General features: G+C 50.6%; 2 protein-coding genes across 18 annotated transcripts in view; one reads left to right on the forward strand and one right to left on the reverse strand.

Annotated features, from left to right (window-relative positions):
• The first annotated feature begins 1,235 nt into the window (after positions 1 to 1,235).
• Zmynd8 (zinc finger MYND-type containing 8) lies at positions 1,236 to 96,424 on the forward strand. 16 transcript variants are annotated; one of them, XM_060382820.1, is made up of 25 exons: positions 1,239 to 1,450; positions 1,585 to 1,815; positions 3,008 to 3,080; positions 10,342 to 10,412; positions 33,470 to 33,618; positions 39,240 to 39,458; positions 42,698 to 42,811; positions 46,390 to 46,482; positions 47,556 to 47,643; positions 49,039 to 49,094; positions 51,259 to 51,336; positions 52,792 to 52,907; positions 57,618 to 58,099; positions 65,111 to 65,254; positions 70,589 to 70,744; positions 71,377 to 71,886; positions 75,824 to 76,225; positions 78,445 to 78,635; positions 83,275 to 83,355; positions 85,049 to 85,127; positions 86,063 to 86,302; positions 87,286 to 87,446; positions 88,314 to 88,380; positions 92,583 to 92,666; positions 94,028 to 96,424. In XM_060382820.1, exons 4-25 carry the CDS (start codon positions 10,388 to 10,390, stop codon positions 94,180 to 94,182), a joined length of 3,690 nt encoding a protein of 1,229 aa, XP_060238803.1. In that variant the 5' UTR covers positions 1,239 to 1,450; positions 1,585 to 1,815; positions 3,008 to 3,080; positions 10,342 to 10,387; the 3' UTR covers positions 94,183 to 96,424. The 16 variants fall into 16 exon arrangements, 15 of the variants coding, with proteins under 15 accessions (XP_021493729.1, XP_021493694.1, XP_021493784.1 ...); XM_021638019.2 differs by lacking the exon at positions 3,008 to 3,080 and having other exon boundaries at positions 1,237 to 1,450; XM_021638072.2 differs by lacking the exon at positions 3,008 to 3,080 and having other exon boundaries at positions 1,238 to 1,450; positions 75,824 to 76,072.
• Positions 96,425 to 103,742: 7,318 nt separating this feature from the next.
• Positions 103,743 to 140,680, reverse strand: part of Eya2 (EYA transcriptional coactivator and phosphatase 2) — a 158,785-nt gene continuing 121,847 nt past the window's right edge. For both annotated transcript variants that reach the window (XM_060382826.1, XM_021638124.2), the window contains 7 exons: positions 120,886 to 120,975; positions 113,183 to 113,241; positions 111,368 to 111,528; positions 108,912 to 109,026; positions 108,074 to 108,195; positions 106,177 to 106,277; positions 103,743 to 104,404 (listed from right to left, as the gene is read on the reverse strand). In XM_060382826.1, the coding sequence (XP_060238809.1) occupies positions 104,324 to 104,404; positions 106,177 to 106,277; positions 108,074 to 108,195; positions 108,912 to 109,026; positions 111,368 to 111,528; positions 113,183 to 113,241; positions 120,886 to 120,975 (729 nt within the window). In that variant the 3' untranslated portion in view covers positions 103,743 to 104,323. The remainder of the gene's footprint in view (positions 104,405 to 106,176; positions 106,278 to 108,073; positions 108,196 to 108,911; positions 109,027 to 111,367; positions 111,529 to 113,182; positions 113,242 to 120,885; positions 120,976 to 140,680) is intronic.

A 140,680-nucleotide genomic window follows, 5' to 3' on the forward strand; every position in this document is an offset into this window, starting at 1 on the left:
CCGTCTGCTTTTTGTTTTTTAAATCTTGTTAATTAAGGACTTTTTTTTTTTTTTGTTTAAACAAACAACCAAAGAATTGGAAAGAGTCTTGGACAGTCTGAGATTCTTTGCCTTTTCTACAAATGGCAGCTTTTAGGAAGAAACAGGCCCTGGCCTCCCACCCAGCACCATTGAAACGAGTAGAATTATAAGCAGGTCTGAGAAACTAGTTAATATTTTACTGGGGAGCAGAGCCAGGGGATAGGGGGAGCGGGGGGGGGGGGAACTGCCAAGTGTGAGGCTGTGTGTGAAATCGCCATTCCATCTGCCTTAGGGGACGAAAAGAAGCAGTTCTCTGTGGAAATAAATTGAAGCAAGAACCCTTACCAAGCCCAGGGGATTTGTCTGCCCACCAAACAGGGCCCAGTTTCCCCCCCAGAACACACATACAGGGGCGATTGTGGCAGAAAGGGCCAACCTGTGGGTGTGTAGGCCTGACTATAATGGAGGTTCTTGTTTCCTGGCCGGGTCTGACATCTTTCTCTGTCCCTCTGGATTTAAATGGCTTCTCAGACTGAGAGGCACTGCCTGTATGCCCTGGATTCAGAAGGTCCACGCCTCCTTGGGAAGCAGAGGCGAGACAGCAGTGAGTTAGCTAGCTCACTCACTCACTCTCTCTCTCTCTCTCTGCATCTGCCTGGAGAGCTGCAGCTGTATTTTTCCACAGGCCTTTTCTGCAATCTCAGGGCCTAGTTTTTCCCAGCAAGGCCTGGAGTCCGAGAGAGGGTTAACAGGCAGGAAGCTGAAGGCATCGTAGACTAATACGGAAGTCAGATTTTTGTTTAACTGACAGGTTTAGCAGGCCTCATCGGTGGGGGAGGGAGCTGGGAAGGGAAGTCTGTAGATGGGAGGCATGTGGCCTGCTAGCAGTGCATTTGGCTTTTCTTAGGGCAAGCCTGGAGAGGGTCCCTCCCTTGCCATCCTGGCAGAGGAGCCCTTTGGTTTTTCTTTTGAGGTCTGACTGAGGGGGTGGTGAGGTTATAGACTCCCACCCAGCCTTGCAAATGGCTCTCTGGGCCTGCTTTTTCCAACAGGCACTTTGACCATGACTAGGCAAACTTGACCACTCCTCCCCACAGCAGAGGCGCCTCTCAGCTCTCAGGAACCTGGATGCCCCTTGCTGATTTGTTGGGGGCCTCCCTTGGGCTGCCTGTTCTCCCCCCCCCCCCCCCAGCCCTTCAGAGGCCTGCGTCTGGCCTTGTCCCTCTTGCTCCTGTCTCCCTGGGACTCTCCACCGTTCAGCTCGACTTTCTCCTTTGAGACCCACTCAAGCTGGCTTGGTCTAGAAAACTGCCTGCTTGCCTCCTCAGAAAAAGGACTTCTGTGTGGAGGCAGGTGTGGAGGAGTCGTCCAGCCCACTCCAAAAGGGCTCTTCCCAGTGGCATCCTGGCCTCAGGCTTCGCTGGAGCAGGTCAGGCTGGCTGCACGGGTTTGCCTGGACTGGGGAATCTAGCCAGGGTGTGGTAGAAGTGCGTGTGGGGGCCCCTTTCCCAAGTTTTTCTTCCTGCAAAAGGCCTAGCTTAGCCTGTCTTTTTCTATGCACAGGATGGCTCTTGCTCACCCGAGCCTCACAAAGATAATCGCTCAGGAAGTGTTTCAGCCAATCCGCGGCGGCTTTACACTCCGATTTGCCGGAGCAGCCAATCGGGGATGAGCTTTTATTAGGCGGCCAGATCATCAGCCGAAGTGCCAAACCCTTTTTCTGTGAGAACTAGGAGCCTGTCCTCCATGTTTTATAAGTATTGACATTACACAGTTAACAATGCATCCACAGAGGTAAGCTCGGCTTTTTAACCATCTTTTCCCCCCTCCCTCTGAGTCATCCGAGTTGTGGAGTAGCAGTGTGATTTGTCTGTAGCCTGGCTGGGCCACACTCACCCCCCCAGAGCACTTAGGGTAACTTGGGACTGTTTAGAGAGATTTTTTTTTCCTCCTTTCTTGGGTCACATGGCTAAGTAGCCATTAGCCAAAGCTTGATTTTACAGACTAGTGAGGGCCTGGAACACCTTTACTCTGACCAGGACAAAGAATTTCTGGGAGAGTTTGAAGCTAGAGCCTGGTATGCCAAAAGAGAAGCTATTATTCCCTCCTTCTTCTTTTTTTTTTTCTTTTTTTCTTTTTTCCTCCCTCTCCCTCTCTGTCTCTCTCTCTCTGAACAGCCTCCCCCCCCCCTGCACTATTGTCTGCTCTGTGTCACATGCCTGCTGGGGGAAGAAAATGGAAGGTAAGCCAGAAGGTCTTCTCCCAGCACTGCTCAGGACTGCGTGTGGCAAATAGCAGGGCAAGCAAGATTGCTTCTCCAGAGAGGTTCTGGGAAAGGCCGGGCTAAGTTCTGACAAGAGTGGATGTGTGTTTGCAACAGAACCCAGGCCTGAGCAAGAGTTGTGCTCAGGGAGGCAGGCTGGCTCCTGGGCCTAAGTGGGTGGTGGCGTGTGGACTGTCTCCTGCCTCTGTAGGGCTTCACACTTGCAGCTACATTGTTCAGCCTTTTTTCCTGACTTAGCCTGGTACAGAGTGTTCTTCAAGTCAGCCTACAGCCAGCAAATGGTTCTTCTGAAAGTGTTTCCTAGCCTCTGAGGGAGTTTTTGGAGTAGGGATGGTGTCTGGGGTGGGGGTGGGGGGTGAGAGTGGGAATGGGGAGAGATTTTGAATAACATCCTGCAGGAAACAACAACAACAACAACAACAACAACAAACCAGGAGGACTCTTTTGCTTTCTACTCTTGCATGATTTTCCATGGGCTAATGTTTCTTTTATCTTTGTTTTCATCTCCCCCTTTAAAAAAAAAACAACAGTATATTATCTTCTGTCCTCTGTGATGCAGTGCAGAGGACATAAGATCATACCTGAGGCTCTTGACAGCATCCCATAACCAGTTGCTGGGTTGTGTTGTGGTGGTGGTGGTGGTGTGTGTTTTTAATAATACCATGTAACTGTTTACAAAAAAATTTTTCCTTTTTGATCAAGTCCCAAATCTGCCAGCCTGTTCTCTCTTCCTAACTGGGGAAAAGTGAGACGGTTGCGTGAACGAGTGTGTTGGGTAAGTAATGCAATCCATCTCCTGTGAGCGTGTATCAAGAGTTTGGTGAACCTTTGGGGGTCAGTGGTAATGGGGGAGGTTGGCTTCTACAGAGTTTAGGTGATGGCTTGAATCCAGTGTTGTTCCTGCTGATCTGCAGTTAGGACTGAAGATCTTCACTTCCTGTTTACCTTCAGCTGGGGGAGGGATCTCTGGGTTCATTGTGACTTGCAGATAGACCTTGAATTGTGTTTGGCTCTCCTGAACTCTGGGTAGGTGATCTGCTTGTGAAATGTGAACAAAACTGTTTCGTTCTTAGGGGCTCCAGAGCCCTACACACAGGGTGTGTGCCTGTGTGTGTGCCTTGTGTTGTCATATGTAAGTTAGATGGAGTTTACATGTAGTTACAGAATCCTATCCACTCCCACACTAGGTTTGCTTTAGGACTCACTGACCATCAGTTACAGCCTTCCCCCGCCCTGCAAGCCTGGTCACGCACACCTCTCCGTGCGTGGTGGCTTTGCATTTGCCCTAATTTTGAGGCTGCAGCTAGAATTTTAAAGTGACCAAAGTCGACTTTCTCTCAGCATTTGCCTTCAGGGTCGGCTTGGAAGTTCACCACATGTATTTCCTGCTTTGAGACCAGTCCAGCCTGGATGCAAGTGATGCCACTGCACGCAGTGGTGGTCTTAGGCCAACTTCTGAGACTCGCTAATCTTTTCTTTTAGTGTTCAAGCAGGCCAACCTTTGACACCAGTTGAAAAAGGTTCAATTTAGTAAAGAGAGGAGGACTGAAGTATCAGCTGGGCAGCCTGTGAGGCAGGCCAGCATCTCTGAGTCAAAACACAGATGAGCTGTAATCTTTAAGCAGAGCCACTGCCCCCCACAAGTCCTGTTACTCTCTTCTTATCTCCTTGCTGTAAGTGGAAATTACAAACCAAGTTTCGTGCGGCCTCCCCAGAACCAGTGGCTAATGACAGGCCTCCCGGTTTGCCTCTTTGCTTGATGGGCCAAGCGTTTGTGCTCTAAAAGCTTGCATTAAAATGGCTCCCACAGGTTTGGAAAGGCAGGATCTGTGTGTGAGTGAGAACCCCAGCCAATTTCCCAGCCCTGGCTCAAGCTGGTTGCTTTTCCTCATAGCCACCACCATGCATGGGTTGGTAAAAAGTTAATTGCTTTGGAAGTATAGCATTCTTTTTCAGTTACTAAAGCTAGGAAAAAAAAAGTGACTGCATTGCAGTTGGACTTGGTGGGACCTCAGTTCTGGCCCACAGACTAGCCAAGGAGGATTCTTTTTTTCCTCTCTCTTCTGTTAAACCAGTAGATTTGGGGAAAGGGTTAAGGGTTGACATTTGCAGTGAGTGGCCTGAGTGTAGGACTTCTGGAAATTTCTACTTTTTTGTTGTTGTTGTTCCTTTTAGGAAAAAAGCAGGTGGCCCAGCTGAAGAGGCTCCTGCATTCCTTCCCTAGGATTCCCCCATCCCCCACTTTGCTTTCCTCATCAAGGTGGAAGGTTCAACACTTGTGCAAATTGCAGAGGAGAAAACAAACTGATGGGCTGTTTTCCCTTTTCCTCCTGCCTCCTTGGTCCCCAAAGAGGATTCACAGCTGCAAAGGAACAAATACAGACACTGGAGCTTTTGATCTCTTCCCTTCTCTTCTCTCTCTCTCTCTCTCTCTCCCCCTTCCTGCCTTCCCTTTTCCCCATCCCTCCCCATGCCTATCTTTCCTCTCCTTACCCCCCTTTTCCTTCTTTGCTCCTCTCCCTCCCTCTAATCTCTCGGTCCTCTCTTCCCCTCTCCCCTTTAAGACCTTCCAAGATGGGTACACCATTCTGCTTCTGGAGATGAAGTGGCATTCGTGTGGGGGAGGGGAGCAACTGCTTTTATTAGCTCCAGAAAATGGCCAGTGCTCAGTCTTAACTAGGAATTAATTACATATAATCGCTCAGTAAACTTTCTTCAGTGTTTTTCTAATTGTAGAGCAAGAACATTGCAGAAACGCTGCAGCCAAGTCTAGTTACTTTTATAACCAATGCTCAAAGATTTGAGTCAGAAAGACAGCATGAGGTCCCTTGGATTATAAATTAGGGGTGAAAACAATAGCTTTTCCCTCTTTCTTCTAGAGAGCCAGAGCATCAGGTCTTAAAGAAAAGGTTGTGTGTGTGTGTGTGTGTGTGTGTGTGTATGGTGTCATTTTAGAAGGCTGGGTGCTGCTAACCCTGGAGGCAAGGTATGTTTGGCAAGTCCAACCTAGTCAAATGTGTCACCTCTTTTGTTTCTGTTTGCTTTCTTTCCCCTTCTGGCTCCTCTGGCCGAGGCACGGTTGCCAGCCCGTGGATCTCTTTGCCTCTGGTTGACCCTGAGAAGAAAGACACGTTCGAGGGGCCCCTCTCCATGGCCGAGATGTAAAGGGCAGCCGTGGCTTTAGAAGCCTTCATAGTTCTTCAAATGCAAAAGCAACTCAGGAGTCACCCTTGGCCTCAGGTTGCTGGGCTCTGGCTGCCCTTCCCCCACCTCGAGTTCTGCTCTCCTTCCAGACAAACAGGGAGGCCCTGCCAGCTCTGCAGCCAGCATGCTGCCAGGCCAACCCTTCCTACCCGGATCACCTACCTACAGGCCGGCTCCCAGCCAGTGGTCCGGCCTTGCCCGGCTCAGCCTTGGGCATGGTGCCCTCCTTTCTCCCTAGGAGCTGAAAAGCTGTCACCTTGAAACTCCCTGCTCCCAGTGCCGGAGGAATTCTGCAGCTCCCAGACCTTAGCAGTCGGTGACATCGGCCACCATGAGGCTATTATTAATAGTTTGGCCTGTGAAGGGAGCTTTACAAAAATACATTGTAACCTCCCAGGCTCTGTGGTGGGAAGTGGACAAAAACCTCATTTGTGGACTTGAGTTACTCCTGTGTAGACCTGAGGGACTGTCCTTGATGATCCCTGTCCTCAGGGGTGGCTGCCGTATTTGGTGATGGCAGAATGTATTTGGTGATGGCAGAATGTGGGCTCACAGCCTTTCTGGGTTTTCACCTTGGCCCCAGCCAGAGGTGCAGCCCTGTAGCTTTGCTGTCTTAGATGCCTGCTGTTCTGGGAGCTTTCATTTCACCTGGAGAAGTGATGTGGAGCTGTGCTGCTCTGGACTCAGAAGGGCACGGGCTTCCTCCCCCTGCAGCCTGCTCTCTAGGACAGAGCTGCGTGCAGAGACACCTGTCTGTTCTCACATTATGCCAGGGGGCTGCGTAATTCCTAACCTTCCACCCACCTCAGTCCAGGGCAAGGGGGCCCCAGCACATTCTCCCGAGGAAGGCTGAACGCCTGAAAGGGAATGCTTTTCCTTAGGAACCTGTGACTTCACTAACTCCCTGCCACTGCAGTTTGTTGGCTTTTTTTTTTTCTTCCTTCTTTTTTTTTTTCTTCTTCTTCAAACGTTGGATTGTTGGTGTCCTTTGGTGGAGCGTTTCCTAGTTCTGATGTTCATGAAGGCGGCTTTGGAACTAGCAGGGCTCCCTAAACCATGAGCTCAGCTATTGAACAAACTGCTACCATTTTAGCTCCAATACAGGAATGAGGCACTGTTGCCAGCCGCCATTTTAAGAATCCTGCATAAATAGCTTAGCTCCGATGACTGCCCGTTTTAGGTGAGTGATTACAGAAAGCGCTTTGCTAACCACCCCCCCTCCCCCAATTAAAGAAAATTATTTGCAGATTCAGAGGCGCATGCTTGGTTTTGTTTTGTTGTTGTCCTCTTCCCCCCCCCCCCTTACAGTTGGATGCTGACGGTTGTGACATGGGAGGAGGATGGTGTGTGCCCTGGGTATTAAGTGTTTCTTACAGCCTGGACCCTTTTGGTATTTTGAATGAAAGTAAAACCTGCTAGGAGAAGCGCTTTGGACCGGTGCATGATTCCCGAATTGCTGTGTGATCTTCTTCTGACTGGGCAGCCAGGTCTTCTGCATGCTGGTTCTGTGTTCTAGCTGGCTTACAGATTGTTGTAAAAGTCAGGCAGTCAGGGCACTTGGGAAAAGAAGGATCTGCCTATTGTATATCCGCCCAGACTCTTCCCCCACCCTGTCAAATAGCTAGGCTTTGCCTTTTTCTCTCTCTCCTTTGCAAGTGTTGGAGGGGTGAGAATGCCTGGGAATTACGGACCAGCCCTGAGTCCTCAGAATTAATAATCAGAAGGGTTAAGGCTTCCTGGAAGGACAGGAGTGCGTATGCAACTTTTAATTGCTCCTTTTTTTTTTCCCTTCAGTGCATGCAGGTTTAGAAACCCAGATTTCTTGCTCAGGGAATATGTGGGAGTCTTACTCTTTTTGGGAAAGGGGAAGAGATGGACTTGATTGTGTTTGCAGGTGCTGTTTCTTCTTTCGGGTGCCTGAAATGTGGCCGTTTGTGGATCCACCAGTAAGTGACTTGGGTAAATATGAGCCTAAGTGCTGATGGCCGCGTGTATACAATGCAACTAGTTGATACATTTTTTTTCTCCTATTGGCTTATTTTTACCCTGTCCTTTATGTATCCATTCACCCCATCAGACCTTTACAAAAATAGAAATGTCAGTTTGAAAATAGGACTTATTCCTTTGTTGATTGAAATGATGAGGGTTGCTGGATTCTAGTAGCCGTGGAAGGGGGGGGGAATGTTGTGTATGCTAAGACTTTTAACGTGTCAATGGCAAAAGTTCAAAGTATTTTCTCCAGCTGCAGTTTTCTTTCTAAAGATTGTTACTCGGCTGCCCGCCCCCCACCTCCACCCCACAGTCTTCAAACAGCTATTAAACTGAATTGCCCAAGATCTGTGGGGCATTTAGAAAGGCACAGATCCTTCTCATCAGCACTTCTCATGTTTGTAGTTCTCCCTTCCCAGTGATACACCAGTGCTAAACACTGAAAAAAAAAAGGAGAAAAAAGAAAAAGAAACCCGAAATTGTAGGTAAAAGGAAGTCTCTCAGATGTGGCTATTTGAAATGACTAATTTTGTATTTTGGTCTTTGCTTTTGTAAATGAAGTTTTTTTTTTTTTTTTCTTCTCTTCTTCTAAATTCACAGACACTGCAATGTCAATTTAGTCAAATACAAGTTGTGCACTTGTGAGTGCGTGCGTGCATGTGTGTGAGCGCGCATGTAGTTGTATGGATGGGGGTTGCCTTTGAAGGGATAGGCTGCTGTTGTGCTTAAAAAAAAAGATTTTCTTCAATTGTGCTGGAAATCCTAGGCTCCAAACTTGTGGTGCTAGTGCTAAAGTGAGGCTGCTGGTGAGCACTTGTAAATGCTTGGGAAGATAAAACAGCTTACCCCCCACTTCTGTTTCAGAATTGATTATCTTAAACTCAGCAGCTAGCAGCCACCCCGAAACTACTTTGCATTTTCTTAGCTTCTCAGCTGCATTCCTGCCTGAAGTATTCAGCCCCTCTGGGCTCTTACAAGCCACATAATTGTTCTCTTCAGCACAGGCCTCCTCCTTGATCAATACACCTTTGAATGTTTCCATCACAGCAGAAATCCTTCAAGTGGGTTTTGTTTTTTTTTTTTGGCTGGGGGGGGAGAGGGTCGTTGCTCTGTGAATCTTAAATGTCTCTCCCCACTGGACCATTTTAGTTGGAGCACACAGATTGCCTTTGTCCCCCAGTCATTCAAAATGTGGGTGGGATGCATTTCCCATACTTCATGCTCGAGAAGGGAACATTACTCTGGTTGCTAGAAAGATCAAGGTTCTGGGTTGTTCTTTTGACGTTAACCATCTCCCCCGTCTCTGATGACTGCAAGCACCATCCCTCCAGCAGCACAGGGGCAGATAATGAGCCCCTGTTCCAGGCCGTGTTTCTGAGCTGGCAACGTGCTTCCTCTGAAGCTGGGATAGAAAGTGAACCTTCCACGTATTGTTCCATGTTGGTGACATGCCCAGGGCTGGCAAGCTGCTTCCTTTGGAGGAGGATCACCTGTGAAGACGTGTCAGTATTTCTTTGGTGGTTTGGGTCATTGGTCTGGCTACAGATGCCGACTAAATGGAATTCTTACCACGGTGCCCTGTCAGAATGCTAAGTGTCTTAACACTCAAATTCAAACCCAAACTACCTCCCTCTCTTTTCTCTCTTGGGGCTAGTTAAAGTCAGAGGACTCCAAGCTCCTGCCCTGAGCAAGAATCTTTTCATTTTCTGCCTAGTTCCTGTCTTGAATTCTGCCCTCCCAACACACCTGGAACTCTCCCAAACAGGACTCCATCTTAGCTGGAGCTCCTAGGCTCGAGGCTGCCTTTTGAATGGACCCATCCTTTGCCTTGTCACTGATACAGGACTGTCTTCTTCACTGTCTTCCTATCTTGCCTTCGAGCCTTCCCAATGGAAAATTCCAGCCACATCAGTTGGTGATGCGTCCCTTTCTTCTTGCTGAACTTCTGCTGGGGGTGTACCTAAGCAATCTCCCCAAAGCAGCAGCCTGGAATGCCTGGAACATTCTAGCACTTCAGATCACGCACACCTATCAGAGCAGATCTGCTTTTCCTTCTGTTTGGCTTATGAAGTGTTAGGCTGGGAGCGGGGTTAGGTCTGAAAGGGCCTGCTCTGTTGAACCTGTGTTTCAGCAGGGAGGCAGGGAAGGTTCTGGATGACAGACCTTCCTAGCCAAGGAGGCCTGCCTTTCAATTTTCTTCTCCCAACTCTCCACTCAGCCTGTGTCTTTTAAATAATTCTTCCTCATTCCACTGTCTGTGCTGGAGTGTAATTAGTCACAGTTCAGAAGGAAGCCATGCCTGCTGGGGTTGAGGCTTCCCAGTGACCCCAGGGTCCTGATTCCTGGGATGAAGGGTGCTTAAGTCTGGCCATGTTTTTCTGCTTTGTAATTTAACCAGTATGTTTTTTTTTTTCTTCTTCTTCGTCGTGTTCTTGCCTCATTGGGGGGAGCTGTTAGGTTCAGGATGGGGAGGCCTGGTAGAATTCTAAGTTAGGGATTCTGTGTACCTCGAGAAAGGCCTCTCTCACCTGGGTTTTTAGGATAGAAGCCGGTAGGTTGTGCTTCCGTTTATAAACTAAAAACATGTCCCTCACAATCTCTTAATGAATGGTCTGACAATTGAAATATGAATTTAACTTTTTAAAGAAGTATTTTTAGTATTCCACTGATTTAAAGAAGCCCTTTAGCATCTTCACACGTGGTTGAAATCAGCTGTGCTCTCTCCTTCCTTCCCAGACGGACGGTCTTGAGAGAAGGCGAGTTTGCTCTCTCGTTCCCCAGCAGCTGCCCCCACAGAGGCCATTTGCAGCCTACCTAAACATACATAATTTGTTCTATTTCAGCTTGGCTGAAGAGGAAATAAAAACTGAACAGGAGGTGGTAGAGGGAATGGATATCTCTACTCGCTCCAAAGGTGAGTAAAAAAAAAAATCTCAGATTATCTACTCAGTTCGTGAGGAGAGGGGGATTTCTTTTGTTGTTTGAGAGATGTGAAATGTGGCTCTCCCTCGCTGCCGGCTGTGACACCCGTCGCACTGTGGGGTCCTTTGATGGATGGACCTAATTTCTGGAGACATTGTTCGGTTGGTCTTCTTTCCCCGCTGTGTCTGTGTAGGTGTGGGTGCTGACTGGCCCAGAGTTGCCCTGTGGTAAATTTTGGGTGTGTGTCTGGGCAGAAGGTGCCCACTTGCCTCTCTCCAGAGCAATGCGAGTATTACAGGAGTCTAAATGTGGCTTTCTGCATAAGCCACTGAGGTCTGCAGCTGATTTTAACAACAGGCCTCTGGGCAGTCCCTGGAGCGCCTGGAGTGGGCTGGCGGCGTTGGAAAATGGTGGTCTTGGTTAGCAATAACAAGGGATTGAGGAGGCCAGTGCCTGCATTCAGAGCAAACTGGTGTCTGCTCTGTGTGCTGGGAGCCTGCGGTAGGCTGGGCCTGCCTTGTTGTTCAGTGAGAGTTTGTGGGGCACCCCAAAGGGAGCACTTGCCTGTGCCTTGGGTGCTCTTAACAGCAGCTCAGTGGAGTACCGTCACATATTTGCCTTAATAAGCCTAACTGCTGTGCTGTTCTGGTCCTTCGCTGCAGCTCCCTGCTCTGTTTGGGAGGTGGGAGGGGCTGCAGGAGGGCTGTTATAGACCCTTCCGAGAGGAGGATTTCATCTGGCCAGGATGTCAGAATGTGACTTCTTAAAGGCACCTAAAAGAAAAGAACATTTTGGTGCTTAAAAAAAAAAAAAAAGAAAGAAAGAAAGAAAAAGGGACAGCTAATTATTTGGGTCCAACTCAGGGTCAGATGGTCACGCAGAGCTGGCAGGGAGGAGGAGGCCAGGCTCACTGCCTTTGCTGTCCCCTGCGGAGCCCCAGGAGCTGGAGCAGGGGGTGTCTTTCCACCAGAGCCTTTGGAGACAGTTGACCATGACTAGGGGAGCCCCTTCAGGGTGGACTGATGAGGCATGTGGCCTGGTGACACAATCCAGAGTAGAGAGGATGAGGGAGAGTAGAGAGAGGTCCTGGGTAGTGGCTGTTTGGTCTTCATTTTTGTCTGTCTTCTGTGTCCTTCCCTTTCCTTTTCTTTTTGGAGATAGGGTCTCACTATCCAGGCCTGGGTGGCCTAGAATTTATTACTCTGTGGATCCTGTTGGCTTTGAACTCACAGAAATCCACCTGCCTCTCTCCTGAGGGCTGGGGTTAAAGGTTTGCACTGCTGATCATGCCTGGCTCCTTTTGTTATAGGTAAACTCAGGTATGAAATGGTTTTCTATCTCAGGCTCCTCCTACCTCGTGCTGAGTGGCAGTGATACTGGTGTGCTTGAAGGCTGGAGGGGGCCATCATGGGCCTTCTAGTGTTGAGCCTGTCTAATCCCCTTCTGAAGTGGGAGGTGTCCAACTCTGTAGACAAGGACACTGAGTCTCTGACGGGTGGTAAGTGGGTAGAGTGGGCTGTGCTGAGACTTCCTCATTCCTGGACTCCTTGATAGGCAAAGTAAAACTACCCTTTCAGAAGGTCCGAAGTCATGGGCCACCAACTTGGGAATGTCCCCAGGGATCTGCCTGCCTTGCCCGCTGTGGAGATCTTTTCTGTCATTATACATCAAGAAACTGCCTAGTTCATAACTATAGGTAGTTTCCCCCCTGCCTAACACTTGCCACCTCCTCATGACCAGTGTCCATGCGCCTTTGCCCAGGGGACTGAGGACCATTCTGTTGGGTTATGAAGATGGCTCAGTTGGTTAAGTGCTTGCCAAGGCCCTAAGTCAGTCTCCAGAAGACATGTAAAAAGCTTGTCTTGAATCCATGCTTTATATAACGTGAGACCCAGTCTGGAAAAAATCACTGTGGGTGGACAGGACCTGAGGAAGAACTCCTGGGGTTGACCTCTGGCCTCCACACACGTGTGCACAGGCACCCACCTTCAGTCCCATTTATCTTCCCAGTGCTTCTAGTTCCTCTTCTAGTTCCTCTCACTCACTTCCTAACATCCTCATGCTTATCTTAACCCTGAAGTCGCTGTGACCTGCCTCTCTTTGTCTCTGTTGCCCTGTGACACCCATTCACCCGGTACCAACTGCTGCCAACTTCGTTCCCTGCGTCCTCGTGTTTGTCCTGGGAGTTTGGCCTTCTGTCTATCTGGAACATACTGTCCTGGGCCCTGGCAGCCTGCTCCTTATCACACAGACTCATCGAAGATGTTGCTAGAAAGGCTTTTGGTGGGTGCTGGTTCTGAAAGAGCAATCCTGCCGTTTTGAGTTGTTTTGAAAATAAGCTCATTTTAAGAGTTTTAGATTTCAAGAAGACTCCTACAGCCCCCACGCCTCCCCACCCCTCCACACCCCTCCTGTTACTGTCCTCTTTGGCATAGCTAGCTAGATGTTCTGAATTCGCCAAACTAAAGCCAACACTGGATTCAGATGTCCTCAGTTTTCCTGGCAAAGTCCCCTTTTCTCTTCCAGAATGCTATTTATTGTGACATTACATTGTCCCCGTAGTTTCTCAGAACTTTCTGATGACCTTGACATTTTCCAAATTATACTCCTGAAACGTTTTTGTTTTCGTTTTGTTTGACAGAGACTCTTAGTAGTGCCTGCTGGCCTTAAACTTGCTGTGTAGTCAAGGAGGGTCTGCCTGAGTGCTGGGGTTACAGGCATGATCCACCGTGCAGGAATTCTGTGGCTCTGGGGATGGGACCTGGGGCTTGTTAAGGCTGGGCAAGCGCTCTGCTGACTGAGCTGCCCCACTCTACATTCTTGGAAAGGAAATCACTCAGCCACATCCCAGGAGCAGGGGATGATGTCCCTCTTCCATCCTCCAAGGCCCAGCGTGACTACATTAGAATTCCGTACAGTGGAGATGCCGTGTCTGTCTTTCTGTCTTCCTTAAAAAAAAAAAAAATAAAAGGTCTTTTTTTAAAAAAAAAAAAAAGGTTTAATATTTATTTATTAAAAAAATTTCTGTGTATGGGTGTTGGGTGTTTTACTTATGTATATGCCTGCGTGCCATATGCATGTGTGGTGCCCATGGAGACCAAAAGAGGGTGTTGGGTCCCCTGGAACTGGAGTTATGGGTAGTTGTGAGCAGTGTGGGAAATGAACCTAGGTCATCCGGAGGAGCCAGTGCTCATAACTGCTGAGCCTTCTCCTCCAGCTCCCTCTGCCACGTGCTTCTCTGTTCCTTTATAGTATTATGGACCCAAGGCTCATTCTTGTCCTCTTGGGGTTATGCGTTGCTACTTACTACAAATTGCTTCCACTGGGCTGCTGGGAGCGCTTTGCGTTGGCTCTGGGTATCCCTGGGCCAGCAGTCTTGGGCTCTGTCTGTTTATGACTGTTTATGTTCTGGCTCGTCGTGTCTGTGTTCCCCTTCAGGCCATCTTTGGGACAGTGGTATTAGAAACGGAGATCCAGTTGTGCTAGCGTGACTGTTGATGTTGGGGCGCCTGCGTCTAGGTTCTCTGAGTTAGCCGAGAGACAGAGGTGTGTCCTCACCCTTACTGCTCCAGTCTGTGCGTTTTCGTGCACCTGCCTTTCTGTGTCGGCTGGGGCTAGATATAAATGCTCCATACGCTTGTCTCCAAAGACACACTTACCTTGAAAAATTGTGTGCCTGTATTCACAGACACATGCATTCGCTGCTCTACCGATGTGGAGGTCAGAAGACAACTTGCCGGAGTCTGTTCTTTATACCGTGTAGGACCCTGGGATCAGACTCAGACCTCCAATTTTGGTGGCAAGCACCTTTACCCACAGAACCAGCTCGCCCCCACCCCACCCCTTTTGTGTTAGCTGTGTGGGGCACTTCTGGCCTTTCCATCTTTTCCATCTCAACCTCAAGAAAGCTGGCTCCCCAGCTTGCCTTTTGTGTACTGTTTTGGAGTGTTTTGTGTACAGCGAAGAACTGCTAACTCAAGTGTGCATTCAGTAGGACCATGACCCACTCAAGGTAGTGGGGGATGGAGAGAAGGCCCAGTGGTTAAGGTATGTGTTTCACCCATGGCTTACAGCTGCCTATAGCTTCAGCTGTTCGGGATCCAACATCCTTCTGCTGGGCTACACACACATGTGGCATACACACACACTCAGAGATCACGCACCACACACACACACACACACACACACACACACACACACAGATGAAGAAAACAAAGATAATGGAATACCTCTAGCTATCTGTAAGTTTCCTCTATCATTGTGTCCATTGTTTTCTCATCCTAGAGAAAACATTTTCGCTAGACCATGTGGCCACCAGGCCCCTGCTATATGCCTGTCTCCATATCCCCACCCCCCCTCTGGGGTTATACGATGACATTCCTGGGTGTGGTGCTTTTCACAGGATGCCAAGCTGTTGCAGTGGACACTTTAGTCACTGACCCCAGTGGGCAGTTGCACAGATTTGGGGGTGGGGATGGGGGAGGGTGGGCTCACGGTTGGCTTTCAACTTACTATGCCGGTGAGGGTGACCTTGAACTTCTGATCCTCTTGCATCTACTTCCCAAGTGCTGGGATGGCAAGGTTCCTGCCACTGTGCACCGAGCCCACGCTTTTATGTGCTGTTAAAGAGATGTGGGGCAAGCAGTCTATACAGCCGTGGCCTGCACAGAGCATTTAAACCAGACAGAGAGCCAGGCCGCCTGGTTGCCCCTTGCTCCAACTAGGGCTGAGTTATAGTTTATGCCTCAGTTTTCCCTAAATGGGAAAGTTCGGTGAGTTTTGCTCACATCCAGTGTTCAGAATGGTGTGAACATGAGAGTGCCCCCCTCCCCCCAAAGGCTGCCATGATTAGAGACTGGTAGAGAAGACAGGGAGTTCTTCCTCTCTGTGTTTGTTTTTACTCCAGCCAGCTTGGTAAGCTGTATAGGGTAGCCCAGGGCCGACTGGGAACCAGGAAGTGTGTGTGCGCCTGTGTGCGTGTGTTCTTCCATTACACAGTGGTTCAGCCTGATGCCTTCTGCACTGTTCAGAGTGATTGGAGGCTCTGGCTTTGCTCAGAATCAAGGGGAGTGCCCCCCTTGTTTCCCAGCCCTTTGGTGGTCTTCCTTGTGGGGAGAGGCCTGCTTTGGCTGCTGCTGTTTTCAGGGCATCTTTCTCTTAAAATATGTATTTATTCTAAATTACATGTGTGTCTGTGTTTGGTATGAGCAAGTAAATGTTGGTACCGGCTAGATCAGGAGAGTGTTTCAGACCCCTGGCTCTGGAGTTAGAGGTGCTGGTGGTGCTGGGAATTGAACTCAGGTTCTCTGCAAGAGCAATATGTGTGTGCTCTTAACTGCTGAGCCATCTCATCATTATTAGTTACGATTGTTGTTATTATTTTGACACAGGGTCTCCCTCTGGAGATCAGGATGGCCTTGAACTGCCTCCCAAGCTCTGGTGTTAAAGGCTTGTGCCTGCACACGAGGCTTGCATTTGCTTTTATGAGACAGTCTCTTATGACCCAAGCTAACCTTGAGCTTACTACAGTGTGGGCTGGCCTGGAAGTGTTTCCAAGGGCAGGGATGACAGCCCCACCACACCCTGAGTCAGGGCATTCTTCTGACACAGTTACCTGAGTGTCACTCATATTTTACAGCCAGAGCTTTGATCCCAGGGCACTGAGGTTCATAGAGTTGAAGTCTGGGTAGCCAAGATGTGATGTTTGTGATGTTGTTGGGACAAGGCTTACCCTTCTTTCAACCGCATTTATTTCAGAAGTCTATGGTGTGGTGATCCAGGCTGTGAACACGAATTGTCCTTTAGGCCACTCTTTTAAAATTTTATTTTATTTATTATTATTATTATTTTTTTTGTGGTTCTCAGTGTTTTTTGTTTCAGTCCCCCAAAGATAGAATTCTGCCCTACAACAAACAAACAAAAAGAAGTAATTGATTAATTGGAGAGTGAGGGGGAGGAGGAAGAGAGAGGTGCACACGCATAAGTCTGGGTTCTCTCTTTCTACCTGGGCGATTTGGGCAGAAACAGAAGGGACTGGCAGGAAGGTGGTCAGTTGTCTCTTGGTGGTGGCAGGAAGGCTGTGGGTTGGGTGTGGATGGCTCACTGGCCTCCTCCGGAACAGTAGGGTACAGCATCAGTAGGGTAGGGGATGGGTGTCCTGTGTCTGCCCTTTGGCTGCTGTCTAGACACTTGGACCCACCCTCACTGTCTCCGCAAGGAGGAGAAAATTCCTCAGGATGTGAGGTGGGGCATCTGGAGAAGCTCAGGCTTTATTCTGGGCTTGGTGTTAGGATTTAGGATCTGAGTGAGCTCCAGCTGTCTCTGGGGGAACTCAGAAACTCTGGTAGTAATTGGTGGAGAGGTGGCTGATTGAACCCAAGGTGTCATGCTTCCTAGGCAGCACCGTACCTCTCAGCCACCTCTCTGGCCCCCAGCTGAAATATTTTTTTTATTGTATTTATTTTGTTGTGTGTGTGTCATGTTGCCACAGTGTATGCACAGAGGCCAGAGGACATTTTGTGAGACTTGCTTCTTCAACTGTGTGTGCCCCAAAGATCGAACTTGGCAGCAGGTCTACGGGGCCATTTCCACAGCCCAAGAACTTAATATATATCACAGGCTTTCTTCAAACTTGCCTCAGACTCCCCAGTGTTAAGCTTTCTGTTTTCTTGCTTTGAGCTGAGATGTTTTTGTGTTGCCTAGGCTGGTCTTGAACTTGTGGGCCAAGGGAGTAGCCGGGACAGCAAGCCACGTGTCAACATACTTAGCTCTTCATGCTGTGTTTTGGAGGCAGGCTCTTACTCTGCAGCCCCGATGGGCGTGGAACTCAATAGTTCAGCAGGCTGATCATGGAGATCCTCCTGACAGGGCCTCCAGAGTGCTTGGATTAAAAGCAAACAACACCATCCATCTCTGGTGTACTTATTTGTTTACGGTGTATGTACGTATTCCATCGTATGTGTGGAGGTCAGAGGACAACTCTTGGAACTTGGTTTTCTCCTACCCCCTCTGTGGGTCCTGAGGAGGGTCTCAGGACTCAGGAACTCAGGTTTGGTGGCGTGTGAAGGCACCCACTGAGCCATCTTACCAGACCTAACTCAGAATTCTTAAATCCTATTCAGACACCTTGTTCTCTGAATTTCAATCAGCAGCGCTCTTCCTGTGTAATCACTTATTATTAATAGGGTAGTTCCCGAGTCTATTGCTTTCTTTATATCATCCTTGGCATTTTCCAGAGCACTCACTTCTCAGGAGACAAAGCCTTCGGGCTTTCAAGATGTCAGGGTGACATTTGTGTCCGAGGGTGACAATTTGCTGAAAGCTATTCAGGCATAAATCACAATCCCCATCTACCAGGAGTGCTGGCACAGAGAACAGTTTGTGAGTTCCTGCCTGGTGCCACACATGGCATTTGCATATCACCTCATCTCACTGCTTTGATCGGCGTTTTCCCATTTCACAGGCTGGGAAACTGAGGCTTTTGAGGATGAATGAAGTGGCCACGTAAGGGCACTGGGGTCAAGTTTTGTCTTTTGCTTTCAACCTCCTAGTCACATCCCTCAGGGCCAGCAGGGGTAACGTGATGGCTGCCAGTGTGGGGCTTTGTCGGTTGGGTGGGGTTCTTCTACCTCACTGCTCATCACCAGGAATTGGGCTCCCTGGTGATGCTTGCTGGGATTGACCCACCATTTTCTTGCAATAGGAGCTCATTTATACACAGCGATATAGACCAGTTTCTTGGTGTAGACCCGGTTTCTCGGATGGTGCACAGACCCAGAAAGTCACATCAAGGGGACAGAAATGGCCCAGGGCTGTCATTTTGCATTCTCTGTGCAAGACTGGTCACAGCACACTTCCTCGCAGGAGTTTGGCCGTAACTGAATGGGCCTGACAAGGCCCTGCCTCGGTGGCCAGAGACTGGGAATCCGTAGGAGTCTGATTCACGTCTCCTGGATGGAGAGACTCCATTTTCCGGCCGCTTGCATGTCTTGATCCTGCTGCATGCACATTTTGTGGCCAGACTAGTGCTGTGCCGCTGTGCTGTGTCTGTGCTGTGTCACCGGCACAAGGGAAATGGTTCCCTCGGAAGCTAGGCACAGATGTAGCGGAAGCCCAGCATATTAAAATCCCGAACAGTGTTGTGCTCCGTGAGACTTGCCTGGGAATGGATGTGTTTACAGAGCGGGGATGGTGGGGAATTTGCAGGTAGAGCAATTTGCTAACTACTCCCAGACCATGATCAGCACAGGCTCATTCCTCTCTCTCTCTCTCTCTCTCTCTCTCTCTCTCTCTCGTATGTAAATTAAGACCTTCACAAAGGGATGGACCGTGAGCATGGCTGTGAGGTCAGGGACCTTCTGTCGTTTTTCAAGGGATCTGTAAGAAAACAGAGCCATCAGTACTTCTAAGCCTCGGTTGTAGAAGCGCTGACACAAAGTTTTCTCTTTAGAAACATTAGTGATTTGAACCGCCCCGACCCTGACGTCTCTGAGATCGCAGAAGTGGCTAGCCCTGCTGTGTAGTGGCGAGTTTGCATGAGTGAGAGAACTATCCTGTAGTCCCTCTCCTCCCTAATAAGGCCTAAATGATCCCTCAAACTGAAGCCATCTGATCATGGCTTTCTCTTGGCAGGTTTGACCTGCTGTGTCCTTGTCTCATCCTCCCTGGCGTGGGGAAGGCTGGGGATGGCAGCCTGCCTTTTCCTGGCGTGTTGGGGATCTGAATTCGTGTCCCCATTCTTGTTCGGCAAGGATTGTACTGACTAAGCCGTCTCCCCAGCTGATGCAGTTGATCTCTCTAGCTGACTCGGGGAAACTGCACCCTAAAAAGAACCTTCTGCTTTTTCCCTTCAAAGGCCTGAGAAGAAATGTAGCAGGTGGAGGGGCCTGTCTCAACATCTGGACCCCTCTCACCAACCAGACGTTCCAAAAATACTTAAACATTTGAATCTCTCTTATCTCAAAATTTTGAAACCAGGAGTGGATTTCCAATTTTCAAGAATTGGGATGTGTGCATGTGCACAGTGATGTATTTTGTGGCTGACCTTGAGACTGAATGTTACCTTCGTTTCGTGTGTCCCTTGCATAGCACAAAGGTCCTCAGCCAGTGTTTTCAGTTTGTTTTGTTTTGGGTTTTTTTGGAGGCCATCTTGATGCTGCTGGGCTTACAGATGTAAGCCACCACGCCTGGCAGATGGCTCCTGTTCGGGTGGACCGTGAGCCGACACATGATAACGAGGGTGGAATTTTCTACTTAGGATCAGCACTCCAAGGTGCTCAGGTTTTGGAGCATTTCATTTCAGATCAAGTGTTTAGACTAGGGCTTCTCTATCTGTCCTTGTTTTGCTTCAAAGGCACACTAGATTTCTTCTTAAAATTTTTTTTGTAAAAATTACATTTCATGTGTTTGCCGTGTTTGAGATTTGGGGTTGAGTCTTGCTGTGTTGTTCTGGTTGGACTCAAGGTTTGTGGGCTCTGTAGCCCAAACATTGAATGCCAGGTAACCTTTGGACTTGAGATCCTACTGTCTGAAGTCTCCTAAGTACTTGGGCCTACAGGCTTGTGCTACCAGGCTGGGCAAGGTATTTGGGGGTGGGCTAGGAGTTGGTACTGGGGCCTTCCGAATGCTAGGCAAACACTATTGCTGGGCTACATTCTCAGCTAAACTTTTAGGCTCATGCAATCCTCTTGCCCCAGCCTCCCAAGCAGCTGAGACTACAGGCCAGCCCACTGTGCCAGACCTCTGTCGTCTGTGAATGCCTTATTTTGTTCATCTCTTTGTTGATAGACATTGAGTCATACCTGCTTATGATGCTGCCCTGAACATTCCTGTGTGGAGACAGAAAGAGAGAGGGAGGGATGGTGGGAGGGAGGGAGAGAGGAAGGGCAGGTGCTTGTGCATATGTGTTTTCTTTTCTTGGTGCAGACTTGAAAGTGGAATTGTGGGATATGGACTGGTAACTATGCTCAACCCAGGGCCTGTGTGTACTGGCAAACACTCCCTACCACACCGTCCCTGATTGTTTATTGATAAGCACAATCCTGAAATCCTCAGACTCTGGCCCTGGCCTGGCCTGCTTGTCTCATTGCTCTCTTAGTCTTTCTTCTCTTTCTGCTTCATTCACAGTGACCTTTCAAATCACCTTGAGAGCCATTTCTGGTTATGGGGTTTTTGTGCACATCAGGCTTTTCATATCTCTTTTCCAGTATTTTATTTTTTTAAGAATTACATTTGTTTATTTTATGTGTGTACACATGTGAAAGTCAGGCAGCCAACTCATGGGAGTTGTAAGTTCTCTCTGAGCTAACCTACTGCTCCTCCCTCCCTGCACGCCCCAGGTTTAAGGCCTTAGTTGAGAGTGTATCCTGCCTTTTGTTGATCTGCCATGATGCCTGCTCCCTTCCATGCACAATGAACAGAACGAGCCAGACATTGTCTGATGGCTGGAACCTCTGGCCTAGATCATGAAGGCAAAAGCAGCCTTTCGGCCAGAGAGAATGGCTTCTTCTCTAGCAAAATCTGGTGCCTGGGAGTAATTGACTAGGCTCAGATGATCTGTCCCTGAAGCGGTCGGCCTCTCCGCCGAGGTGCCCTTTGATTCGGCTCTTTCTCCTTCCCAGCTTTCACTGCTGCTGTCTCAAGTCTTTCCTGTAAGATGAGGCTCTGGAGCAGGGATTAAAGGCCTTTTCCTGGGTTGCGCCGCCCCGCAGTTCAAACTGCAGCGTGCCTAAACACTTGTCCCTCCGTTACCTGTCCTCTCTGCAGGGAACCCTTCTCCCCCTGCCACCCTCTTTGTGACTCTCCCATGTTGCTCCCTGAGAAACTGCCTTTTCTTTCCCTCACTGTATCCCCAGATCCCCAGGTCCTCCCACCCCTCTCTCCACCATACTCCTAGCCTTTTGTTTACATGTACACCTGTGAGCTAGAGGCAATGTGGCTCACAGATGCTGAAACTCTGGGTCCTGGGTTCAATTCCCAACACTGTAAAACAACCCCTGCCACAAACAAACAAACAAACAAACAAAACAAAACAAAAAAACCCAAATCCGTAAACAAATCCAAATGAGCAAACAAATTCCTGTAGGCTCCAAAGTCAAAACTGCTCTTGAAAGACCCTTAAATTACCTACCCAAGGATCAGACTTTGATCAGAATTTGTATGCACACTACAGAATTGAGAGTTTCCAAGCCAGATTGGAAGACTCAGTGGCAAGTCTTAGGCCTCAGGCTCTCACTGTGCCTTGGATCCGGCTGTGGAGTCCCTCAGGCACATAGGATGGGTGGGTACTTTCTCAGTGTCTGTCTGCCTGCCAGGGCCTCCAGAATGGCAGCTACTAATTATGTGTGACCGTTCGGACTCACATAAGAAAAGTCATTTTTCTTTTCTCAGTAGCTCAAGCGCTGTGTCTGGTGCGTGTGGGCTAAATACGGACTTCAGTGATGGACAGGGAGGTTCTGACTGTATGCCGGGCGCCCACCATTGCTGTAGAAGGCTGTATTCCTGTGCTGTGGCCACCAGGGCCTAATAGACTGGGGGACACTGCACTGAGGTACAGATGGAGACAGCTGGTCAGGGACTGCAGGGAATGAAGCATTTGAAAAGTCATCTGGAGTGTCTTTTCCTCTTGTCTTTCCAAGTTGGCATGGGTCGATGATTTGCTGAAATTTTCAAAGCAGCACCCCACAGCCGGGCTACACAGAGAAACCCTGTCTCGAACAAAACAAAATAAAATGAAACAAAAAAAAGTAGTACCCAGCTATGGATTGCATTGGACAGACCACCTCACGCCCAGTAACAGGGCCTCCTCTCCCTTGACCTGCTCTGATCCCCTGCGGATCTTAGGGCCCTTTCAGCAGTTTCATTATGACTCTGCCCGCTCGTGACCCGCCCATGGATCCCTAATCCTCACTGCAGTGTGGGCTGTCTTTCAAACCAGACTGGCACAGGACTAACCCCAGCATTATGAAGGTTGAGGAAGGAGGATCATGAGTTCAAAGCAGGGCAGAGCTGCATAATTATGGAAACCGTGCCTTCATACACACACACACACACACACACACACACACATAATATATTCCTCCCAAAACTGGGGGTGGGGGGGATTTCATTCTAGCACTTGGGAAGCAAAGGCAGGTGAATTTCTGTGAATTTGAGGCTAGCCTGATCCACACAGCAAGTTTCCAGACCAGTCAGAACTATACTGTGAGACCCTGTCTCAAAACCAAACAAAAATATTGAACCAGCCAAACACATTTTTTCAAGATTTATTTTATTATTTTATATTAGGTGTGTGTGTGGTGGGGGTATCTTGTGGTGGGGGTGTCTTCAGGTGGGTACTCATGCGTGCAGGTACCTGTGGAGGCTAGAGGAGTCATCATCCCTGGATCTGGGGTTATAGATGGTTGTGAGCTGCTGTGTAGGTGCTGGGAACTGAAGCCAGGTCCTCTGGAAGGACAGCCAGTGCTATAGCCACTGAGCTAGCTCTTCAGCCCTCCGTCTCAGGGTTTCTTTAACCCTTGTCTTCTCACTGCTCCCAATTGGTCAGGCATGATCTGTGTCAGCCTGGCTGTGTGCCCAACACTGGGCCGCTGTGCAGGGCAGTTACACACACACACACACACACACACACACACACACCTCATTTTGAAGGAGATGCTCTGTGTGAGCCACAGAGGGTGCCTGAGAGTGCCCAGGAATGGATTCGTGCAGAACAGTGAACATCCCTACAACTTCAGGGTTATGAGGAGGAGCCTGCAGGCTGGCATGTTCTGGAAGGCGCACTGGGAGGTGACATTTGAGCCAAGTGCTGATACTAGCTGCTGTGGAGAAGATTGGGTACAGAACATTCTGGATGGAGGGAGGGAGTAGCCAAGTGCAAGGAAAGCATGATGACTAAGTGACAGGGAAGAAGGAGGAGAGGAGATCATGGCCACTGCAGTTAGGGGATTGGATGAGGACAGCTGAGTATGCTTCATCGTGCTGTGGGGTAGAGATGATGACTCTTGTCTGTTGGCCTGACACTTCCTGTTGCCCAGGATGGCCTTGCATTCACGAAGATTCCTCTGCCTCAGCCTCCTGAGTGCTGGGATTCAAAGTGTGTGCCCCCACTACCCAGCTAAAGTAAGTTTGTTTAATATTTAGACAGGGTTTCTCTGTATAGCCTTGGCTGTCCTGGACTGCTTTGTAGATCACTGTGCTCACTGGGAGAATTCTTAAAAGTAGCTTTTCATAAATAATAGCTGGCGAGATGGCTCAGTGGGTAAGAAGAGCACTGGCTGCTCTCACAGAGGACCTGGGTTTCATTCCCCGAACCCACGTAGTGCACAACTCCAGTTCCAGGGGATCTGATGTCCTTTTCTGGCCATTGTGGCTACCAGGCATGCAAGTCCCCACCCAACATCATATTAATAAATTATTTTTTAAAACAGCCTTGGCCTAAAATGTGCTTACTTTGAGGAAGAAATAGAGGAATTGCTCCTTGGTTCTGCCCTCTCTCTCTCTGGCCTACATAAACAACCCCTGATCTTTCTCCTGCCTACCTTTTATCCTTCCTCCGTCAGTCTCTGAGGCATCTGGATTTACTAGGCAGTTTGTCCTCTAGGCTTCAGTTATTGTATCCATAAAATGGGCCTACTCAGAGCCTACCCTCTGGAAGAGTTATAGTGAGTTGGAAAGAAGTTGGTATTTATCTTTGGCACAGTGCCTCCCAGATGGTAGGCATTCAGTGACTGTTGCTACCATTTTGTGTCTCTGGCTGCACTCCTAAGAGAGTAGGGCCTTCTTTCTCCTGCTTGTCCAGACAATCTGCCCAGCAAGTGCCTTACCACTGAATTCACTGACCACTGAGGATGGATGGTGTCTTGACTCACAGTGGAAGTGTCTAGAAGCCAGGGCTTTACAACCTCAGCAATGCTGGGTGTTTTGGATCCGATCCCTCTGCCTTGCTGACTATCTTGATGAATGCTGCACGCCTCTTATTCCTAAATGTCCTTGACCCTTTGTGACAACCAAAAATGTCTCTGGATTCTTGTCAAGTTTATCTTGAAACTCCTTTTGAGAACCACTGCCTTACGCCGCTCTGGACACCTGAGCCCTTTGAAAATGGCACCTAATTGGCGATGTCTCTTTCCCTTACCGGCTTCTTGTACTCCATGCTGAGGCTGCAAATGTTGCCAGCTTTGCCATGGGAGTGTTTCATACAGTCACCACAGTCCAAAGGCTGGGGAGGTGTCCTAGTGGGTAAAGTATGTGTCACACAAGTAGGAGGGCTTGAGTTGGATTCTCAGAACTTGCCAGAGCCGTTTGTGGGAGAAGGAGGCTGTGACTGGTGTTCCTGCTGTGAGAGGGGAAGTTGGTGTATGTGTGTGTGTGGTGATGCCACAGGAGAACCTTGAAGCCTGGGAGCCAGGCAGCTTGACACACACAGTAACAAACAAGAGACCTAGCCTCAGACAAGTGGAAGATGAGATTTACACACACACACAGACACACACACGCTCCTCCAGGCTGCAGACCGGGTGTGCGTGTGTGTGTGGGGTTGGGGGAGTTGTCCCTTCGACCCCCTGTTTTGCACTCCTGACCTATCCAGGAGGATTTCCTGCCTGCCCTTACCCGCTGGATTCCTGCGGTCCATTGTCTGGCTGCGTCTCCCTGCTGCTTCCTGTGTTTGGCCGCTCTGAGCCGTGCTGCAGGGCCGTCCCTACACCCTGAGGGCCCTACGGATGTTAAGCGTCCCCCTGACCAGGGTAATCTGGGCTGACATTCTGCATCTAAAGTCAGCAGCCTGCCCAGAAGAGCATGGCAAGCTGCCTGGAAGGCCTGTCCCTTTCCCCTTGCTTTCTGGCATTTTCTCTGTCCACCTCAGGCTGACTTTTGGAGGCTGAACCCTCCTGTGCTTGTGGGGAGTATGGTCTGGTTCCCAGCAGCCCCTCTTCCTTCATCTGCCCCCTTTTCTGAGGTACCTTTATCCCCCCCCCTTTTTTTTGGTCTCCCAACCCACTTCTGAGCTTCAGCGGCTGAGTAGTCAGTCTTTTGTGTCTCAATAGGCTGCAGTCCCCCACTGCAGCCTGGAAGCCACAGGCGGGGCCCAACTCCGGGGAGGGATGAATGTGCCTGGAACTAACCTCAGAAGCTGCTCCGGAGTCAGCAGTGTTGGGAGAGCCAAAGGAAGGACGTAGCTGGGAATCCATGCTGGAGTCAGCCATAGGACCAGAGGGTCTGGGTGGGGTACAGTACCGACTCTGCCTTTCCCGCTGTTGGAAAGAGCCTGGCATTCCCCAGCCAGAGAAAGCGCCAATGTCCTGCAGCCGAGGAGGAGGAAGAAGACCCAGGCTACAGCCACTGTTCTGGTGGTTGAGGGCTACACACAGTTTGTTTTGTCCGCCTCTTTTTTCCTGGATGGTAGCTACTCCTGTCCTGCATGGTCCTTTTGATGGTTTGTTTCTCGCATATCGACTTGGTGCCTAGAGAGGACGGAGGGCACCGTGTCTGCTGGCTTCTTCTATGGCTGGAGGAGCGTCACAACGAAAGGGAGATGGAAACACTTAATAAAAAATATTAAGGACTTGTTCAAAATGCAAATCACCTCCCTTCTCCCACAGACAACCCTGTCCTCAGAACCACAGCGGTTGTGTGTTTGTGCACGTCTGCCATAATAGATGGCTCTTGGGTGCAGTGCGTGGACCACTTCCTGCACAGCCACGCTGCTGTTGAGGGTGATGAATTAGATCCAAAGCCTGTGGACACTAGGCCACGCTCCGCCTGCCCTATTGCAAAGGTGTCCTTGTGCTGCTGGGCGATCTAATGCGTCTAAGACCAGAGCTGGCCTGGTAAGTGGTGACTCTCAGCTTGTGCTCTCTGCTTCCTCCTCCCCCTGGGAGAGGCCGCCGAGGAGCCGGAAGCAGGAATGTCTGCCGGGAGCCTGCCTCTGTCCTCTTTTGGAATGGAGGGGCCAGGCTCCCTGACCTACCAAGCTGCTTCTATGGCAGGTAAGTGCCCTCCCCCCATGCCATCTGACCCTCGTTTGCTGCTGTGGAAGCCTCCAAGTGAAATGACATTTTCCCCCAAGCCGAGCGTGACCTCTGTCCCTTTTCCACCCTCTTCTTGTTTCTGGGTGAGAAGCTGCTAGGCCTGCTTCCTGTAGAGGCTGACTGGCTACAGTGCTGGCAGGCCCATACAGGCTGATCCTGAGGCCTTGTGAGAGTGAGGGGTCATCCAGGGAGTTCTTGCTATGCCCAAGGGCCCCCAACCTCAACAATCTTTGCTAGAGGGATGGTTTTGTCTCTGTCCCCACCCTTGCATGTTTTCTTTCTTTTTGCCAGGAGGAAGTTCTGGGCTTTTGTGTCTTTATGATGTAATTACCCAGTGGTGAGCGCCAGGGATTCCTAGGGAGGGAGGCCTTTTTGGGTACCTGCTCTCTGTCTTTGGGATTAGCTCTGGAAATGATTAACGAGGGGCCCAGCCTTGCCACTTGTGGGAGAGCAGGCCCCAGGTGGTCCTGTTTGAAGCAGGCAGAGTTGAGGCTGGTATTTCCTGGGAGTGCTGGGTCCTGGGAGCAGGCACTTGGTGCTCCAGCTGCTCCTGACCCAGAGGCCTCAGCATTGTCCATGATCTCGCCTGTGTGTGCGGAGTGATTGAAGTCACGTACAGGGCTCATTTTGCCTTCCACTTGACAGAGCCGGCGTTTTCCATTACTTTGAACCTGTGGGATTGATTTAGGACCGGGGGGCTCTTTGGAAGAAAGCTTGCTGCTTTTAGACTGGGAAGTGGAGGGGGTGGGGAGGACTGAGAGGAGGAAAGAGCAGGCCTTGTTTCTTAAAAAAGAAGTGGAGAGATGACTCATCTGTCTATGAGTCGGTGCTAGGAATTGAACCTGGATCCTCTGGAAGAGCAGCAAATACTTTAACCACTGAGCTATCTCTCTTACCATTCCCCCCCCCCAAAAAAAGTTGTTAATTGGCGTGGGGCCAGCCATGTGTTTTCACCTCTGTCCCATGGCTTTGCACCTGAGCACCAGTGGGCTTGCTCTCTGCATTATTAAGGAAATTCAATACCCACAAAAACACGCAGAGCCCCCAGCTTCTAAGTGGCAGCCCCTTTCCCCAGGGATAAAGGACTCCCTGTGAAATGTGTCCCTGCGAAGTCTCTGGAGTGCCTGGAGTGCTCTGACTCAGGCCCTGGGTGTGGGTGTGGGAGGTGCTTGGTACAGCAAGTTGTCAGGCCTGGGGGTGGGGGGGGAGGTAGAGGTGGGGGTGGGGTTCAGGAGTCTCAGCCTGAGAAGGTAAGAGGTTAGGCGCTCCCAGAGACTGCCTTTGAGGGAATGGCTTTATTTGGGAGACTCTGTTGGGCTCTTCCTGCCCCCATACCTCCACCTGCAGTTGAAAAGCAAAAACAGGTGGTGAATGTTGGAGCCCTTGGACCCCAATCCGTAGGCCTCCCTTCATTCCCAGATGGGGACTGTACCCTTCTGGTGCAAAGGACTTATCCCATAGTAGCCTGGAATATTGTTTTTTGGAGTCACATTACTGCCTGGGTTCAAATCCTGGCTCCATGGTAACAGCTGTGCCATCCTGGGCAAGTGGGAAAGAAATTTGAGGTAGTTTGAATAGTTCCTCGCTTGTAGCCAAGGCTCTCTCGAAGGGAGGTGTCCCCAAAGTCAGAGGACATGCAGGAACCGCCGAGCATGATTATTTCTGGTGGCTCATAAGACATGAGCTCTGGAAGGATTACATCACCCGCTTTAGCTCTTAATGCCCGGGAGACCTCTTACTGAGCCTTCAGGGAAATGTCACAAAGAGGGGAAGCTTCTGGTGCCTGCTCCACTCCAGGCCGCCATCTCCTCCAAGGCAGGCCTGCTCCCTCGCCCGTGTTAACACATTCAGAGCCAGACTTATTTTGTTGAGGTGGAATGGCGGCAGGGGGTTGGCGCAGGGCCAGGGTAGTGGAATCCTGCTAGTCTAGGAAAGGTGGAAGGAAAAAAAAAAATTAAACCAAAACAAAACAAAGCCCTCTCAGATGCAAGGTGAACCATTTCTCATTGAGATAGCGGGTGGTGGATGTTTGTCATTATTCCAGATTTATAGATGAGATACGTATGCTTAGCGATGTACTCTCCTCGGGATCAAATCGTTAGAGGAGTGAAAATCTGACTCAGCTTTCTGGAAAAGGTCCTTATGGTGACTTCATTACCAGGAGGACAGCTGGGTTTCTTTCCAGCATTGTACAGCCACCAGATGCCGGGTTCCCAATGGAGTGGGAGACATTTAAGCCGTGGGGCTGACCTGCCGTTTGGTTTTTCTGAAGTGTGATAAATTCAGCGGTATCTCCTAATTTTTCTCGATAAGAGTCTTTGTGGAAAGCCTTATGCGGACACTGCTGAGGTTGTAGCTCATGGATACGGAGGCTGGGCAGGGAGAGTCACTTTGATTGTAACAGCAACTACAGTTAAGGTGATTTGAGACAGGTTCTAACTGTGCAGCCCTGGTTGGTTGGAATTCATGTATAGACCAGGTTAGCCTTGAACTCAGAGATCTGTCTCTCCCTACCTTTGAGCGCTGGGATTAAAGGTGTGCACCACCACGCCCAGTTTGAAGGTTTTATGTTGTCCTGAGACAAGGTTTGGAACACTCAGACCCAGTCAGCTGTGGAACAGACCCATATTCTCAGTGTCCCCTTTCGTTTCCTAGTAGGCTGAAGCGAAACTCCATTGTCAGAAATAGGTTGCTTACAAGAATATTACTTTCCTGGTGATCTTCCCCCTCCCCATGAAAATATTTTAAAGTTCAAAGAAAGATTATTTTACAATTCTCCTGCTTGGTAGACACCTCCCTGTCATTTAGTTCTGTGTGTGAACACTTGCACAGTCTCGGAATACAGGCTACCCCAAACTCCATGTTCCAATGTAGAAGCAGTTTCATGGTGTGTGTGTGTGTGTGTGTGTGTGTTAAATAGTTTTTCAGAACAGAGAAAGTCATAAATAGAGGCAATTTAGAAGATGTTGGGGGGTACAGCCAAGAGGCGGTACAGAGGGATGGGGGAAGCTTTTCTGAGGGCCTCAGCTGCTCTCTGATGACATTCTTCACTCTGAGGTTGGTCGAAGCTGCTGGTGCCATGTTAATAGATTGCAAAAGGTTTTTAATCTGCCAGTCATCACCTGGCGTCAGTTCTGACAAAGTGAAATGGTGTGAACTGGCCCAGGGTAAGACAGGTCCGTCGGTGGGCCTGCACCATTCCGACCTGCAGTTCCAACCAGTCTGTCTCTACGCACACAGCTTCTTTCAGAGACTCTTGCTCACATGGACCCCGGTGAGCAGCCCCAGAGCTGGTACTCAGGGAACAACCCCTGGAGCTGATTTTGCTCCTTCTACCCTGTGGATCCACGGATGGAACTCAGGTTTTTCTGCTTGGCAGCAAGTGCCTTTATTTGGCCCCAACTCTGTTGTCTTTAGGACATCTCAGTGAAGGTGAAGTTGGCTCCCCCTCCGCCCCAATCCTGGAAACTATGTGGGTGTGGGTGTGTGTGTGTGTGTGTGTGTGGGTGTGTATGGAGTGGTGGCATGTCTTTCCTGGATATCCGAGGTGTTCAGGTGGAGCCCAGCACGGATTCCTGGCTCCCATTTCTCTCTTTCCCACAGTGCAGATGAATCCCCTGGAGGCAAAGAGCCTTGCTCGGCAGCCTTTCCATGTAATCATGGAGTTTCATTAGTAGCCCAACCCAGGGATTTCATATATGTGTGAGTCTCAGACCCCCAGCATGTGTGTGCGCTGTGGCATCTCTAATTTACAGGTCCCAGCGAATCCTAAGGGCTGCTCATTCTGTGGATTCCAGGGGAGGCCCAACAATTTGCCTTTTTCTGGGGGCGGTGGGGTTGCACTTTCTAAGGTGCCGCTCATCATAAGAACTATAGCCCCCTCTGGGGTTCTGAGCAGGAAGGATCACAGGCTGCCAAAATCTGAGCTTAGCACAGCACAGGAGTCTGTGCTGCTCTGGGCTTCGGCGTGCTACACCCTTTCCTGATGGGCTGTTTTGTTGTTGCAGGCCTCGGGGTCCCTCAGTGGCTGAGAGCTGAAGCTGGGCTAAGCCACTCTGAGACACCCTAGATTCTGCCCCTTGTCTCCCATTGGCAAATTTTCTCCCAGCCTAACCGCTAGCACGGCCTTTGCTTGGTCAGTTCCTGGTTTGGACTGGCTGAAGGGTTCTTTCTTTTGAGCCATATCGTGAGAGCCCCCCAGTCACCCTCTCTGACACCTGGTAGTGGGGCGTATTAGATAGATCCGTGGAGAACACACCCCCAAATGCCTTCCTGAGGACTTGCAGCCCACAACGGCCCAGCCTCCCACTTTATCCATCTGTGACATCTATCTGGAGTCCCCCTGCCCCCCATTACTCATTATTGCCTTTTGCCTGCACCTGCTGCTTTTCATGTGAAATTGAGCTTTCTAAATCTCTTTCATTTCCCCTACTTTGATAAAGTCATCCGGGTACATGATTAATATAGTACACCGGGGTATATGCTGAAAAATAATCCCTTCCCACAGGCACTCCTCCTGAGGCACCCACCCATCCCCCACTTGGAGCCTGGCTGGACTCTGGTGCTCACCCTGGAGTGTTCTAGGTGTTTACATACCGGATTGCATCCTTTTAGGGAGGGGTGTGTTGGCCTCCTGACGGCACTGGGTGTGTTGTTTTGTAATTGGAACCAGGCTGGAGACTGGGACACGGACGCCATCAGTCCATGGAGAGACGGTGTCACTCTTGGTGCCGGGATGGGACCTGCAGCAGTTGGCTAAATGGCACCCTCAGTACCGCCTCATCAATCTTTCAGTGGGGGAAGGGTGGGGATTGTGTGTCACTCTGTTACCCAGCCTGGCCTGGAACTCACAGCAATCCTTCAGCCTCTGAAGTGCTGGAATTACAAGTGCCTGTGAAATATGCCTGTCTTTCTTACCCAAGGTGTGTGTGTGTGTGTGTATGGGATGTATGAGGTATGATCCATTTGTTGAAGTCAGAGGACAGCCTTGGGGGTCAGTTCTCTCTTTCCACCTTGTTTGATATTCTTTTGTTTGCCACATATGCAACAGTCTAGCTGGCTCATAGGCTTCTGGGGGTTCTCCTGCCTGCCTCATGTCCTGCGGAAGGAGCACTGGGGTTATTTCAGGCAGCCGTGGGCAACTTTACATGGTTTCTGGACTCAGATCCTCCGCTTGCCTGGCAAGCACTTCACCCACTTATCCTTCTCACTAACTTGCAACATTCTTCATTTTGAGACAGGGTTTCACTGGCCCAGAACTCACTGTGTCCACCAGGCTGGCCTCAGATGCACGGAGATCTGTCTGCCTCTGCCTCTTGGCTGTGTTCAGCATTTTTCTTTCATTTAAAAAAAAAGTGAACAAGCATTTTGCCACATGTGTGCAGTGTCTACAGAGGCAGAAGAAGGCATTGGATCCCCTGGAACTGGAGTTACAGATGGTTGTGTGACACCGTGTGTGTTGGGAATTGAACCCAAGTCCCCTGGAAGAGCAGCCAGGGCTCTTAACGCCTGAGCCATCTCTCCAGTCTGCACTCAGTATTCTTTTTCTTTTCTTTTCTTTGTTTTGTTTTTCAAGACAGGGTTTCTCTATGTAGACTTGGCTGTCCTAGACTCTCTTCGTAGACCAGGCTGGCCTTGAACTCACAGCCTCCCTGAATGCTGAGATTACAGGCGTGAGCCACTCCCTATGTCTGTTGTATGGCACCATGCATGGTGCCACTTCTGTTTGTGTTCACTGAGGTTGTGCCTAGTCATGGTGGGTGGGATAGGGCAAAGTTGAGGCTGGGCGTCCCCCCATCTGCTCTAGGCTCTTGATGCCCCTTCTTCTGGTCCTGTGGCTTCTGTTCCTCATGGTGTGAGGTGCAGTAGGGTGTGCCCTTGTCCCTAAGCTAACGGGCTCACCGTCGGGCAAGAACAGTCTGCGATTCTTCCTGAGGAAGAGCAGGCGGGTGGTGATGGAGAGAGGTGGGGGAATTGAACCAAGGACAGATAGATTGACAGAAGTGGGGTGGGAATCAGTGAGTGTCCTTCGGTGGAGGGTCTCAAGCAGGGTGTGGGTGGGGCGGGAGAACTTTCCTGTGGGAGGGGCTCCTAGCCGCTGGAATAGGAATGAGTGCTGCTGGCTCTGTTTCCTTGAAGTGTCTTCTGGGTGTCTTGATTCTGTTGGGCAGGATGTAGAGAAGTATTTCTTGGGTGTAAGAGCAACACCCCTGCCCGTGGGACCACTTCTTGTAACTTGATGTATCATTTTCTTGCTGTGACCAAATACCTGACAAGCAGCCAAAGGAAGGTAAGGTTTATTTTGGCTTCCATCTTGAGGGGACGTAGCCTGCCGTCTTAGGCGGCCTGGTGATAGGTGGTTTCACCCGTGGTGGTGGGAGCGTGCAGTTGGGCTTCTCGAAGCCACATCTCCTGGACAGAGTGGACAGGAAGCAGGACCTGGCTCAAAAGTGTCAAAGTTCAACCCTGGTGACCCATTTCCTCTGGAAGACGCTCCATCTCCTAAAAATACCACAGCTACAGCGTCACCAGCTGGTGGCCATGTGCTGAAATGTATGAGCCCATGGGGGATTTTTCACATTCAGGCCATGGCCATGGCCTTGTCACCAGGGCCGTGGTAGGAGTTGTTTAGTTATGAATGATGATATCTCCCCTATAAGGATAGGTGATTGCTACATCGCTGTGGCAGGTGCCATTGGGGGCTGTGGGCCTCGCTCTGCTTTTTGTTGGCATTTTTATTTTTGTTTGTTTTTCGGGGAGAAGCCAGAAATTTAGGTGGTTTGAGGTTTCTCTTTTTTTGTGTGTGTGTACTGGGCACCGAGTTAAGAGTCCACATAAATGCTGTATGGGCTGAAGAAAGACAGGCTGTCCTGAAGGAGACAGGTCTAGAAAAGCAAACACTGGCGTGTCACTCGGAGCTTGGGGGCAGAGTCATGGTGACTGTGTCACCTTCACGCCCTCTCCGAGTGACCCAGGCCTCCTTGACAGCGTTTCAAACATGGTTCCTCTGTGTCTCTTTCAGATCCTGGCTCTGTGGAGAGAACGGCCCAGAAACGGAAGTTCCCCAGCCCTCCACATTCCTCCAATGGCCATTCGCCCCAAGACTCATCCACAAGCCCCATAAAAAAGAAAAAGAAACCCGGCTTATTGAACAGCAGCAATAAGGAGCAGGTAAACGAGTCCCTGCCAAGCAGCTTCCGTTCCGGTGGGATGGAGACCAGGTGGCAGCAGCAGCTTGGGCTCTCAGCCTTGGTGCAGCCCGCTGCCTGGTACTAGCTGTTGTTTAATGAAAGGCAGCTCAGAGGGGGCCTGTTGCAAGAATTCTCAGGGGGTTTTCAGATCAGTTTTAAGGACAAAGGACAGAGCTGAGAGCCAGGTTGGGGTGGGGGCTGCATATCCTTGGGTTAGCTTTTCGTGGTCTCAGGGTTTTCCTTACCTCTGAGCTAAGACGGCTGCCTGAGGGGACTGCGTGGCCGAGACCGTTTTCTCATCTGTAAAATGAAGGTCAGTGGGAAGAGACACTGCCCAATTCAGCTTTGGTCGCGTGTCACCGAACCTTCTCTCTGCTCACAGACCCACCCTCCCAGCAGCCAGCATCGTCAGCTATGTGCAGAAGGCTGTTCCGCTTGGATTTTTGTCTAACGAGTCTTTTAGCCTTACATTCTCTGATGCAGGCTAGGTAGTCTTTGGATGTGAGGCCTGTGAATGGACTGGGCAGGATGTCCCCTCTGTGACTGTGAGGTCAGTTTTGCCGTTGTCTGCAGTGACGGTTCTTTCATCCATTCTGTGCTTTATCAAGGGCTCCAGGGAGTGAGGGTTGAATTAAGCAAGACTGCCGCTTTTATGGGCAGAGGTCTTGCAATGGTTAAATGCCTAAGGTTTCGTGTATATGTTTCTGAGCACAAATCTATTTTCACTCAAAATTATATAGCGAGTGGCGAGCTCAGCCTTGGCTCTATGGCTCTGGGCAAGTTAACCTCTTGTGTACCGTTAGCTTTCTCTTTCACAAGATGAGGATGGTGGTACTGCTTGGTCCAGCGGGTGTTGTGAGTGCTAATTGAGCTCCATTAATTAATTACTGATGCAGACAGTGGTGACACAATTTGAGAAGGAAGCCTGACTCTAGCAATCTTTTTCTTCTGAGTGGGAGACTCACTGTGTCCTCCTGGGTGGCCTGGGACTCAGGCTGTAGCCATCTTAAAATCTTGGCACACAACAGAACCCCCCAGAATCTGAAAAAAGCATTGTAGATCTGCACTGTCTGGCGTGGAATTCACAGCCACGTGTGGCTGTCTTGGTCAAGAATGAGAACTGAGGCTTTCATTTCATTTCATTTCAAGTGAAGTGGCTGCCTGTGACCCTATGTTAGGTAGCACAGATGAAGTCTAGACAGCACCGAAGGGTTGGCACCGTCTCTGGTAAAGGGAAGCTCAGAGGTGTTCCCTCCTCAGGGTCTCAGGGCAGGTGGGGGGGTTAGCTTTGCTTGTCTAGCTGTTGACATCTGGCTCCTGTCCCCTGGCAGTCATCATAGCTAGTAGCAATGAAGACTCAAAAAGAAACCCAGGGGCTCTGGGTATGGCTCATTTTGTGACATACTGCTCTTGCAAGTATGAGGACCTGGCCTGAATTTGAGAGACCCTAGGACCTATGTAAAAAATATTTACATAAAGTGTTTGCTGGTAACCCCAGTGCAGGGGAGGTGTCTGTAGGAGGCCAGGCTAGCCTACTGAGTGAATTCCAGGCTGGTGAGAGACTGTCTCGAAGGAAGTGGAGGGCCCTCCTAAGGATGACACCTGAGATTGTCATTGTCTCCTCTGGCCTCACACAGAGGTACCCATACATGTCCTTGGGTGCCTGGGAATTGGCCATCTTCCTCTTAGTGGCTACATGTGAACATTTTCTGTCCTCCCTTCTTTACCCACACGATAAGGCAGTTTCTGAGTGAAGTTGTGGCTGTCTACCTGCTATCCCAGTACCTGGGGAGGCCGAGGTGGAGTATCAGGGTTCAAGGCTAGCCTAGCTCCATAAGTTAGAGGCCAAACTAGGCTTCACAGTGAGTTAGCAGCCAGCCTGTGCTAGCTACCTAGCAAGGCCTAGTCTTGTACAAACAAAAAGCAAACGCAACGGTCGCAACCTGTCTCTGAACTCACCTGTTCAGCCTCGTGCTCATGGCGGTTGTTTGTCACCCTGTGTCGCCTGTCTTATCAGTGGCCTCAGGTTAGTGTTAGTGTCAGTGCCGTGCATTGCTGTTGTTCAGGGTTTGACAAGAGGGCGGGACGCCATGGCTTCAGAAAACATTATGGAAACAGCAGGGTGAGGGTGAGGAGACAGAGGGCCTGAGCTTGCCTCTGGGGACCTGTTGTCAGTGGTGGCTGCAGCAGCACCCGGCTCCCAGTGTCTGGGACACTCACTGTATGACCGAGCTACTGGCATTCTTTTCAAGAGGGCTTTGGTTTAACACTGTCTAAGGTTGATTGACAGGTAGATTAGCCTCACCAGGCAAAGACACATGAGCCTTGCCTCCTGGCTCCTTGGTTATTTCTAGCATATGGCACTTACAGGAAGGGACAGTTTTCATGCACTCTCTCAAAGGGCTCACAAACATTTATTCCTTTTGAGATAGAATCTCACTATGTAGCTCTGGCTGGCTTGGAACTTGTTATGTAGACCAGGCTGGCTTTAGGCTCACAGAGATCCCCCAGCCTCTGTCTCTAGAGTGCTAGGATCAGAAGGTGTGTGCCTCCACACCTGGCTTTTGAAAAATAGATTTATCCATTAGTTTTTTTAATTGTGTTATGCATGTTTGCTTGCCTGAGTTTGTGTGCATCGAGTGTGTGCAGGAGCCCTTGGACGTCAGATTTGGTGGGATAGGAGTTCGAGGAGGTTGTGGGCAGGCGTGTAGGCGTTGGAAACTGTGTCTTGACCTTGCTACTTGCTATCACTAAAGATTTACTTATTTTTGGTTTATCTGTATGAGATCTGCCTGCATATATGTAGATGGCCTCTTGTATGTAGTGCCCACAGAGGCCAGAAGAAGGAGTGAGGTCCCCTGGAACTGGAGTTAAAATTGTGAGCTGTGGGTACTGGGAATCGGACCCAGGTACTCTGAGTAGCAAGTGCTCTTGACCGCTGAGCTATCTCTCCAGCCCCTCGCTTATTATTCTCATAGAATACTGAATAGAAAACATTTGCCAGCTCCGGCGCAGATGAAAACATCCCTGGAGTGAGTGAATAGGTCTTTTCCATTTTCTTGTTGAGCCGACCTGGGGCAGGAGCCAGGGAATAAAAACATTTTACTCTGTAACCTGCAATTATCCCCTAGTTGCACAGGCTGCAGCCTGTGCACTTTGCTGTAAGGCCAGTTACGTACTTTCAGACGCGTGGGAGAGAGAGAGATCAGAATCCATTTTACCTGAAATCGTTGGCTTTTCTTTTAAAAACTTCTGCATTTGTTTTCGTGGTATTTGTGTGAGTGTGTGTGTGTGTGTGTGTGTGTGTGTGTTTAACAGAAAACAGAAGCCATAAGGGGAGGATGTGATTGACAGGGTCCCTGAAGAGAGCAGAATCACCTGTTGTCCCATTGGTCCCGAAGACACCCAGTTGGGGTGAGGCAGAGGTAGAGCCTGGGGGAAACTTCCGAGCGATCAAAGGAAGAAAAGCAGCAGCAGAAAGCCCAGCTGGGCCCCGGTGTCCTGAGTTTTGGCTTGACTCTTTTGTTATTGAGATGGCATATTGTTAAATTACAAGGCTGCCTTGAACTTGCATGCCACCGTATGTTTGAAAAAACGTACCATTTAAAGAATATCCCAACAATGATATTCCTCCCTGGAAATGGAGGGAGGCTTAGACTATCTAAGCCCCTAGAGTTGAACAGGGAAACAACTGGCGATTCGGGAAGATGGAGCTTTTTACTTAGAAGGGAGATTTAGAAAGACTGATTGCAAAAAGCTCCCAAGGCACTCTCTGAAAGAGTACGGGGGAACCAGACGTCTGCAGACTTCTCCTGAAGTGCAGGGAAGAACCTGGGGTGCCCATATCTCTGAGACCTTTGTCACCCTGGAAGCTCTAGCCATTCAGATAGAGACATGGGGTGGGGCTGTGTGGGTAAGCCTTCTCTTAGACTTTGTAAAGTTCTGGGCTAATCCCCAGGGGCTGAGGGGAAAAAGCAGTAATGGACACAAACACACAAATCCAGTTCTAATGAGAAGTCAGATTTTTAGTTAACAAAATGTTACAGCTGCTATCATATTAGGTCAGCATTAAAAAGGTTGAAGCGTGTCAGTGTAAGTAAGAGCAAGAGTCACTTAGAAAATGTAATAGGAGGACCCTTTGTTCGTTTCATTTCTCTCTTTTTTTAAAAAAAAATAATTTGTTTTATTTTATGTATGTTGGTGTTCTGCCTGCATGTATGTCTGTGGGAGGGTGTCAGATCCTCTGAAACTGGAGTTACACACCATTGTGAGCTTGTATGTGGGTGCTGGGAATTGAACCTGGGTCCTTTAGAAGAGCAGCAGCCCTAACTGGTGAGCAGTCTTTCCAGTCCCCGACACTCTTTTACAATTAAAAACGAAGTATGTGTGTGAGATACACACACACACACACACACACACACACAGACGGGGAGGGGGAGGATGATAAGGTTTTCTCCTTCCTTCCCGTGGGTTCCAGGGATCAAGCTCGTTGCTTAGGCTGCCCTTGCCTGCTGTTCCATCTTGTCAGCCCTTGCTTTGTTTTTTTGGAGACAGTGTTCCCCCCGCCCCCCCCCCGCCCCAGGCTGGCCTCAAACCCACAGGCCCTTTGCCTCAGTTCCCAGGCTCTGGGATTACAGTCTGCTTTTGACAATATGTAGCCAGCATGAGATCTTGTCAGAGGAGAGAGTATTTTACAGACAGGGAGCTTGTATTATGTAAATGTGGCATCTACTCAGGATCCTTGGGTTTGATGCGAGGTCTCACGTACGTACGCCTGTGGTCACAGAGCTGTTACCAGGCCATCTGACAGTCAACACTGGGCTGCTCAGGGCAGCCTGTTCTGTGCTTGGCTTCGCTTTGCTCTCGTTCTAGAGACAGGTTTCCTGGTGCTGTCCCACAGGAAGATGTCTGGTCCCCATGAATTGGCTTGCCCTCTTCCTCTTTCAGTCGTTGTTGTTTCTGATTAAGTGACCAGGCTTCCTGGCGGATGTGAACACCCCAGTCCGAGAGTCATGGCTTTGGGGAGCCTCTTGGAGGTACTTTCTGCCTTGGAGATAGACTTAAATAAATGGAGGATAATTTTGTGTGAATCAAACCTAATTGCTTCTACCCTCCAAATATTTGCTGTTTAAAGCACGCCAGGGAAGATAGCCAAACTTGCCTTCGCTTCGTAAATTTGGATCAACGCATGTCAGGCTCCCACAGTTCCTGCAAGTTAATACCGATACGTTGGGATTGTTAACTCCAACTCCATTTTACAGATGAGAAAATCAAGGCCGGGAGGTGGGGGGGACATGGCCCAGGTCACGCAGCTGGTTAATGGTGGGGGGCGGTGTTAAACTGCATTCGGGCTTGCTCAGGCCGGCTAGTCACTAACTCTCCAGTGCTGGCTTTCAGTGCTTGGCACGGCCTTTAACCCAGAGGCAAGTGGCTTTGCAGCCACTGCCCTGCGTAGTTGGGGGATGGGGATGGCCTGGTGGTCTAGTGGGTTCGTGAGGCGTGTGATTGTCGGTATGTTGTTCTTGATGTTCTTGTGCAAATTACCGCTAAGAAACCACCCGTGTTTTGAAACCCCATTTGTCTTTCTTGCCTACATTTCAGTCAGAGCTAAGACATGGTCCGTTTTACTATGTGAAGCAGCCACTCACCACAGACCCTGTTGATGTTGCACCGCAGGACGGGAGGAATGACTTCTATTGCTGGGTTTGTCACCGGGAAGGACAAGTCCTCTGCTGTGAGCTCTGTCCCCGGGTTTATCACGCTAAGTGTCTGAGACTGACATCGGAACCAGAGGGGGACTGGTTTTGTCCTGAATGTGAGGTTAGTTCCCGATGAATGAGTTCATTACCTGCCTCATTTCCTCTCCTTTCTCTTTTCTTCCTTTTATTTTTTCAAAATTTCCAATAACCCAAATAGAGGGAAAGAGAAATGTCTTGCCTCCTGCCTGCTCTACCCTGGCCGCCCCCTCTGGGGACCCGCCCCTGCGCTGGCTGCAGTGGGGCAGCTCCTGGAAAGACATGTCGCCTTGCCTGTCCCCGCTTCTTCACGAGCCTTGGGAACGCTTTGAGACCCACCGCTGCGCGTCTGCTGCTTCTGCTGAGAGTGCCTTGGAAGGGACCTTGTAGATCTGTAATGGCTGATGCCTGTTGAAAAGATGCTGTTCCGTTTCCTTCCCTCCTCCGGCCCTGACTTGACAGTAGCCCGGCTGGAAAAGCCCGCTCTGCTGTGTGTGTGTTCCACGTGGTGACCGTCTCGTGATTTCTTTCACACAACGAGTATTTCTCCAGTGCCTGTTAGGTATCTGGGATTCAGCAGCACAAGCGACAGAGGGGATGACCTTTTATTCTTACTGTTTTTCTTTTGGGCAAGAGAGGACACAACCGGAAAGTAACTTGTAGTAGAAGGTGGAAGAAAAGTAGAGAAAATGGACAGAAGATGGGAAGAGGAAGTTGAGACAATGGTTGTCCCTCCCCTTTAAGAGCCCAGGCCTGGGAAGGTCACACTGAGATGAGGAGGACATCTGGGCAGAGGAAGCCGCAGGCTCAGGCCACGGGCACACAATCTAGGCTGGAGGCAGCCCACCCTGTCTCGTCGGCAGCTAACCCGCCATTGAGCCGAGCTCCATCTCCCACTGTGATGCTGTCTGCAGTGCTGAACGCAGGAGTGCCATCCATACACATCATTTCACATCTACCGTCTCTGGGATTCTGCCGTGCACTGGATTAGATCTTGAGGAAGCTTCCTGTGTCTGAGAGGGGAGCGTGGCCCAAATGTGGATGGGAGAGGAGCTCAACACAGGAAAATGCTCACGGGGCTTCTCTTGGGGGCCGAAGGGAGAATGAGAAGAAATGCGCGAGAAGAAATTAGACTTGAAAAGAAATGATTGTGACACTGGGGGGGATCTTCTGCCTCCGTCACAGCAAAAGTGGACTGACGGCTCCCCTGGGGTTACTCCAGACAGACTTGCGCAGTCTGTGCCGGCAGCTGTCTCCCTCTTCGTTCAGAGCTGGGCTCGCTTCCCCATAGTTTTGAGTCCTCGAGCCCTCACCACTTCCTGTCTTCCCTGTTGTCTGAGTCAGGCTGCCTTCTTTGCAAGTGATGTTGGCGATGGGAGCAGAGTGTATGACCGTTCCGTGTGGGAAGCAGCCGGTGAGGTAGGGCCGGCCCGCTCCTTTGCAGCCAGGCTTGCTATGTCACCGTTAACGATGATGGCTTCTCTTTGTCCCCCGGGCGGCACACACGGTGGCTGCTGGAGGCTTGGGTGTCCGGTGTGCATAGGTAACGATTTCCCCGAGGGAATGGCACATCCCCCTTTATCAAGCAGAAGGTTTTTTTTTTTTTTTTTTTTCCTCTCTAGTATCCTCCCACCAATTTGCCTTTCGGCTATTTGGTCAGCACTGCTTACCAATTCCCCTTGTTGAAAAAGCTTGTCTGGGAGGCTTTGTGTTGTGGTAACCAGTCCCTGCCAGGAAAGAGGGAGGAATAGAGATGGGATGGAGGGAAGGACAGGTGGCCGGGCGACTCCCGGTATGTAGACTCCGGATGTATAATACTCAGAAAGAAGCGGGACTCAAGCAAGCAGGTGTATTTACTGTGTGTTGAGATACAGGGCCCTCGGCCGTCTCCCTCCTCTCCCCTCCGGGGCCGGGGAATCGGAAAGACAGCTGAGAAGATGAAATGGGGTTGATTAGTGTGCGCAGTTGTCAGTTTCTGAGTGACTCTGTGTGGCCCTTTTCTTGATAAGCAAGCACACTGGGAGTTTGTTGGAAGGCCCCAAGGACGTGACAGATGGAAACTGATTCCAAATTAATTGGAGAAAACGTCTCATCTCTCCTCAGACGGGCCAGAAGAGTCCTGACATCTCAGGATTTGCTATTTTTGTTGTTGCTGCCGCATAATCCTCAGAGTCCCCGAGATCTGGTTCGAGGCTTTCGCAGCAGCCTGGTTACAGTTGCTTATCCGGGTTCTTTTCTTTGATAGGAATCTCCCTTATGAAATGACAGTTGTGAGCCTGGTATGGTGGCGCACACTTGTAAGCCCACTTGGGAGGCTGAGGCAGGAGAATTGAGAACTTGACACCAGCCTGGGCCACAAAGATCCTGTGTCCAAAGAGAAGGGGGAAGGGAGGGAGGGAGGAGGAAGAAAGGAAAAGGAGAAGAAAAAAAAAAAAGGTAAGGAATGGAAAAGAAAAAGAATAGCAAAGGCTGGAGTGGTGCATGCCTGTAATCCCAGCACTTGGGAGGCAGAGGTAGGTGGTTCTCTGTGAGTCTGAGGCCAGCCTGGTTGACATAGAGAGATGGTCGTAAAACAAGGAAAGGCAAAAGGAGAGGTTGCCCTCTTGCAAGATGTCCTTGGGCGAGGAGAATGGAGTTGTGTTTTTCATTGGCTGAGCCCTTCCCCTGATTCTAATCTAGGGTGCTCTATCTCTCTGTACCAGCAGCGTTTTTGAGAATGGCTGTGCCAGCCTCCTCAGCCCAGGGCCCCAGGAGGATGTGGATGGCAGTGGATGAGCACACTTCCTGTGTGGCAGCTCCCTCCATCCACTCTCTGTGACCTTTCCGTTTACATTAAAAAAAAAAAAAATCTTTTTTTCCCCCAAGACATGGTTTCTCTTTGTGTAGCCTTGGCTGTCCTGGAACTTCTCCTGTGGACCAGGCTGACCTCCAACTTAGAGATCTACCTTCCTCTGCCTTCCGAGTGCTGGGATTAAAAGCATGAGCCACCACCGCCCGGCTCACATTCAATTCTTCAGACCCAAAGGCTGCAGTGGTACCATTTTCCCAGGCCCCTGATCAGATCATGATGTCTTCATGTGCCTCAGTCATTTCCTGATACAGTGCATGTGGATTGGTGACTTAAGTCTTTGTCCCCGGATCCAGTACATGTTGGTCTGGTGGTCTGGAGACCTTTCCAAGGCCAATAGCTACTCTCATTTAGATGGGAATTGCTTTTCACGTGTGAGTGCATTAGCTGAAAAATAGAAGGAGAATAAATACATTGGCAGTAATGGCTTTTCCCCCCTAACGAACCTGTGTGTGTGTGTGATTTTTGACTTGTAGAAGATTACAGTTGCAGAATGCATCGAGACGCAGAGCAAAGCCATGACAATGCTGACCATTGAACAACTCTCCTACCTGCTCAAGTTTGCCATTCAGAAAATGAAGCAGCCAGGGGTAAGACTATTCCCGCTGCTATGAACGTGATGACAGTGGTGGCTTTTGTTTTGTTCCTTTAATGTCCTATATTTTCCTTGGTGGCCTTGATTTTCAGGCACACAGACATGCTCTTGGGACCTTCCTGCTTGTCTAGGCATGAGATTCCATCTTGAAAGAGTTAGTTAGCAGACAGCCTAACTAAACTAGTAGGGTATGGGGGGCACTTAGGAGACTCTGAAGAGCCGTGAGGTCAGATTCAAAGTGGCCAAACCCCATGGTCCAAGGAGGGCCTCTGTGCTTCTCCCCAGGCCTTTGTGAGATTCCGTGAGAGCAAGTGCTACCCTGAGCCCGTGAGCTCTCCATGCTGGTGAGGCTGTGAAAGCGTAGTGTGTGTGTGTGTGTGTGGGGGGGGGGTGTGTGAGATTTTTTTTTTTTTTTTTGTATGAGCCATACAGGAAGGTGGGCTGCCACGTTTGACCATCAAGGCATGTACCTCACAGCCGTGCCCTCCTGAGAGGCCACACTATGCCAGTACTGCTCTGGTTGGTGTGTTTCCTATGATGGTTTCAGGAAACTGACAGAAAAAGGCCTTTCATTTTTCTTGTGGTGATGGGTATTGAACGCAGGGCCTGTGAATGTTAGGTGAGTGAGCTGTACCTATCCCCAACCCGAAAATAGATCATGCTTTAAAATATAATATTTAAACCCAGTCTTGATGGCACATGCCCATATAATCCTAGCACTTAGGAGGCAGAAGTTCAAGGCTCCCTTGATCTCCTTGACAGGTGTCAGTCTAGGCATGGCCACATAGCAAGACTCTGGCACGGACACCCCTCCTCCCCCTATTGCCTCCAGACATTAAAAATAATTCCTTACTGCATTTTTCCTACAGATGAATTCAAGGAACATTTTGGGCGGGGTTCCCTCCTCTGTTTGTACAAAAGCACCCTGTGGTCTAGTGAAATGCAAGTTTGTTTTCTAAGTGAAAAGAGTTCACGGAGGTGTGGCTGCTGAGTGCTGTTAGGGCTCATCCATTACATCTCCTTGAGATAGAACAAAAACCATGTCGGGTGAGATGTCCCAGTAGAAGATGCTTGCTGCTGACCAGAGTTCGAATCCTCTGCTCATATGACTCCTGCAAATGTCCTCTGACACATACACACTCTCACATAACTGTGCCCACACACATACACTAAATAAGTGTGATAGTACAGAAAATAAAAACAAAACCAAAAGCAGGCGCTTGCTTTGAGGTCTATCATGAAATCTGTTGTTATATTGGGGGGGGGGGGTCCATTTGGTGGTTGTTAAATTGGGAAACTATTTTCCTCCTGAATTCCAATCATTTTGAGTAAAGTGCATAGCCAGAATTTGGTACAAAGAAGAAAAAAAAAGAGCTTTATTTTTTTACTGTGGACTGATTTTTTTAGGTTGAACGTGATGAGTTGCTTTCTGATTCGTTACTGATCTAAACTGTGTCTGGTAAAGACTTTCTAAAGGGACCATTTAGAACAGAGAGCTTGGTGGAGGCGTTTGTTGTCTCCTTTCGAGGGATGATGAGGGCAGCTGGGAATTGAACCCAGAGACTTAGCCATGCAAGACCAGTGTTCTACCCCTGGGCCACAGCCCCAAACCAACTTTGGTGTTTTATATTTTTATTCTTGTTTTTTATTGAGACACGGTTTCTCTATCTATCCCTGGCTGTCCTGGAACTTTCTGTGTAGACCACGATGTCTTTGAACTCACAGAGGTCTACCTGCTTCTACCCTCTCTTTGAGTGCTGAGATCAAAGGCATCTGCTGCCACACCCAGCCTCCCAGCCCAACTTTGTGGAATTCTAAACCTAAAAGAAAACCTGAAGGCATTAATTTTTTTAATGAATGACATATTTTATAGAGATTTATTTTATATGCATGGGTGATTTGCCTGTACGTGCATGCACACATGCATGCCTGGTGCTTTCACAGGTCAGAGGCAGGCATCGAAGTCCCTGGAACTGGAGTTACAGATGCTTGTGAGCCACTGTGTAGGTGCTGGGGCCTGAACCTGGGTCCTCTGCAAGAGTAGCCAGTGCGCTTAACCACTGAGCCATCTTTCTAGCTCCTATACAAGATATTTATTGTAAAGTTATGCAGGGCTCTTGAGTGTGTGCTTGAGTGCGTGCATGCGTGTGTGTGTGTGTGTGTGTGTATGTGTGTGTATGTGTGCGCGCGCGCGTGCGTGTGCAGAACCTAATATAGGTTAGGCAAGATCTCAGCCACTGAGAATGATTGTGAGATATATATCAATGGATATGTATTTATATATATATATATATATAAAGATATATATATAAATGTGTTTCTGTTTTTTGAGACAGGGTTTCTCTGTGTAGCCTTGGCTGTCCTGGACTCACTTTGTAAACTAGGCTGGTCTTGAATTCACAGAGATCTGCCTGCCTCTGCTTCCCAGAGGCAGGACATTTTATGTAAGAGTGCTCTGACTGCCAGATCAGATCCCATTATAGATGGTTATGAGCTACAGTGTGGTTGCTGGGAACTGAACTCAGGACCTCTGTAAGAGCAAGCAGCCAGTGCACTTAACTGCTGAGCCATCTGTCTGATCTTGAGAATGATATATTTCTATATCATTCCTCACCCCGGATCATCTTTCTGATGTTTTATAATAGCCAGGCTTTCATTCTAGATGACAGCAGGCCAGTGTCCAGATGGAGAACTATGAATCCTCTAAAGCTATAATCCTAGGCTATTGTGAGCTGCCCAGTGTGGGTGATGGGAACCAAACTTGGTTCTCTGGGGTAGGAGTAAACACTCTTAACAGACCATTGGTTCAGCAACTCTTTAAAAAAAAAAGTGTTTTTTTGTTTGTTTGTTTGTTTTGTTTTGTTATTGGAGACAGGGTTTCTCTGTGTAACCCTGGCTGTCCTGGAACTAGCTTTGTAGATTAGGCTGTCCTTGAACTCACAGAGATCTACCTGCTTCTGCCTCCTGAGTTCTGGGATTAAAGGTGTGCACCCCTCCCTTTTTTTTTTTTTAGCATTTTTAAATAGAGGAGCAAATACTTGTCACTCGCACCAACCCTTCCTCACCCTTTAAAGCTAATGCTTTAAGTGGATCAGTATCGAAAACTCCATTAGTCTGACTTCTTGAAGGAGGAACAGAATCTCACTTTAGAGGTTTCCCCCAGGTCACACCCTATGCTCCTTCGCAGGGGGCATTTTCTCATGAGTCCGCCTTCTGGGCATCACCTTACCCTCTGGTCATTTTTTTGCTGGGGTGTGGGCTGTGCTGTAAGTGTTCATTAGAGGCCCACGGTGGTTCATAGGTGGTTCACAGAGCGGCTCACCTTAATTACAGACGGCAGAGGCTGTGCACTGGAAACAAACAGCAAAACCAGACACATGCCCCTGAGCCCAGGGATCTCTGTAAGGGAGCAGAATCAGGAGATGGGTCACCTTGAGCTTTTTGAGGTCACCCTGTGTGGCTGTCAGTAGATCTGTGAAAGCGTGTCTGGTTTTCAGCGTCCTTCGCTGTTCACGCATGGTCTTCAGAGCAGTGATGGGTCTTTGCCTGTGCGCATGTCTCTTTCTCTTACAGACAGATGCATTCCAGAAGCCCGTTCCACTGGAGCAGCACCCCGACTATGCAGAATATATTTTCCACCCCATGGACCTTTGTACATTGGAAAAGGTTAGACTCTATCACAGGGCCTGGTTGTGGTAGCGAAGGTGTCGAGATGGCTAAGGCTCTTCCTACCTCGCCTGCGGGTCTTCTAGTTCTGGACATCCTTAGATAGAGCTCTCTGACTTCCATGCCCTTCCTCTATGACTCCTCCTGGAGGTGGTTGGTCTCAGGCGATTGGCTGGCAGCGCTTTCTGAGGGTTATCCCAGCTTCTGAGAAGTAGCGATTTGATTGATTGGCTCCTCATTTCCTCCTTCTGAGGTGCTAATGAGAGCAGCAGGAAGAAGGAAGAGAAAATGACACGTTTGGAAACCTTCAGATTAGCATGTAAAGGGGCTTCTTAGAACTGACTTCACTCTGCCCATCAGGGTATTTCTTTAATGCTTGAAGGTGGTTTTTAAGAGTTTGTGATAAAATTCCAAGGCGAAAATCACACACCTTTCTGTGCAGATTTCCCAACTCAGCCGCTAAGTATGCGTTTGAGACACATCTGTGGAGGGCCCTGCCTGTGATCCCTAAGTCTGTAAGAAAACAACAGCCTATTTGGGGAAGAACACGGAGTCATAATGTCTGCACTGGAATTCCCCCCTCCAAAGCAGTTAGATCACATTGACTTCGGGAAATTGCACAGACCCTTATGGTATGCTGGAAAGAGAAAACATTAAAAAAAAAAAAACAGGGTTAGAACCCTAGCTTCGACCTGGGGTGAGGTGTCGTCACTTTGTCATAGCTCAGTTTCTCCTTCTGTCAAAACCTCATTGGCCTTTTGTGAGATGCCTGGGACAGCGTAGTGGCTTTCCTATTAGCGGTATTCAGCTGTATGAAGTGTGTCCTTCATTGGATGAGGCTGCTGGATAAACGACAGCGCTTTCAGGATGAGAACGTTTAAATCCCGGTGATGGCTCCGAGTGCATTTTATGGGGTTATAGATCTTGTACCTAATAGCATCCTGGGAAATGAGTCAGAGAGCTCTGATTAATTCTGCAGATGACTCCTATGAAGGGTGCAGGGGACCCAGGTGTTAGCACTGCTGCCTATATAGACGTCGATGGTCATAACGCTCTCCGGCTTCTCCTCCCAGAATGCAAAGAAGAAGATGTACGGTTGCACAGAAGCCTTCCTGGCTGACGCCAAGTGGATTCTGCACAACTGCATTATTTATAATGGGGGTGAGTAACTTGGACACTCCCGAGGAAGAGAGCATGCCTCCAGCCTGGCACAGCCTCCTGCCCTTTGTTAAAACTGGTTTGTTGGGCGGGGGAGATGGCTGTGCAGCAACAGTACCGCTGCTCCTCCAGGCAATACACACTTTGATACTGCCTGTAACTCCTGGCTCCAAGGGAGCCAACGCTTCCATCCTCTGCGGCTGTCTGCCTTCATATGTACCTTCCTTTCCCCCATACACACACTCTAAGAGAGTCTTAAATATAATATCAGGCTTCAATGGCCGGGAAAATCTGAGTTGCCGTTTCCAGTGCCTGTGTAAAAGCCACGTGTCTGTCACCCCAGCACTGGGGAGACAGAGGCAGGGAACGCTCCAGAACTCTAGGATCCTTGTGCTGCAGGTTCAGTGAGGGATTCTTGTCTCAAAACACTTGGAGAGTGAACTTTGCACACACCTGATATTGAGCTCTGATTGTCAGAGCATACAAATGAGCTTTGGCTTGAGTTGGGGAACATAAGCACCTGCTCCGGCCAGGGAGGCCCGTGGTGTGGGGTAGATGGAGGACAGGCTCGCACAGGTCTGCAGAGGCTGCCAGTACAGGTTCCTGTGCATTGCTGCTTATTCAGTTGCCGTAGCAATGCATCCGGTATAGGTGTGAGTGATTACATACTCCTGTGGGTACGTGTTGGGGTGGGTATGCATCTCTGGTGTGTGTGTGTGTGTGCGCGGGGGGGGTGGTGGTGGTGGTGGTGTCAGCCCCAGGTTTCCACCTCAGAAGCCATCCATCCTGGTTTCTGTTTGTCTTTTGGGACAGTGTCTCAGGCTCGGAGCTGACCAGTTAGGCTAGAATGACTGGCCATTGAATCCTTATCCTTTCGAGGCAGTCATTCACAGAAGGAGCCTTCTCCTCAGCCCAGCAAATTTACAGTTTCTGAAAGTATTATCAGGACCAGAGAGTGTAGCCCTTCGGCCATCTTGACCTCTGCTTTAGTGCAGAGGAGAAAGGCTTGGCATTAGCTTGGGGCCAGAATGCTCAACTCATTAGCGAAGAGTTACGGTAGGGCCAGGTAGTCATTAAGTAAACGAGACCTGCCTCACCTGTTCTCTTCTGGTGGAGGCACCGGGCACTGTATTGTGTTCTGGGATTACAGGGTTAAATAAGGCTCCTTTCTGCTATTTATAGCCCTGGAGTACTTGAAGTACTTCATCTCTGGGAAATTCCAAACCAGCTACTCAGCTGCAAGGTGATGGCCAGTCTTGGTCCAGGGCATTTTAGCCCTTACATGGTGAATCTTGGGGGGGGGGGAGGTGGCAAGTTAAACTGGTAAAGCAAGCATGAACCCGAGACGGGCGGCCTGCTGTCTGCCTTTGAAATAACCTTGTTTTCTTATTTTCTTAGGAAATCACAAGTTGACGCAAATAGCAAAAGTCGTCATCAAAATCTGTGAGCATGAGGTACGTGTTTGGAGCTCTCCTGTGGGTGGCTCCTAGAGGCACGGGCGGCCCAGTGGGTGCCAAGCAGGACTTTTGCCATCACTGTACACAGTATCTTGTCTCTTCAAGCACGTGAAAGCAGGAAAGAGGGGACCCCGATGTTGTAAGAGTCCTTTAGTTCAGCAGTGAAGGTGGGAGTGAATTTTAGTTTGAACTTGGGGCCAGGTGCAGAAGAACCTGAGCTTTCATGGTTGTCAGTTGGTCAGTTTTAACCTTGACCTCCACATTTGCAGTTGAATCAGTCCGTGAAGTCATTCCCTTTCATCCCTTTTTGACTTAAGGGGGACAGGCTTGCAAAGAATATCTCTTTCTCTTCCTCTACTTATTGATCGATTGAAAATAGAGTCTCATTATGTAAACCAGGCTAGCCTTGATCTTGCTGTATAGATCAGGCTAGCCTCTGCCCCTGGAGTGCCAGGAGCAAAGTTGAATGCCACTGTGCCACCACTCCTGTTACACTGTCTAGCCGTAGCAGTAGTTTTTTGTTTTTTGTTTTTTTTTTTTCCTCTTCTTTTTTTGTCTCCTCTTCTCCAGTTTGATTTTGTGGTTCTCAAGCATGAAATTCCTAGATAGCAGCGTGTCCTGATGTCAAGAGATCGGACATCGCTGCTAGTTGGTGGCTGTCTTCTGACTGCTTTCCAGTATGGCTGTGGCAGTGTGGCTACCACGCTGTGGTGGAACCATATGGCAGTGTGTGTTCTTCCAGCCTGGGAAGTGCCGATCCTTTAAAGAGATAGATTTATTTGTTTGCTTGCTTGCTTATTTATTTATTTATTTATTTATTTATGTATGTGTGTGTGTGTGTGTGTGTGTGTGTGTGCCTGCCTTTGTATTTATGTGCATCTTGCTCTTGAAGGGGCCAGAGGGCAATTCTAGAACTGGTGTTACACGTGGTTTCAGGGTTCCTGGGGTGGCTGCTGGGAGCAGAACCCAGGTTGTCTGCAAGAGCAGCAAGTGCCTTTAACAAAACTCTGAGCCACACAAGACTGCCAATATTTGGAAGGAAATAGCTGCTAAGTGTGTTGAGGAGACTCATACAGTTTTTTGGAGATTTGCTGCCCGGGTTCAAATCCCTGTCCCATCTTTCTGGCACAGTGAACTCTTGGGCAGGTAGGTTATTTGAATTTTTAGGACTTTATCCTTTTCCTCAGTACTTTAAAATGAGATGACAGCAGTCTGACCTTGTCCTACTTATGAGGAGTTTTGTGTCCAGCCATGGAAGACATAGACAGGTTGTGTTCAAGGTGGTATGACCGCAGATGCCACAGGGCATCTGTGCATGCTAAGTCTGTGTTCACTGCTGTGTAGATTCTGTGTGGTTCATCATGCCTGATTCTGATGAAGAGGTCAGGCCTGGAGTCCCGAGCAGCTTCTCTGAAGCCTCTCGATGAGCGAGTGGTAGAGTCTGACATTAGGTTGAGGCCCTCATTTCTAATCTGTGCTGTCCATCTATCCGAATGCACCACCTTAAACTGTATTCCTCAAACTCTACTCCCAGGGCTGGGCAGGCAGACCCGGGAGGATTCCCAGGCCTTGCTGTTTAGCTAAATTGGTGAGTTCCAGGTTCAGAGACAGGTCCTGCCTCACTAAAGTGGAGGGGGACTTCAGAAAACACTGTTGTTCTCCTCTGACTCTGACACACATACACATACATATGAAAGAAAAGAAAATTATTAAGCAAACTGTGTCTGTACCTACTGTGAACCTCAGCACTTGGGAAGCTGAGGCAGGAGGATCTCTTGATCACGTTGAGGCCAGCCTGGGCTACCTGGCAAGATTCTGTAGTTCTCTCCTTGCCTCCTAATACAGAAGAGGAAAATCTGAACTTCAAATAAAAGTACAAACACTTAAACCTATCAGGGATTGGGCTGGAGTGATGGCTTTAGCGATTAAGAGCATGGGCTTGCTCTTCCAAAGGTCCTGAGTTCAGTTCCCAGCAACTGCTTAGAGGTTCATGACCATCTTGTAATGGAATCTGATTCCCTCTTCTGGTGCATGTGAAACCAGAGCACTCTGGTTTCATAAAATAAATAAGCAATCTTAAAAATAAAAGTATCGGAGATTTACTAGGGCTGCCAGACAGGAGTGCCCCCTCCCCCGCTCTAACGTATGTTTTGCTTTGCAGATGAATGAAATTGAAGTATGTCCAGAATGTTATCTTGCTGCTTGCCAAAAACGAGACAACTGGTTCTGTGAGCCCTGTGTAAGTTTGGTCTGGATTCCTCTGGTTCCGATCTGGAACTCTGGTGTCTTCAGTGGCTGTACCAGGATGGCTGTCCACAGGGATTTACGAGATGAGACTATGAAGTTTTGATTATATATGTTGTTCTGAAAAAGTCAGGGCAGAGAGGAACCATCCGGGTTTGCGTAAACCTCTTGGGCCGAACTGTCTTGTTCCAGAGTTAAGCATCCCCAGAAGAGACGTGTGGCAAGCGGGATGTGGGTCAGGATGTGTCAGAACCATGCATGCAGTTTGCTGTGTCCTTTTAAAATCTGGTTGGTTCCTGTTTTATGACCTTTGGACATATATCCCTGGAGGACTGTCTCAGTCTCTCTAGAGAGGCCATTGGTTTATGGAAGCGCAAAGTCACCCTCACAGACTCTTTTCCCCTACAGTATTGGGCCTTGATCAAATCTAGTATGGTTTAAGCAGTGGTTCTCAACCTTCCCAATGCTGTGACCCTTTAATATGGTTCCTCATGCTGTGGTGACGTCCAGCCGTAAGGTTATTTTGTTGCTGTGTCACAACTGTAATTTTGCTAACTGTTGTGAATCCTAATGTAAGTTTCTTGTGTTTTGTGATGGTCTTAGGCGAGCTGAGACCCATAGGTTGAGAACCACTGTGAATTTTATAGAGTTGTGTGCATGTGGGGTAGAGGCAGTGTAGAGGCAGGGTGGAGGGTTCGAGAGGACAAGACTGGGCAAGCAACTATTAAAACATGGCTCAGGCCTCTTCTTGCCTCTGGACATAAGTACCCGTGTAGCATGCAGCGGGTGGTGATTGTTTCTGTGGTGCCTAAAAGAGGTGGCTTTTCTTCTTCGTGGTCCTCCTGGTGATGAGCAGGACGGGGCCCCCAGCCCGGTTCTTTGCGCTCTTTCAGCTTTAAACCCCGCCCAGCTCTGTCCAGGCTGCACACCTGCCTGGGAACACCTTGCATGAGGGCCCCGCTTGCGGCTGCCCTCTTTTCGTGCGTGTCCCATTTTGCCTTCTGATGTACTGTGGCAAACACCATGGCCAAAAGCAGCTTGGGGGAAAGGGTTTGTTTCGTGCTCTAGTTTAGAGTCCATCATTCAGGGAAGTCATGGCAGGGCCTGAAGCAGAGGAGGAGAGCTGCTCCATGGCCTAGTCCTCATGGCTCGGCCTGCTTTGTTACCCCCCACCCCCCCGGACTGCCATTGGCTCGGATCCTCCACAACAGTCCTCATTCAAGGAAATGCCCCGCATTTTTGTCTGTACTCCAGTCTGCTGAAGGCCCTCTCTGACTTTGAGGGTCCCTCTTCCCAGATGACTCTATTTCATTGTGTCAAGTTGACAAAAAGCTAAGCAGCGCAAAGCTGTGCTCCTTCCTGTCTCCCTGTACTCAGGTGTCCTTTCAGACTTTAATGTGTGTCTCGCTGCCAAATATAATGCCAACCCTGCATTTTGTTCTTCTTCTAGAGCAATCCGCACCCTTTGGTCTGGGCAAAACTGAAAGGGTTTCCATTCTGGCCCGCGAAAGCTCTGAGGGACAAAGATGGGCAGGTTGATGCCCGTTTCTTTGGACAACATGACAGGTGGGAGTTTAAAAACAGGCTCTGGCGTGGAACTTTGGGTAATCGCATCACATCACACGTGAAAGGTGGTCGAGGGTCTGCTGTCTGCTGCCTTTAAAAGCGAGTTCTGCCTCTTATCAGTGGTCACTGTGGCCATCGGTTTACTTACTGTCGTAACCACCCGTGATCGTGTGTTTGCAAAGCCCTCGGAGGGGAGGGCCTCATTCGTTCACTTTAGGCGTGTTAGGAAAGAATCTTGCCTCTGGTTCTGCTGATGGATCTGGCAGTGGAATGAGCTCCATTGCCGTTTGATGTATAGTTACTTATTTATTTATTTTGTTTTCTGGAGTAAATTAAACCTGTGTAAATTGCTTTTAAAAGTAATGCTTTCAGGGACCGGAGGTAGTCTCCCAGATTGCCACTAAATGATCCTCCCAGCGTTAGATGGAGTAGTTCCCCGAATTCCCCTTCCTCTGTTTCTAAAATGGGAAATGGCTTCGAGAAGGGGGTGGTGGTGGTGGAGGATGTTTTGACAGCGGAACCCTCCCTCCCAGCCTCCCCACCGCACCCCACCCTCCCCTCCCCTTCCCTTCCCGCACATGCTGAATGGAGTTATGGAGTCACTCCAGCCAACCCTGCTCCCTTTGCCTGGGCGCCTCGCCTGCTTATGAACACCAGATAGTCAGAGACACGGCTTAACATGCTTCCTTTCACAAGTTACCTTATCATTAAAGAAAGCAAGGAGTCCTTCGGAGCCTGACCCACCCACCAATCTGAGATCTGTGAGCGTCTGGGGAGAAAAATCTTTTTTTTTTTTTTTTTTAAGTGATACCAGCATCTGAAGATAGAGCTCTCCCTTAAATTTCACTTGACTTATAAATAAAAGAAAAAAAATAAAGCAACTCGATTTTAGAGAGATTCAGTTTTTTATAGAAATTCCAGCAGCTCCTTTGTCAGGAGAACAGGTGGCAATTTCCTTGTGGTGGCATTGGCCCTGCCAGGGAACATCACACTCCTCTCCCCCCAAACCCCTTTTTGGCAGGGACTCCTGTAGCCCAGGCTAGTCTCGACTTGTTTTACATTAGAAGGAGCCTCAGAACTCCTGGTCTTCCTTCCTCCACATCCTGAGTGCTGGAATTCCAGGGACACACCTTGACACCTGATTGTGTGTTGTTTTGGGATTGAACCCAGGCTTCCTAGTGCTAGCTAGGCAAGCTCTCTAAGGAGGGAGTGCTCTCCCCGCCCTTCCCCTTCCTGTTCTGGTGGAACTCGTCCTGAATGGCAGCATTCCTTCATTTAAAGGAATGTGCTTCCTCAGGCTGTTTCCCCCGCCACAGTGCAACGGTGAGCAGGCAGACACTTGTCCAAGTGAGCTGCTAGCCTCCCTGTCTCTCATCTGCAGGAAGTGCTTGGTATGAACACACCGGTGGACCCAGCTAGAGAGGCAGAGGCCATCGAAGGGCTGTGCTGTAAATAAGTGGTTTGAACTGGGTGCTGCTGTCTCATTCAATAGCAGGAGGAGCTGTCGGCTGGCTCTCCTTACTTAAGATGCTCGCCATCTTCATGGGTTAAGATTCTTCTGAGAGGCAGCCCCGTGGATTTACTACCTACTTGGGTGCACATTAGTGTGTGGCACAGCAAATGTCCCCATTTACGAAATGGACCCGGAGCCAGGAGCTTGTGGATCTCTCTGCTCTTTTTACTGTGATCACCCTGCCAGCCTGCCTCGAGGGTGGCTTTGGGGGACATGCAGGCCCCGTAAGCATTGCTTGTACTCTGTGCTTAGGCTGTTGTCTTAGATGTACAGCGTATTTCTAGTCTCTTGCAAGATCCCTGAGCCTTCTCAGCACATGTTCTCATCAGTGTTTTCTGTTTCCTCTGAGGGCCCTTGCTAACCCGGTGGGTTTACTTTCGGCAAGGTGACCCCAGTGTGGATGTATGAACACCCCACAGTTAATGCACTTATACTAACACTCTGGAGGGACAGGGTGCTTCTGTCACGGGGCGCTGATGTGCACCTTCTCCCCAGGGGAATTCTTGGTTCTGGGTGAGCACCTCTCCCTCCCCAGACAGGGACTTATTTATTTATTTATCTATCTATCTATCTATCTATCTATCTATCTATCTATCTATCTATCTATCTATTCATTTATTTATTTATGGCCCTGGCTGTGACAGGTGTTTTTGCTTGTTTTGTTGTTTTGTCTCTGTGTATACCTTTGGCTGTTTTGTAGCTCCCTGTGTAGACCAGGCTGGCCTCAAACTCTTAGAGATCTGGCCTCCCCCCACCCCCACCCCCGACATACCTTGCACTGGGATCAAAGGTGTGCACCACCACACCTGACCCAGAGTCTTAAAGTCAACCCAGGAAGGCTCGTCCACAGGCTGCTTTGTGATGTGCAGAAACTGTGACACAGTGACCCACAGGTGTCATAGTTGTCTGTTCTTAGAACGTTCACTGCACGTGGAGGCATCAAAGCAAAAGAATAGACATGTGACAGTGAGCTATGTCAGGTTAAGAAACATCCCAGAACTCACTCCCCCACCCTCAAGCTGATCAGCGTGAACATGGGATTGTCTCCACGCTTCCTCCAAGTGCTTTTTAAGAATTGTTTGCTTGGTCATAGATATATGTAGCATTACCTAAAAAAATGACTGCAAAGCTTAAGAAAAATTCCTGTCAGCCATCATGTGCCTACTGTGTAACTGAACGGCATTTCAGTGAGTAGCCAGGCTAGCCTTGAACTACTAGTTCCTTCTGCCTCAGCCTCCTAAGGGCTTGGGGCTAAAGACACTCCCCTGTGCCCAAGCACCTGGCACTTTGTCACCCTTTGAAGGAACTGCCTTCATTTTAGTCTAACTGATGAGAAAACTGAGGCCTTGCCCAGGGTCACTCAGGGAACCCAAGGCCATCGGGCTCTCTCTGAGGTTTTCTGAGCGGAGGAAAAGCTCATTTCCTTACAAGGAAAAAGAGCTTATTTTTGTGTAGGCCTCTTAAGGCACGTGGGAAGCTGGAGGCCAAGACAGTTATGACTATGAATCTAGACCAGCCTAGATTGGGGCAAGGGCCTTGGGCCTGGGATCCTTAGCGTGGAAGCTCCCGCTCAGGGCTGTTGGGTTTGCTTTCTTAGTGTTTTCCTTGGTGGGAAATGTCTGGGGCTGGGGCCTCTAGTGATTGGCCTCTGCCTCACCTAGCCCAGAGTCCTGACTCTCCCTGCAGCTGTTTGGTTTCTGCTCAGTCTACAGTCCACATGCCTGCACATGAAGGCTTTTAGGGCCCAGCAGAAAGGTGTCCCTAGCACACATGGGACACTCACCTCTAGAACCACCCAGATCAGCAGCTGTATGCTTGGGGGTTTTCACTTGCAGTCAGGCTTTGTGCTGAACTTTGCCTCTCCTGTGTCGTTTCCTCTTCAGATGTAGGAATTCAGTGGCAGCTGCTGACGTGGTATAAAAGAAGGAACCACACTGCCTCTCTTCAAAAGCCAGGAAGGGCTGGGCCCAGAGTTCTATGTGGGTGCTTTGGATATAGCTGGGCAAGACTCCTCCCTCCCCCTGCCCCCACCACATCCCACGGCTTTATGCCAGGCTGAAGTTTGAGGTCCAGGAGCCCTTAAAGGTCTCCAGGAAAAGTCACAAACTAGGTTGAGGTTGTGGAGTTGGGAGTTCACAATTAAGGCGTTCTGGTGCCCCTTCTCTATGGGAGTGGTGGTTGTGGTGTTCTCAGGCCTAACTATGGTCGTGGGGGTTGCTGGTCTGGAAAAGTACCACGGCTGCGTTTGGTTTTGCTGTGTTGCGGGGGTGTCTCTGCGTAAAGTCCTGGGGTGTATGGGGGTTGATGGAAGAGGATGGGACTTTCCCTGAAGTAGCAGGTGGAGCGAATCCACCCCAAAGCCAAACGCTACTTATTATTAAGAGTTTACCCCGAGTTTCTTTTCTCACGTGCTGCCAGCTGTGGCAAGGCACTAAGGCAGCCGAGGCAGGAGGCTGCTGAGTTGCAGGCCAACCTGGACGACATAGTGAGGTTCTGTGTCTAATAAAACTGAAATGTACACCTCCTTCTAGGAATGTGATCTTGCAAAGAATAGTACCATTTGGGACTTCGATCAAAAGGAGGTCCCTGTCCATGTGCAGCGAGATCCAGGAAGTGGGTCCTTCTTCAGATGGGTCGTGGAGGACTCTTGACTGTTTTTCTTGCTCTGAAACGGCAAAAAACAAAAACTGAAGGGATTGTCACTTTTATTTATTTCTGTTTTTTTTTTTTCTAACACTCATTTCTTTATTCATTTCTGTGTGTGTGCATGTGAGTGCCACAGAGCGTGTGTGGAGGCCAAGGTGCACCTTGAGGGAGGTGGCTCTCTGCACAGGAGCTTTGAGTGGGCCGCCAGGCTTGGCAGCAGCGTCTTCACCTGCTGTGCCATCTTGAAGGCCTCCATTGTGTTTCTGGCAGATTAAGATGGCTAAGTGTGTGGAGCCCTTTCGCACCCTGCCTAAGTTTTGTTGTTCATTTGCTCCATCCTTAATACCTCTGTGAAGTGGATCATTCATTAACCATTCAAAACAAGTCCTTTATTTTAAGAGGAGAACCCACATTTAAGAATCTTGGCAAGCGCCCACCAGGGCAATTTTTTTTTTTTTTTTTTTTTTTTTTTTTTTTTGCATTGAGGGGGGAAAAAAACAACTTGGGAATGACTGAAGCTGACTCAGAGTCTCTCTCTTTTGCCCTCCTAGAGCCTGGGTTCCAATCAATAATTGCTACCTCATGTCTAAAGAAATCCCCTTTTCTGTGAAAAAGACTAAAAGTATCTTCAACAGCGCCATGCAAGAGATGGAAGTTTATGTGGAGAACATACGGAGGAAGTTTGGGGTTTTCAACTACTCCCCATTCCGGACGCCCTACGCCCCTAATAGCCAGTACCAAATGCTGCTGGATCCCAGCAACCCCAGCGCCGGCACTGCCAAGACAGACAAACAGGAGAAGGTGAAGCTCAATTTTGACATGACAGCGTCCCCCAAGATCCTCCTGAGCAAGCCCCTTCTGAGTGGGGGCGCCGGCCGCAGGATCTCCCTGTCTGATATGCCGCGCTCCCCAACCAGTACCAACTCTTCCGTGCACACGGGCTCCGACGTGGAGCAGGACCCCGAGAAGAAGGCCCCGTCCAGCCACTTCAGCGCGAGTGAGGAGTCCATGGACTTCCTTGATAAGAGCACAGGTCAGCCCCAGTTGGGAGAGTCGGGTAGGAGGCTGCTTGAAGCACTCTGGGTGTCCTTGGGTGCCTCCCCTGTGGATGCAGGCAGGCAGGCAGGTAGGCACCATGGCCGTCACGGGTCACTGTGATGGACTAGGTAAATGAGTAAGTACACCCCAGAGATGACGGAGGTATTCCCAAAGGCCGGCTGGGGCCATTCCTAGAAGTGGGTAGAGATGGTCCCAGGCCCTGCAGGGCTCAAGGTCAGCGTCAGGGCCTCTTGGCTTTTTTCTCATTCTATTGTAGTTGGAAACCCAGGGATGACACTGGCCTCTAATTCCAGGCTTTGTGCTCAGCTAATGTGGCTTTCGGCGGTGTGTTTAACGTCCCCGCCTTTATCATGGAGACCATAACTGGCTCCGTGTAGCCTCCTCTGGAGGACAGAGTGAGTCAGGACCCACAACAGGACAAGATCAGTACCCAGAACAGTGTTGGCCATGGAATTACTGTTTCCTGGTGATGTCTAATCTGCTGTCTGCATGGATGTGAGAAGAGATAACAATGAAGGGCTGCTTTGAGTAGAACTCGTATTTCACAAACGAAATAGAACTGCACTTTTAGTATTTATGAATTTTATCTTATTTTTCTGAGATAGCCCAAGATGGCCTTGGACTCCTGATCCTTCTGCCTCCCAGTGCTGGGATGACAGCCCCACCGTAGCTGCCCTTTGAAAAACTGGCTTGAAGTCAGTAAATCATAAAATAAAGTGTGTTCGTATGCAAGCTTCCCTTCGCTCTCTTGTTCTGCATTTCAAGAAAGTAGAGTTTTATAGGAGTATAAGAATGCCTGTTGTGCCTAATTTAGTGTCTGTCTTCCCTTGGGTGGTATATGTGGCATCAAGCATTGTGGCAAAATTCCTTATTCATTGAGGGATTTTTTTTTTTAAAGATTTATTTATTTATTATGTATACAGTGTTCAGCCTGAATATATACCTGAACACCAGAAGAGGGCACCAGATCTCATCATAGATGGTTGTGAGCCACCATGTGGTTGCTGGGAATTGAACTCAGGACTTTTGGAAGCGTAGCCAGTGCTCTTAACCTCTGAGCAATCTCTCCAGCCTTTTTTTTTTTTTGAAGGTGAGACCTTAGACTTCCAAGCCCCTATTCTAAAAATACACAACCCACTCACCCCATCATGCTGAAAACATTTGCTAGTCCTGTAAGGTGGCCATATGAGACAAAGTGAAGCTGGGTGTGACAGCACATGCTTGTGGGGTGACCCCAACATTTGGGGTGCAGGGGCAGGAAGATCAGGAGGTCAAGGGCAGCCTTGACTACATGAAATCCTGTCTCAAAAATATATAAAAAGAAAGAAAGAAGAGGGTTGGCATTCAGAATTTTTTGTTTTAGTTGTTTTTCAAGACAGGGTTTCTCTGTGTAGCCTTGGCTTTCTTAGACTTGCTTTGTAGACCAGGCTGGCCTCGAACTTACAGCGATCCTCCTGCCTCTGCCACCCTGAGTGCTCAGGTTAAGGGCTTGGGCCACCATGCCCGGCATCAGAACTGCATCTCTCACTCTGTGGGGCCCACAGTAGACACTTTGGGGGTTGGTTCTATGCTTTCGTCATGGCTGCAGCTGTGGACATTGATAGCTGAGTTTCAATAAAACCTAGTTGGTGTTGGTTGGTGGGTAATGACGCTTGAATTCCTTCTAAGTGCACGCTTTAAGGACTATTGAGCTGGGCTGGAGAGATGGCTCAGCGGTCAAGAGCACTGGCTGCTCTTGCAGAGGAGTCAGATTCAACTCTCATCACCCACCTGGCTCACAACTATCTGGAACTCCAACTCTAGGGGGCCTGGTGTTCTTTTCTGACCTTTCTGGGCACCAGGCTTGCACATAGTACACAAACGTAAATGCAAGCAAAACACTCATATACAGGGGGAAGAAACAAACAGACAAAAGAACTATTGAATTTTTTGTGCCCCAACCCTAATGTTATATACCATTCTTAAATATCAGGCCACACGGGGACAGGGACCAGCCTGGGCCCTATAGATCTAGGTTTGCCAGCTCTTGCTATAGACACGGCTCAGCCCTTCATGTGGCAAATCCTCACAGCCAGGCCCTGAAGCCTGGCCTACTGCTCCCTCTCACTGCCCCTCCCTCCCTCTGCTGTGAGAAGTGATGGCAGAAGCTAGAAGCTAGTGCTGGAGGAGAAGATGGACGTATTCATTAGGCACCCCCAGAGTCACGGATTATCCAGGCTGGGGTCCATCCAAAACGTCAGAGAAGTTTCATGTGCTATAAAGTTTAGAAAGACCAAGGTAGGCAGATCTCTGGGTTTACGGACAACCGGTCACCAAAAGGCGTGTGTGTGTGTGTGTGTGTGTGTGTCCTATAAATTCTTACACATTCCCATGTCTAATACATATCTATACAGTATAATGCATGTTGTATTATAGCACGAGGGGCTCTCTGGATCTGAAATCTGCTTACGCAGTTTTCCTGCTTTATAGTAGACTCAGTAGTGCGTCCCATGTCTGTCACCCTTAGAAGCAGATCCAGCTTTCTGAGCAGCCCTCTGCCTGGCAAGGACCCTGTAGCTGTCACAGCCCCAGATCGCACTGCCGAACCATGCGGCCCCCACCTCCTCCAATGGGCCAGTTGGCCAGCCAGGCCTCAACGGCCATTAGCATTTGCTAACTGTTTCCCGGGACACCCAGCGGGAATGTTAATATGTAATATGGCACCGCCCTGAGCCGGAGAATCCATCTGAGATAATGGTGCTTTGGTCTCAGCCTCCCACCGTGGGCATGCTGACGGGGAGAAGGGAAAATCTTCTCACAGATGCCGTCTTATTGTGAAATCAATAGTTGTCATAAAATGGCTGTCCACGGCAAATGCTAAGTCACTATTAGCCCTCCGTCCCACGGCCAGCTGTCCTGAGGAGTGACACGGCACGCTGTTAGGCTGAACCTCAGGCACTAAGCGGGTGGAGTGTGATTGACAGGTGATAGGATCGAGGCAAAGCAGAGTATCTGTCTCACCGTGACCTGCTCTGCGTGTCACTGGTGTGTCATGCCTCCCCAGATGGCATTCACATTTAGCATATTTGTGTGTGGAGGTCAAGGGACATCTTCCTGCCGTCAGTTCTCACCATCACGTAGGTCCCAGGAATTACACTCAGGTCATGAGGCTTGCTGGGGCAGATGCCGTTACCAGCTTAGCCATCTTGCCGGCTGATTTTGATTGGAGGCGCATGCTGGCATTGCTAGTTTGTGGTTCCTTAAGGAAGGGTGCTCAGAATTCATGAGAGGCGTACGATCTGAAGGTCTCCCCAAATCTTGAACTAGGGCGGCATGGCGCTTCTTGTCAGCTGGTGGTGTAAATGCGGGACAGTGTGAGCAGAGCGCTGCTACAGCAGGGGAAGCCTCAGGTACACCCTCCCCCCCCACGAATATTAAATGCTGGCTATCTAGCCTTTATGCACTGGGCCACACTGTATGTGTCCATGTGCCCCGGCTTGCTTCTGCTGTAGTAAGCACCGTGACAGTCACACACAGAAATCCATATGCAGAATTGGAAGACAGTGACCTTACCCGTGTTTTTCATTACAACTGGAGTGGAGTCCTCCGGGCTATCTGCATTTGATTTTTTTTCTTTTCTTTTTTTTTTTTTTTCCTTTTTCTATTTTGGAGACAGCTTTGGGGGTCTTACTCTGTAGCCCTCACCATCCTGGAACTCACTATAAAGGGCAGGCTGGCTGGAAAAAAAAAAATTAAAGATTTATTTATGTTTCTTTTTACATGTCTGAGTGTTTTGCCTGCAGGGCCCAGAGTAGGGCATCAAATGCCCTGGAACTAGAGTTACAGATGGTTGTGAGCCACTGTGTGGGCTCTGGGAACCAGACCCCGGACTTCTGCAGGAGCAGGAAGTGCTGCTCTTAATGGCCGAGCCATCTCTTGTGCCACCAGGCTGCTGAGACGTGTGTGCCACCACGTCTGACCTAAATCTTTTCCCCTATACTTTCATGTGTTAATTGGTGTGTGCACGCGTGAATTGCATGAATTGGCTATGGCACATGTGAGACGGCCCTGGGACACCCTATAAGAACCAGTCTTCTTCCATCATGTGGATCCCAGAAATAGACAGGCACTCCGATCCTGAGGCCTGGTGGCAAGCACTTTTACTCTCCGAACCACATAGCTGGCCCACCCTTATACTTTTTATTTAAACTTGCCTGGTGTGCTCCATTGCTGTCTGAGCCCACTGGCACCTTTGTGTGTTCGCCTTCCTGTTGCTCAAGCCTCCTCATCACATCCCTGAAGGCCCAAGCAGAGCCCATTAGACCTCCTTGTTTACTTAGTGAATACGTAGCTAGAGAAGCCTCAGTCTTTAATCCTCAGGGGGCAGTGTGTTCTCTGCATTTTTTTTTTCCCCAGCTATGACAAACAGCGGTGAATGAATTATTTAAAACATCCTCGTAGTAGCAGTTTTGCTTAAAAAAATGCCTCATCTGGGGCCGATGTCTCAATAAAAGAGCTTCTCTTGTGAGCCTGATTTGTTGCCCGGAACCCCTGTAAGAAATGGAGGCGGGTTGGTGTGTGCTCATCATTCCAGTGCTGAGAGGGAGACAGGCGGTCCCCGGGCTCTCACCAGCTAGCCCAGCCTGTCCTGGGGAGGGTGTCCTCAGAAGCGATACCCAGCTGTGGTCACCACACCTCACAGACAAATGCACCCACGTTCCCTCCCCCCACAAACATGCGTGCTCGTGTGTGAAGGGCTCGGTTCTCCTCATTTCTTCAGGTAACAAGTCCTCTGGCGTCTGTTTGTTTCAGTAGTGTGGAAGTTTTAACAGTGATTACCCCAGCAACAGCCCATAGGGGAGGAAAGGCTGCCTGCCTGGTTACTGGGTCAGGCAGCCAGCTAATCCCTGTGGTAAAATGGATTTAATTTAATATTTGTAAAACTTCACTCTCAGATGATTTTTAATGTTTGTTGAGCACTGGCCAAGGGACAGCGGGCGTGTGTCTAATGCTGTTCCAGCGCCATTTCCACAGGAGGGAAAGGATTTCCAATTTGCTCAGGAGCAACATTTGAGGCCAGATGTTAATTCTTTCTTATTTCTTTAAAAAGTTTTTATGCATATGAATATCTTGCTCGAAGTATGTAAGTGTGTAAGAACTTGACAGGTATGCATGGCCCATGGGAGCCAGAAGAGGGTGTCAGAACTAGAGGTCCCCCCCCCCCCCCGAACTAGAGGTCCAGATGGGATGTTTTAAAATTTTATGTGAACCAAGAAGCGGTGGTGCACGCCTGTAATCCCAGCACTCGGACGGCGGAGGCAGGCGGATCTCTGTGAGTTCGAGGCCAGCCTGGTCTGCAGAGCAAGGCTACACAGAGAAACCCTTTTTCAAGCAAACAAAAAGAAGTGCTTGCCTGCATGCATATCTGTGCCCTGTGTACGTGAAGTGCCTGCTGAGACCAGAGGAGTGTCCGCTCCCCTGGAACTAGAATTGAAAATGGCTGTGGTCTGCCACGTGGGTGCTGGGACTTGAACCTGGGTCCTCTGTAAGAACAGCAAGCGGTCTTAACCGCCGAGCCACCTCTCCAGGCAGTAATTCTTCACTGTGGGGATTTTCCTGTCCTTTGTGGGCTCTTTAGTAATGTCTGGGTCCTGTGGCCCTAGATACCAGCTACAGCCCTTGTGCCTGGTCATGGCTACTAGAATTACCTGCATGTGTTGCCCAGCATGTGCTGGTGATCGTGCCAGGGGAGAACTGGATGAGGACCACTGGTTTCCATGGAGAAAGAGCTAGTAGGGAAGTAGGGAGTCGGCGACACTGAGAGCAAGTGCCGACTCTGCACTTCTGGGTGCTCAGTGCTCGTGACGCCACTGACCGCTTAGGCTCAGGCCTCAGTAGAACCTGATAGGTGTAGGTGCTTTTGCCATCCCTGTGTCAGGCTGTCCCTGAACCTCTTTGCAAGGGAGCAGCAGACACAGGCTAATCAGCAGGGCCCGGGATTTGAACCTTAAGTGTCCACCTCTGGTTGAGTCCAGATCTCTGTGTAGTTTTGAGTCTTTCCCTTATGCTGAAAATCAGACTGTAGGGCTGGAGATGGAAGTTTGGTTCCCAACACCTATGTTCCTTCAGCTCTGAAGATCCAAGGCTCATAGGCATCTGGACTCTCACACACACACATACACACACGGAGAGATATACAGAACTGGAGTCATACCTACTCAGCCAAACGCAGGAGCTTTCTACCTCAGAGCCGGTCTAACTGCGCAGGGTTGGCTGGCTTACAACCATGTAGCTGAGGCTGACTTTGAACTGATTTTCCTTCATCTGCTTCCTCACTGCTGGGATTGCAGAGACACCACAGCAGGCCTGCATTTTTATGGTCCCTGGCTTCCTATCCTCTTTGGCCATTCATGACTTCCTGTCAGGACCAGATTACCACAGCATCTCCTTGCCTCGGGCCAATTGGCCAGGTGCTGTCTTGTCAGGACTCAGGAAATGCCAAAAATGTGTAAAGTAATATGTGAGGGTACCTACTGGGTGGGTCCTCGGGAAGCTCTTGGCCCCTCTAAAAGCTTTGGTTTTTGTTCTCCCTGTTTGGCCAGTGAAGGTAATTGGGAGCGTGGCCTGTCCTTCTTGTAAGAGTTTTAACATCACTGAGGAGGAAGAAGAGAATTTCCCGACCTCTCCCTTTCTCCCTCCATCTGGTGCCCTGCTTGCTTTCATGCATCCTGAGATACGAAGGCCCAGGCTGGACCTCCCTTGAGGCTGCTTAGAGGACATGCAGGCCGTGAGAGGCCTCCCACCCTCAGACTCCCACCAATGGCTGCCCTCATTTGGTGACAGCTGGCAGCTCATGGCACTCTTCTTACCCATCCAGGACACTGGGCCGCACGTGCAGAATAAGGAACCCCGTGTCCCTTCTCTCCTGTCCTCAACCCCAAACCTGGGAGTCTCACTGGTTTACCGATTTTTAAAGCCGGCCTCTAACCATGACATGCTTTTTCAGCTTCCCCAGCTTCTACAAAGACGGGGCAAGCAGGGAGTCTGTCTGGCAGCCCGAAGCCTTTTTCTCCGCAAGCACCGACACCCATCATGACGAAAACGGACAAGACCTCCACCACCACCGGGAGCATCCTGAACCTGAACCTGGGTCAGTGGCCTTTTCAGAAGTGTGTGTGTGTGTGTGTGTGTATGTGTGTGGCAGCTGTGGCTGCTTCTGCACTGTGCCCTTTCGTGAGTGGTTCTTGGACTTTGAACTCGCTTTTTTTTTCTCTGTACAGAAAATGTAAAAGCCTTGGTGGATGGAGGTGAGGGCTGATCTGGAGGAAGGAGTGGGATGAGGGGCTTTCTTGAGGCTTGTTGGCATGCAAAGTTGCTTTGCCACGCATTATCTTGGGCCAGTCGTAAAGTGATCCTAGTAAACCAGTCCCCACCCCCACAGCAAATACACGTGGCTGAAGCAAGTTTCATGAGTCTTACTGTTTTGGTGGCTCTTCTGATACAGGCTGTATTTAATTAATGAGGGTGCTACGCGCGCGCGCGCGCGTGTGTGTGTACTTGTGTACCGTGTGCCTGTTGCCCAGTGTCTCTGGAGGCCAGAAGGCCATCAGGTCCTCTGGAACCACCAGAGGCTGTAAGCCACCATGTAACTGCTGAGAACCAGTCCCGGTCTTTGGTAAGTGTAGCCAGTGCCCTTAACTGTTGAGCTATCCCTGCAGCCATTCCAAGTTCCACTGAACTTGTCTTGTAGCTCAGGCCCTGGATCTCAGGATCCTCCTGTCTTTTCCTCATGTACTACCAGGCCTGGTTCCAGTTGCTATGGTGTGTGTGGGGGCGGGGGGGCGGGGTGGCGGGGAGAAGAGGGACTTACCCAGGAAGTTCTAGTATGCAGTTAAATTTCTATGCAGCCCAGGGTGGCCTGCCTCCCAGGGAGCAAGGGGCAAAAGTCTAGAATTTCTGGGATCTTTAAGGTTGACTGACAAGGGCCTGTAGTTTCCATATTTCCCTGAGTAATTGGATGCTGCCACCTTGTGTTTGAAGACTGGATATGCAGCTAAGTGTCCAGTGCCTATATGGCAAGACCCGGCCCAGTGATTAGATCAGGAAGTTGAGAGCTGGGCTTGAAGTGTTCAGAAGGAGCAAGGGCCCTGAGCCACTGGAGCAGGTAGCAATCAGTTAAAGGAAGAGCAGGGGCCAGGAGGACACGGAGGAGCCCGAGGAAGCAAACTTCGGGAATTTGGGATATCCTGGAGACCTGGGGACAGGATGTTTCTTGGGGGAGGGGGGCTGTGTGCAGTACCATGTGTGTGCGTGGTCACAACACCATGTAGGTCCATGTCACTTGTAGTGCTGTTGCAGATGTTGGTATAGAGAGCAGGTGGCTCGAGGTTTCCAGGGTGACAGGACTAGAGGCCACCAGGTTCGGTCCCTGCCACTCCCTCGCCTCTTCCGTCTGCAACACGTGTCTCTGCAGCCTGGCTATAGTTGGACAGTCAGGGTCCCTGTTAGGATTCCATTGGGAATCACCGGCTGGTTTCTCCCTTGCTGTCTCGGGGACATTCGCTGTTGTAGAAAACGTGGTTTCCTTTTTCGGGGCCTCCTCCCACCTTCGCACTCTTAACAGAGGCACCAAGCCAAGGCGTTCTCGTGGTGACATTTCGTCTCTGCCATGGCATGTTCTCATGCCTGGCGAGAATAGCTCCCGTGAGCCAGGGAGCCCGGGGAATCCTTGGGGGAACTGTGGGTCTTTGAAGCTTGGCTTGAGGCATGGGTGCAGCCAGTGGGTGGCTCAGGGGTGGCCCTAGGGAAGCCAGGATTTCTGTCCTCTCTTCCATCATCATTTCTTCTAGGGTACCTGTCCCATCTCAGTCAGCGGGGGTGAGAGCATTGGCTACATGGGTGGGTTCCTGGGATGGAATTTCAGTCTCACGGAAGAATGCTCTGCTGGGGACGCCGGAGAATGCTGTGTGGGAGTGGGAAGGTTGATGGGCGGAGGGCAGAGGGGAATGCTCAGAGATTCTGCATGGGTTGCCTGCCACGTGACGTAATCCAGGGTGCTGGTGACTGATGGTGAGAGATGTCCAAGAAAGCAGGGTCTTATTTAAAACAGCACATGGAAAAAAAGCCGAATTAGAGAAATGTGAGGCAGCCTGTGGTTGCCTGGGTTTCAGTAGGGTTTGGCTATAAATTTGGAGTGCCATATTTAATTTCTCTCTGTGTCTTTCCTCCTCCTCCTCCTCCTCCTTCTCCTCCTCCTCTCTCTCTCAGGCAGTGTCTTACTATGTAGCCTTGGTTGGCCTTAAACTCAGAGCTCTGCCTGTCTTTGTCTCTTGAGTGCTAGGATTAAAGGCCCCTGGCTCCCTCTTTCTTCCTCTCTCATACACACACACACATTTCTTGTGTGTGGGCGTGTGGAGGTCAAAGGACAGCTGGCAGAGTTGCTCTCTCCTTCCAGGTCCCAGGGCCAGCAATGGGTCAGTTGTTAGGTTTGGTAGCATATGCCTTTCACGACTGGACCTTTTTCTCTCCTGTTTTTGAGACAGGTTGTCATGTACCTCAAACTGACCTGGAACTCACTATATGCTCGAGGCAGGCCTTGAGCCTTTGGCCCTTCTGCTTCCAGACTCCTGTTTGTCCTTCTGTCCTTGGGAAAGGGGCAGCCCATCAAGTTGGCACACTTGACAGTGCCCGTGTGTCCTTGTCCTCTGGTGATGACGCCGACAGCCTTGGGAAGAGCATTGATGTTGTTCTGCACCTCCCTCTCCTTCCCTTTCCATTAGGTGACAGTCACCCGCTTTCCTCAAGGATCTGGGTGTCCCTGGCTAGAGAGGACAGCACGCCCCAACACTATGACTTAACCTTAGTCATCAGTGCTGATGTAGAGGACCTCAGGGATGACCTCAGGAACACCTGTCCTCACATTCCATCCTGTCGCTTTCCCCTCACACCAAGGCTCCCTGGCTATACCTCTGGTTTCCTTTTCCTAGAAGGGTTTGTCTTTCGATGCCAGGAATTTTCCCCTGTTGTGTTTCAGCAGCCATGTTTATCCAGTCTCATCAACTGGGGAATCTGGAGCCTTCATGCTTACTTGTGTGCATGGCGTTGTACCATTTCAGGACTGGAAACAGCTGCAGTGAAGACACTTGTGCCCACGTGTCTTCATGGAGGGAGTGAACTCCATAGGTGGAAGGGAGGGCCAGTTGGCCTCATGGGCCTGAGAGCGTTTGGAGAGCGTTGCCAAGTTGCCGTGTGAAGCTGCTGCTCCGCTTTGTGCTCCCTTGCAGAAGTGGAGGAGCGTGCCTTTCTCCAGTATGGCTATTTTTCCTTTCTGCTTTCCGATTATAGCTGGAGCTGTCTTTGTCAGCTGAAACGTTCAAAATGCTGGCAGCCGGAGGGGAGCTGGAGCCCGTCCCGGTATAGAGGGGCAAGGGTGACGCCCTGTGACGAGGAAGAGCTGCTGCTCCTTTCTCCCACCGAGGAGAGGAGAGTCACAATTCAGCCAGCACTCCACGATAGGTTATTATGTTTGGCTTAAGTCCCCAAAAGCCTGTTCTTAGACCTGATCCCAGTTCTCATGCACTTGGGCAATTTGTTCTTATGGGATAAAATAGTAATAATAGTTCATTGGCCAGGGAAGCCCTATTTTGTAAAATGGGTACTTTGGATTGCAGTATTACAGAGTTCAGCCTGTAAGACATAGGCGCACACTGTAGTCTAGGCTGCCCCGTTTGCGCCGTGTGTCAGGCTGGCTGTGAGCCGCCGTGAATCCACCTGAGCCACTGGTAAAGCTGATGAGCGTTTACTCACAGACACGTGCCCTTACGTGTGTGCGCAGCCAGCGTCAGGCCAGGTCTGTCTCCCTTCCCGTGAGGTGCGCTCACCGCAGTTAGGGCAAACTGTGTTTCCTGGTCTGCTACTCTGTTCCCAACTTCAGTGACCCGGAGTGCCCAGCCCCCTCCAGGCCAGCTGACGTGATGTTTCAGATGCTTGGGGACAAAGGTGGGTGAAGGAAAGTAGTTTTCCATCTCGGTCTCTGGAAGACCTAAATAAACGTTCTCTCCCCACCTCTGATAGCCCTGGGAAACATGCCTGAGTGTGCCCACAGAAACACACGTAGAGGAGGCCATAAGGGTGGGTGCTAGGTCCAGAAAAGAAGAGCCTCGCAGGTGGGCCTTGCTCCCTTCTGGATCCCGCACAGACTATTCCAGCTGATCCTAGACGCTCGTGAGAATATATGTGCACACAGAACAGTGGGAACACCTGTCTTGAGTTACAAGGGCAGTGTCTCTATTTGCTTTGAACATCCCTTCCTTCCTTCAGGAATCTTGAGGGGCGTGTGTGTTTATGTGTGTGTGTGTTGGGGGGTGGGATCTTTTCACAGCAGGGCCATCATTTCGGTGATGAGTGAGTTCGGGAGCTGTTTGGTGCTTTCTCCCTGTGTGGGTCGGCAGGGGCTTTGGGGTGCTGTGTGATGTTAGAGAATGCTGTGCTATGGGAAGGGATGTGGCTCGGGTCAAAACCAAAGAGGAACAGCTCTTCCTGTCTACTTCCGGGGACAGCAGTGGAGGCCCTGAGCCTGTGGTGGCAGGGAGGAGCTCAGACCCAGAGGGAGCGGGCTTAGAAGTGCTGTTTCCCTCGCTGATGGGGGGCCGGGATCACATCTGGGATCAGCTGCGTAGTTTGGAGGGGATGCTGAGGGGAGCAGGCCAACTGAAGGACATTTAGTCTAGTCTCGTCTCACCTACAAATCTGCCCTCCGTTCTGGATCTTCTCCTCTTTGTAGTTTTTGCCATTGAGGAGAGAGGTGGGAAACAATTCAAACAGTGAACTCACTGGTTCTTAGAAATCTTGCCTGGCTGGTCGAACAGCCAGCCTAGCTAAGGAACTCGAGATCTGAGTGTCGGGCTGAGGAACTTTGGTCCTCACCTGAGAAGATTTTTCTGCTGAGGCCAGTACCACAGGAGAGGTCTCCACTGTCTCTCCCGGCCTGCCCTGGGTGTTGACACCCAAGCTAGAAAGGGCATAGCCCCTGATTCCTGTCTTTGTTGTTCAAGCCTCAACCAGGATGGACTAGGACAAAGCCTCTTGTTTGTATGCCTCAGGGACTCAGGCTCAGCGGGTCCTCTGGGTGCCATGCCTCTTGCTAGAGGGAAGCTGTCCCCCTACTCGGGCCAGGCACGTGTTTCCCTCCCGTTGGTTGAGGTTGGTTAGATTATCAGCAGCCTTTTTTTTTTTTTTTTTTTTTTTAAGTGCAGCTGAGCCCCGTAGATGTTACTACTGGCACATTTTCTATAGTCAAGTCAGTTCTGTGGGGTAAGGTAAGCCTGCCACGTGTGTCCTGGCACCTTCCTAGTCTCCAGGGCAGCTGGATGCAGTTGTGGCCTGATGATGAAAACATGCGCAAAGCCCTGCCCACCTGGGCTGTGAGGGGTGGTGGTGCTTCTCCTGCGCGTGAGAGCCTGGTCTGACTGGTGCTGTCTTCCAGATCGAAGCAAAGCCGAGATGGACCTGAAGGAGCTGAGCGAGTCCGTCCAGCAGCAGTCCGCCGCCGCCGTCCCTCTCATCTCTCCCAAGCGGCAGATTCGAAGCCGGTTCCAGCTCAACCTGGACAAGACCATAGAGAGTTGCAAAGCACAACTAGGTGCGTCCCCCTGCCCGCCTGCGCTGTGGGTCCCATTCTCGGAGATGGCCGTGGACCAGCGTCTTCAAAAGAGGCTGGCTCCTCTGTTCTTTGAATAGAAGCCTCCTCTTTGTTTCTTATGTGGAAATTCTTCATTTGTGAGTTGGGAAGAGGAGAATTGTAAAAAAAAAAAAATAATAAAGGCAAAAAGACCCATGCACACGGGTAAGCCGGCAGCACTGCCCAGCTGGGAAGTGTGAGGGCAGGTGAGTGTAGGGGGGACCAGTGCCCCCTGTGCCTGTGCTGGCTTTTGGGTTCTCCACACAGGCGGAAGCCTGCCTCTTCATACTTGGAAGGAGGGGTGTGGAGTTAGGAGCCCAGGCTTCTCTTTGGGTTCCCAGTTTTTCTCTGGGCCTCTGTTTCAACAGTCCTCCCGCCCCCACACTAGGCTTAGCTCTCATAAACCTGTCAGTCTGTAGATCCTCTGCTTTCTTTGGATCTCGACCACTGCCAAACCCCCTTCCCTGCTGTCCCTACCAAGATGGTGTGTGCGCGTGCGTGTGTGTGTGTGTGTGTGTGTGTGTGTGTGTGTGTGTGTTGTCCTCCAACGTTCTTGTGTGGCTGAGCTGTGGCTCTTTCCTTTTTGACCTTAGGCATAAATGAGATCTCAGAGGATGTTTACACGGCCGTCGAGCACAGCGATTCAGAGGACTCCGAAAAGTCAGAAAGCAGCGACAGTGAGTATGTCAGCGATGAGGAACAGAAGCCCAAGAATGAGCCGGAGGACCCTGAGGACAAAGAGGGGAGTCGGGTGGACAAAGACGCTGCGGCCGGCAAAAAAAAGCCCAAACCCACAAACCCAGTGGAGGTCAAAGAGGAAGTGAAGAGTAACTCACCACCCAGCGAGAAGGCAGACCCTGTACCCGCCAAGGACAAGGCCAGCCCCGAGCCTGAGAAGGACTTTGTCGAGAAAGCAAAGCCATCGCCTCATCTCACGAAGGACAAACTGAAGGGAAAGGATGAGACAGATTCTCCCACAGTGCATCTGGGCTTGGACTCTGACTCAGAGAGCGAACTTGTCATAGACTTAGGAGAGGATCCTTCTGGGCGGGAGGGTCGGAAAAACAAGAAGGAGGCCAAGGTGCAGTCACCTAAGCAGGATGGTAAGTCATGGACATGGACACAGCCCCCAGGGGTTGTGGTTGGCCTTGGTGAGCGAGCATCACACCCAGGCCCTGTGTGTGGGAGGCAGGCACCCTACCACTGAGCTATTATTCCTTGAGTTCGTGTGATTTCGAAGCCCAGCATGACAGAGAGTGACCCAGGCCTGGTTGGTAGTCGGCCATGATCTGAATGTGGTCCTGCCTGATCTGAAACACAGCTAACTAGAAAATAGGTCCCATAGGCAGGTGCGCCTGCTTCCTGTGAAGGCCACTTTAGCCTTTGGCCTGCTTGCTTAAGGTTTTATGTTATAGTTCCGTTTGGCCTTGAACTATATATAGGTAAGGATGACCTTGAGCTTTGGATCTCTCTGCCTCCACCTCCCATGTGACAGGATTACAGGGGCTCACCAGCAGTCCGGATTTAAAAGTGCTGGTGACTGAATCCATGGCCTTATAACTAGGCAAGCACCAACTGAGTACTTCCCTCAACCCCCAGCAAAAAGTGCCTTTTATCATTCAGACGTTTGGGTGGGCCTCAGGGGTCAAGGGCTCTCTTAGAAGAAAGATACAGTCATTTTCTTACTGGGGGAGGAAACCATTAGTTGGGGTACCAGGCTGACCCAAGGCTTCTTGGGGCATTGAAAAAATGGAGGAGATCCCTGTGACAGTCTGTTCTGTGCGCAGTGGGTGCCTGAGACCTGGATTCTCTGTAATTCTTTGCCCCTTGCCCTGGAGGTGGTCTAGGTGCAACTCTGGCCTCTAGCCACTAGATGGCAGGAGCATCTGCCCATCAACCACGTCTTCCCCCTAGTGGGCAAACCTACCAGGCTAAGGACCACTGCCTGAATCTCTTGAGGCTCGCTGCTTACTGTGAAGCCAGCACCCGCTGCAGTGGGCATGCTGGAGACCTCCCCGGAAGGGGATGAGTGAGGAGTGGCCTTCCGCTGACAGTCACAACAAATTTTTGGCCGGGCAGGTGGGTGGTCAGGAGATTCCGGTAACATCCAACAGCACTCAAGATCAAAGTATTTGGTGAGGGACAGCCAGGTTTGGGTTTTGACTGAGCCTTGTTTCTGAAAGGGGCTACTTTCTCATTGTAATGCAGGAGTGAGGTGTGAATCTGTGTCCCCAACCCCCAAATTCCTGTAGCCCGGTAGCTAAAAGCAGGTCCTGGCTGTGCCTCAAGAACCTTTTCTCCTGTGCCCACCTGGGCAGTCTGCTATCTCAGTTCTTAGTAAAGACGGGTTTCTGTGGCAGAAAAAGGGGGATGTGGTGTGGGGGAAAGGTGGAGAAACAGCACTCTCGAGCTGTCTCTTAGGCCTGTTGAAGGCCTCAGAACTCGGTCTCAGGTATGGAGTGGAGGTAGAGCACATGCCTGCAGAGAGCATGCTCAGTAGGCATAACCTTGTGACATTAGAAACTGCTATTCTTTCAGGATCAAACACAGGTCAGGATGCTTGGTGACATGTTTCTTTACCCTCCAGTCATTTTGCCAGCCCTGAAACATGCCTTCTGCCCTGGCTTAGGGGAAAGGTTTTATATACAAAATCGCACTAAAGTAGACATGGTCTCTCAAACGTCCAATCCCAGCCCTCGGCAGAAGTGGGAGAATAAAGACTTCTGTGCCAGCCTAGGCTACATCACACCCTGTCTCACAGACCAAACAAAACGTGCTGCCCCAGTTGGGGGGCAGGGCATGAGCAAGGGTTTCCATTTGGGTTGTGAGCTTCCTGGCAGTGAAAGCAAAAAGGGAAATGTGATTCCTTAACAGATCTCATAGTTTTATTAAAAAGTCAAAACCATTCTACAGAGCTATTCCTGGTCTTGGTGTCTGAAGATCCAGCAAAAGCCTGAGTACGCGTGGTAAAAGATTCTAGAACAAAACACAGCCAGAACAGGTTTCTGAGGCTGGAGGCAAAACTTAACCTCAGTAAGACCAGAGCCCCCGGGTTGGTGGGTGGATCCTCCCTTTGGGTTGGCGCCCTTAGCATCTCTACCGCCATGTTTCCTCTGGTCAATCCTAAGTGAAGGGCATTGTGGAGTGCAGCCATCTTTCAGCTCAGAGTACTGATGTAGATACAGCTTTTACACCCTGACTCCCAGCACTGTGGGCGTTTCACCCTCGAAGGGCTGTTCTTAAACTTGCAAGCTCTGACCTCTGGCTCATTAATTTAATGGGGCTAGTGGACGATCTGCAGTTCTTTAGAGTGATTGGTTATATTCAGTAGGACAGTTGAATTTCCCAGAGCTTTGTAACCAACCCACCCTAAACGCCCATTGAAGAAATCCTTAAAGAGATTTCTGGAATTTGTCCCATTGAAGGAAAAAGATCACCTCCAAGTAGGCACACCTCAGAAAGCCAGTCAGGAGAGAGGAACTGACCTTTTTGAGGCCCCAAAAGTGAACCAGGCTAGCTACCCAGCAGTGATAACGACTCATGTCACCATCAGCGACACAAGCCACCACAGCTGCCACTTCAGGTTAGAACCCTTGCTAGGCGCCACACCCGTCCAGCTGCTGTGCTGGAATGGCCAAGTTTGGAGTTGCTTCTACCCAGGGCAGACAGGGGCTGTGTCTGCTGTCTGTCACACCAGCCAAGAGGGCCAGCCAGCCCTGTCTCCATGCCGCTTGACTGAACTCTGGTCCCCAGAGGAGCAGGGTGCTCACCAGACGGGAAACCAGTGCTTCAAGAGGAGACAGCGGCTCTTCTCTTCCCCTTGGCTTCCTGTAACCCAAAGCTTGCTCAAGATGCTATCTAGAATAACCATATTCTTCTGGGTGATCTGAATGTAAAAGGACAAGTTTCCTCCTCATGGAATTCCAGGGAGTGTGGTCTATGATGGCAAAGCCCCCTTGTGCCCCTGTTTGGTATGTGTGTTCTGAGCACCCTGGGTAGGGTGGAGTGCACGCTGGCACCTCTGCAGCCACCACCATGTGCCCTGTCTCTCACCCGTTTTCCAGCAGCTTCTCCACTAACTTCTTACCGTGCTGGTTTCCCCATCCCGTTGCCAGGTCCCAGCCCCATCCCCAGTTTAGTGTTGTTAAGCCTGGGTAAGCACGAATGGTTAGTGCCTCTCGTTCTGAGCTACATCCCCAGACTCTGACATAATGCTTTTAAGACAACTCTAAAAAACAAATCCATTTAAAACTTGCCAATCATTAGTGGGTTCACAACCTTAATCCCAGCACAGTGGCAGAGGCAGGTAGATCTCTGAGTTTGAGGCCAGCTTGGACTACAGAGCAAGTGCCAGGGCTACACAGGGAAACCCTGACTTGAAAAAAACAAAAAACAATGTAAGTGGTGTGTGGAGGGGCTCAGAGTTCTTGACCAGTACATGATAGGAAATCTGGTATTCTGTGCTGTCCACCAAGGGTTGTGGCAGAAACGTCTAGAATGCAAGCCCAAACTGGGCTGTCTGAAGGGTAGGAAGTCCCAGCCAAATGTGTTGGGGAAGGTCCTCAGGCCTGGGGCTGAATTCCTTTGTGAAATGTCTAGGCAGCCCCTCCCAGTGACTTTGTCCTGGGTGAAAGTTTGGTGTTATGATGTACATCATTGACGATCGGTGCCATCTAGTCTTGGGGTCCCCGCCCTGTTGGTTTTCTAGCCCAAGGGCTTCCCCCCTCTTTGGAAGGGCTGCTGTTGGGCTGTCCCCAGTAGCTTGAGCCACTAGTTAAGGCGGGTCAGCAGGAGGCTCTTGCCCTCTCTTCTCTCCCCCCCCCCCAGAGGGCTTGTCGTGTTCTGGTGTGGGATGTAAGCGTGAGCTCACTCTGGGCTGCTGCACCGGCCATGCTTGTCCTTGGGGCTCTAGGGAAACTTTGAATTGCTTCAGCATCTGCCTCTGCTAGGTTTGACCCAGAGCTGGCTGGTGGGGTTTGATAAGTCCCTGCTCAGGAGTCCAATCCAGTTTCTGCTTGTTTCCATGCTGCCTGGCCGTAGCTCTAGGTAAACCGCCACCGTCCACCTCAGCAGGCAACCAGTCTCCCCCAGAGACGCCGGTGCTCACCCGCTCGGCCACCCAGGCACCCGCAGCTGGGGTCACCGCGGCCGCCACTACCAGCACCATGTCTACCGTCACGGTCACAGCTCCAGCCACCACTGTCACAGGGAGCCCGGTGAAGAAGCAGAGGCCGCTCTTGCCGAAGGAGACTGTCCCGGCCGTGCAGCGGGTCGTGTGGAACGCACCAAGTAAGTTTCAAACGTCCTCCCAAAAGTGGCACATGCAGAAGATACAGCGCCAGCAGCAGCAACAGCAGCAGCAGCAGCAGCCGCAGCAGCAGCAGCAGCAGCAACCTCATTCTTCCCAGGGGACAAGATATCAGACCAGACAGGCTGTGAAAGGTACCGAGCCCCCTTCTGTTCCCTGTGGCGACCACTCCCCTTTTTGCCACATTAACAGGAGAAAGCCATCCCGTTTAATTTTTCACCCTGGGATTCCTGTGTGTGTCACGGTCATTGCAGGCCTTACCCATCATCCTATAGGGCGCCATTTTCAAAAGCTGGCTCGCTCTTTTACTAGTCACTTGATTTTATTTTTTTTTTATTTTTGTTGAAGATATTATTGTTTTGTTTTGTAAATGATACATGTTTCCTCCTTGCGAAGGAGATAGACTATGTATGTGGAATGCTAAGTGTGGGCCCATTCACTGTCCCTGTCATTGTCCACCCTTCTGTGACAATCATGAGTAGTTGTAAAGCCTTTCCCAGTGCATGTGTATACATTGGTTTTTATACCATATATTATACCATAAAAATAGGACCTTTTTTCTTTTCTTTTCTTTTTTTTTTTTTTTTAAAGCAAAAATGGTACCATTCTCGAATTTTTTTTTCTTCCTTCCCATCCATCAGCATGTTTTAGAGGTCTGTCTGTGTTTTATTCTTTTGGACTGCTGCGTAGTATTCCCTAATTAGTTAAAGCATTCCCCTGCTGGTGGGCATTTAGAATGCTTTCAGTTTTTTGTTTTTGTTGTTGTTGTTTTTTTTCTCCACAGTAAGCTATGCTGCAATGAATTTATCTTTGTGTAATATGTCTCGTGAGTGTGAGTGTTCTTCTAGGCATCTTTTGGGGAAAAAGTCTAGATTGTGAGGACTTGGTTGAGCTAAAGGTTCCCTTAGTAACCAGCCAATGCTTGCTCAGTTCCATGCCGAAGATGAGCCAACCTCTAAGAACCATGGGATATGTAAGCTGCCTGATCAGCTCAGCACTGGAGGCCTGTCCTTGTCCTGCAGTTGAGAGCTCTGCCCAAGTGCGGATCTGGGCAGTAACAGGAGCCAGATTCTGGGCCTGGTTCCTTGGGGCAAAGGAGCTTCCTCTATACCCAGCCCTTCCTTTCCCTGTGCTCTCTCCATCCAGGCTCACCCTGGTGAGGGACCGTCACATAGCTGGCTGTGAGGCCTGGTGGGTGGAGAAGGCCTGGGGAACCAGGCAGGGCAAGAGTGAGCTGGGTTGATGCTGGGCATAGAAGCTAGTGGCGTGGAGCTGGGATGAGGGCAACATGGCTGTCCCTGCAGGTTCAGCGCCTAGAGCTGGTGGCAGTGGGGTCCTCAGAGTCCAGGTAGTCAGGTTGCAAAGCTTATTTCAACTAGTCAGGGCCGGTTTTAATCAGTGATACACTGCTGCACCCACAGGGTCTGGGACAGATTTCGAGCGGCAGCACGCCATCGCACGCTTTGTGGCTGGTTGGGTCAGACTTTGATCAGCAAAGAGTTCCTATACCACCTGTTCATTAAAATGCCTAAACATTGGTTTTAATCATCCTTTGCATGCCACACTCCTAGCCACTGGCACGGGCTGACTTTAATGAGTGTAATCCCGTTTTGCCACCGATTAAAATGATCGATGTTTGTTTTAATGAGTACTGTGCTGTTGGACTTTTCAAGTTGTTGGGCCATGGTTATGTTCGGTCTTAGAGCGCATGCCCAGCAAGAACAAAGACCTGGGTTCAGTTCCCAACACTGCGAAACCCAAAAATGTCAAGGACTGAGATTTTAATGAGTGATGGACTATTATTCCCTCCAGTGGAAGCGGTAGGAAGTGATTTTAATTGATGGAACACTGGTACAGCCCTGCCTGAGAAAGGAGTCCAGTGTGACTGGTGCAGGGAGGAGGGAGAAGGGGGCAGCCCTGAGACAGGAAAATTAAACATTGTAATGAGAGCCTGTGTGGAACATTGTCTGGGTTTGCCAATGACTGGTCAGTCTCTTACCCTCTCACAGACATGGAGAGACAGTGGCCGAACATCGTTAGGTGTTGGCTGCGTCCAGCTGTAAGTTCTTTTGGTGGCCTGGTTCTTTCTTCAAGGCCAGGTTAAGTCACCTCAACCATGCATAGCCTTGAACTCTTAGAGATGTTTGTATTTGCTCAGGTCTTTGCAGTCAAGGTTGGGACCTAGTCAAGAAGAGAGCTCAGAGTTGCCTGGCTGGAGCTTGGTCAAGGGGAGACAGACACCGGTACTCACAGCTGGCCAGGGCTGTGTGAAGAGTTCCCTCCCTTGCCCCAGCTTCGTGCTGGGCCGTGCCTTCCCGCATAGGTGGGCTGACCAGATCCTTTGCTTTCTTAGCTGTCCAGCAGAAGGAAGTCACCCAGAGCCCATCGACGTCCACCATCACGCTGGTGACCAGCACACAGCCGGCAGCCCTGGTCAGCAGTTCGGGCTCTGCAAGCACTCTGGCGTCTGCCATCAATGCCGACCTGCCCATCGCCACTGCCTCAGCGGATGTGGCCGCAGACATTGCCAAGTACACCAGCAAAGTGAGTGGGTGGTACCGGGGCTGTGATGGGATCGTTGGCACCATGGTAGTTTGTGAGAAGGCTAAGTTGCTGGCTTTCCAGGGGGTCTCCACAGTCAGTCTTGCATTTGGGTGTCTTCGGTTAGTTCCGTCTATATTATTATTATTATTATTATTTTCATATGCTACCAATGGCTAATCTTAGGGTTTGGAAGATGCTATATCACTCTGTTCCCAGCACTATCCTGTTTTATTTTGAGATAGGGTCTTCCTCTGTAGTCTAGGCTGGTCTTGAAGGATTCCTAAGTGTCTTGGATTTCAGTGTCTTGGTATGTGCCTCTGTGCTGTCCTGGAACTTGCTCTGTAGACCAGGCTGGCCTTGAACTCACGGAGACCCACCTGCCTCCTCCTCCTCAGCGCTGGGATTAAAGGCATGCCCCACACCGCCCAGCAGGTTAGTTCTTAATAGAAAAGTATAGACTGGTGCCCGCTTGATTTCTCTTGGAGCTATGAACAAATGTCTATTTATTCCACAAAAAGGCACCAACAACAGACCAGAGAAAGCCCTCGCTTGGTGGACCTGTGAGTATTTAAGGGTTAGATTTAGGAGCGGGAGTGATTCAGGCAGGTAGGCAGCTAGCAGCAGCATCAAAAACCAAAACTAAAAAGAAAGAAACAAAGAAAACCAATGGTAGGAACAAGAGAGTTGCCTCCCTGGAGCTCTGATGCCCCACTTGCAGGCGGGGGAACTGTAGAAGAGTGCTCCCCAGTTTCTGTTGCTGTTTATACAACCTGGGGGCCCTGCGCCCCCTGTAACTTTCAGAAACCCTGCAAATGCTTGCTCCTCTCCTGCCTGAAGAGGGGACACTTCCCCACCCTGGACAACAGGCGAGTCTTAACTGCATGAGGACTGGGTTTGAGATCCCCACTGCATCACCAGATGTCCAGCTGCTCCTTCAGGACAGATGTGAACGGACTAGAGTGGGATCACTATCCTGTGAATAGCTGGCTGAGGGTCGTCCTGACCTGAGAGGCTTCCTTTTGACACCAGCAAGGCGAAATGCCAGGAACCCAGAAGGACTGGGCCTCCTCCATAAGTCATCCGCTCTCCAGGACTCAGTCCCTGCTGGCCGCCCGGCTGGCAGGATGGCCCACTAGATATAGCTTTTATTTGACTGATGGCACTGTCTCGAAAGCTTATTCTCTCCTGCTAACCTAGGCCTAGAATGTTTTCAGCCTGTGAGGCTTACTGCTGAATAAGGTTTTTCTGAGCTCTGCCTGACCGGTTCAGCTCAGCTGTTCTGGCTCAAACTCCTAAAATGACTGATTCTATCTGGCTTCCCTCTCAGCCTCTGAATTGCCCTGTTTGGCCTCAAACTAACTAGCAATCTGTTCTAATCTTTTGGCTTCTTCTCAGGTCTTCACCTGTATCTAGCTTGTTTTCTCTTCAGCCTCTCTCTATAAAACTCTGTAAAAACTGCCTCCGAATTCCATGAACTGCACTGCCTCCCAACTCACTGACTCAATCAAACTTACTAGAACTCAGAGATCCGCCTGCCTTTGTCTCCTAAGGGCTGGAATTAAAGTCAAGCACCGTGCCTGGACCTAAGCTTTTCTTTACTGACACTTGCTCTGTACCAGGCTGGCCTTGAACTCAGAGATCTGCTTGTCTCTGCCTCCTGGGATTAAAGGTGTGCCTGTATTCCAGCCAGATCACAGAGATTTAGAAGGTCTTTGGATGTGATCTCTTGCCCAGAGCAGCTAACTAAGTGTTTGAACTTGGCACACTTTTCCGTTTCTCTCTTAATCGACCAAATGCTTGTATGACCGTGGTTGAAAGAATAAAACTTACAGCTCTCCTTGGTGTTGTGGAGATGTCTGCAGTGTCCTGCATGTGTCCACAGAGATGTGATAGTGACCCTCCACGGCTCTGGATCCTCTGCTGTTTTGCAGTTGGCCCACCCACAGGCATGGCAATGATGCCTGGGTGGTAGGTGCTGAGTCCATCACTGCCAGCTGAGTGCCCATTAGCCAGCTGCCTGCTTGTCAGGCTCATTGTTGCCAGTAGTTTTAATAGCTAATGAGAAGTATTTTCCTATTTAGGAAGTTACTGTTTGAGCAAGAACAATTTGGTTTTTACTAGTGAGGAAATGAGTGATTAGTAATCAGTGAGTAAACAGTTCAAGCCGTAGATGGCACAGGTGAGAAGAGTGGGGAGTAATTTTTTCTCTAATTTATTTTTTTATATATATGGGTATATTGCCTGCGTACAGGGTCAATGTTAGAGTCTGGGTCAGAGTTAGGGTTAGCCAGAGTTTCAGGGTTAGCATTGGACAGGGTTAGGGTCAGGGTTCAGCATACCACTTTTGTGAGCATACCACTTTCAGGAGCCAAAAGGAGTTAGGCCTCTTATAATTTGAGTGGACAATGGTTCTGTGCCACTGTGCAGATGTTCAGAACGGAACCAGGCCCTCTGGAAGAGCAGCCAGTGCTCTTAACCTCTGAGCCATCTCTCCAGCCCCGCAGAAGGCTTTCCTTATGCCGGGTTGCGCTGGGCCAGCCAGCTTTCAACCCTGGTTTTCTCGCTCTGTTGATGTGCACCCCACGCGTGGGTGCTGTTGTCCTGGTTTTTCCTGGGGAGAAGGATCTTCAGAGAGATGGTAAGAGTAGTTGCTGGGAATGGATGCTCCGGAGGCAGGTGTGTTTTGTCCCGCATCCCACCTGGAAGCACAGGAGAGGACCCATGGCGCTTAGCCCCTTTCCTCTAGTCTTGCTGCCATGGTTGGGGAGCGGCCAGCCATCAGGTAGGAGGCAGAAGGGACGTTACAAATGCATTAATTGCTACCTGTCTGAGCGTGGCTGCTTCGTGGAACCGAGAAGCCACATGATGGACTCAGAAAAGGCAAGGTGCGCTGTTTGGTACATGTTGTCGATTCAAAGAAGCCCTGACCCTAGTCCCTAAGGCCCAGGTGTGGGATGATTGACATTGTTACACCAGGTCCAGAGCACACAAAATCACAAAGTGCATGGATAGTTCACAGGGACCCGGGTGAAGGGGGGTTAATGGGGCTGTTAGGGATTGTACTGGCTGGTTTGAAGTCAACTTGACACAGCTGAAGTCACTCAAGAAGAGTGAACCTCAACTGAAATGCCTTTCACATTGATTGGCAAGCCTCTAGGGCATTTTCTTAATGAGTGATTTTTGGGGGAGGTTCTAGCCCATCGTGGGTGGGTGGAGCCATCCCTGGGCAGGTTATCCTGGGTCTATAAGAAAGCAGGCTGAACAAGCCTTGAGGAGCAGGTCAGTAAGCAGCACCCCTCCATGGCCTCTGCATCAGCTCCTGCCTGCAGGTTCCTGCCCTGTTCCTGTCCCGACTTAGATGATGAACAGTGGTGTGGAAGTGTAAGCCAAATAAACCCTTTTCTCCCCAAGTTGTTTTGGTCATGGTGTTTAGTCTCTGCAGTAGAAACTCCAAGACAGTGAAGACTAAAGGCTGTGTGTGTGTGTGTGTGTGTGTGTGTGATGAAAATGTTCTGGAATTCCATGTGCTGTTGTCTGGGTAACTTCAAACACAGTAAAAACCATTGAATGTCTGTGCACTAAATAAAATGGAACAGACTGTGCACAGTAGCTGGTGAAGTGGGTGGTGTATTAGTTACTTCTCATCAAAATGCACTTTTGAATCAGCAAGGTGGCTCAGTGGGTAAAGGTAGGACAAGTCCGGGGACCTGAGCTTGATCCCTGGGACTCATGTAATGGTTGAAGGACCCACCCACAGATGTTGTCTCCTCTGACCTCCAATCATGCTCCAAGGCACATGTACACCTGCACACATATGATTCCTAACAATAAACTTAAAACTTTTTTTTTTTTTTAAGCTGGGAGGTGGTAGGATCCTAGCACCTGGGAGGTAGAGGCAGTCGGATCTCTGATTTCAAGGCTGGGATTATCTACAGAGTGAGTTCCAGGCCAGCCAGGGCTACACAGAGAAACCCTGTTTCAGGTGGGGAAAAGAAAAAAGTTGGGTAGGCTTGGATGCTGCTTAAATGGTAGAATGCTTACCTAGCACAGGTGAAATGTCTGGACTTCAGCCGCACCGCTGAACTTAAAAACTGGGTGAGGTCAGGGGTCAGAGCCAGGTGGAGACTGGAGGCCCAAGAAACTATGATTTCTGTTGTTTTGTTTTCTTGAGACAGGGTTTCTCTGTCTAGCCTTGCTGTCCTGGAACTTCCTCTGTAGATCAGGCTGGCCTTGAACTTAGAGACCCACCTGCCTCTCTCTGCCTCCTGAGTGCTGAAATGCCAACTGGCTTTTTTTTTTTTTTTTTTTTTTTTAATGAAAAACTTGAAAGCAACAAGGACAGAATAATCCGTTCCTTAAACCCGCTATGTTGGCTCCACAGGACACACCTGGGGTGGAGTTTGTCCTGCACATTGTTTTCTACAGGTTTCCCGGCTCATCGAGGGGCTGGCTTGTCTCTGCTAGGTCACTATGGGTCATTTAGTAGCCCCCGAGTGCCGGGAGCAGCCCCTCCCTGCTCTGTCAGACCTCTTGACAGCTGAAAGCACCCAGGTTCTGGTTGGGGCACTGTGTCCCAGACTTCGCCGGTGTGAGGTTTTCCGTTCAAGTCATCCACCGAAGCCGTTTTTGTCTTTTCCAGATGATGGACGCCATAAAAGGGACGATGACGGAAATCTACAACGACCTTTCCAAGAACACCACCGGAAGCACAATAGCAGAGGTTAGTAGCAACTGGGGCCTCCCCCAGAAGTTCAGGGCTGGAGCCAGGGCTGTGGGAAGCGGGCTCCGCGCACCCGGCCTGTCCCGACCATGAGCGTGGGACAGGCTGGCCCTGCCTCCTGCCTGTATCCTGTTAGGTCACAGCGGGACTGGACACCTTCGGTTCATTTGTGATCAGTGCTGGAGTCCTCTCCATTCCCTTGTCTAGGAATTGTGTACCGGAGGCGCCACGGGTCTGTGGGTAAAGACACAGTGGTTTACCCACAAAACACCTTTTTACTTATAAAACACACACACACACACACACACACACACACACACACACACACACACTCTCCTTCCTGTGCTTTCCTCCGAGGCCACTCAGAGAGTGACCATCTGCTGGTGTCTGTGTGGACAGTGTGGTGCTGGCAGTGGGCAGGTTATCAGACAACACACTGGGAGCAGGGTTTCCTGAGGCCACCAGAGATGGCTAGGAATGAATCCTAAGCCAAAACCTGCCTTTGACAAAGGCAGGATTTTCTTAAGACAACAATAGAGAGGCCAGCGTGACTGGAAAGGCTTAGGAGAGACCCTGAAGAACTCAGCTGTGAAGACAGCAAGCACGTATGTGCCTGTGTGTTTTTATAAACGTGAGCCTCTGTGATTACACCGACAGTGTCAATCGGCAAACAGAAATCTCTCTGTCCCCCATGAAAGTTTTTTTATTTTTATTTATTTATTTTAAGTTTTTTTTTTTTTTTTTTTTGGAGGGATGGGAACAGGAAGCTAGGAAGTCACTACCCATCTTTGGCAGACCCTGGACTCCCCGAGCTCACGTGATGGCAGCTGGGCTAGAAGGCATGCACTTGCCTCTGCCTCTTGGGAGCTGGGCTAGAAGGCATGCAGTAGCTGTCCTCAGCCCCTTTTGTTCGGTTTGAGCTTTTGGGTATGGTTGACGTTCTGTCCCGGTGTCTCAGCTGAAACCTTGGATTGGTGGCTGCGCCCCTTCCCCTGGCCCCCAGCCCCGCCATAACTCCCCTGCTTTGACATACACCTGTTCATCCAGCTGCTGCAGCTTGTGACAGAGGTGGTGCTTATCTCAGGAGCAGCCTGGGTAGGTTGGAGGGTGCTGAGCAGCTACTGGTTGTCTGTACCCTGAGTCACAGTGACACACGGTTGTGACAACCCAGAATGACACTAGGCACCCTCACTGCCATGGGTGGGCAGATGGCCCTGCTGGAGAGCCAGGCTGCTGGGAGTTTCGGCTTAATTTTTTTTTCCTTCCAAATGAGTGGTCGAAATGTATCCCTCCCCCAAGATCCTTTTGGTCTTCAGAGATGTAGGATTTGGAATGTCAAGAGTGACACATGGAACACTAGGAGTGTGAGTGTGAGTGTGTGTGTGTGTGTGTGTTGGGAGTGGGTTATAAGTGGGATGGAATGAGTCATTCTCTGCTTCTGTCTGTCCCTAGCATCAAACTCAGGTCATCAGGCCTGGCGTCAGGTACCCTCACCAGCCATCTCAGTAGCTGTACGTTCGTGTGTTTTAAGAATTAAAATGCTAATGTTGCGTCCCTGTGCGAGCCGTGTATGACTGTGACATCCTCCCCCACCCGTCCTGAGCTATGGGCTGGTGGGCTCAGGCAGAGCTCTGGGGCCCATGGGGGATCAGTTGCCGTGGCGGCCTCAGGCTCCTCTGTGTCGTCCCTGCAGATTCGAAGGCTGAGGATCGAGATTGAGAAGCTGCAGTGGCTCCACCAGCAGGAGCTCGCGGAGATGAAGCACAACCTCGGTGAGGCCCCGGGGTGGGGCGAGCCTCTGGCTGCTCTGAGGCTGGGCCTGGGTGTGAGCGGGTCAGGGGGAGCCCCGTCCTCAAGGGGGCTCCCGCCTGGAGGAGCTGGGCTCGGGGTGCAGATCCCATTTTCCCTCTCAAGATAAGAGTGTTCTCTTCCCTGCCACCTTTCTGTGGGCTCTGGGGATTTGAACTCAGGATATAGGGCTTAGCCACAAGTACTTTCCCCAGCTGAGCTATGTCGGTCGCTTTGCTGGTCTTTCTAGTTCAAGAAGAGCTTGGGAGGAATTGAGGAACCATTTACTTCCAGTATAAGGTTCACTTGTAAATGTGTGTACGGCCTGGGCCTGGGATTTTCTAGGAGTGAGGCTTGATAGCTTCTCCGTTAGCGAAACAGCCAAGCACAGAGTCCCGATGCTGAGTTTCATTCAGTGTCTCAAGACAGGACTGTAAGAAAGTTGTGTCTGAATGCCTTTATTAATCTGCGTGCCTCAGTTTCCTCCTATGTGAAGCAGGATGGTAGAGCTTTATCTTTGAGACCATGACAAGGTTTATGTGATGAGTAGAAAGTGCTGAGGACCATATCTGCACAGTGGATGCTGTGTTCATACTTGATTGACGAGGAAAAACAATCGAGTGAAGGAGTATCATTTGGAATTGTTTGAGTGGTTTGTGGAATTCTTACAACTTGGGGTGACTTGACATCACTGGGGCCTCCTGTCCCCTATGTCCTGGGCACGTCACTGACAGCATGACAGGCTATCAGACTTGGGTGGTGAACGTCCCAGCTGGGTTAGTGGCCCCGTGTCATCGAGCTAGTGAGGCCCGTTGCCAAGTCAAGGCTCAGTTCGGGTCTGTGTGACCCTCGGGCTGGGCTGCCCAGCCTGCTGGGCTGCAGGGTGGGGAATGCAGCTAGAACCCTCCTCCCCAACCAGAGCTGACCATGGCTGAGATGCGGCAGAGCTTGGAGCAGGAGCGGGACCGGCTCATAGCCGAGGTGAAGAAGCAGCTGGAGCTGGAGAAGCAGCAGGCGGTGGACGAGACCAAGAAGAAACAGTGGTGTGCCAACTGCAAGAAGGAAGCCATCTTCTACTGCTGCTGGAACACCAGCTACTGCGACTACCCCTGCCAGCAGGCCCACTGGCCTGAGCACATGAAGTCCTGTACCCAGTCAGGTAACGTCGGGGCTCCTGGCTGGGCCGCCAGGGGACGCTTGCCCAGGCTCATTGTCCTGAGCCACAAGAGATACGGATATGGAGTTAAATCTCCAACCCTGGCAGTGTCTGAGGCCTCCCAACAGCCAGATTTGTGAGGTTCTGACCGGGTGATCTGGTCCAGAGTGTGAGCGGTTCTGACACCGAGAACCTCTGTTCTTTGCTCTGATAATGATCTGCTGCCTCAAATAGGGTTCGGCCCCAGTTCTTAGGTTAAGGAAGGGGTGTTTGTTGGCTGGCAACTCACTGCTTTGTTATTGAGACTGCCATGATAGCCATTGTTTCTCTCGCTCTGTCTCTCACTGACCCAAAGGGCCTGGAGTCTTGTCAGCAGGAAATGCCACCTGTTACCCGTTTCAGTGACTTTTAAGTTGTGTAGTTAGGGTTTATAGTAATCTGGCTCTGGGGTAGCCATGCGACTCCTGGTAATGCTCACTGGGGAGAGGCCTCTGTGTGGTTACTTCTGCGATACAGTTAGTCTCTGACACACGGCTCAGCCTTCTTTGTGTCTCTAACCCCTCCCTGCTTTTCTATCTCGCCTGGAAGCTCTGTGCCCCTCAAGGATGCTAGTCTCCTTCACTCTGCCTCAGCTGGGCTGAGGTGGATCAAAGCCTAGCAGAAAGCCAGAGGGAAGTTCCTTCAGTAATCACGTCTTACTCAGAGACCACCTTCTCCTCTGCAAAATGGTTTAAAGCTTGAGTTCCTAATATTAAAAGGTCTATTTTCAAATAGAGTTTGGAGCTCTGGCTTTTGGAAACTGTGGCCCTTGCCAGATCTCTAGGTAGGGTTGGGAGGGAAGGAGCCTGGTGAGGGGTCAGGTTGGGACTGAGCTGTGGGGGCCTTGAGGTGTGATAGTTTTAAAGATGGCCTCCAGGTGAGGCCTGAAACCATCACACATGGCTTCAGACATCCTCATGACTTCCCTCGTTCTCCTTGGTCCCCAGCTACTGCCCCTCAGCAGGAAGCGGATACCGAGGCAAGCACGGAAACAGGAAATAAGTCATCCCAGGGCAACTCCTCCAATGCACAGTCGGCACCTTCAGAACCGGCCAGCGCCTCCAAAGAGAAGGAGCCGCCAGCAGAGAAGAGCAAGGACAGTAGCTCGGTGAGGGTGGCTGCACCCCTGCCCCGACAACCAAGGACCCTTTCTGTACCTGCCACCCCGGTGGTCCCATGCTGTCTGGGGTTGTCTGGCTGGGGAATGGATCTTTCTGGCCAGTGTGCCCCACAGGCAAGCATGTGGAGAGCCTGGGTGGTGCATAGACGGGACCTTCACCTGCTCTGTAGGGTCTCTCAGAGTTCAGAAGGGTCCTCCCGCAGCGGGGAAACAAAATCTGTCCTGCTGAGCCTGGAAGCCACCAGCCACAAACCACTCTTGAGGACTAGAAGTGTGGCTGATGTGACCGAAGGTCTGCTTATTTTAAGAGAGTTAAGTGGCCCCATGTGCCAATGCTGTGACATTGGACCACAGCTCACAGCTGCTTGTTTCCTGTGGGGTCTGTGGTAACAGTTGAATACATGGGCCATTTTAAGGGTTGTGTTGATCATTGCTTATGTTTTTAGCTGTGTATTACAAAAGAAGCAGTCATTAGATGGTCGGTAAAAACCGTATTGACTTCATAGTGTCGCCTAGGCTAATGTGAAATTAAAAACAAACAAACTGGTAGCATTTTTGAGTGATATGCTTCTTTGCACAGCAAGGTGCTGGGTAGGTCTGTGAGCGAGGCTCAGGAAGAGTTGAACATTCTAGGAGCGGAGGCAGTAGAGATAAATGAGGGATCACTCGAATGCTTTGTCTGGCCTTTTGAATCTGGCAGGCAGAGCACAAGGTGTGTGGCCATCCATCTGCCCTGGCTCTTGTCTGATCACCAGGTAGAGGCCTCTAAGGTGTCTTGGGTGGGGGGAGTGGTGAGCCCCACCACGGTTCCCTGGGGTTCTATGGTCCCATCTTCTCATTTGTTTGTATTTTCAGACCCTGGACCTTTCTGGCTCCAGAGAGACGCCCTCCTCCATTCTCTTAGGTTCCAGCCAAGGCTCTGGTATGTGGCCCCTGGTGGGCAGATGGTCTTTATTATTTCATTTGTTGGGGGCAGTAAAAGGTCTGGGATCTTGGGAGGGGTACCTTCAGTGGACTTGGGTGGAAGTGTGGCTAGGAGTGTCGTCATCTGGGGCCTCCTTGCACTGGTCACCTGTGTGTGGTGTGTTTACTGAGATCACCCTTCACTGGGACATGGGGTGTTCCCCTCAGGCCATATCTGATTCATGGAGACACTTACAGCTTTTAGTGATGAAGATGGTGATGGGTAGAACCTCAGTGGTGAGCCTCCCCTGAGACCCCTGCCAGCTGTTGTGGAGTTTGAGCCATCCTCCCTTCCTGGAATCCTTAGGTGTCTTTTCCTACATTCTTCTGAACTTGTCCTCAGAGGTCAGAGCCATGACTTCCTTCTCAACAACAGTTGTGGCCAGTTTGAGGTTCTTTCCTATTGTCTGGGCTCCAGAATCTTTCTGTCCATTGATTAGCAAAAGTCAATGCTTTACTCTCGCACAGTGAGCAAATAGAGCAATGCTGCTCGGGATGGTGGTCTGAAGGAGTGGAGGGAGCTGACGGTAGGGAGGGTACAAACTCAAAAACTTTGGATGTGATGGTTGAAGACCGCTGGTGGAGAAAACCGCCTCCTCCCCCAAGGTCCCCATTCGTTTCAGCTGGTGGCTGAGCTCAGGTGCTCTGTCATTCCATGATGTCAGCAGGGTAGATTGTTTTCAGTTCTGGTCTTTGATCTCATGATCCCCCTGCCCCAGCCTCCTGAGTGCTGGTGTCATGGGCCTCTGTGCCACCTTTTTTGGATTGAATTCTGCTTTTCACAAAGACAGGATGGACTGGGTTCTAGCAGTTTGGTGCCCTTAGCATGGAACACTACTTTTTAATTATGTTTGAAAAGATACTTTAATGGATCTTCTGTTTGTTTGTTTGTTTGTTTTTTTAATGATGATAACAAAATCACGCCTTTAATCCCAGCACTCGGATCAGAGGCAGGTGGATCTCTGTGAGTTCTAGGCCAGCCTGGTCCACTGAATGAGACTCTGTCTTGCATTATAAACAACCAAGGAAACCATGAACTGAGTAAGACTGAGAGGATTGTGGGGATGTCCTAATTCCAGGAGTGGAGCTAGCAATACCCAAGTTAGGAAATGATCACTGGGACTCCAGGGCGCTGTGGAGGAGTTAGAGCTGAGAAGCGGCAGGCATTTGGGAAGGACCTTGAAGCCAAAGCAGGCCTTCGCCTGTGCAAGTCACAGACCGAACAGAGCCAGTTGCATGGCTGGCCACGAGCCAGCACACCCTGTGAAAGCGGCTGTGCTGCTTGGGCCTGTGGGTTCCCTCTGCTGCCCCCTGACCTAGAGAAGCTTGGGCCAGTGGGCGTGGGAAGAATGGCTCTGGATGGATTGGTTACCCTTAGGGTCCGTGGAGGAGGTGGCTGGGTGTTGGGGGAGGGAGTTGTGAGAAAAGCTCCAGGAGGTACCGCCTGCTGCTGTTCTTGGCCCCTCTGAGGAAGCAGCTGCTTTCAGCTCAGCACTCCCATTGCCTAGCTAATGAAGTCAGAACTTCCACGCAGTGTTTCTCTCTCCCCTTTGCTCCCCCTCCCCTCCTGTGCTAGGTTCGGTGGGTAGCACCTGAACCTTGGTTTGTCCAATCCCAATGCTCCTTTCTGTATCCCCCTTCCCCGTCAGCTGTGTCTCCCTGCCCTACCCTTCCATCTGAAGCTCCCATAGAGGAGCCCAGTCTCCCAGGCTCCTGCTTGCAGGCTTTGCATCACTGGCAAAAGCCCAGCATTCCGCATTTTCCTCAGCTGCACTTGAGCGTGCGAGCTCAGCAGGGGAACATCACCCAGGGGAGCAAACTCCTCCCGTGACATGTACAAGTCTTGATCACCCTGGGCACGGTTTCTTACCTGCTTGCTCACCCGAAGGCCCCAGCATGAGCCTCTTGATTCCCAAATCCACATCAGCAGCCTTCCAGCTTCCCTGTTCCGTGTGGGACCACCTGCCTGGCCCTCCCCGCCTGAGCATCAGGTGTGGGCCCTGTCCTAAGCAGAGCCAGGCCGACCTCCTGCACCTGACCCACCTCTCTGTTTCTTTCCTTGGCTGCTAAGCTGCCCCCCTCTCACACCTTTCTTGGGGAGCAGTGATAGATTTACCTGTGTCTCCACTGTTCCTTCCCCTACGCCACACCCCGCATCTCTGACAGGAAGTTCCACAGTAAGAGCCACAGTTCGGTCTGTGTTCATCCTGGAAATGTATGCCACACCCTCAAGCTCACATGACTAAGGGAGGGGAGTTTTTTGAAACAGGGTTTCTTTGTGTTGCCTTGACTATCCTAGACTGGCTCTGTACACCAGGCTGGCCTCGAACTCAAAGATCAGCCTGCTGATCTTTGCCTCCCCGAGTGCTGGGATTCCAGGTGTGTGCCACCAAGCCTGGCTGTTGTTGTTATTTTCCATTAAAGTGCTGGGCATGGATGCAGTGCTTGGGAGAGACCCCAAAGCCTTGCATATGCCAGACTGCTGTTTTCTGCTCTGTGCCCCTACCCAGCTGACGTGTTCTAACACGTTCTGTCAGACAAAGCCCAGATGGGTGGAGATTTCAGAATGGGCCTTGTCTTGAGTCTGGGCTAAAGAACAGGGCAGGGGTGTTAGAGCTTAGAGGGCGCAGACATCACCGCCTGAATTCTGCACTCAGTGAAAAGCCGGCGAGGCAGCGTGCGCCTGCAATCCCAGCACTGTGACCCGGAGAGCTCTAAGACTCACTGGCCAGACATGAGATTCAGTGAGAGACCCAGACTAAAAAGGGGGGCAGGGGGATGATGGGGGAAGACACTCATCCTTGACCTCTCACCTCCACACACTCATGCTTACATGTGCAGTGCCCTCCCATTCCCCCAGTAGGCTGGGTGGACCTCTCCATTTGTCCTCTGTGCTGGATGGCTTTCTGTGGGTTATTGAGAATTAAACTCAGGGCCTCGTGCATTCTGGGCAAGGGCTCAGTGGAGCCGCGTTTCCAGCAGCAGTGTCTCTTCTGAGGGACAAACAAAGAGGCTAGGCTAGAGCCAGCAGGATCTCCTCTGTCCGGCTCCATCGCCGAGCTGGCCCTCTGGGGAACGTCCACGGGCCTGCTTTCTGATCCATCTTCGGAATTTATCAGTGGGCTTCCCCTCCCTGACCCTGAGGTCCTGGCTTTCTGTGGTCAGGCCGCGCTTGGCTATGTGAGCTCACCTCTTCCCAGCCTGTCAAGAGAGTCAGTCTCTTTTCTTGGCGGCTTGCCTTCTCTTTCCTCTGTCACATCCGTGCTGTCCCACTTGTGGCCCGTCGGCATCAGGACTGAGAACATGCACAGCCCGATGTCTCTTCTTGCCTCCTCTCCGAAGAGTTGCAATGCCCCGGCCCTATTTGCTCTCTCACCGCCTAAGCATGCTTCCTTCCCTTCTTTCTCTTAATTCCATTTTTTTTTTCCTATTAAACTCTTGAGGATATTCATTAGCAAACACATTGTTCCACTTCAGATTTTTAGAGTTTTTTTTTTTTTTTTTTTTTTTTAAGGTTCTTTTGCCATGTAGCCCAGGCTGGCTTCAAAGTCACGCCATCCATTTGCCTTGGTGTTCTGAGGGCTGGGGTGACAGGTGAAAGGCACACTTGGCTTTTCTAGGGATTTTTATTTATTTTTTATTATTTGGCTCTTTGGTTTGTGGATGCTCCTTTAGTGTGGCCAAGGTTTAGTCAGCTGGTCCTCCCAGTGGCCATCCTCTGTCTTCCTCAGTGTGGCACCTTTGCCGGCCTTCCTGTTCCTCACAGATAATCCATCTACTTTGTGCTCTGCTGCGTGGTGCCTGCCGCCCTAGTGCGCCTCAGTCCAGCCTTGGTTTCCCTGCTAGAATCAGGCTCTTGGCAGAGCTAATGGTTTGGAACATTTTGCTTTCAAAACCCTGAGAAATTTGTGGCTTGCAAAGTACAGGGTCGCTTTTATGTCCCTGTATGTCCAGTCTGCTTTCCCCACTATGGCGTGGTCCGGTGTCCAGCCACCTTGTTTGTGGTTTACACACATTGTTTTGAAAAAGCCCCGGCATGTGAGCACATCCAGTTGAGTGGCTACATGAAGGAGCAGCTAGCCCATCCGTGACCGTGGGTGTCGGCCCCTGGGGTTGTGTGGAATTTGTGACAGACTCTAAGGCTGCCTGTGCTCTCTTCAGTTAGCAAGAGGTGTGACAAGCAACCTGCCTATACCCCAACCACCACAGACCACCAGCCGCACCCCAACTACCCAGCCCAAAAGTGTAAGTATGACCCTGTCTCAGGGGCGCTGCCAGGGAGTCACTCCTGGCATGCACAAGCCTCGTCCTGTGTGTCTGTGTGTGTCTGTGTGGGCAGAGTGTTGCTCTGCTTTGCTGTCAGTCTTCTTGTCTCTTCCTCTCGATGCTGCCTTTGCCAACTGCTGTAGGACAGCATAGGTTTGGCTTTTCAGAGCCTTTGTTTGCTGTCTTAGCCAGATACTGCGTCTCCCCTGCCATGACCGGCCACATTAACCCTCATCCTGGGCCCAGTGCACTTGAGGCTTGGGCCTACAGACCCTGGGATCTTGAGTTCTGTTTCTTTAGTGTCCCCACTGCCCTTGGTGCTCCCCCAGAGCCGGAAGGGTTTGGTGATGTGTGACTAGCCATGTCATCCCCGGAAAGGCCTCCTGGAGGTTATAGTGTCACCGCCAGGAATAGGAGCTCACACAGTTGACCGTTTGGGACCCTGGTTGTCCTTCCTCTTAGAACACTGTCCCTTCCTGGCTGAATTTAAAAGCTACCGGGGCATTCTCGGCACATGGCTTTGTGACAGGCGGTAAGCAGAGCAGCCTGGTAGAAACAACAGCAGCCCTTCCTCACTGCCCCCGTTCTGCCTGTCAGCTCGACCCGCTGTAGTTCAGGAGAGTTAGAGAATCTGGGAGCTTACTACCCGGTCTAAGCGGCAAAGGGACATCAGTGGCCGGCTGTTAAGGCTGTCATCGTGCCACCATCGGTGCCCACAGTTCAGGGCTATCGTGCTCTTCTGAGACAGCGTCTGTGGCTCTTCTTTTAGCTTCCTCTTTGCTTCCTCAGCCACTGCTTGGTGCCTTTGTGTTCTCAGAGCCATCCCAGGTGTCAGCTGGGGTCTGACTCCGTCATTGACCTCTAACATGGTCCTCACTGGGAGTCCGTGGGGTCCGTGTCCAGGTGGGCTTAGCCATCTCCTCTGGTCCTTTGTTCTTCTCTCTTACTAATTGGTATGTGAGTCTTAGGAATTAATTGAGAGTTCTGTTAACATAAGGTGACCACATCCATATTCTGAGGGTCCTTTTTTTAAGAGCCAAGGTCAGAGGCAAAATGCATGGACCCCCATGATAAGGGTTCCCCATCACTCACTAACCTTCTCTGCAAGTGAGACACCCTGCTGATCTTGCAGTTACTGTAACTAAAGCCTAAGAGTGACCGGTCCTCCCTTTGTGCTCTGCACGCCCATGGCTGTGGGATTTTAGTGGTAGCTGTGGCCGGAACCGTTGGTGTTGGACAGCTTGGGGGGAGGGAGGAAGGCAGGGAAGGCAGCCCCCAGCCTGGAGATGGGTTGAGGGGCTGTGGGCAGGGGAGTTGAGCTTTCTGCCTTTCCTCCACAGACCATTCCAGGAGCAGCAAGACGGGTTTGTGGAGCAGCAGCAGCAGCGAGGAGAAGCGAGGGTCGGCCCGCTCCGAGCACAGTGCAGGGACCAGCACGAAGAACCTCATGCCCAAAGAGTCTCGGGAGCCTCGGCTAGACACCTTCTGGGACTAGGGGTGCACTGTGAGCCAGAATTCCTCCCTGTGGAGAAAACCAACCCAAACAAGAAGCAACAGAAACTGGAGAACCTCCACCTTTAGAGTTCCCATCACTCAGGCTCTGCCCAAGGGCTCAGCCGTAGGGCAGCGACTCGGCTCCCTCCCAGCTTCGGCCTTGGCTGGGACTGACTGCTCGACCTCATGAGCCAAACACTTTAGGTATAAGTAGGTACACTCTTGTGATGTCACTGACCTAGCCTACCTTCCTTTTTCATATCTATACTGACCTTAACTTATAAAAAACAGAAAAAGAAAACAAGTTATATATATAAAAAAAATCTACAACAAAAAGAATGTTTTCATAATCCAGAGGGCCGGTTAGTTAGCCCTCTGGCTTTACCGTAGTGTCAGGGCTGGGCCCAGGGATTGCTATTCTTACACAGGTCCTTGTCCTTGGGGACAAGGGGAGGGAGGGAGCCACCGTCGCTCTGCAGCACACCGTGACCAGGGCTCTCAGGCTGTGCTGCCCTGGACCCGCCACACCAAGCCATCGGCCCCTCACAGACCCTACAAGACGATGTTCTGAAACACAAGCCTTGAAGGACACAGAGAGAAGCACCTGTGAATGTAACGGTTCACAGAAGGTCCACGTGAACAGCCCCCGTCCCATCGTGAGTGCGGGCGGCATTCTCGTGGAGAGACCCCTTCTCTCTGCTGAGGTTTTGTTTCTTATTTTTTATTTTCCATAAACACTCAACACAGTCTGCTTCGCAGAAGCAAAGGGACTCGAAAGGCCAGGTGCACGACGACAAGGGGGCATGTGAGCCCGGGGATGGAGCATGTATGTATTATTTATATGCTGGAGCTCTACGTCTTTATGTAAGCATGAAACACAGGCAGCGTGAGAGAAAGCCAGGACCCGTCATGCTGTCCGTTCCTGCTACTACGTCTGCTGTAGTTCCATTTTTGTATGTTGTGTAAAACAAGCATCGATCGAAGCGAAAAGGTGATGTGTGTGTATATGAGAAGAATTAATTGTATATCATTCCAGTACATTCCGGTGTACATTTTTAGTCGGTTTACTTTCTCTTCATTGCTGATAAGAGAATGCAAGCTGTGCATCGGCCAGCTAGTTTTACCCCCTGCTAGAGAAGAAAGAGGAAGAAATGCTAGAAGAAAACAGGAGAGAAAGAACATTTGTGAATTGCAGTTGTCAAAAAACAAAAACAAACCCACAAACAATCTAGCCTAGCTGGCCTTATTTGGGAAGCGTAACTGCTTTTAGCATATGGGAGTATTTTTTCACATTTTCTTTGTATAAAATTTGTATTAAACTTAAATATCTTTTTTGATGCTGGTGTTTCTTTGTGACTGAGCCACTGGTCCCCGCGCGGTTACAGTCTTCTGGGTTCTCCCCCTTTGAACACCCCCGATTTTTCCAGATTCTCCACCTTCTAAAAAGTTCAACTGTCTTGGCAAAATGGTTTGGTCAGGACGGTCTCCCGTGGGTCAGGGTGTGGTGGTGTCAGGTTTGTATGGCCAAACACAAGAGGAAGGTCCCCCTGAGGGGGTAGCTGAAGTCTTCCTGAGGCCAGGGCACAGGCCTGAGCCCAGGCTCTTGAGGGCCAGCAGCCAGCATCACCCAGAAACAATGGGAGCTCTAGGCCAGAAGGTCCATCTTAGAAGGCTGAGGTTTTCCATGGTTTTCTAGGTGGGAGTCGCCCGTATCTCTGGCCTGGGCCTCATGCCGGCATATGTGGTGCCTGTGTGTGGGCATATGCATGCATGTAGTTGGATATGCTTGGGTGTGTGTCCAGTTGGGTGTGAATTGTGAGGGGGAGGGGTACGCTGTTCCCTCCTCTGTCCCTAGCTATTAAAAAGGTGGTTAAGGGGCCACCCTCAGAATGTAGCTCCTAGGCTTTCCTCTCCCTCGTCCCGCACACCCCACCTCCTGTGCCTTCCATGGAGGAAAAGACTTGAGTTGACTTGCCTACTCATGGGTAGGAAAATGGTGGGTGGGTTTTGTTTTTTTAATGTGAGTCTTGTTTGGCTGGGCATATGGCCGAATTGGAAGGATGCTTGCACAAGGCCCTGAGTTTGATTTCATAAAACTTGGCATGGTAGCACACACCTGTAATCCCAGCCCTTGAGAGGTGGGGCAGGAGAATCATGACTGCAAAGCCACCCTCAGCTAGGTAATGAGTTAGAGAACTACATAGGACCCTGTCTCAAATGAGTAAATAAATACATTCTGTGAACACTGGTTTTCTATCATTTATTCAACTGCCAAGTACAGTCACATGACCCCTGCCAGAAGATTTGACGGGGTACAGGCCCTGCCAGCCACCCCAATTGCTGGCCAGGGTCCTCGAAGGCCCTCAGTGCCCACATATACACAGTGCAGCCTTCTCTCTCCCTCTGTGTGCTCAAATGGAACACCCGATACACTTTCTGTCCACCTTTGTGCTACTTACGCACTCCAGAATGCCTTCATTCCTTTACTGGGGAAGTGTACTCGGTCCTACGGTCACTCATCACAGCCTGTATCCATATCCGTGTGCCGGGCACATCACTCCAAGCATTCTGCTGCATGCTCTGATCTCTGGAGCCATAATTGCAGCCCAGTAGGTCAGCGTGGGCAGGGCAGGTAGGCGGGGGACACTGCAGGTCCAGAAGCTCCAGGCTTCTTGGGACCTTGCAGTGGGTTGAGGGGTGTTTGCCCTGCTGGGGACACAGTTCTGAGCTACACCCCAGGCCCTGGGGTGAGTATTTCTAGATGCCAAACTCTGAGTCTGTGCAGAAGGGCACGAAGGGGTCTGAGCCCACAAAAGTGGCCACGACCCTTGTTTATTCCCATTCGAAAGGAAAGGTAAGGGCACCGGAAGCCAGAGCCTGGGTAGTGGATGCAATCCAGTGCCCTCGCCACCTGGTGGCCATGTGCGGAACTGTAGCCTGGGGGAGACCCCTGGGACAGAAAAATGTGGGTGGAAAGCGTTCATTCCGGTTTGTTAAATCAAGCGTGGGGTACACAGTCATGACCAAGATGTGGTTGGTATCTATCTCCATAGAAACAGCATTCTTGCCAGGTGTGGTGGCCCACGCCTGTAATCCCAGCACTGGGGTGGGGCCAGAGGCAGACAGAGCATCTCTGTGAGTTTGAGGACAGCCAAGGCTACACAGAGAAACCCTGTCTCAAAAAGAAGAGGGAGGAGGAGGAGAGGAAAGGAAAGGAAAGGAAAGGAAAGGAAAGGAAAGGAAAGGAAAGGAAAGGAAAGGAAAGGAAAGGAAAGGAAAGGAAAGAGGAAAGGAAAGAGGAAAGGAAAGGAAAGGAAAGAGGAAAGGAAAGAGGAAAGGAAAGAGGAAAGGAAAGAGGAAAGGAAAGAGGAAAGGAAAGGAAAGGAAAGGAAAGGAAAGAGGAAAGGAAAGAGGAAAGGAAAGAGGAAAGGAAAGAGGAAAGGAAAGAGGAAAGGAAAGAGGAAAGGAAAGGAAAGGAAAGGAAAGAGGAAAGGAAAGGAAACGAGCGAGCAACGTAACCTCTCTGGAGACAACCAACGATCAAGCACATAGGTCATGTCTGAGGGTGCTAGGTGGCTCCAATTGTTGGGTAGTGGGGCAGACTGGGGCGCGTGGCTGGGCTCAGTCGTTCTGGGGCTCTGACACCTGACCCCAGGCCAGGAGGCAGGGCACTAACCTGGATATTTTTAAGGTCTCTCTTCTATGAAACTTACTTTATGTATGTATGGCATGTCTGTTGTGTGTGTGCCTGTCCTAGTGTGCATGGGGGGGGGGGAGACGGTTCACAAGGCAACTTTGTGGAGTTGGTTGTCCCCTGTTAGCATGCGGGCCCCAGGGACTGCACCCGAGCCATCAGCTTTGACGACAAAGCATCTTTACCCAGTGAGCCAGCCTGTTGGCCCCCCAGGCAACAATTCTTAACTTGGGGTGTTAGGCACCTGGGTGACCTTCAAATGCCTGGGCACGCCCCCTCCATGACGTTAGCCCTCTGGGGTGGGTTGGGCCAGCAAGACTTTCCCAAGGTGCTCCAGGGGCGTGCCCGGTGAGCGGTAGGCGACGGCCGCCGCGAGGCTGGTGGGAGGAGCCTCCAGGTGGAAGGGAGGGGCCTCAAGGCAGGGCCGCGCGTCCGGGGAGGCAGGGGAAGGGGGCGGGCCAGCTGGGCGTGGACGGGCAGGGCAAGAGGGCTGGGCTCCGCTCTAGTTGGGCGTCTCCCGCTGTTGGGGTGTCGGTGTGTCTGTCCCCCCCTCCAGCGTTAGGCGTAAACTTAGGGCCGTCTGCCTTCCGAGCAAATGATCAGCCACAGGGCCATTTTGTTTTGTTTTTGAGGCAAGGCCTCACTGTGTAGCTCGAGCTGATCTAGGGCTCTCAACGTAGACCAGGCCGGCCTCCTGCTCACAGACATCTGCCTGCTCACCTGACATAGCTGGGGCGGAGCTGCAGTTACAAACCCGCTTGAAACATTTATTAAGCACCTGCTGTATGCCAGTCACAGGGCTGAGCTCTCGGCCGCTTTCACCCTGTGCTCGAGGCTGAGGTGTATCTTGGACAAGGCCTGCTTTGGTCCCAAATGTGGGAAACTTCACATCTCAGGCCTCAGTTTCCTCAGCTCTAAAATGGGGTGATGTTAGACCCCATTTCCCAGAAGCACAGATACATGAGGCGCAGTCCTCCGTGATGGAAATCAATGTGGCAGCCTGGCGTGCTGGTGCAGGCCTGTGACTTCTCAAGCAGGAGACTGAGGCAGGAGGATTGCTTGAGCCCAGAGGTTCAAGTCAACCTAAGCAACACAGAGGCTCTGAGGGCTCCTTTTGGCTCAAAGCTTGAGAAGGGTGGTGGGGATGGTGGCAGGAATGCGAGGCCGCTGTCACAGTGTATCCAGGAAGCAGAGAGCACACAGGAAGTGAAGCTGGACTCCAAAGATCAAGGACCGCCTCTGGTGACACACTTCCTTCCTTGAGGGGGCTTACCCCGCAAGCTGGGGCCACACGTACGGTTGTTTTCCATCCTTACCCCTGAATCGGTGTCACAGCCCGCCATCTGGGAAACAACGAGCTTGAACAAAGCCACGGTAAATGACAAAATTAAAGGACTTCACACGAGGCTCAGGTGCCATGGCCAGCCCATGACCTCACAGCTGGGAGGTGGTCTAGCCCAGACTACCATGCAGGGCCCTCAACTTGGGCTGAGCAGACTTAACACAATCCTAGAACGAAGCCAGCCTCTACCGCCCAGCATGGAGGCCAGGCCTCGCTAACACAAGGCTCTGCCACAGTGAGCCAAGCCCAATACAGACCTCCCCCAATAATAAATAAATAAATAAAATACAAACAAAGTAAATAACGTCTCCCCAAACAGTCTAAACCATGGTGACAATTTTATTGTGGAAAATGTGAGTGTCCATGTCTGAGCGGTCCGTGAGTCCACCGTTTCCGTTGTTTCTCACAGAGGTCGTGCCTGAGATCGGGTCGCTGACAAAGGTGAGCTGTGTGAACTCTCGGGCTTGAGGGCATCTGTGCTGGTCCGTGTTCTGCTCTTTTGCCCTTTCAAGCGCAGACACAGTCTATTGTGCTCACCTGGTGCCCCAGTTTGGCCAGCTTGTGTTCACGCTGCCATCTAGTGGTCACTTGCAGGTATAGCAATGCTGGTGCTGGTTGCATGGTATTGCCTTGTGGAAAGTGATCTAACGAACTCTATCTCTCAGTCTATTATCTATCAGTTATCAATCAGCCTATAAAATTATCATCTGCTATCATCTATCTATCTATCTATCTATCTATCTATCTATCTATCTATCTATCTATCTATCTGTCATTAATCAACCTACTTATCATCTAGCTATCTGTCATCTTTGTAATTTTTTTTTAAAAACAAAGTCTCCCTATGTGGTCCCGGCTGGCCTTGAACTCATGATCCTCCTACCCCTGCCTCTGGGGGTACAGGCACATGCCAACACAGCTAGTAGGTTCAGACCTCCCAACTGAAGGTTGCACTTTAGTCAGAATGCACTGCGGGCTCAAGCCTTCACATCTTTGCATCTCTGCACATTCCACACGAAGGAAGCTGGGTACCAAGGGGACAGTTTGCAGGAGCCCATGTTCTGGACCAGGCGGAGAGACAGAAACCAGTGCTGTGGAGGTATAGGAGCAGGCGGGCCTTCTGGACGCCGTTCTGTTTTGATCTGTGCTATGAAACCACTCATGTAAACACGTCATGTAAATACAGCATGATGGTGAGATTTGGGGTTTGTGCCATAACGTTTATGTTGCTCATAAAAATGAAAAACCTAATAAAATTTGAAGTTCAGGAAGGAGCTCTGTGACCAGGCAATGTGGCGAAGCCACCGTTATTTCCCTCAAACCAGGCTGTGTGGAAAACATCAGTCAGACCACATGGTGTCCGGCCTCCATCCTCCCAGGTCTTTTCCAGAGACTTAAAATAAAATCCCCAGCCCAAGGCCAGCTGCGCTGCACGTGTCCTCTGTCTTGGCCCCCAGCACTCCCTGAAAGTTCCTTTGTCCCTCCCCCGTGGATTTTTGTGCTTAGAATGGTTCCTCTGGCCTTCCTCCTTCTGTCTGAACAACCAGTCCACAGAGCCCTCCATTCTGGGTCACCTACAGCGTGTAATTCCGCTGCTTCCTTCCGGCCCATCGCCCTAGCCTGGAGAGGACAGTAGCCTCTATCTTTGAGAAACCAGAGCCAGGCCTTGTACTAAAAGTTAAAAATCTTTTGAGCCAGGTACGGTGGCACATGTCTGTGATCCCAACACTTTGGAGACTGAGCCAGGAGGATTGCCAGTTTAAGGCCAGTCTGGGGCTACACAGTAAGACCCTATTTTAAAAATAAAAAAATAATCTGGGCATGGTAGCATGCTTTTAATCCCAGTACTAGAGAGGCAGAGACACTAGAGAGCTCGAGTCTCTCTATGTAATTTATTCTTATTTTCTGTTCATTGGCATTTTTGACTGCATGCCTGAGGGTGTCAGAAGCCCTGGAACTAGAGCCACAGACAGGTGGTTGCTGGGAATTGAACCCAGGTCCTCTGGAAGAGCAGCCAGTGCTCTTAGCCACTGATCCATCTTTCCAGGCCTCCCCTCTCCTCCCTCCCTGCTCAACTCTTAACAGAAGTTACCTCAGTGTAAGTGTGGTGGCAGCAGAGAAGTGACATGTAGCTTGCGTGTAGGAGGGTGTGACGCCCTTGGAACACTGGACTCCCTGCACATGCACGGTGTGGGTTCCCAGGGTGGCTTGGCTCTGGTTCCCGTCCACGCCTACTGGAAGCCAGTTCAGCCCATAAGATGCTTCCACTCCTCCCGGGGAAACCCAGGCTGGTGGAGCATTGAAGACGGAACCGGGTAGTGAGACGGCTTGGGGATCATACCTGCGCTATCCATCTGTCTGGCCATCACACTCCCTCCACATCGCTGCCTGTGCATTTCCGACACTGCCTCCGTGTCCCTGTCTGTCTCACTGAGAAGCTGCCTTACATCCTCCATCCGGCCCCCACTGTATTTCTCTCGGCCACCCTTCAGCTGTCAGTCCCTTCGGAAACACACCTCTGGGCGTGTCTTCGGGGCAACTTTCTAGATTCGGTTAACTGAGGTGGGAAGACGTCCTGGTTGGTTTTCTGTCAACTTGACGCAAGTGAGCGTTGTTTGAGAGGAGGGAACCTCAATGGAGAAAGTGCTCCCTCAGATTGGCCTGTGGGCAAGACTGTGGTGCATTTTCTTGATTGGTGTGGGACAGTCAAGCTTTCACTATGGGTGGGACCACCCTCACCTGGGGGTTGTGGGTGCTATAGGAAAGGAGGCTGAGCAAACCTTGAGGAAGCAAGCCAGTGAGCACCATTCCCCCACGGCCTCGGCATCAGCTCCTACCTCCAGGGTCCTGCCTCAAGTTCCTGCTCTGACTTCCCTCAGTGACAGACCTGAGAGCTGGAAGCTGAATGAAATCCTTTCCTCCTTGAGCTACTTTTAAAGGGTCGTGGTGTTTTAACGTAGCAACAGAAACCCTAACTGAGGCCAAAGAATCACCACGAATATGGGCAGTATTATCCCATTGGATGGGGTTCCCAACTGCATAGAAAGGAGACAGTGAGCTGAGCGCCAGCCTTCCTCTCTCTCTGCTTCCTGACTGTGGGTGCCATGTGACCAGTGCCTCCGGCTCCTGCTGGCACACCTTCCCTTCCATACGGGACTACCTTCTACTGGTGAACGGAAATACACCTTCCCTCCCTTAGGTTGCTTTTGTGACCGATACTTCTTTCAAAGTGGCTTATTACTCACTCATTCTCCACCCCTTCTTTTATCCATATTTCTTTTAAAAAATTTATTTATTTATTATGTATACAGTGTTCTGACTGCACACCTGAAGAGGGCGCCAGGTTTTATTGTAGATGGTTATGAGCCACCATGTGGTGTCTGGGAATTGAACTCAGGACCTCTGGAAGAGCAGCCAGTGCTCTTAACCTCTGAGCCACCTCTCCAGGCCCCTATCCATATTTCTAACCACTCAGCCAAACCATTGTCCATCTATTCACTTCACCACACGAGCACTCATCAACTATCTACCCAACCCTTTGTTCATCTATGCACCCATGACCTACCCAGCCAGCCAGCTCATCACCCAGCATAGGTACCCATCCACCTTCCCATCTTCCAACATGTGCCCACTCCTGACCCAACTGCTTAACCATCCATTCGCAAACTTGTCCCAGTGGCCATGACCCACCTGACCACCCACCTGACCATCACTTAGGGATGAAGCCTGAGACCTGTGCTGTTGGGTGAGTCTCACCATGTGGCTATGACTCTGTCCTACTTTGCCTTCTGCTGCTGTGTGAACACTGGCCAAAAGCTTCTTAGGGAAGGAGAAGGTTTATTTGGCTCACACGTCTAGGCACACCATTGACAAAACCAAGGCGGGACCCTGAATGGAGGAACTGAAGAGAGGCCATGGCCTCTTCTCCCTGGCTTGCTCAGCTAACTTTCTGACAGAGCCCAGGCTCACCTGCCTAGTACTGCCCACAGTGGACTTACCCACCTAATATCTTTGTGAACAACAGTTGAAACTTCCTGGACAGTATTAACTTACCAGACCATTGACTTTTACCCGCCTGGGAGCTAAGCGTGTCATCAGAGGGCTCCTGAGGCCAGCAGCAGAGGTGGCCGAGCTCTGCTGTAACCCACCCACCTGCTGTTCCCACCCCGTGCATTTTTCAACATGTCCGAGTTTATGACTGTCTTTGTTGTGTTGTTAACATGATAACATGTTATCCAGGGACACAGCCACTCTTATTTGGCTGTGGAACGAACTGTCTCTTATGTCCCTTGAAGTGAGAGCTGTGAGTTTTGTTTTGATGTCAACACCCCTAAAGTAAGCTTCCTGGAGAAAACATGGCTCAGATTTGGCCAAGGAGCTGCAGGTACTGTGTGCTGCAACCAAGGCCTCCTCCCCACTTTGCCGAAACCAGTTCCGGTTCAAATTGGATTTTATTATTTTGCAACTTAAAACTGCTAATGTGTGGAAGCCTAAACAGTGGGTAAAGGTCGCCACACTCTTCCAATTTAAATGTAAACGTGGTTTTATTTAATGCCTTTATCCATCATCATCATCTCTCTTCCTTCCCAGAGTCCCCCTTTTCCTACAAAACAAGATGGCGGCATAAGGCACGCACACTGTCCACATGACAATCAGGGAAGGGCTTAGAAAATAAAAAAAAGTAAGCAACAGGCTTCCCCACAGCCCCAGATCACCTCCCTCACCACCACCCAGAGAATGATTGTCCCTGAAGCACAGAGCTGGGCACTCACGACCCCACAGGCAGTTTAGAATCCCAGACCAGACCAACAACCGAGAAACTGCAGCCCAGGGAACGGTGGGTGGCTCGGGTAACGGGATCAGTCCATAAATTAAGAGAGAGCAAACCAAACCGCCTCCCACTCCCCTGTCCCCCCAGCCCGCGCTCCCTCGTCTGGGTCTCCGGGCTTCATAGCACAGTCCGACTAGCAAGTCCTCAAGGAAGAGGACACTTCTGAGACGGCCGTGGGCGTGTCCCCTAGCCATAGGGCCCCTACCCCGTTTCCGGCGTCTAGGGCTGTCTTGGAGGGAGGTGACAGAGGCTTGGCTGGCTGCAGCCCTTCGCTGCTATAGGTACTCCAGCTCCAGGGCGTGCCTCAGTGCCTCCAGGTCGGCGTGGCAAGATATCCTCCAGAAAGGCATGTTGTGCTGGGACGGAAAGAGGCCGGTTACAAGTGTTCAGGAGAGTCGCCCAGCCGCCCCGAAGGCCCCAGACCCCATCGGCAGGGCCCGAGGTGCCCAGCGACCCCAGTGAGGACTGAATCCTCTGCTCCCTCAGGGCACAGCAACATCCTCAGGCAAAACCTCCTGAGGGAAGCAGGGAGCAGAGCGAGGCAGCTTCTGTTTGGGTGGCAGGAAGTGGGTTGGGGTGGCCCAGGGAAGGGCGAGGGTTTGCTTTAGGCCTCCAAGGATGATCATTCATGGTTGCCTGCTCTGCTGGTGGCTGAAGGGGAGGGTGTCCTGGCCGGTGAAGATGGCTACTGTCTTCCTCTTTTGGTTTGTTTTTTGAGACAGGGTCTCTTGGCTAAACCCAGAGCTCAGCTAGCCTGGGATCCATCTTTCCCACATCCCCTTCCTATGGCCTCCCCCACTCTGACTTTTCACATAAGGCACAGAGGATCTGAACTCAGGTCCTCATGTCCACAAAGCAGGCACTCCAACAACAGAGCCATTGCCCCAGTCCCGTGTAGGGCATTTAAAGTTGGAGAAACATGCTTTGGAGAGAGTCTCTTTCCGTATTGGTATTGCATGCGGTGTCTGGTGTTCTGGTGTCTGGGCAGCTCCCTGGTGGCCGCTCTGGCCACTCTGGGCTCGCCCGCTGTGGCAGCACCTTTGCCTGCCTGGCTGTAGCCTGCAGATAGCTCACTTCCCCTCAGAACACTTCCTCCCTGCTGCTGGCTTGGCTCACTTGCCGCCCTGTCTTCCTTCACTTCTCAGGCAAGGCCCGCCTTGACCACTGCCTGGACCTTCTGCCCCCTCACCCTGCTACCCTCCCTCCCCCCACTTCCATTCTCTGCTTCTTTTCCCTCCGAGTTCTTGCCACACCCCGTCATGAATGTTGCCCTTGTTTCTTCCTCGGGGCTGTGTGCCCGCTGGGTGGTGAGGGCAGGACCTTGTGCCTAGGATGGTGGGTGGCACAAAGCAGGTGCTCAGCTAACGCAATGTTCACGCTGGCTGGGGGGGGGGCATCGGGGGGCCGTTGTCTGTGATGTGAGGGGACAAGGGGAACTGGAGGGAGAATGTGCAGCCATGAGTCACAGGCCAGGGGACCTAGCTGAGGTGGGAGGGGGCAGGAATCATTTTGTTAGGGAGAGAACTGCAGAATAGCCTCCCGGGGACCTTGCCTCATTTGAGCTTTTCCACTGGGACCCCCCCCCCCCCCAGCACATCTGCAGTTCCTTGGGACATGTTAAAATGTGAGCAAAGGGAGAAAGCAGGTCCCTGAATTAAGCTTCCTGACATTAACTGGGAGCGGGCCTGGCCTTGGGGTCGGGGGCTGGGGCTCTCGGGGTGTTGTTGACAGGCCAGATCCAGGGTTGAGCAGCTGTTTCTCTTCCAAGAGAGGCCCCCTGCGCCCTGCTGGAGGCTGAGATCACAGATGTGGGATTGTCTTTTCATTAGCCCAGTGCTGCCTTTATTAGCAGGGAAGCGGTCTTGGAACCTGCCGGCCCTGAGCATGAAATAAAACGCCCGCACGTGCACTGGCCCTGCTGGTCCTCAGTATCCCTGGGGTGCAGAACCGGGCCAGGCTGCCAGGGGCAGTGGCCAGGGCCACAAGGGGGATTTGCGGGAGGAAATTACTCGGGATGCTTCTGGGATCTGCAAACATGAGCAGCCTCAGAGAGCAGAGCCTGAGATGAGGCACAAGGCAGCCTGGGAAAGAAAGAGCTGCAGGCAGGATGCACAGAGGCCCCGGGTACCTTTTTGGCTCCTTGCTCCTCTTCCACCCCATCGCCTATCACGATGTAGACAGCTTTTCGGCCAAACCTCTGCATGATTCTCTCGAAGCAGCTCTCCTTGCCTGCGTGGAGATGGGAGGGAGGGAGGTAGGAAGGAGAGCATGGCTGGGCGATCCCACAAGGGGTGGACAGTGGAGACGGCAGCTACCCGGGGCAGCCACCCTCACCCCTTTCGTCCATCCCCCAGCAAGCTCAGCGGTTGTCATTAGCCTCGCAGGAAGGTAGCCAACTCCAGCCACCCAGAGAATTTGAGCAGCTTGTCCCCAGGAAGAGGCTGAGCAGGGCGGAAACAGGCCCTCCCACCCCCATCCCCGTCTGCCGTGCTGCTATTTGGGCCTTGGCATTTCACGCTAACAGAGGACTTGCTGTCCTGCATTCAATCCCTGGTACTTCAAACCCAGATCCCAACGACGCAATGGTAGAAATGGTTATACTGTAGGTAAGTGTGGTGGTACAGGCTTGCCACTCCAGCCACTTGAGAGGCCGAGGCAGGAGAACGCCAAGTTTAAAGCTTGCCCCGGGGGTATATGCGGGTTCAAGGCCAGTATAGGCAACTTAGTGAGAGCCTATCTCAATGTGAAAAGTAAAAATAGGACTGGGGATGTAGCTCAGTGGTAGAACTTTTGTCTAGAGTGAGCAAGGCCCTTGGTTCAATTCTCAGAACCACAGAAAAGAATTATACTGCTATTTTGCCACAATGAAAAGTTACAGCAGCAGCAGCAGCAGCAGCAGCAGCAGCAGCAGCAGCAGCAGCAGCAGAAGAAGAAGAAGAAGAAGAAGAAGAAGAAGAAGAAGAAGAAGAAGAAGAAGAAGAAAACAAAAACGACTTGATTCAGCTGGTAAAGATGCTTGCTATGTAAATGTGAGGGCCCGAGTTCAGATCCCAGCACCCATGTAACAAACCAGGCATTGTCCTTGCACACACACGCACACACACACACACACACACACACACACACACACACACGAACACAGACAGGACAGCCAGGGCTTGCTGGCTGCCAGACTAGCCTAAATAAATAGTCAACAAAGAAGTTCAAGAAACCCCAATTCAAAATAGGGAGAGTGATGAAGGAGGCTCCCTGATGGCCTCTAGACCCTGAATACGCAGTCATGTTCAGGTCCATGCACACATCTCACACACACACATCACACTCATGCACGCAGAATTAAAAAAGTACAATTTAAAAATAACTAAAAACAGAACCATCTCAACTAACTAGAATTTGTTGTGTGTGTGTGTGTGTGTGTTTGTGTGGGTGTGCACAGGCCAGAGGTCAATGCCGGCTGTCCTCCTAAATCTTTCTCTACCTTTGTTGTTTGATGCCTCTTTTTTTGTTTTGTTTTGTTTTCTGTTTTTTGAGACAGGGTTTCTCTGTGTAGCCTTGGTTGTGCTGGAACTCACTCTGAAGACCAGGCTGGTCTGGAACTCACAGCAATCCACCTGCCTCTGCCTCCAGGGCATTGGGAGGAAAGTCTTGAAGCAGTGTGCCCAGCCATGCCCAGCTTTCTAAGGTGGGTGCTGGGCAACTCAGATCCTCCGGCTGCACGTTAGTACTCTACCCACTAAGCCATCTCCCCAGACCTAGGTTTCTTTATTTATTTTTATTCCTGTCCATTTGGGAGGTAAGAATAAAAAATGAGCCTCCCCATGAGAAAAAGAAAGCCACCGTTCCCTGGAATTTTCAAGAAACTCAGCAAGCAGATGAGAGCAAACAGGACAGTTGAATCTTGTCACCCCAGCCCTGTGCCTAAGGTCCAGTTACAGTCTTTGGAGGGCTGTGAGGCTCGTTGAGGTCCGGGTCCTACTCCCTCTGGGTGAGATTAATTGACATGCCCCAACCCCAGCCCAACCTACCTGTCTTGGTTGCGCTGTAGATGTTCTCGATGGGGAACACGGAGCCCAGGCCATACAGCAGGACCTTGGCCAATGCGGGGATCAGTTGCGTGGTGGTGACCAACACATTGACACAGTTGGGTCTGGGGACAAAGGCAACTTGGTGTCAGTCCCAAAGGAACCACCAGGCCGGTCCTGATGTCCTGGGGGAGTTAGGGCAGGATCTGGGGGGCAGGGAGGGGTCTGTGGGCCCTGGGAGGGTGTGTGGGAGGCTGGGCTATCTTCAGGTGGGGTGTAGCTGCCGCTGGCCTGAGGCTGCCTGACCTTGGTGTGCGGTAGGTAGGCTGGCTCCTCCCTTTCCATTCATTTATATTTATATGTTTTTGAGACAGGGCCTGACTACGAAGCTCTGGCTGGTCTACAACTTGCTAGGTGGACAAGGATGGCATCCAGCTCACAGAGATCTGCCTGCTTCTTCCTCCTGAGTGCTGGGACTAAAGTTGTGTCCACTGCGTCCAGCTTCCTTCCTTCCTTAGAAGCAAGAGTTTATTGCAAGAGCTGCAGGCTCATTAGCTGCAAGGTTCTAGGTCACGTGACACAGAACAAATATGGGACTGTTCGGACCGGTGAGGACTGGGTTCCACAGGACGACACAGGTCAGTTCTAATCTTTTGAAAGTTCTGAACCCAGAAGGCTGCTGGAGTTCCTCACAGCAGGTGTCCCCTGGGGTGGGAAGAGTTAAGCTTTAGGCCACATGGGGAAAGCATGCCAGGGAGAGCTGAGAAGTCCCCTCCACATGCCCAGCCATGTGTGGAAGTGGAGATGTCACTGCTGTGCCGGGGGAGGGGTGGCCACTTGCCGAGCGCTGATGAGGTTGAGGGCTTTCAGGGAGTGCGTGAGCCAGAGGTCAGTCAGGGCCTCCAGCTCGGCGCGCAGCTGCAGCCACGTTTCTCTTTTGGGAGTGCCTATCAAGCCTGCAGTGAGGGGAATAAAGAGGACATCCTCCTGTTAGAACGAGCTGAGGGGAATCAGGGAGCCGAATCAGAGGGCACTCAAAGACAACTTAGTTTACCCACTCTTCTCCACCTTCAGAGTATCCACTGACTGATTCATCCACCCGCTCATCCACACCCCCCTCCAACCACCATCCAACTACCCATCCATCCACCCACCCACCTACCCATTCATTTATCCATCAACTCACCTATCCACTCATCCATCAATCTACCCATCCACCCACCCACTCACGCATCTGTCCATCCACCTACCCACCCATCCATTCATCCTTGCTTCCTTCCATATCATAATAGGCCCTGGGTTCAAAGCATTAACATGGACACAAAGACGGAGCAGAAGATACTAATGACTAATGTTGCTGGGCTCTGGCTATGCATGGAGCATGCGCTTTTCCTGTGACTTTCTTCCTTAGATCCTCACAGAGGATGGGCACCAGAGGTGGGCTCTAATTGTAGTCTGTCTCTTAGATGAAGAAACAGGCCCTGTAAGGGGTTGACACATCCGCTTAGCACAGGGAGAAAAGAATGGAGACAGAATTGGCTGGCAGTGGACTCCTCCATGTTTCTGAACTGTCTTTCTCAGCTAGCCTTCAGCCTCCTTACGATTAAGCCCAGAGGCTCCAGATGATCCTGTCTCAGCTGCCAGCCTCACCTCCCTGCCAGGGCTCTAGCGTCTTTCTATTCCGGTCTCAGGGTTTGCCCTGGTTCACTGAAACACTAGGTGTGTGCCTGCCGCAGGACCTTTGCACGCTCCGTTACAGATCCAGAGCTGTTCTCTTCCCATCTTCTCCATCTTTTACTCAGCTAAGTCCTTCCCCCAACACCTACAGTCAAGTCCCTCCCATGTATCCTTCCTCAACACATGGACCTCTTCTTCGCAGGGCTTCGATTAGGGTTTAAAGCTATGTGATCATGAGTCTGGCAGTGGTGGCACAGGCCTTTAATCTCGGCACTCCGGAAGCAGAGGCAGGCAGATCTCTGTGAGTTCGAGGCCAGCCTGGCATACAGAGTGAGTTCCAGGACAGCCAGGGCTGTTACAAAGAGAAACCCTGCCTTGAAAAAACAAACCAAACCAACCATAACAACAACTATATGGTCATGTTTTTTGATACTTGTTTGGTGTCCAGGCTCTTTACTCTAACAAGACAGGGCCAGGAGGGACTTGTGGGATACCAAAGGGCACATGCTTGGTGTTGAGGTAGCCTGTGTTGGGGAGAGTGACTTTGCTGGAACACAATGCTGCTCTGTGTCCTCACCAGTCCAGGTATGCATTTAAAAAAAACATATTTGTTTTATTTGCATTGGTGTTTTGCCCGCATGTATGTCTGTGTGAGGGTGTCAGATCCCTTAGAACTGGAGTTACAGATAGTTGTGAGCTGCCATGTGGGTGCCTGGAATTGAACTCAGGACCTCTGAAAGAGCAGCCAGTGCTCTTAACCACGGAGCCATCTCTCCAGCTCCCAGGTATGCATTTTTAATTAGCTTCAGGTGGCTGTTCTGGGGACAGCACTTGGTCCTCAAACTGTACACCCCTCATAAATTGGCCGGTCAATGGCCTAAACTGAGCAGCAGCCTTGATGGCTGGCAGGGGTGAGGCCAGGAATCTGCATTCTCCTAGGAACACATGCAGTCTGCCAACAGAGCGGCTTTGGTAGTGTTAAGAGGCCTCCATGGGGACCCGGTATTCTGGGACAAGATGTATCCCTCATTGGGTTACATCAAGGCAGCCGGGAGTGGCTGGCAAACCTTTGTAATCACAGCACTTAGAAGGCCGGGGAAGAAGGATTTCTGAGTTCAGGGCCAGCCTGGCTACGGGGAGAGGCTGTACCTCAAAACCAAGACTGGGGAGATGGCTCAAGAGCTAATGTGCTCATTGAGCGAGCGTTAGGACCCAAGGCTGGATCCCCAGCACCACGTAACAAGCACCAGCCTGTACCCAGCCCAGCGATGGAAAGGCTGAGACAGGAGGGTCCCTGGGGCTCGCTGGCCAGCTAGCCCAGCCTAAGAGCAAGGCCAGGCTTGATGAGGGTGGAGAGTGACTGAGGAAGATGTCGTGCATCAGCCTCCACATGCCTATGTACCTATGAACCTGCATGTGAACACGCATGAACACACACACACACACACACACACACACACACACACACACACACCAAACCAATCAGCCCACTGGGATTCTTGTATTCATAAATCTTCCAGAGCCGTGGCTGGCCCACAGCAGGAGCACCTTCCTCAGCCTCCTGCGCTCTCCCCGGCTCTCCCCGGCTCTCCCCGGCTCTCCCGCTCTCTGGGCACTCACCACCCACGTTGTTCCGGTAGGTGTTGTACATCTCCTTCACCCGGCGGTAGCGGAATGCCAGTTTCCTCATCCAGTCCACCCCGCCATGCACGCCTGTACCCAGGCACAAGCTGGCCCCCGGTGCCGTGCTGTGGAAACCGTCGGTGGAGAAGTTGTATGTGCTGGAGAGACGGGAGAGGGGTGACATTAGTGTGGGGAGGCCTTGCGGTGTCCACGGGGCCCTGGGCACACTCAGGGTGCCTGGCTGTGTGTCTGGAAGGGGGAACTTCAGCTCTCATTAGATTCCTACAGAGGCCGAATGCTTGCTGGGGTCAAGCAAGGTCCTTATTTCGGTCTCTGGGCATCAGACAGAACCCCTAGACTCCCATTGGGAGCTGCTGCCCCTGCATGCAGAGGCCAAGCCCAAGAAAGTCTCCATCATTGCCCCATGGAATTCCAAGTGAGGGCCAATGTGTCTGAAACCTTGAGTGTGACATATGCGCGCTCCTCTCTCATCCCTGCGTCTAAATGCTGTGCCTCCAATGTGTGCGTCACAAGGTTCCTGAAGCTAAGAGGAATAAGGAAACTGGCTCATGTATCTTTACTGAAGTTTTAAACGTTACTTAAAATTTGAGCTTTGCTTAATCTTCAAACCTTGTAGATTACACTCCTGAAGCAGCTCAGCCCACTACAGGATCTACAGATGTCAACAGCCCCCTTTTTGCAACCAATAACCAATCAGTCAATCAATTAATCAATCAATCAATCAATCTATTACCTATCAGCCACCTATTATCTTTCATCTGTCAGTTATCTATCCTTTGATCGTCTATTTATTGATCTGTCTTCATCTATTATCTATTATCTACCCATCTACCTATTAATCATCTATTTACCTACCAATAATAATCTGTCAATTGTTCTATTAACATTTAATCATTCATTATCTATCTATTATCTGTCACCTATGTAACATCTAGCTATCAGCTAATCTATCATCTATCAACTATCTATCATCTATCTATCTATCTATTTATCTATTTATCAGCTATCAGCCATCTATCTATCATCTATCCAAAACTTACCTGTCAATTCTCAACTAATTAATCTGTCAATTATCTTTCTGTTATTCAATCAATCGCCTTTCAATTATCTCTCTATAGCTAGCTATCTATTATCTATCAGTCACCTATTATTTATTATTATCTATTATTTATTTATCCATCTGTCCATCTGTTTGTCCATCCGTCCCTCTGTCTGTCTATCAGCTATCAATCATCTACCTATCTTCTATCCGTTTGTCTGTCTACTTACCTTTCTCATGGTAAGGACAATAAAGCGGCCTCTCCTTTGAGTTTTATTCTTTCCCTAAACATCTCTCTTTCTGTCAAACTCTGTGCTTAAGACCTGGGGCCGGGGAGATGGCTCCGAGGGTAGAGTGCCTTCCCACGCAGGCCCGAGGACCTAAGTCCTGATCCTCGGCACCCATGAATATGCAATGCTGGCATGGGTACTTGAGAGGTAGAGGCAGGAGGATCCCTGGGGCTTGTTGCCCGGTCAGTTTTGCCAGAAATTTAAGTTTAGGCCTGAGGTTTACCGAGAGAGCTCATATCAAAAATAAAGTAAGTGTGGTAGAGGAAGATATATAATGTCTGGCTTTACACCCGTTAGACACACATGTACAGAGAAGCATATCTGCACACACTAAAACAAGTTTTAAAAAAATACCCATATTGGCTCGTCCTGAAATTCCTTTCCACGGTAAAGACAAGAGTCCAGTTTGACCTGTGTCGAGGTCCCCAGGTGGGAAGAAACTCCTCTGTCCCAAGTTCTTACCTTAAATCCTGGCCATTGTCATCAGACGAGACATCGTCCACGTGGATTTGGTCACAGTCCTTGTGATAAGAGCAAAGAGGTGAGGCAGGGTTTGATGGAGCCCATACTGGCCTTGAACTTGCTATGTAACAGAGGACAACTTTGAGCTTCTGATCCTCCTGCCTCCACTTCCCGAGTGCTGGATTACAGGTGTGCATCGCCACACCTGCTTCAGGAAGTGTAGGGACAGAGCCAGGCCTTCCTGCCTCCTAGGCAAACACCATCAGCTGGGCTACCTCCAAGCCTGGGGGTCGATTGTAAGAGTGCATTTCCTAAGCTGAGGTGGGTGAGCACCGGAGCTGGCGTTCTAGGGGGACAGCCTGGGTTTTGTCACTAAAAGTGAGGGCCTTGGCTAAGGTTCTGACTGCTCTCTCTTTGGTTCCTGTCTGAATAAGCACAATGCCACCAGGAGGGATAGCAGTTAGCCTGGCTATCAGGTGGATGCCATTTAACCTTTACAACAGTGAGGTCTGTGGCATCTGGGCCACCTTCAACTCCACCAGCCGTGAGAATTTGGCCCGTGCCTCAGTTTCCCTTCTGTCCTTATTCCTATATCAATAACCGTGTGTACCCGAGGACATCATAAAGCAGGATGCAGAGATTTCCATCAACCTGGGAAGTTATACGGAGAGTGCTGCTCTAGGAGAAAGGAATATGGCAGCATCTTACTCCTGGCCTGGGTTAGTGAGCTCTTCCAGGGAAGGGCTTGTCAGCTGGCCTGAGGTCACAACTATATAGCCCACTCTATGTTGCAAAGTGTTTGTGTGTGTGTGTGTCCACGTGTGTCCATGGGTTTGTGTGCACACGCACCACTACACTCACACACACAGGTACATATGGTGGCCAAAGGCTGATTGAGGTTGGGATGACTTCTTTTTTTTCTTTGAAGAAGAACTGGCGCTTTCCTAGAATTAATTAATTAAATAATTTGTACTCGCATTTGCGTTTGCCTGCATGTGTGTCTGTGTGAGGGTGTCAGACCCCCTGGAACTGGAGTTATAGACCTTCCTTGTGGGCACTGGGAGAGTCCTGTGGAAGAGCAGCCAGTGATCTTACCCACCGAGGCACAGCTTCAGACCCCCCCAGACCCCCGCAAAGTATGTTCTGAAATGATTACCAGCATGTAAAGCAAGGGGACCTCTTCCAGAGTTCCAGGTACTACGCCCTTTGGAAGTGAACTTTGGCTGTGCCCTGCAGCCTGGAAGTCCACATTGCAGTTTCTCCTGCAGTCCCCTTGGGCCTAGCCTCCCTGGACTAAACTGTTTACTTGGCTCTTGTGGACATCTGAGTTTGAGATCTTTGCTTCATGGCCGTCCTGTATGAAGAAGGGTCCAGGACCCATCCTGACATGCTTTTCTCTTCTGAGACAGTCTTAGTCTAAGCTGGCCTCTAATCCACCATGTGGCCAAGGCTGACCCGGAACTATTGATCCTCCCACCTCCACCACCTGAGTGCCGTGAATACAGGACAGGCATGTGCTGCCGCAGTTTGCTCACGTGGTGCCAGGGACGGAAGCAGGCCTCTGTGCACGCTAGGCAAGCACTCTGCCAACTGAGCGGCATCCCTAGCCACCTAATCATTTGCATTTACAATGCAAGGCAGACTGCACAGATCCAAGCATGGAGAGAACCGTCTCACATGCCCCGCAAACCTGGCACAGGATGGCCTTCTCTGGGGCCTGAGAGCTCTGCAGGGGTCAGACTCCCCCCGACCCCCACCCTCTGCGTTACCAGGGCTCTCCTGACATCAGGGGAAAGGCATGTGAGGAGGCTCTGCTTTTCTCATTTGTGAGGGGATTGTCGGGGGCGCTAAAGTGTGACAATGGTAGCGATCACGTTTCGGACTTCATAAAATACCACGACACGCTCTAGACGCTACCTCATACTCCACCAGCTGATCTGGATCAAGTCGCCCCTCCAAGCCAGTGGCCAGGCCCGCTGGACAGTGCAGGGGGCAGGGGGCCTGACTGAGCTTTTGAGGAGGAACACTGATGTCCCTAATTCTGCTGTGCCCCCCCAGGGGTGTGGGTAGCCCTCCAAGGGGAGGCACATTCACATGGACTGCGGAAACTTCTGGTCTGCTGCAGGTCAAAGAGGGACCGTCTCAGGGGAGGAGTTTCCGTAGAGCAGCTGGCAAAGACAGACAGAGGCTTCCTACAGCCTTGACCCAGATGAAATGAAGTAGGGTAGGGAAGAGAACACGGAGAGAACAACCATACAGTGCCTGCCGATTGGTGCCGTGAGGAAGGTGGGTACCCCTAGCCTTCTATCTACTGCAATGGGGTGGAATGAATGGTGCTATGCCCATTGGGGGAACTCCAAGTTCATAGCCTAGAAGACCAGGGCAGGTCTTCAAGTTTGCTCATAGAAGGATCCCAGGGCATCTGAAATTGTAGAACAGTGACTAAGAAGGAGACGTTGACTGTGGACTTATGTGTATGGAGAGCAACTCACTAAAATACCCGGTATTTTAAAAGGACAGATTTTTAAAAAAGACAGTAAGTGGGAAAAGAACAATCTAGAAGTCTGTCCGTCTGGCAGGAAACAGCAGCTCCACAGGAAGGAAGCTGAGCTTGGCCTGGTGGTCAATGGAGAGATTAGCCTTCCCTAAATGGTGGCACCACCAAACCAATGACAAAGATAATAATAAATGCCAGAGCTGGGATGGCGCCCAGGCAGGCATCCTTGTGTAGCATGTGCAAAGCTCTAACTTCAGACCCCAGGGCCACCAGCACCAACCATGGCAAAACAAGGCTAGGGACAGGCTCAGCAGTACCGTGCCTGCCTAGCTGTATGAGGCTCTAGGCTTTTGTTTGTTTGCTTGTTTTTTTTTTTGTTTTTTTGTTTGTTTGTTTTTTTGTTTTTTTTTTTTTTGAGATGTGGCTTCCCTGTGTAGCCTCGGATGTATTGGACTTGCTTTGTAGACCAGGCTGGCCTCCGAACCCACAGGGATCTGCCTGCCTCTGCCTCTCTGAGGGCTGGGACTAAATGCCTGGCAAGGCTCTACTTTTGTTTCTCAGTGCAGAACAAACAAACAAACAAACAATGAAAACAGACAAGGGCTGGGGACATATAGGCCTACTGGTAGAGTGCTTACCTGTAACACCGGAGGCTCTGTGCTCAGTCCTCACCAACACACACACACAGACAGATATGATATGCATATACATTACTTTTGAATAAATGACTGAAAATATCTTCCTGCAAGCAGGTAAGACCTAACACATCCTATGAGCTTTCACAGTGGCGAGGACTCTGCCTAGACCTTTACATAGGTCTAAACACACTCACTGTTTGTGGGAGAAAATGAATCGGAGCGCACTGGGGCTTGTCAGACTGTCCTCGTCACAAACAAGCGCTGTGGCGTCTTAGCCAGCACCTGTGAACGTGTCTTTATTTGGACATCGTTACTGCGAACGACTCTGACTCTGAGCAGTCCCTAGGCTTGGATCCAGGGGAGATTTTGTCTCTGCCCGGTTCACCCTGCACCCGCCTGATTTGGTCTGATCTGGGAAGCTAAGCAAGGCCAGGCAGCTTAGCACCCGGGTGGGAGAAAAGGCGATGATGATTCTGACACAGAGGAAGGAGGCTACCAAGGTAGGGTGACACACATGTACAGGAGGAAGAACACCACCGAGACGCTGTACACACACACACGTGCTGAGACACACCTGAGACCACCCGGAGGGGAGCACGTGTCCCTCACGACCCTCAGAAGGACCCACCCTGGACCTCGGCTATCTGGCTCGACCAGAGCTCACTGGCTCCTGTAGAGGCTGCGGGGCATGTGCACAGAATGTGGGGCTTCTTGCCCGGGACATGTGTCTGCCTCCTTGCTCTCTTACTCGGGCTGTGTTATCTCCATCAGCACGAGCCTGTGCTGATGGAGATATTCTGGTACTTTGAGTTGGAATCCAGTAGTTCATTTTTTATTAAACCACTCCAGCTTTGGCCACTGGGAACCCTGTCAGTTGCATCCCGTCCCTTTGGCATAACGCATCTTTGGGTCTTGAGAGCTTCCTTAGTTTCTGGTGATCCATCTGGCCCCACCTCCTCAGCAAAGCCTAGTGGCGGTCAACACCACAGTCAACATTCGGCATTCCTTCTTTTCTTTCTCAGCTTTCCTCCCATTCCCTTCCTTCTGCCTTTTTTTTTTTCTCCTGAGACAGTATTTTGAGACTTTTTACCAGCTGCTGCCCTTGAACTACTATGGAGCTCAGGCTGGCCTCACTGTGTAGTCCAGGCTGGTCTTAAACTCCTGGTCCTCCTGCTCCTGCCTCCTGAGTGCTGAGATTACAGCTGTGTGCCACCACGTGCGGCTCCTTCTTTCTCACTCTAGGCAATGCTCCTTGCTTGTCCTGTCTACTCCCTACCCATCTCCAGGGCCGCCTCCAGGGGGAATCGGGTGCGCGGCCAGGTGCTGGATGCTGGGTGGTGTATTGTTGCATTTCTGTTCTCAGAGGACAGAGCACGGTTGTCAGCTTGGCCTTTTGCCAGCAGGTGTTAGGAGGCCAGTGCTTGGCGTCTTCAGAGTTCTCCACCTGACACGGTGCAGTCAGTTGTGAGGCAGGAGAGTTCCTTAAGTATCCCATGTATAGAAAGCACAGCAAACAGGATGCTCTTTCCCTAGTCTCCGTGCACAGAACCTTCGCCCTGGCCTGTCCCAGGCGGCTGTCTCCCTTCCGAGTCAGGCTGCGGTCTATGCTGGGGAACTGCCCTCCATGCTTCCCCAGGGCTGCCCATCCCAGCAAGCAGCATGTATCTACTCCTGGGAGATGTACCCAGTCCTTTGGTGACATGGTTTCAGTTCTGCCAAGGTACCCTGGGGCACCTGGCATGGGGACATGGCTGAACAATGATTGGAGAATGAAAACAACCTGGAATTCCTGAGCAGCTCCAGCTGGCTGGTGACTGAGATGGCCCTCCACAAGCTGTGGCCGTGATGGTCACTGACTTTGGGGCTGTGAGGAACAGGAGGGGCAGGAGTCTGATGGTGTTGCCCGAAGCCCATATGAATCTGGCTGATTCCCATCCCACCAAGATGGACAGGGTGCCCTGTGCCTGCCTGGGCCTCCCAGTGCTCAACTGTTTGTAGACCCAGGGTCTCTGTAGGGGCTCTTGGTGTCTCCAGCTGTGTGTGCCTGAGGCAGAAGGATGATGGTTTTCTACGTGCTTCCCCTCCCCCATTCTCCCTCACCTTACTACAGGACTCTGTGTCCCTCAGGCTAGGCCTAGAGTCCTTGTTGCCCCTCTCACTGCCAAGTCCTCTTGGCCATGTCCCATCTGAGGCCAAATCTTACCACCTGGGTCTAACTCCACCTTTGTTAGGACCATTGCAGTAGGTTCTTCATTCGTCTGCCTCTTCTTCACCCTCACATTTCCCATTCCCCATGAAGCAAGCTAGCGTTTTGTTTGGTTTTGAGATAGAATCTTACATGGCTCAGGCTGGCCTTGAATCTGCTATGTAGATAAAGATGACCTCAAACTTCTGATCCTCCTGCCTCCCCTTCCTGAAGGCTGGGATTGTAATTTTGTGCCACCGTGTACAATTTACAGGGTGCTGGATATTGAATATGGCTTTGTGCATGCTGGGCAAGCACCCTACTGATCAGTCTGTCCCTAGTCCCAGTATGGTCTTTTTACATGCAAACCACGGCGGACAGGTTTTCCTGCCCAGGGTCTTCTAGCCCTATCATGTTGGGTTCAACAGTTAGAATGAGCCAGTGCCTAGGCTGTATCCCTTCTCTCTGAGCCCAGGTCACCTCTCCTTCCTCACCCCAGGGCCTTAGTGTTTGCTATCTGCCTCCATTGCTCTCCCTGGCTACCTGCTTATCATCATTCAGCCCTGTATGAGGCTCCTCACTCCCCCCCCACCCCCGGAGGATTTTCACCCTGTGATTTGCTTTCTCTATTATAAGTCAGTGATGCCCTGGGCTGGTCCAGCCTCTGCTGGAAATGCTTTTAACTTCACGGCTTAGTCCTCAGAGCTGTTCAGGAGCTGATGACATCCCCAGGACAAATAGAAATGTCCTTTCCTGCCCAGCTTAATTTGGGTCGCCTCTAGCTTTCATTCTGCTTTGAGTGACCGTGATTACAGCGTACAGTCAGTGGCACCTGCCTGAAGCCTGTGACAGCTCTCTTGGGAACTCCATCCTCTCCCCCTTGAGCAGAGCTGAGGAAGGGTTACCCTCATTTCCATCCCTGCTTATAGATTACCTTTAAACTTGACCGAAGCTGTTAGCGTGAGCCTGGGCAAGAACTCTCTACCCTCATCCAGGACACAGCTTTCTATTGTGTGACCTTTGTTTCTACAGTTTTAGTCTACATTATTATTATTATTATTATTATTATTATTATTATTATTATTATTATTTTAGGACTTCCTTTCTTTAACTTTAAAATTTTTAAGTTTCTTCTTTTTTTTCTTATTGCATGCGTACACATATATGTGAAGTAAGTGTGTGCATGTGCCACAGTAAATGTGAGGTCAGAGGACAACTTCGTGGAGTCCATTCTCTCTCCTTTCACTTTTATGTGTGTTGTGGGGTCAATATGAGGGTACTCCAAACACCTCTACTTCCTGAGCTGTCGCACTGGTTCCAGGAGTTCTTTCTTTCTTTTTTATAGTAATAAATGCAGGTTTATTGGGAGCAGCTCTCAGCTGCCAAGCAGGGAGGGGAGGGAGGGAGGAAAGAAGGGAAAGAGAGAGAGAAGAGGAAGAGGAGAGATGCAGAAACACAAAGGGAGAGGAGAGCGGGAGAAGAGAGAGAGAGAGAGCCCTAGGAGTTCTCTTTAAATACGTTTTTCATTTGAATTTATCCCCAAATCTTTCAACACAGATTAGGCCTAAACAAATGAGTTAAGCTGTGCCTGAAGCTTCCTGCCCTTTCTCCTTGCATCTCTCTCCAAGGGCTTCAGGAGCAAACACGTTAAGTATATTCTCTCTCTCTGTAAAACATGCGCCAGAGGAATGTAAATGCTTTTTAGAAAGCTTCCACCCTGGCCGCACTGCTAATTACCGTTGCCCAAGAGGACTTGTAGTCTGCCTTAATGAATGTATTAAAAAAAAAGCACAACCAGCGCCTCATGTGACTGGAGCAGGGAGAGAGCAGGGCCAGCAAGGTCACCCTGACAAGAGTATCTCCCCCCCAACCAAAGGACACCGACTGCAGGTCTGTACTTGAGGGAGAACTGGGGGATGCCTCAGTGGTGAAGTGAGCTCCACTCAGCCCAGCCTGGCGAAGTGGCTCACACCTGTAATCCCAGCACTCGGGGAGGGGGAGGCAGAGGCAGGCGGATCGCTGTGAGTTCAAAGCCAGCCTGGTCTACAAATCAAGTCCAGGTCCAGGACAGCCAAGGCTACACAGAGAAACCCTGTCTTGAAAAGCAAAACAAAAACAAAAACAAAAACAAAACAAAACAAAACAAAACACCAAGAGTGCTCTGCTTTTTCAAAGACCCCCACATTTTGTCCCCAGCACCCACATCAAATCAAAGTGGCTCGCACCAGCCTATACCCCAGCCTCAGGGGATCCGCTGCCCTCTTCTGGCCTCTGAGGGCATCTACACTCATGTACATGCACACATACATAAATAAAATAGCAACCCCCAGCTAGATGTAAGTAAGCAACCCCGAAACCGTGAACCTGAGCATCGTATGCCAACCTCCAGGTCGTTGAAGAACAGGTGCGTGTCAGCGAGGTTGAAGATCATCTCCTCCATCATCAGGCCGATGCGCACTGACGTCGTGGTGTCCTGTGGGAAAGAGAAGGGACAGCTTTACCAAGTGCGGCCTCTGGGTCCCCTCCCCTCGCTCTGGAAGGAGGCTGGAGTCCGTGCTCTTCCGGGTGGCTGAGAACAGGGCCTGGGCTGAGACGAGCTTGTGTACACCAGAGGAGGAGAGGCAGATAGTGTGCAGTGACGCTGCTGAGAGTGATGGCTACGAGCAATCACCAAGAGACGGCGAGGAGCGCTGGAAGCCAGGCCGGCAGAGCACTCAGCGAGAAACACAGTTGATTCACACAGGTGTGTTCCTTCTCCCCTCCCCCTGCCGGATACAACACGGTTGGCTGCTGTGATGGTTTATCTTCATTGTCAATTTGGAAACACACCTCTTGGTGGGCCTATGACGACATATCCAGAAAGGACTGTATGATGGGAAGGCTCGATTGGGTGTGCACAGCACCCTGGCCTGGGCTGGGGTCCCAGATCAGGTGAAAAGAAAAATGAGAACGAGGGCCAAGCAGCGCCTTTACCTCCCTCTGCTTCCCGACTGTGGACCCAGTGTGACCGGCTGCCTCAGGCTCTTGTCACCATGACACACATATATATATATGTTATATAATATGTAATTATATGTATATATTCTCTCTCACCACCCCCCACACCCCCAGAGACAGGGTTTCCCTGTGTAGCCCTGGCTGTCCTGGAACTCTCTCAGTAGACCAGGCTGGCCTCGAACTCAGAGATCACCCGCCTCTGCCTCCTGAGTGCTAGGATTAAAGGTGTATGCCAGCACCGCCAGGCTTTTTTTTTTTTTTAAGCAGTTTTTTTTAGATTTGATTCTGAACTGTCCCCACAGGCGCAGGCAGGGAATGCTTGGCCCCCAGCTGGAAGTGTTATTTTGGAAGTTTCTGGAAACTTCAGTGTGTGTGTGGGGGCACTAGCTAGAGGAAGTAGAGCACTGAGGGTAGGCCCTCACGGGTGTAATCCTGTCTCCTGTCTTAGATATGTCTTTGTTCTTCCTCCCCCCTCCCCTCCTCTCTACTTTTCCCCCCTCATGAGGTGAACAGCCACCTCCTCACGCCCCTGCTGCCATGATGCTCTGTCCAAGGACTCAGGACCATGCAGACACGGACCGTGTGAGCAAAGCCAATCTTTTCTTTTTAACGTTGTTTTTCCGGGTGCTTGGGGCGTGGCTCCATAAGAGCTAATGGTGTTCTCAGCCTGTGAAGACGGGCGAGTCGCCCCTGTACTGAGGTGGTGTCTCCTGAAAGCCCTCCCTGTCTGCTGGGCCATGAGGACTCAGGTGTGTTATGTGGCAGAGTTGAAGCCCCAAGTCCAAGTGCAGTCTCCCACGATTGCTTTCCCTCCCCGCACTTCACAGATTCCCCGCACTTCACAGATCTCTTCAGGTTCCCGATGAACCAATGCCTGGCCTCCGGGATCAAGTTAAGATGGGCTGGACTCGAAGGTGACAGTGGGTCTGAGGTGTGAGCTGGCTCATTTTTTCTTTTTCTTTCCTTTTCTTTATTTGAGACAGGGTTTCTCTGTGTGGCGTTGGCTGTCCTGGAGCTCACTCTGTAGACCAGGCTAGCCTTCTAACTCACAGAGATCCGCCTGCCTCTGACTCCCAAGTGCTGGGATTAAAGCTTGTGTGCCATCGCCGACAAGCTTTAGCTAGCTTTAGCCTGGACCCACACATCTAAGGATGGTGCCCTCACAGTGCACAGGGCTCACCCCTGCCAGGCATCAATCGAGACAGTCTCTCTCTGGCATAGCCAAAAGCCTGTCCAATGAAGAGGTTCCCTCTTGCCCGGTGACTCAGGTTGTGTCTAGTTTACAATAAAAGTGGCGCATGCCTGTAATCCAGCGCTCAGACAGCCCAGGCAGTAAAGGGCCTGCCATGCAAGCAGGACGGCCCGAGTTTGATCCCCAGAATGTACATTTAAAAACCCCAGTGTTGTGTGAGATTTATAATCCCAGGGTTGGGAGGCAGAGACAGGCAGGTGCCCGAGGCTCCCTACTAGCCAAATGGGCCCAACTGGAGAGCTCTAGGCCAGTGAGAGACCCTGTCTAAACTAAGGAATGGTAAGAACAGCACAGATTGTCCCTCCGCCTCCGTGTGCACATGCGCCCAAGTTCACGAGCACCAGCACACGCATATACATGTGCACGCATGTACACGACACACACGGAAGCACTCCTGCTATAAAAGTAAATAATTCCCAACGCAAACCCCTTCTGATCTTAAAAAAAAAAAAAAAAGAAACAATGAACAATGAAACAAAGCAACAACAACAACAAAGAAAATAGGGAGTGGAAAAAGAGCAGCTGCTGATCTCTTCACAACTGTGGAGAACCGGGCCAGGACCAGTGAGTGGCCTTTGGCCAAACTCATCACCCGGGCTTCAGAGCCTCCCATTCAGGGTCCTGGCCAGGAGGTGGCAGACAAAGCCGCCGTAACCGGGGAGGGCACTGGCGAACAAACCTCGTGGAGGCTGAGGGAGTCAGTGTGAGGCGGGGAAGGCTGTGGGCATGCCACATGCTGTCCCTCTGTGCTAATGCAGGTCCTTCCCGAGAGGCGTGGCTGCTGTGCACCTGGCTATGAGGGCAGCTCTTGCACACAGGGAGGAGAGAGGACGGTGGTCATCTGGGCCCAAAGGGACTCAGAAAAACAGGACAGAACAACCACTGTGTGGAAGATCCGCTTCTCCGGGGGAAGGATTCATGTGGCTGTAAGAGGACAAACCTGACACTGTGCCTGGCTGATAGCGGCAGGATATGAACAGGAGTTTTGTGCATGTGACCACAACAAAGGTGAGAGATAGCACATTCTTTCTTTCTGTTTTTGACAGGGCCTCACGTAGCCCAGGCTGGCCTCAAACTTACTATGTAGCCGAGGCTGGTCCTGAACCCCTGCTCCTCCTCCTCTACCTCCCAAATGTGATTACAGGTCTTTTGTAATGTATTTGTTCTTTTGGTACTGGGAGGGAACCCAGGACCTTCGCTAGGCAAGTGCCCCACCATTGAGATCATGGCTAAGACAGAAAAAAGGAACCTGGAGGTGACACCTGAACAGTTCAGCACAAGCTGAAAACTGTTGCCTCTTGGCAGGAAGCAAAGGCGTGGCCAATGGGGACTGCTGTTTCTCTCAGACTTACCAGTAGAGCACCTCATGAATGTCAAAGTGTAAGCAGACTTTTCCTGGGTTAAAAACAATTAAGAGCAACCAGCAGCGAATTCTGAAATGCCGCTTTGCTTTTTTAACCCTGGAGAAGAATTTACAGTCATTGTTGCATTTGAATGTGAAAAGCCCCCACAGGCTCAAGTGTTTGAACATTTGGTTCCCAGTGGGTGGTGCTGTTTTGGAAGGTTGTAGAGCCTGTGGGGGGTGGAGCCTCACTAGAGAAAGTGGGCCACTGGAGATGGGTCTTAACATTTGACAAACAGGTCTCACTTCCTGACTGAGGATGCCATGTGGCTGCCTGCTTCCATGCTTTCTCTGGCCACAGTGGACTGTGTCCCCCTCAAACTGTGAGCCAAAGTGATCCCCTTCTCATGAACAAGTGGGTCTACCAAGAGATGTTCCGTACAGAACTGATGGTGACTTGCAAAAGGCTGGAACTGATCCAGCTGAAGGAGATGAAGAGAGCAAAATGGAAAAACCAAATCTCAACAGAAAGAAGTCTGATAGACTCCTGGTGTTAATACGAGTTTTCTATTTGTTTGTCTGGTTTTCGAGACAGAGTTTCTCTGTGTAACAGCCCTGGCTGTCCTAGACTCACTTTGTAGACCAGGCTGTCCTCGAACTCACAGAGATCCCCCTGCCTCTTGAGTGTTGGGATGAAAGGAGTGCTTAAAGTAGATTGTTGTGGCATCTGGGAGATGGTTTGCTCAGTCAGTAAAGCCCAGGCCATGCAAGAGTGAGGGCTTGAGTTTGGATCCCCAGCACCCATGTAAAGGCTAGGCATGGTGGCTCATCTGCAACCCCAGCACTGGTAGGCTAGAGACGGGTGGCTTCCTGGATCTCTCTGGCCAGCAATGCGACCCAGCCAAACACAGCCTACAGCCCGGCAGCTTTCTCACCACACTTTCAGAGCCACACTGAACTTTGTGCCAGTCAATGGCGCTCGGAGGGTTAAACAGTCCGGCCTGAGCGTGAACACCCCGCCCAGTGTCCCGGTACCACTCTTATCCTACAGGACTCCTGTCCACTTCCTCACAACCGCCACCAGGGACGAAGCAAGGGCACCTGATGTCCCACGGTGCAGCGGGAGAGGCCAGGCACTCGGAAGGCAGTTCCCTTGGCCATCGCATACCCTCTGGATTAAAGCAGGGTCCGGCGGTTAGCTTGCTAAACAAGCACCATCAGTGCATGGGTGACTTGAAAAACACAGGATGGAGAACGGAGGAAGAGTTCAGTGTGGCACACGCCCCATAAGCGCCGTGCTGGAGCAGGATGGGGAGGGCGGAATGCCATTCTTGCTGGCCTGGTATGCTTGCGGATGCCTGTCTCCCCGAGAAGGTATAAACCAGGCCCAGACTCGGCATATTTTTCCTGTGAGCCCTAATGTTCTGTGGGTTTCTGGAACTGACTTTGATGGCATCATGGTGGTGGTCTGTGTGTGCCTTGGGTGAGGGGGTTGGGGAGGGGAGGTGGGCCTCCCCTCGGGGCAGAGGCAGCACTCTGGATCCCCTCGAAGCCTGGGGAACCGATTCTAATGCCTTCTGATGAAATCCTTTTAGTTAGAGGAGGGTGTCTCATCCTGTGGGCTGTTCAGACATAGCCTGGTGGTTGCCACACTATTTTGGGGTGTATGGTTATACTTCTTGTGTGGAAGAGAGAGGGTAAAACTTTAAAAAAGAAAAAGTCCTAAGGCAAAAATCAATCTGATGTGAGACAAGCAAGAAAGAAGGCAAGGGGTGTGGCTTGGAGAGGCTCTAAAATTTGAATTCAGGGTTACTCAGTTACAACAGTTGGTTCCTGGGGCTGGAGAGAGAGATGGCTAGGCTGCAAGGAAGTTGCAGCTTTTCCTGGGGCTTGCTTCCCAGCACCCCTGTCACCTGTGGCTCTGTCAGGAGATCTGGTGCTTTCTTCTGGCCTCTCGGGGCACCTGCATGTGTGTGGCACACACACATCCATCAGCCATACACCATCACACCTGGGGGAGGCTGACCTGACGGTAACAGAGACCGGCAGCCGTCTGCCCTGTCGCTCCTAGCAGATTCACGAGGCTGTGTGGATCCCACTGTGACAGGTCTCAGACACCAGCACTCCTCTGAGAGCCACCTGCCTCTGCCTTCCGAGTGCCAGGATCAAAGGCCTGTGCCATCATGCCCAGTTTATAGCCAAGTTTTAATGGGGTTTCTTACCTCTTCATTATTTGCATCTAGAGTTCTTTATCTGCTCTACACACAATATCTCTGGCAACAAAAGCAAACACAATTTCTTTTCTGGCTTCTGGTAATGTTCATTGAACTGTGGCCACTTGGACTGAATTGTGATGAAAAGGTGTTGATTTATTTATGTACAGGTCTGTGGCCGCACATGCATCTGCTGCAGGCACACGGAGGTCAGAGGATAGCTTTTGGGAATCAGTTCTCTCCTTTCCTTATAGAGGTCCCTGGAATTGAACTCAGGTCATTGAGCTTGGCAACAAGCACCTCTGACTGCTGAGCCATCTTGCCAACTCTAGAGGACCACCCCTCCCTGCCTCGTATTTATTTCTGGTGATGGGCCCATGTTAGGTAAGTGTTCTACCACTGGCTGGGCCACAGCTCCAGTCCTCAAAAGATTCTGACCCTGTGCTGAGGACCAGACTTTACAAGGCCTGTTTTCAGTGATGACACTCATTGCATCCATCCAAAGCTGTCTTTGACCACAGTATCCCAGGGTCTGGGTTATGCATCAACTGTAGCGTTAACAGTCTTTCTTTGACTTGAAATCACTGGTTGGGCGTGTGGCCTCTTTCAAACAATACCAGACTGTCTCCATCACTGATAAGGTGTCCTTGCCAGTGGCCGCAGACAAGGATCTCTAGGAGTCAAATGGTTGGGCCTACCAGCCCTGAAGCCAGAAGGACTTGGGCCCAGGTTCTGACCTGCCATTTCCCAAGGACATCAGGGGTGATAGTCACCCCACTTGACCCCAGTGTCATCACCCGAATACAAGAGATGAGACTTTGCAGAGCTTCTGGGGGGTGGGGGTGGGAATGCTTGATACCTCTTACAAAACGCTTGGGGCTTAGGGACATTTAGTGAGAGGCTGCAGGGCCCAGAATCTGCCACAGAAGATGCCCCCCACTTAAAACTTCTCATGTAACCATTTAACCTCACGCTTTGCAACCTGTGGCTGTTGTTTTATTGGTTTAATTTTGAGATAGCTCTCTAGTATCCAGGCTGTCTTTAGACTCATGATGCAGGTGAAGATGATCTTGAACTTCTGATCCTCCTGACTCCACTCTTTGAGTGCTGGGATCCCAGGCCTGTGTTTATCTTGCCTGCTTTAGGTAGTTTGGGGGATCTAAGTCAGACCTTTGCATGTCAAGCAATACTCACTGACTAAGCCACGGCCCTTCTTACAGCTTTTCTTTTTTTTTTCTTTTTAAAATTTTATATGTATAGGTGTTTTGCTTGCATGCATGTCTGCGCACCATGAGTTTACCTGGGGCCCATGGAGGCCAGGAAGGGGCTTTGGATCCCCTGAAACCAGACTTATAGGTGGCTGTGAGCTACCATGTTGGTGCTGGGAATTGAACCTGGGCTGTCTGAAGAGCAGCGAGTGCTTTTAACCATTGAGCCGTCTCTTCAGACTCTCTTTTTATTATAATTAATTATTTTTGAGACAGGCCTTCTTTGTGTAGCCCTGGTTGTCCTGGAACTACATCTGTAGACCAGGCTGGTTTTGAACTCACAGAGATCTACCCGCCTCTGCCTCCCAAGGGCTGGGACAAAAGGCATGTGCTGCCGCTGCCACCACCACCACCACCTGGCTTCCTTCTAGTTTTTTGATAGCATTTATCATGATTTGAAATGATCTTGTGAGCTAGGGTTTCACCACTGCCACACACCCAGAGGAGGCAAACTCCATCAGAGTTAGCGTCTGATCCCGCACACCTGGTCACAGCTGGACCGGCAGCTGTTCCAGCACACTCTTCTCAGACATGAATGTGTGTGACCCTTTGCCTACAGCTTATTTTTTCCAGACAAACCAAGACTCCAAGGCCACGCTGCTAACAAGTGCCAAGAGCTGGGATCCGATACCCAGGACCATCCAAAACAATACAAAACAAGCAAACAAACAAAACTCCCTTGTATATGTCTTTGCAGAGACAATAACATAGAAACAAAATACTTTACTTTTACTACAATGAAGGCAATGATTATGTTTCTTTTGCTAAATTCCCATTTTAAAACAGTGGTTGTCTGTTTTTTTTAGATTTAAGCTGGGGCCAGCAAGATGGCTTAGCTGGGCAAAGGCACTTGGTATGTTAGCCTGGCAACCTGAATTTGATTCTTGGGACCCAAACAAAGATAGACGGAGAGGACCAACTCGGCGAAGCTGTCCTCTGATCTCACATCCTGGCTTTGTACATACAAGGCTTCTGTATGGACCAGGCGAGTGCTCCACCACTGAGCCTCAGCCTCACCCGAGCCACAGTGGGTACATCAACACCGCCATTGCTTGTTTGCAAGGTGCCTGGAGACTACGTAGTCTGAGTAGTCTATAATAGAAGGACGGGGGTTTGCCTTTGTGTGTGTGTGTGTGTGTGTGTGTGTGTGTGACATGCAGGTGTGATGTGAGTGTGGGTGTATGGCGGTATGTATGGTGTGTGTATGTGGTATGTGTGTATGTGTGTTGTATGTGTATGTGTGTGCTCAGGTGTGCTCAGGTGTGCGGGGAAGAAGTTGACTCTGGGCATCTTCCTCTATGACTCTCCATCTTTTCTTGAAACAAGGTCTTTCACTGACCCTGGAGCTCACTGCCTCAGTTAGGCTGGTCAGTGAGCCTTGGGGAACCACTGTCCCTACCTTCCCTTCCCCCGCCACCCAGCAATCTGGTTATGGATGGGCGGCGCCACGCCTGGCTTTCGAGTGGGCACCAAGGATCCAGGCTCAGGTCCTCACGCCTGCATAGCATGCATATTTCTCACAGAGCTATCTCTCCAGCCCCCAGCTCAGTGTTAACAGCATTTCCAGAGGGGTCCTTCCTGGGTATCTGCATTTCTAACCTCCACCCCCTAGTGCCCTAAGCAGCCCCCCTCCCCCAGCGATGACAACCAGACTTAACCCAACAGGCCCCCAGAGCCGAGTCACTCCAGCAAGAAGCCCCACTCTAAAGGTCTATAGATGAGGAAAAGTGAGGTTCTCTGATCGTAGCATTAGCAAACTAACTTTGAATTTCAGAGTGGAACACATTGAAATTAAGCTAGCTCCCTAAGTCAGTCAGGCACAAACTAAACTATATTAAAAACCAAAATGAAGAAACCACAAAGAAACCCAGGGCTGGGGCTGGGGCTGGAGCTGGGGCTGGGGCTGGGGCTGAGCTGGTAGAGTGTCTTGTTAGCTCGCACGACGCCCAGAGTTCAGTCTCCAGCAGCTAGTAAACCCGGAGTTGTACTGCATGGAGGCTCACAAGTTCAAGGTCATCTTTGACACTCTAGGGAGTTCCAAGCCAGCCTGGGCTACATGTGATCCTCTACTCCCCCATCCCCAAATTGAAATCTCCCAACCACCAGGCAGGGGGTGCCTCTTTTGTGTCTCAAGAAGGAAGGGAAACCCAGTAGTTTGAAGCACCCCCACTGAGGACCCTGGGTGCAAACTGGGACCCTGCCTGTACTTTCTGAAGGTGACTTGGGGCAGCTTAGGTAACTTCATGCCCCTCATCTCGACTTGAACAGCCACAGCGCCCTCCTCTCAGAGGTGAGCCACCAGCGACAGTCTGGTCACAGGAAAACAGTGTGCCTTAGGGCCAGGCCGTCAGTTCTGGGCCTCTCTGGCCACACCTATCCTGTAAACGTGGTTCTTCCTTTCTCAGGTGCCACCTGGGGAAAGGTTTGGGGGCAGAAGGAGGGCGCTGGTTTGGCATTGCGCCACCCCAGGCCCTCTTCTCCCCTGTCAGGACCCAGACTGCCCTGGAGCCAGGCTTGTGTCTCTGAGTGGTGCTGTCTGGGCTTGCCTGACGCTCCCTACCATTCCCTACGCGGGGTGGGTGCCATGCCAACTCCAGAGCTGGCTCAGAGCCTGCAGCCTGCGGTCACCTGGCTTTTTCTTCTGTGTCAATTACCCTGACGTCCCCACCTTCAGTGTGATATTCAGGATGCTATGCTTCTGCTCCTATTCTGGTAGGAAGCCCCCTTTCTTCCTTAAAAAAAAAAAAAAAAATCCCACCTGCATACACAAAACCAGTTGAAGCCATCACACCATCCAAAAGAAATGGGCCTTTAACTATTCCTGCCAAGTAGCTGTTTAGAAGCCGAACAAATAATTACTCTGCCACGAGGAAGAAAAGTACTAATTAAAGCTATTCATTAAAGCAGCTCGCCTATTCTGTGGGGTTTATCTCTCTGAGTGTCAGCCAGAGGTTAGGGGCGGATTAGCACACAGTGGAAGGCTCGGCCAGTTAAACCTCCTCCTTGCGGTTAGCCTTTAATAATAAAGTTGTCATTAAAAGCAAGAATTTAATGGTTTTAATTGGGTTTAATTACTTGGAAACTCCTGGACAACAGATCGGCTTGTTAGAGAAAGAAAAAGGAAAAGAAACCTTCTTATTTTTTAAAAGAGAAAGACAAGAAAAATGATGGTCATGAAGGAAAAAAAAAAGGTTAATTCACATGTTTGAACAGTAAAGAAAAACAACCTTCCCCCCGCCCCCACCAAAAAAAAAAAACAAAAACCCTTAAACTTGCTTACAGAGTACAAGAGAGTGAGAAGAGAGGAAAAGCTCAACAAATGGGTTTATCTGTATGAACAAGAACTCCACCAAAGACCTCGGGATAAATTCCGTCATGGTGACAAGAGCCAACTTAGCACACATGATGGAATCAGGGTCAAGAGGAAGAGACCAGAGATGTCTCAACCATCTCTGATCTCTGGGTGTCATGTAGTCCCACAGCACATGGATTCTTTTTTATTTTTATTTTTTAATAGTTTACATTTAAAGAACACAGTGCCTTCTCCATGCAGAGTTTTCCATTCTATCCAAGGCCAGAAATTCAAAGCCAGAAACCCAGAGGAGGCAGCAAACTCCATCTTGATTGCCCTGACCCAGCAGCTGCTTGTATTGCAAGTGGGAAAACTTTGAAAGCCTGACATGAGCTCGGTCCAGGATGGTCCAGGATGGTCCAGGATGGTCCAGGATGGTCCAGGATGGAGAGGCATGGATGGCATTCACAGAGCTGCTGTGAACACACAGGTACAGACGGTACCTAGTAGGTGTTGACGCTCTGTCCCTATCCCTACTGGAACCCCAAGGTTCTTGCTTTTTGCTCATTACAGTGGCAATCCTTCAGAGCCCCTTCCACAGACACAGCACTGGACTCAGCCAATAGCATGCTTTTTATTTTTTAGTTTTTGAGACAAGATTTTCCTCTGTGTCCCAGACTGACCTTCAAATTAGAGAGATATTTTTTTTGCCTCAGTCTCCCTAGTGTTAGGACTACAGGCATGAGGCACCACTGGTTCCAGCAGCCTGCTGCTAAGGATTTACTTTATTGAAACACAACCACACACATGATTTGTGTACTGTCGGTTAATGTCCCATTACAGCCAACATATTCAGTGCTTGTGACAGAGCCTATTTGGGTCTTACGATTAAATTTTTCCTTCCTCCCTCCCTCCCTTCCTTCCCTCCTTCCTTCCTTTCTCTCTATGTGATAGAGGGTCCGGTTGGCCTTGAGCCCCAGCTTCCTTGCTTCAGCCTCCCGAGTGATGGGATCTCAGGTGTTCATCACCACACATGGTTTAAGACTCAATTCTGTAAGACACTGCCATTCATTTACTTTATACAGAGCTGACTCCTTCTAAATACTTGTGACACGTTAAGGTGTGCATTCCAGCCTTGACCAGGAGGTAAGCGCTGTGGATGTCACAACTGCATGCCACAGGCAGAACCTGACAAGGAGGAGAGAGACCAAGCAACTTGTTGGATACAGCTAGGAAATTAGTCTGGCTTTGAACTTAAGCCGCCTGATTCCAGATGGCTATATTTTACAGATGGTCTACACTCTAGGCTACAAGAGGGTGAACTTTTTTTTTTTTTAATACAAAGTAGGCATCCTAGGTTCCACGTTCTGTGTGGTCTAGACTATAATCCCTCAACCATTCTGGTACAGCATGGGACAATATGTAAATGCATGGGCACGGCTGTGTGTCAATAAAACTTTATTTACCAAAGACAGTTGGCGGGCCATAGTTGGTACACAGAATAAAAAAAGTTGATAGCACAAGATGCTGACCTTGGAGTCAGGGCTGGGAGCTGTGGTGAGCTGGAGGAACCCTGTGTGTTTAAAAAGCCTTTGCTTTGCATGGTTACTAAGGAATCTGGAGTTTTCTCTTTATTATAACTGACGATATTCCTTTTCGTGGCATTACGTTCTGACTATGCGGATGTATGGTGTGCTGTGTGGTTCCCACAGAGCATACACACATCCTCAGCATTCCTCCCTGAAGAGGCCAGTTAAAGTCTCCTTCTGTCTTGAGCTAACCTCTCTGTAGCTGAGGATGACTTTGAACTTGTTTGTTTTTAAAAAAGACTTTGCGTGTGTAGCTTAGCTGTAGAATGTTGCCGAGCACACACAAACTCCCGGATTCCATCCTTAGCAAACTCCAAAAGAAAACAAACATTTTTCAGTGGAGCATTTTGCAGTGAGGCTGCCCTCGAACCCTTGATCCCTTTTCACCAAGCACAGGGATTACGGGTGTGCCCCACCGCGTCTGGCACAATTTTTGCAAAGTAGTTCATTTTATGAATTTGGGCATTCTGTCTGTGATTCATGTATTTGCCTGTTGATATCCAAGGAGGTCAGAAGAGGGAGTCAGGTCTCCTAGAACTGGGGGCTGGGATTGGAAACCAGAATCCTCTGCAAGAGGAGTCAGTGTCCTTACCCATGGGGCCATCTCTCCAAGCCCACAGTCTTTTTTTTTTGGGGGGGGGAGTACATACTTCAGGGGCATCTACCACCTCCATCTACTTCCCAAAGCTTTCCTCACTGAAAAGACAGACCACATCACCACAAAACACTGCCTTCACCACCCTTTGCACAGGTCACCGCCAGTCCCTCCGAAGCCTAGTTCCCCAGACGTGCCACGCGGTGGTCCTCCTACCTCTCTTCTTCCGGGTTTTCAGCTTTCATTCACATTGTCTCCTGTAACACTGCCCTGTTCCTGTCTGTGACCAAACGCTATTCCACCACCAAGTGACTGTCCTGTTTGGGGACGGGATGGTGTCCCCAAAGGGATGCTTTAGCTATTTGTGCTTGCTTAGAATAAAGCCCCAGTGGTCCTCCCCCTGCCCCCCGGAACGCTGGCGCATCCTGCCATTTAGAGGGTCCCCAAGCCAAAGTCCATAAACTCAGAGGGAGTGTGGCAGGCTGGCACGGGGAGAGACACACCCCGCTGCAGAGTCAGTCAACCACGGCGACGTCAATGCTGGTGCCCACCTGCCACTCATCCAGCCACACTTCATCACCCGAGGCTCCGGGAGTCCCAGCAACCTTTGGACACGCTCAGGCACCCCTATTGTTGGAGACTAAATGGCATGACGCACAGGTGGCCTGGGGGGGTAGGGTGGGGTGGGGTGGGGCCGGGGGCACCCTCTGAATTTGAAAAGGAAAAGCCCCTGCCATTGTTTCTGTGGCACCCTTTCTGGCCCGCGACCATTGAGAGAGAGCACAGCCCCTGTGTTTAGAGAACAAAAGAACCGCTCACCCCAATCCAGCCCAGTCCTCTTAGGTTTTCAGAGGTGAGTGAAACCTTTGGCTTTCTTCTCCGTTCAGGTCCCCTCCAGCAGGTGGGCAGGGAGTGTGTGGGGTGGGGGCAGGGCTGGCAAAGGGAGCAGACAGCACTTACTAAGTCTTTAAGTAGCTCCCAACCCCTCAACCCAAGCCGGGGGATTCCACAGGGACCCGACTTCTCTGAGTGTCAGCCAGCCTCGGCTTCAAAGAAAGACCGTAATGAACGCTTTCCAGATAACCCCTAGCCGTCACCCAAACCTGTATTTTCTGTTGGGTGAAATCCTTTAATGCCAAGAAAACGTATAAGCACAGGCCCTCGGCATTTAGGTTCCTACTTGGGGTTACGCTATTACAAGGGATTAAGACGACAAAGGGTACCACCCCCTGCGGGAGGGTCTGGAGGACTGTCATTCACCTGCCTGGCATGGCGCTATCCAAGCATCTCCAGGCTCCCTCCTGGTCCACCTCCAAACAACAGCAGATGCCCGTGTTCAGTGCCTTACAGGATGGGCGAAGTGGCCAGGGAAGCTACCTACCCCCAAGCCCTACTACCACAAACAAAACAATCACAGGTCGGAAGCACCCGTCCAAGATCTTTCTTCATTAGTCCCGAGAACCAAATAGCTTTCGCCGCCAGAGTCTGAAGGTGGAGAAAAAGATTCTGACGTGAGCTCAACCCCAGTGCGGGAACAAAATCTCCCACTTCCTCAGCAAATCCTTTCTAAATTGTATTCATCTTGACTTAATCCACCTCGGCCGAGCGAATTAGGCAGTATTTATTTTGAGAGTCTACTTTCTAGAGTTCTAAGGAGTGTGTTTTGCTGGGGCTGGGCTCCTCAGCCTGTCAGACCTCAGGCCGTTGCAGGCCCGGAGCCCAGTGCAATGTAAATAAACACAGCTGAACTCGGGAGGAACGCTAAGGTTTTCTCATTAAAGAAATAAAATAAACAGCGGCCCTTAAGCACTTCGGCTGGTGTTTGTGAGAGGATGGAAAGATCTAGATGTCTGAGAGGCAGCTGTGGACAGAGCGCTGTGTCTTGGGGGGTGTGGTGGGGGTTCCAACCTAAGGGCCTCTGGATGAATTGACGTCCAAAGGGCCCCTCTCATTTGAACCTTAGCAGTGCCAAAATAGTAACGTGATCATTTTTATTTGTAAAATTTCTGTTGTGTGTGTGTTGATGTTCATATGTGTATACATACATATGTGTGTGTGTGTGGTGTATGTGTGTATATGTTCATATGTGTATAGATGTGTGTGGCGTATGTGTGCATGTATGTGTGCTCTATATGTGTATGTTTGTATTTGTGTGGGTGTGTGTAGGCATGTCTCCTCCTCCCCAGTGCTAGAATTACAAGTGTGTCACTGCCTCCATTTTTTTTTTTACTATGGGTTTTGGGGCTTGAGCCGGATACCCTATGCTTGCAAAGCACACATTTTACTGACAGCCACGTCTCTGGCCGCTGCTTCACATCCTGTCCCGTGGTGGGTTCTAGGCTGCTATGCTTCTGCCTCCCTGCTCCACCTCCTAGCTGAGCAGAGCCTTTCAGCGGGCTGCAGCACCCTCCTCCCGAGGCTCTCCTGACTGCACCCATGGCTCCAGGAAGCAGCCGGGGCTTCTGCTGAGAGTGAGCTCTGCCTGGACTCTGCGACCTGCACCCGTGGCTCACAGCAGAAGCTGGTCTCATTGCCGCTGTCCCCCACCCCTGCGCTGCCGAGGCCTTACGGGCCCCGCTGCTGGTGTTCAGGCTCACTAGGTAGAGTCTGGCTGCAGGACCTTGGTACATGCTAGTCCCCTGTTTTTATACTCAGAGGTAGCCTTTCCCGACATTGAAGCTGAGCCCCCTGGTATTTCCTGCTCCTCACTACCTCCTAATACTTTCTTTCTTTCTCTGTTCTCCCTCCCCCTTCTCTCTAAAGGAGGCTCTGTCTATGAAGGCCAGGCTGCATTCAAACTGGTGAGCCTCCTGCCTCAGTCTCCCAACAGTGGAACCATAGAGGTGTGCCACCATGTCTGGCTTTTCTCAGTAGTTCTGATTTATCTCATTATTGTCTTCTGTCTCCTCCTCTGAGACATAAGCTTTTCCTGGCCTTGGCTCCCCGCTGTATCCCCAGTGCTTGGGCCATGGCTCTGGCCCGGGGCACTTGCGTAGCTGAGCTGCTGTAGGTGCCGGGCTCCTGAGGGGCCCGGGCACTGTGGGGGCTGCTGAGTGTTGGCTATACTGCAACAATGGCAACTGCCTCTCTTTCTCTCCCTGACCCACAGGCTCTGCTGTTCCCTCCCACAGTGACACGGCAGGATGGGTGTGGCCCTGTGAGCCCCTCAGCTCTTTCCTTCCGGCTTCCCCTACACAAAGGAGCAAGTTGGAAGTTCTGGGCTAAGGAACCAACCAGCTTCCTGGGCTTCTTCCCCACCGAGGAGGAGGCAGTGAGGACCCTTGGCCCTCACCCCGTTGGCCCCCATGGGAGCTAACCCTGGCTAGGGTGGAGCAGCTTTGACCGTGGCTAGCCTCACCATGAGAAGCTCAAAGGACAGGAACCGGGCACACCCCAGTGGTACCCCGAGCGGCCGAGAATTGTACTGCCCTCATCCAGGTCGTTGGTGCTGAGACTCTAGAGGGTCTGATCCAGTGTGGGGAAGGCTGGCGAGGAAGCTGGAGCACATAGGCTTGACGTGGATGTAAAATTGATGTGTGTGTGTGTAGGGGAGGGGGCGGCAGAACACAACCCACCAAAAATACTCTATTTAGTGCAGTGAGGGCTGAGAATGCTTTCTGCTCCAGACACTTTAGGTGTCTCCCCACCAACACTCATGGTTTCAGCAGACACTGCCTGCAGGCTCTGTTCTAGCCCTAGGCTGCAGCTGGGACAGTACTCCTGTCCAGCCAGAGGCAGAAGGAAACTGATCCCCCAAACACACATTTTTTCCGTACTTCGGATCAAGTGGAAAAAGTTAATGAAATCTCCACAGAAAACACAGCTGTATCCAAGGCTGTGGAGGAGGCTCGGTGGGTAGAGAGGGCTTACCACACACCCATGGGGACCCGAGTTCCCGGCCCTCCGTGTCCACAGAAAAAGAAAAAGCTGGGTGTGGTCACGGGCGCACTGTGTGTGGGCCGTTGGGAACTGGAGGATCATCCTGGCTGGCTTTCTGCCAGCCCAACTCCATGTTCAGGAGAGACCCTGTCTCAAGGGAGTAAGGCAGAGAGAGAGAGAGAGAGGATAGAGGATACATGACATCCTCCTCTGGCCTCCACATGTACATACCTGCACTCCCCAACATATGCACACACATGTGAATACAGCAAAACACACACACACACACACACACACACACACACACACACACACACACAGAGAAATAGAGAGAGGACCCACCGGGACTCTATAAAGCCAGTCTATCTATCCCTACTGCTGTCACACTGGTAAATCTGCTATGTAAAGGCTTAACTGCCACTGTAGCCAAGAAATCAGGATTGAAACTGATTTCCCTGCACAAGGACACAGGGTTGTGACCTGAATTGTCATCACTTACCCTTACTCAAACGCTGATTTTTCTTTCATTTTCGAGTTTTGGCATTGATTTGAATTTTCTGAATATTTCGTTAAAATATGGCTGATGTGCATGCCTCAAGCTTTGGCACACAGTTTGGTTCTACGCCCGAGCTACCTAACGGAGGCAGGCAAGCACAGGGAACGGCTCAGTGACCTGGGATTCCACTGGCTTGGGCTGGGTACACATTCGTCTCCAAACAGCAGAAACAGCCAGCCCTTCCTTAGGAGCCACTTGGTAACACCCCTTCCTAAACAATTTCTTTTATTTATCGTTATCGGGTCTGTGAGAATGGGCATACGCCACACCTACACCACAGTGTCTCTATGGAGGGCTGAGGGTAACTTGTGGGAGTTGGTTGTCTCTTTTCCGTGTGGGTTCCAGGGCTGGAACTCAGATCATCAAGCGGAGCCATTTTGCAGGTCTGTTAACTCCCCCTTTGTGTATTCCGCTGGACGCGCATTCCAGGACATATCTGAGTATAGGAGGCAGGAGTCTTAATCTGGCCGGAGTGAGTTCTGGGTGCTCGAGCAACAAGGCACACTGAGTGAACTTTTAGGGCAAACACCTATTTACTGTCTTACGCCTCTACATCACTGGGTGACTGAACAACGGGATAAAAATCAGATGCACGGTGGGAAGGGACGGCTGCAGTAAGCAGAGGCTTACACAGTCCAAGCCCGTCAATCAAAACAGAAACCCTGTACCCCATACCCCTTAGCAACCGGCTTCTCCTCTTAGACCCTGAAATGGAAGACATGACAATACCTGGGCCCCTGAGTACTCTGGTTCAAGCAGCCTGCTGCTCCCTGAGGTGCACCACGTCTGCTCTGCCCCTGCTGGCTTTGCTCCTGAAAAGCCCCCCTGCCACACTGCAGTCTGTGTTCCCTTTCTCAGGTCTTTGACTAAGGCGCCACGAACCTGGAAACACCTGGTGTTGAAAAGAATCAACGCTAATTACAGCAGGAGGCAGCAAGGCTTGTTTGATGAGGGAGCTTTGGGGCAGGTCCCTGAATAAGGTCAGGAAAGAACCTGGAGCAGAACTGTGAGATTCCTAGTAGATGAGGCAGCATGTGCAAAGGTCCTGTGGAGTGCCGGGTGTGGTGGCACACACCTGTAAGCCCAGCACTCAGGGAGGCAGGGGCAGGCAGATCTCTGTGAGTTCGAGGCCAGTCTGGTCTACAAAGTCCAGGACAGCCAGGGCCACACAGAGAAACCCTATCTCGAATAAACAAAAAATAAACAAACAAAAAAAGTCGCATGGAAGGCACAGGGGATGCACCTAACAGAGGTGTCAGTTACAGGGGTCCAGATGGAGGTTCAACTTCCCGTTTCAAAACTGACTATCAAAGTTATGCACACAGAGCAGTGTTGTACTGCATAGAGACAGACACACAGAACAGCGTAGGACGGACAGTCCCAGAGAGGCCTGCAGAGGAATGGTTGTCACTCCCCTCCCCCACCACACACACACCTGAGTTTGATCCTCACGACCCCCACACGACCCCCACATGGTGGAGGTTGCAAGCTGTCCTCTGACCTCTACACGAGTGCCAGGGCACACACGTGTGGCAACACACGCACACAAACTACGTAACGAAATTAAGAAAATGAGACTGTGGCTCTGACTCTGGTTCCAGGCAACGTCCCCACCGCCACCTTCCACCTTGTGTTCTAATCCCAACAGGAAGAGCAGGGTTCCGAGAAGAGTGGGCAAGGGGTTTAGGAGGACGCGGTTAGCAGTTACCTCTGTGGGCACAACTGAAGAGATGTGGGAGGTAGCTACTGCAGGGCTGCGGGCCCTGAGCCCTGGGGAAGAGGGGCTGGCAGGCAACTGAGAGGTGACAGCTGCACTCGGCACCCCCTGACTGGGACCAGGAGGCCTGGCCAGGTTTCTGTTTTGGAATGCAAACACCCTGTTTTGAATTATTCCTTAATCGGTTAGCTCTGGTCTCTGTTCCCTAAGTAAACAGGGATTCCTCCTCTGGCTGAGGCTGGGACAGGCGTGAGTCCTGCTTCTGTGTAATGCTCAACAGAGCAGATGGTGAGGCCTAGGACCTTGGTGTGGACTCTCCCGAGGGTCTCGGCTTCCAGAGCTAGAATCATGCATCTGTGGGCTTCCGCCCTTCCAGGAAAGGTGCTTCAGGTTCCTTTGGGGGCCTATCCCTGGGGTGGGGGATGGTTTGATCTCCATTTCTTCCATCCAGGAGTGGGCTCTGGGGCTAGCCTGGGTAAGCGGAAGTGCAGAGGCTGGGATGGGCATGGGAGCCAGTGTGGGACAAGAGTTGGGGTGGGATTCGAGAAGCAGAAACTCCTTTTTCAGTCGGGATTGCCGAGAGGGAATCAATTGCTATGTGTAGAAGTTGGCTGAGGGTGAGCGGAGGATGCCGCTCCTGGATCCAGCCAGACCTGCAGCCCAGGGTGGTTCAGGTACGGTGATTTGATCGGTTCCCTGTGCGGCACACCTATGCGAGCTTCAAACCTAGAGCCGCTTGCTCTCAGCTGGCAGGAACGGGTCCCTGACTATAGCAGAGGAAGAACAGCAGGCCAGAAGTGGATGCCATGGGTTCTGGTTGTTAGGAATATCCCAACTGCTTTGGCTCCTGGGTCTTGGTTACTGTCTGTAAAATGGGCCCAAAGTTCTGCTCCTGTTGGCTGCTCCCATTTCTCTGACTTCCTGGCTTAGACTTGTAGCTTGGACCTTTCTCTAGTGCTCAGACTCACAAATCCAGTTGTCTCATAAACAAAGATAATTGTACGCTGGGCAGTACTTTGGGCTAGAAACTGCCAGTTACCTTCCATTATCCTTTTCTCTTTTCTCTTCCTCAGAGCAACAGAAATCCTGCATCTTAAACTGGGCGTGTAATTGCCTCAGAGAAAGACTACCTTGCAGCTAGGTGTGGTCACGTGACAAACTTTCAGCCAATGAGATGTGAACAGAAGTGATATGTGTCACTTCTGGGCTTGGCCCTTAAAAGAGTGGGGCAAAAGAAAAGAAAAGAGAGGTGGCTCAGCAGTTAAGAGCACTGGCTGCGTTTTCAGAGGACCTGGGCTCAATTCCCAGCACCCATGTGGTGGTTCACAGTAGTATCTAACTCCATGATACCCAGCACCCTGGAACCAGGTGTGTGAGTGGTACACAGACACACATGCAGGCAAAACAACTGTTCCTGTAGAATTTAACAATGACAGCGACAGCAAAAAGGAAAGAAAAAAAAAAAAAAAAAAAAGGAA

This window comes from Meriones unguiculatus, chromosome 4 (assembly GCF_030254825.1).
Source record: "Meriones unguiculatus strain TT.TT164.6M chromosome 4, Bangor_MerUng_6.1, whole genome shotgun sequence".
NCBI lineage: Eukaryota > Metazoa > Chordata > Mammalia > Rodentia > Muridae > Meriones > Meriones unguiculatus.

Excerpts from the sequence above, each read along its gene's own strand:
- Zmynd8 (XM_060382817.1), top strand. The coding sequence starts at position 7,382 with ATGGACTTGATTGTGTTTGCAGGTGCTGTTTCTTCTTTCGGGTGCCTG. Across the intron at positions 49,095-51,258 it reads TCAAAATCTGTGAGCATGAG|ATGAATGAAATTGAAGTATG; the intron begins GTACGTGTTTGG and ends TTTGCTTTGCAG. Across the intron at positions 78,636-83,274 it reads TTGCCAAGTACACCAGCAAA|ATGATGGACGCCATAAAAGG; the intron begins GTGAGTGGGTGG and ends TGTCTTTTCCAG.